Source organism: Cornus florida, unplaced genomic scaffold, assembly GCF_030987335.1.
Source record: "Cornus florida cultivar Cherokee Brave unplaced genomic scaffold, ASM3098733v1 CherokeeBrave_3.0.0_Hap2_Chr02, whole genome shotgun sequence".
Classification (NCBI taxonomy): Eukaryota; Viridiplantae; Streptophyta; class Magnoliopsida; order Cornales; family Cornaceae; genus Cornus; species Cornus florida.
The window spans coordinates 110,990,951-111,120,846 of NW_026775572.1; the positions used below are offsets into that span (position 1 = coordinate 110,990,951).

General features: G+C 36.3%; 4 protein-coding genes, 1 long non-coding RNA gene, 1 other non-coding gene and 2 pseudogenes across 6 annotated transcripts; 5 read left to right on the forward strand and 3 right to left on the reverse strand.

Moving 5' to 3' along the window:
• Positions 1-4,891: 4,891 nt before the first annotated feature.
• LOC132297902 (small nucleolar RNA R71) lies at positions 4,892-4,995 on the reverse strand. Its single transcript, XR_009479446.1, has one exon. It is a non-coding gene; the product is annotated as a small nucleolar RNA R71 (small nucleolar RNA).
• Positions 4,996-12,354: 7,359 nt separating this feature from the next.
• LOC132296604 (uncharacterized) lies at positions 12,355-15,112 on the forward strand. The gene is made up of 5 exons (XM_059794790.1): positions 12,355-12,468; positions 12,684-12,863; positions 13,012-13,527; positions 13,939-13,959; positions 14,072-15,112. The coding sequence occupies exons 1-5, from the start codon at positions 12,355-12,357 to the stop codon at positions 15,110-15,112; spliced, it is 1,872 nt and encodes a 623-aa protein (XP_059650773.1).
• An 18,834-nt stretch (positions 15,113-33,946) lies between these two features.
• LOC132296605 (uncharacterized) lies at positions 33,947-40,028 on the forward strand (annotated as a pseudogene).
• LOC132295553 (uncharacterized) lies at positions 39,721-42,284 on the forward strand. Its single transcript, XM_059793845.1, has 2 exons — positions 39,721-39,791; positions 40,538-42,284. The coding sequence occupies exon 2, from the start codon at positions 40,847-40,849 to the stop codon at positions 41,918-41,920; it is 1,074 nt and encodes a 357-aa protein (XP_059649828.1). The 5' UTR covers positions 39,721-39,791; positions 40,538-40,846; the 3' UTR covers positions 41,921-42,284.
• Positions 42,285-48,914: 6,630 nt separating this feature from the next.
• On the reverse strand, positions 48,915-50,373 carry LOC132295551 (uncharacterized). Its single transcript, XR_009478539.1, has 2 exons — positions 50,134-50,373; positions 48,915-49,160 (listed from the first exon to the last, which is right to left on the reverse strand). It is a non-coding gene; the product is annotated as an uncharacterized LOC132295551 (long non-coding RNA).
• A 117-nt stretch (positions 50,374-50,490) lies between these two features.
• On the forward strand, positions 50,491-52,643 carry LOC132295549 (uncharacterized). The gene is made up of 2 exons (XM_059793844.1): positions 50,491-51,845; positions 51,941-52,643. The coding sequence occupies exon 1, from the start codon at positions 50,491-50,493 to the stop codon at positions 51,379-51,381; it is 891 nt and encodes a 296-aa protein (XP_059649827.1). The 3' UTR covers positions 51,382-51,845; positions 51,941-52,643.
• Positions 52,644-67,133: 14,490 nt separating this feature from the next.
• On the forward strand, positions 67,134-90,596 carry LOC132295552 (uncharacterized; annotated as a pseudogene).
• A 2,171-nt stretch (positions 90,597-92,767) lies between these two features.
• On the reverse strand, positions 92,768-94,218 carry LOC132295554 (protein SLOW GREEN 1, chloroplastic). The gene has a single exon (XM_059793846.1). The coding sequence runs from the start codon at positions 94,009-94,011 to the stop codon at positions 92,995-92,997; it is 1,017 nt and encodes a 338-aa protein (XP_059649829.1). The 5' UTR covers positions 94,012-94,218; the 3' UTR covers positions 92,768-92,994.
• Positions 94,219-129,896: the final 35,678 nt, after the last annotated feature.

Genomic DNA, 129,896 nt, shown 5'->3' on the forward strand with positions numbered 1-129,896 from the left:
CATGCCACCTAACGTCTATGTCAAAATGAGACTCAGGGATCATCTTAAGCTACTCATGTAATTGAAATGAACAACGACATACAAGTATACATGCTCGAGTACACTAAACCGGATTAAAACATGGTACATGACATACAAGCATACATGTTCAAGTACTCTAAATCATGTTAAACAAGATAAGCAATATCCAACATACATACACAAGTATTCGATATATATAGAGTACTCCTAAATCAAGTATACAAACACAAGTATACTAAGCTAAACACGTACGCACAAGACAAGTATACATGGCACAAGTATACTAACATGAAATCCGCCTACACAAAACAAGCATATTAAGCGTAAATACACTAGATAGAGTTTAGATATACCAACAAGGATACAGTTTTAAGTATACTAAATGAGATCAAATACATAAGCAAGCACCAATTCTCAAGCTACAAGTAATCCATGATTAACAACTTGACATTGAATGCGAAAACAAAAGTAGAATGACTAGGACATGCGGTCACTAGACCAGGCAAGTGTTTCCGGGTAATTACGACCCACAAGGCATTACCTAGTGCGCACATGCATAAGTTATTCCGGGCAATTACGACCCACAAGGTATTACCTAGTGCGCACTTATGACTTAGAAGACTCTTGTCTCCGTATTAGAGCCAAACCCTAGCCATCACGTAAAGTATGTCTTTACAAACTTTCCAAAATCAATAAGTTCAAAACTTATACCAAAAATTAATAAGTTAGACCAAACTTATACCAAATCAAATAATGCATAAAACCATCTTTCATACACAAATAAGGTTGAATCCACACAAACTATGTCCTAGAATTCAAGTCTAGATAGCTTATGACATGTCAAGTCTCCGATATGCAATTTGTACACCAAAATAAGAATATTTTACAATAATTGAGCTACTAAGGTAAACAATTGAAATATTCTAATAAGCTATATACCTATACAAGATATATCTAAACAAGCTATGCAAGTCAAGGATATTCTATATCATGCTAAGTCCAATTACCATTTCAAGAGGCCACAACTACTAATCTTTAAATCCAATAGTAATATGCTCACAAGGTGATTAAACAGACTACATTTCAAGGGATTATCAACCTATTACCTCCAATATCAATTTAAGTGACCAACACACTTAAAATAAAATTAATTAAGCTCATTAATTAATTTTTCTCTAGATTTTCAATCAACTCCAATTGTCCTAAATTTAACATAGGTTAAAGAACTCACCAAGGCCTACTTTAATATCACATTACAAGTTATTTTTATACTTGTTTCAACTATGTGAATTAAACTTTCATAAAAGATAAATATTAAATAAGTTTTGCAATTCATATTCAGATGCTCCAAATTTAATATATGTTACTCAATATATCAAGGCTTAATTTCCTAGCATGCCACAATTCAATTCTAAGCCATATACATCCATTAGAATTAAATCTTATACAAGAAAATAATTTAAATTAAATTCTAGAATTTATACAAAGCATGCATACAAGTTGTATAAACTCATAAAACAATCAATACAACACATATACAATCCTAATACATCCCCTACCTCATTTAGAGATGAAAATCTCAAAGGCCACCAAAATGAAACCGCTCCGAATCCAACGAAACTCCTAGGTTTTGTCGGGGATAACATGATCTACATGAACCCCCAAGAAGCCCCATCCAAAATCACAACTTGACTTCAAACCTGTCAAAAAATGGCCAAAACGGAATTCCAATCGGTTGGAATCAAAGGTCTCGTCAAGGCGAACAATAAACACTAAGGCCTCACCACTTTTCATTCAAGGGAGAAGGTTCAAAAGAGGAGAGAGAAGGTGGCAGCCATGGGAGGGAGCTAGGGCCGGCCAAGAGAGGGGAGAAAGAGTGAGAAATCTGATTTTTCACTTAAAGGTCCCCTATTTATAGAAAAACTCAAAAAGTGCCCCGAACGAACCCCGTCGGGTCCGAAAAAGTGAAATTTAAGCAGACGCGCTCAAACGGTGAAACTCCATGAACAAAAAAGAACCGAAATGAAAAAAAATCAACAACGGAAGAAACAGCGTCCAAAACTGAGTCCCGTGCGGAGAGATATGCCCCGAACAAGTTTGGCGCTAACCGGGGCCGAAAACCCCAAAACTGTAGGGTTTGACTGCAAGACAATTCTAAGAGTACACGACTCGACGAAATGTGAAAATGAATCCCATACGCGGATTCAATCCCCAAGGAAACACTTAGCAACTAACTTTCATTAGTTACAAAAAGGCCCCTACGCAAAAGGATAACTGCGCAACTGGCCTGGAATAAAAATATCTTCCAAAAGATATTTTCTTAAAAACCCTTGAAATAAAATATCTTCAAAAGATATTTACGAAAAATACCCTAAGAAATAAAAATATTTCTGAAGAACTTTTCATCCATGCCCCTATGGACACCAGGAGCAACCAGAGTACTTTCTTGCAAAAGTAAAGATACGTATTTCGTGGAAACCACTAAGGATGAAGATACGTGAAGTCAAAAACCAACTCCGAACACAAGTGTGAGGTTATACCAACAAAGTGACAAACGAGGAAAAGACAAAATACGGAAAATGACGAAAAGTGAATAGTGTCGAGAAACGAAAAATGTGGAAATGACTCGATCCTCAAAGGAAGTTGTCAATACAAAGAAAAGAGTCTCAGAAACCATTTCCGAGCACTCGAGACGACACTAAGTGATGAGAAACTGAACTCAGAAAAGAATTTTCTACGAAAAAAATTCATCTGCAAAATTCTGAGGAAAAAGGAAAGGAAGGAAATGACCGAGTCATTACAATTAATGCTTTCAAATGATCATTTAACTCTATCCACATGTCTATGTATGCTAGAATGAATGTTCATATGCTTTTCTCTAGATTTAATGAAATCGATGCATGTCTATGCGTGTTGATGTTATAAATCTAGTGATGGTCAAGGGATGGTGCTTAATTGATTATTCTTGTGGTCTACTTGATGGTTCATACTTATTTCTTGATGAATTGTGCCACCTCCTTAGTTTAATTAGCTTAATTTTCATTTCATTAGCTTAGTTATAGTGTAATTGTTTTAATTTCCTAGATAGGTGGACAATCCATTCTTGTTGTTTGATATTCCATACTTATGAGTGTAAGAAGTACATTTTTCTAGATTTTTGTGTGTGCACTAATTGTGGTTTAATTGAATGGTTCGTCGTCTCATTTGATAGGTTGTGCTACTCATTAGATTGATTAGACAATCTATACTTATTTGTCATCCATGCTTAGTTTTCAATTGGTAACACACACACACATTTTACAACATAAATTTTCCCATTAATTTACAATTGCTAGTGTTTGGTGAAGTGAAGCTTAGTGGTGAACTCTAAGCCCCAAGACCTTTCTCTCATATTACTTTCACTAATTTCTTGATTGTTACTTAATTGCATTGTTTTAATTGAACCATTAGTTTAATTAATCAAACCAAACTCCTCTTTTGATCATTCGACCTACTAATCCAACATTGATTCCGAAGTACCATTCCTTTCCCTTGGGACGATCCTAACTCACTCTTGCTACGTTAGTAGTTAGTAGTGGTAGTGGCATTTTACAAATTTAAACTTAGCCACATTTCATCACACCTTGCACTTTGGTCCTTGACGCATACCAAGTTTAGCGCTGTTGTAGGGGAAAGGCAATGCTTTATTTTGGGATTAATTAGGAATTAGTACTCCTTTGATCTTGTTTTACTTTATTTTACTTTGTTTACTTATCGCATTTGTTCTTGATTGGCTAGGTACTTGGAGCCAAGGAAAGTGAAGCAAAAGAACTCTAAAGCAAAGAAGCTAAGCTAAGCAAAGCATTAAAAGCTAAAAAAAAAATTGCAAAGCAAAGCAAGGCAAAAGTTAAAAATATTTTGAAGTTGCTTTAGATCCTTTGTGAGCTTTTCTAACTCTTTTTGCTTGGTTAAATCGTTGGCCGGCGTGGTGGCAAATCTTATTTTCATTGTTTATCGTCGGCCCACAAGGAGGCAATTTATTTCTTGCATTTGTTGAAAGCATGGGAGTATGGGATCAACGTATGTGGAGGCTTGTTGTTAATTGACTTGTTGCGGAGGAGAAGTGTTTGCTACTTGTTATTTGTTAAGTTGTTGCTTGTTTTAAATGTACATGCATGGTCGTAGGTCTTTGAATCCTACTCTTATCCCATTGAATTTTAATCATGAATCAATTGTTCGTAATCCATGGGGAAGGGGTAATTCAAGTGACTCCATTTCATCAATGGAGGAACATAATGAGGACCGTGTTGAGGACCTTGGTTACATCGACCAACAATGCATTCTTCACCCTAATGTGCATTAACAACATGATAACATGCAAGTACTATTAGGCATGCCTAGACCTTTCATTCCATAACAACAAGACCAAATTCCAATGGAAATGCCACAGCCATTTTTTGTATCACCCCCACCTCCCGTTGTTCAAGCAAATCATGGGGCTTATGTAGAGCCACCGGTTGTGAATCCTCCTCTTACTTTAAGAGACCATTATGTGCCCAATGAGTATAATGCACCAACATGCATTCAACTACCTCCATTTAGAGCACAGTATTATTAGATTAAACCATAAACAATCCAAATGCTTCCCAATTACCATTGGCTACAAAATAAAGAACCTTATAAGCATTTGGATGAATTTCTTAAAGTGTGTTCCACCGTGAAATACACGGACATGCTGAAAGAAGTCTTGAGGTTAAAACTCTTCCCTTTTACCCTAAAAGATAAAGCAAAATAATGGTTTAACAATTTAAGACCTTTTTCTATAATTACTTGGGAAGAGATGCAACAAGAGTTCTTGAGAAAGTACTATCCGATGTCTAAGACCAATGCAAAGAGAACTTTAATTCGTGAATTCTCACAAGAGGATGGGAAAATATTTTGTGAGGCATGGGAGTGATTGAATGATTTGCTTAGGAATTGTCCACACCAAGACATCCCTAAATGGCAATTGTAGTTCAATGCTTCTTTGAAAGTTTGTCGGACAACCATAAAGGTATGGTTGATGATTCTATGGGTGGTTCTTATCTTGATAAGCATGAAGATGATGTGTGGCGCTTATATGAGAGCATGAGTGAAAACTCAATGCATCGGTCTTTATCATCTAAAAATGGCAGAAATGTAGGTGGAAGGAAGAATGTAGACTTATATCAAGTTGATAATTCTAATGATATAGTCGTCGAAGTGAAGTCTTTATCTCAAAGGTTTGATCAACCAAAATTTGGCTCATCAAGTGTCTTCCTCCCCTAACCATACATGACTTGTTCTAGTTTTGCATTCTACTTCCAACTGTCCCCATGGACATGCGCAAAGTGAATACCATGAACAAGTGAATGCCGCTTTTATTAACCAATGGAATAATCCCTATGGCACTCACTATAACCCAGGTGGAGGAACCATTCAAACTTCTCTTGGAAAAGCCAAGGGGAAGGCTCAAACCCTCCCCAAAATGGTTTCCAAAGCAAGTATGTTCCGCCTCCTGTGCAAGGCCAAGGTTCCCAGGGTTATCATTCATCTTACCAAGCATCACTTGGAAACCAATTTTCAAACTCTCATTTTCCAAATCAATCATCATATTCTTAAGGTAATTCAAGAAGTCCCGCATTTGAAGAGAAAGTTTTATCCGCTTTGGGTACTTTGGAGGCAAATACTCAATTGCTTCATTCTCACTCTCAATCGATTGCAAAGCTAGAAACCCAAGTCAGGTAAATAGTTAGCACGTTGAATGCAAGGGAGAAAGGGAAAATGCCTTTAAATCCACCACCAAGGCAATAATTTATTGTGGAGACCAATTCTTCTTCGGAAGGTCATACATTTGAACATGTGAATGCGGTGACCACTTTGAGAAATGGAAAAATTATTAACAACCAAATTGGTGTGTCCAATGAAAAGAGTGAACCGGTGCAACCCAAAGTTGACACCTGTCCCGTCTCACATCCCATTCCTCCATCATTGATTGTGAAAGATCCCATTGTTGAAAATGTTTCAAAGAATAATTTTGAAAAAGATTTTGAGCCTGAGGCTCTATTTTTAAATGCTTTAAAAGCATCCACCTCTCTTGAAAAGCAACAAAGCAAGCCTAATAAAATCATTGATGTGTTTAGGCAAGTAAAAATCAATCTTCCTTTCTTGGATGCAATTCGACAAATTCCGGCTTATGCCAAATTTTTTAAAGATCTTTGCACCCTTAAGAGGAAAAACAAAAGCCAAGCACCGAGAAAAGTTGTTTTAACCGAACAAGTAAGCTCTATCTTGCATCACAACACCCTCCCAAAATTTAAAAACCCCGGTTCACTGACTACTTCATGCACTATTGGTTGATTTCGTTGTCATTAACACGGAGCCGGTCCCAAATCCTAAGAGCCAAGTTCTCATTATCCTTGGCCGTCCCTTCTTGGCTATCGCTAACGCCAACATCAATTGTAGGACAGGGATAATGAAGATTTCATTTGGTCACATGAAAGTGAAGTTAAACATTTTTAATCCACCCAATTCTATGGACAAACATGAAGATATGTGTTGTTGAAAAATGTTTTGCAAATAAATTTGACAAAAATGAGTCTTTACTTGCTGTTGAAACATCAAATGGTTTTGTCTTCCAAAAAGATTTCAAAAGATGTTGTTTGAAAGTATAGTGTTGAACGGGCATGGAAGCCCAAAAGTATTGTTGACCAAAGGCCATTAATTTCACTTGAACCAAATCCAACAAGTTGCTTAGGGAATAGTTTGTTGGATGGGGTTCGAAGTTCTATTCACCCCACTGAGGAGGGAAAGTCTACTAAGATCTTTGATCCGGGCTAAAAGAGCCCAACGTCTTGCTAGAGACGTTAAAGACTAGTGCTTCGTAGGGTTTATAAACCCTATTCCTCCCTCATTTCTTGTTTTGATATTTTCTGCATCATCTAGATATGAGTTGAATTCAAAAATCCAGTTTCCGGGCAGTTTCTTGCATTTTCTACACTTCTAGTGAAGTTTCGATCGATCGAAACCCAATCCGATTAATCAAAATTCCACTTCGATCGATTGAACCCTATGAATTTATGACTTTTCATCTCCCATTTCGATTAATCGAAGTTCATCTTAATCGATCGAAATCCATTTGGATCGATCGAAGTAAGTGTTCAATTGATCGAAAATCCTTCGATCGATCGAAATTGCGTCTTTTGAATTTTCGAAAAATGCTTTGGCCGTTGGCCTTCTACCCCAAATCCTAATTTTTATTTTTATTTTTCCTTTTTCAGTTTCTTCTTTTCTTTTTTCTTTTTTCTTTTTCTCCTCTGTTTCTTTTTTCTTTTTCTCCTTTGTTTCTTGTTTTTTTCTTTCTCTTTCTACCTCCCTCTCATCTCTCTTCGCCTTTTCTCTCTCCCGGCGAAAACTCTCTCTCTCCCTGATTTCTCTCTCTCTTCTCTCACAAATCTCTCAATCTCACTTCCCCATCTCTCTAACCCCAACCTCTTTCTTCTCTTCTCTCGTCGGTGGAAACCAAAACCCATCCCGCCGCCGTTCAAGCTCCATTTTTACCGGCGAGAGTTATTGGCCAAAAAGAGGCCAAACCGGCATCTCTATTTCTCTAATCTCTTGGGTTCCCTCATATCTGTCGTTTTATGCCGATTCCGGCCAAAGAGAAGCCGATCCAACCTCCGGTGATTCTCTGCATATTCCGGTGAGCTTCCGGTCATCTCCTCTGGCCACGGTGAGGCCGGAAATCCTCCATTTCGCTCCAAATTCTTCGTTTCAATCTTCTTTTCTCTCTTTTGGATCGGGTATGTTCAATTTTGATATCTTTTATTTTTTTATTATTTTATTTGTTTTTTTATTTATTTATTTTATGTTTTGTTTTTGTTTTATTTTGTCTATTTCATTTTTATTTTTCCTTTGTATATATGTTTGTGAATATAAAAAAATTGGAAAACAAATAAAAATTGAAAAAATAAAAAAAAATGAAAATGAAAAATTTTGTTTTAAAAAAAATGGATCAATAACTTTTGGATTGCATACTTTGATTTTGGTTAAACGGTGATGGGAATAATTTAAAAAATGGAGTTTGGAGTAGCTTAGAAGGAGAACATGCATTCATTGAATTGTGGATTAATGTTGTGGGCGGTGTCCCTTCTTGAATTGTTGAATGAATTTGATTTGAATTCCATATGCTTCTTGAACTGTTGATTAAATGTTGAAATGCATATATGTTTGTGTTTGAAAATTTTGGGAATAACCATTTGTAAGGGGAACCATGCCGGATTTTTGAAAAATTCAATTTAAACTTTGATTATACACTCCAAAAGGCATGTGGTTTATTTGTGAAACTTGAAATGGATTTTGACAAAGAGTTTTGAAGTTAAGGATTTGATTTGAATTGAAAAGAAAGAAAATTTCAACGTTTTTGGAGAATTGTTTTGAAAATCCAAGTTGCTTTGAAATGTGTAGTTCTTGACTTTGGAAATATCATGATTGTGAAATTTTGTTTGTTAATTTTAAAATGCAAATTTGAATGTCAAAATGAACTTATTGTTTCGAGATTTGAAATGAAAGGAAAATCTTCTTGAACTTGAAATATTTTTGTAAATCTTCTTGAAATGGCATTGTAAATTTGAAATGTTGTGAGCATATCTAAGTTTGGGGGTGCGATAAGTGCTCAAATGTAACACATTTTAGCACCTAAGTTAGGGTATTTTAGTCCATTCATCTATCTTACTTTCATGTTTTAGTACTTATTTGTGTTTTTGCCTATTTCAGGTCTATAAGGTTCAAACAGGCTACGAAGAGCCATTTAGCTCATATTTTGAGCTAAGGAGCAAATCTGGAAAGAAGTCAGAAAATTGCACCAGTGACGCTTCGATCAATCGAAGGAAGTCCCGATCGATCGAAGAAGGCTACAATCGATCGAAATCAAGGCGGGGCCAGCTCAGCAATTTGGATAAGGCCAAAAAGATATTTTCATGACACGTCAACTTCTATCGATCGAAGTAAGTGTTCGATCAATCGAAGTCTTCTTCGATCAATCGAAATGACTGCTAACAGTGTGCTGTCTAATTCCCGAGCGCGCCGGACTCTACCTAACTTTTGTAGCTACGAAGTTCCGCCAATCAAATGCAGTATTTTTGGCTTGTTGCCTACTAAAAGAGGTTTCTAATAGATTAATTGAACTAATTTGTAAAAAAGTTCCTCTAGTTGACATTTTACCAATTATAGAAATAGTTTCTCTCTATAGAACTAGGGTTTAGAGAATAAAGCAAGGAGGAAGAAGATGATGCCAACCTTAAAGCTAACCCTTGAGGGTTCTATGGCCACTACAATGAGTGGCTAAATCCTTCTCTTGGGGCTAGAGATAACCCTTTAGGCTTGCTTCCTAAACCTAGCCTTTTGTATATTTTTGGGGATTTTAGTTGTTATTGATGTTTTGACCATGAATAAATATAGATCTTATGAGTTTTACATGATTTCTATATATTAATGCTTTCAATTGATCATTTAATTCTATCCATATGTCTATGTACGCTAGAATGAATGTTCATGTACTTTTCTCTAGATTTAATGAAATTGATGCATGTCTATATGTGTTGATGTTATAAATCTAGTGATGGTCATGGCATGGTGCTTAATTGATTATTCTTGTGATTTATTTGATGGTTTATACTTATTTCTTGATGGATTGTGCCACCTCATTAGTTTAATTAGCTTAATTTTCATGTCATTAGCTTAGTTGTAGCGTAATTGCTTTAATTTCCTAGATAGGTGGACAATCTATTCTTATTTTTTGATGTTCCATACTTATGAGTGCAAAAAGTACATTTTTCTAGATTTTTGTGTGTGCACTAATTGTGATTTAATTGAATGGTTAGTAGTCTCATTTGATAGGTTGTGCTACTCATTAGATTGATTAGATAATCTATGCTTATTTGTCATCCATGTTTAGTTTTCAATTGGTGACACACACACACATTTTACAACATGAATTTCTCCATTAATTTACAATTGCTAGTGTTTGCAGAAGTGAAGCTTAGTGGTGAACTCTAAGCCCCAAGACATTTCTCTCATTTTACTTTCTCTAATTTCTAGATTGTCACTTAATTGCATTGTTTTAATTGAACCATTAGTTTAATTAATCAAACCAAACTCCTCTTTTGATCATTCGACCTACTAATCGAATATTGATTCCGATGTACCGTTCCATTCCCTTGGGACGATCCCTACTCACTCTTGCTACGTTAGTAGTTAGTAGTGGTAATGGCATTTTACAAATTTAAACTTGGCCACATTTCATCACACCTTGCACTTTAGTCCTTGACGCACACCAGGACACAAATACCTATATGGTATATTTTCCAGAGTTCTGAAATAGAAAATCCAAGTTCAAATTGGATTTTGTCAAGTGGGAACCGGTACCTGAATTTGGGACCCGATTCCAGAAGCTGAGATTCTAGAACTCCATTCTGTCCTTTGGGAACCAGTACCATGATTTGGGAGCCGGTTCCAGAAGTCCTGATAACAACAGGTTTTCAGTTTCCTTATTCTGTTTAATTCCTTTTTTATCCAACTTTCCTTCCAAGTCCTATGCAGGAATTTTCCTTTATTTTCAGAAGGAATAGAACTTTGCGAACCTCTATATAAACCATATCATACACATAGGTTTGTTCACGGCTTTTATTCTACAACTTCATTATTTTTAAAAGCTTTAGGAAGATTAGTTTTGCAGAAAATCCAAGAGATTTTTCTGTCATCTTTTTAAAACACATACACATAAACACATAGTGAGTTTAGAGTTGTGGTGTTCAAATCCTGATCATGATCATACAATTGCATCTATATCGATCAGAAAAAAATAGATCTACTTCTACATCGAATTCAGACGATTAAAGAACAGAAGTAAAAGCGATCACACTTTGAAAGGGTTGGAGCATTCGAGGAGCGTTGTCTAATCTACCTGCTATTTTTCTACAAATATCAAGCATAAGCCTGAGGTCAAGTTGCTGTTGGACGGGGAGTCACAAAGCCAGAGGATTGTCAGCAGTTGGTGTTTGGTAAAATGATAGGATGTGAGTCAGAGTCAAAATTCAGTGTACTTTGTTTCAAGCATAGTGGATCGATTTACTTTGGACTACACAGTCTACGAGGTTTTTCCTACGCAAACAGTTAACGTATTTTATCAACTAGGGTTTCCTCGCTAAAAAATCCCAGTGTCATCTCTAACTTTACTTTGATTTATTTTATATTGCATGATATTAATTTGTCAATTGCTAAAATAAAGAAAGTTAGAAAAACACACGATTTGTTTTTAAAATAATCAAAACTTTCTAAATATTCTGCTGCGTACAACTCACAACCGTGGCCGCCTCTCCTTTCGCTGGCCACCATCACTCTTTCAGCCCCTCCGGCGATCCCTCCCAAGGAAGTGGTAATGACTTGTACTCAACCCCTCTCTCTCTCTCTCTCTCAGAATCTGTTTCTATTTTGATTTTCTTAACTGTGTTTTGGTTTTATCTCTTTGTGAATTTGTTACAGCTACGTAGTGATTTTGTTTACTAATTTTTGGTTCATTTCTATTTATGTATGTATATATATAGCTCTTCGGATGACATTGATAGCTTAGTTACACACGCACGTTTTGATTTGGTGATCAAAACGTGGTCGTTTTGCAGCCTCCCCAAGGTTACAATTGTAATACGCACAATAATAATTATTTCTTATCTAAATTTCAGATTATATTATAGGGGTATATTTATCATTTCATACAAATTTAACGGATTTGAATAAAAATAAGGCAATGTGATGACCTTTTATAGTTAAGGAGATATTTAATTTTCATTAAAAAATTTTGGACGAAAATAGTAACACACGGATTATGAGATTTTTCCCCCATTTATTAATTTTCTTCTGTCACCTTTTCCCAAGCTTTCTGATTCCTCGTTTGATTTTGGGTTTGCTTTCTCTATTGGTAAAAGAGCATTGGATTCGACTATATATATATATATATATATATTATACACACACATTGCACACTCAAACACTCTCTCACACACACACACATTTGTATGCATGTATGGAAAGACTATCGAAATGAATATCTCTTTCTTTTGACAGGGGTGCAAGTGTTTGTACTAGATATTCCTCCATACATTCTTCATTCTCTCGTTTCAGTTCCTTCCTTCGTAACTAAGAAACCCATTTCTCTCTCTAGCTACAATTTCTCTCTTTATACATCTTTTTGATGGAATGGAAGGTTTAAAAGGTAGAAAGTAAAAAGGGATTTTGCTATTGTGATTAGATAAAGCATATATATCAAGTTTGAAAATAGTGATGGAGAGGGTTTCTCTGTCTAATAAGGGAAAAGGGCCAAAAGAAGAGTTCGCTGATTTGGTGTTTTCATGGTCTCTTGAAGATATTAACAATGAGGATCTGTACAAAAATCGCGTACCAAATATTACAATTGTTTCAACACATACATCGCGTGTAGATCTTTTTGTTTTCTTTTGCAATCTTCTAACTCAAATAGCATATTTTTTCTAACCCTATGAAAATCGCGTGTAGATCTTTTTGTTTTCTTTTGCAATCTTCCACTAACTGCCTCAATGAGTAAACGGCCTCTATAGTTGACTTCCCCAGCATAAACTCAAATTGGCTTAAAGCCATTTGATATCAAGATCTACCTTATCTTTCTTACTGCAAATACTGGAAGAACTGATGATTTTGCTGTTGTGGCTTGTGCTTACTTAAAGTACTATGTGGGAGCTTGCTTGTACTTATTGATTACATATCTTGTTTCTCGATTATTTCAGAAGTATAGTATCAAAGCACCTACTTTATTGGTTAGGAAGCCATTTGAAAGGCCTCCTATATGCATTATGTATCAATGATTCTTTATCCTTTTGGTTGGATTATCTTTCCTTTATTGAATCTTCTGACAACTATGTTTGACACTACCACTGGAATTTAAATTTCTTTGAATCTGTCTAGGTGGAGAAGATTCCTCTATCATTTAAATCGGAGGATAATTATCTTGGTTCATATGTCTTTCCTTTCCTGGAAGAAACACGAGCAAAACTGGCTTCCAGTATGGAACTTTTATACAAAGCACCTTTTGCAGAAGTGATCTCTTTTAACGAGTGTAAGCTCCGTGGAAAATTACTATACGATGTCAAGGTTGATTACTGGAGAAACAGAACGTTGCCTGGGGATATTTTTGTCATCTCAGATATGAAACTTGAGACTATTTCTGATTTACAACGGGCGGGAAGGACCTGGACTTTTGCTTCATTCACTACCATCACGGAGGATGAGAATGAAGATGATAGCATAACTACTCATTTTAGAATCAAAGCGTCAGAAGACATTGAAGTCAAAGATGGGATGTGGAAGTCCATGTTCGTGGTTTTCTTGATAAATATAACAAGCAGCGAAAGAATATGGAATACGTTGCATATGTCTATAAATACGAAGATTATCAAGAAAATCTTGTGCGCTGATTCCGTGGTAAGAAATATGACTAGATTAATGTTGCATAAACACTAGCATATTCAATTAAATACATGGTGGAAGTGAATAATTAAAAGTCAATGTGGATTACGGAAGTGAATAATGCATGAACATAGTGATGCTAATATCATTTTTGTAATGATTCAACACAATATAACTTCTTTTGAAGGGTTGGAAGAAGGAAGTAGAAAGTAAATAAAATCTCAGGGAAAATATTACTGGTGACTACTTGGGACGCATGATTGACACAATGTATTGGTAATGTCAAAAATGTGTTTTCTTTTCATATAAATATAGTTTGAGAATCATTGTAACTTCATTTCCTTAGGTGTCCTTGTCTATGCACACTTGAATCTTCCTTTTATATAAATGTATATTTGAGTTTCATATTCTCTTTTTGTCTTTTAGTTCTCATATGTTCTATCTCATGTACCTAAATTTCACTTTTTTCCGTTAATTGAAATCATAGTAGAAATTATTTTCTTTTGATGTGTACTTAACATTACGGGATCTTGGTTGATATTTTGATTGTGGCAAACAGGTTGAGGAAACATGTGATCGTTGTTATGAACATAACAATAGCCAATTAGCTGAAAGATTCAGTACAAGACTTTTGTCTAAGCTGAATGAATCTCAAACTGAGGCAATCATGGATTCTCTCCAAAAAATGGGATGTAGCCACAAGACTTCCGTGAAACTTATATGGGGCCCACCTGGAACAGGGAAAACTATGACTGTCAGTACGATGCTGTTTAGCCTCCTAAGACTGAACCACAGGATCCTTACTTGTGCCCCAACAAATGTGGCAATAAAGGAAGTAGCCTCTCCGGTGCTAAAGATGGTTAAAGAATCATTTAAAGCTGACTCTGCAAGGGATTCTTTGTTTTGTTCATTGGGGGATATTTTATTATTTGGGAATGAGGACCAGCTGAAAATTGGATCAGACATTGAGGAGATCTATCTGGAATATCATGTTAAAAGACTTGTAGAGTGCTTAGGACCATTGACCGGTTGGAAGCATTGTTTAAATTCCATGATAGATTTTCTTGAAGATTGTGTTTCTCACTACCATATTTTTGTTGAAAATGAATTGTTCAAGACAAAAAAACTCTGCGAAGAAGGTGAACCTACCGAGGTGGAATTCAAATCATTTCTTGGGTTTGCAAGAGACCGATTCAAATCTACTGCATCACCACTCAGGAGATGCTTATTTAAATTCTATACCAATTTACCAAAGCGTTACATTCTGGAACATAATTTTCAAAACATGGTATCTCTTATTAATTTACTTAATTCATTGGAAATGTTGTTGTTTCAAGCAAATATGGTTTCTGAAGAATTAGAGGAGCTTCTTTCACATCAGGAAACAGTTGAAGACACTTCTGAGGCTCTTGTGGAGACGTCCTTACTGCTGCTGTGCATGAGACAAAGCAAGTGTCTTTGTGTTTTGAGAACTCTTCGGCTTTCTCTTGAGGAACTTAACCTTCCAAGTGTTTTGAACAGAGATTCAATAATGGAATTTTGTTTTCAAACAGCTTCTTTAATTTTCTGCACTACTTCCATTTCATATAAGCTTCATTAGGTGGAAATGCAACCACTGAACTTGCTTGTTATTGTAAGAGGCTCTGATACCAATTTGTAGGAAGCTAGCACTCAATATGAAGAAGGAGAATAGACACAACTTATAAAACTCTCAAATTCTGATATATTTTTTTGTCACTTCTTACTTACAAAAGAACTTAAAACTTATATTTATAGGCACCAATACATGACTCTAGAAAGACACAAATTACAAGACAATAAATAAAACACTAAGTTTAATACAAATGTTTCATCTCCCAATGAGATAGTGCATGTATTCCACACATGAGTTGGTTCATGTATTCAACACTTGAGTTAGTTCATATATTTGGTTTATTTTTCCAACAATGCCTCCCGTAAACCAAATTTGTTTTTCATTCCCAACTTTGCAAGATTCATGTTGAGAAATGTTTCTACTAAGAGGCATTTTGTTTTGTGACAGATTAATCAACTTCCATGTGCCATTCTTTTCAATGGCTTTGATTTCTTCATTCATTGCTTTCTTCCACTTTTCTTCTTTTCGCTTCATAAGGGATTGGATCTTCCCCGCAAACATTATATTGAATCTTGTAGCAATTACAAACATCAAATTTCCAATACTTTCAAATGCAAAAATCTTCTTTGCAATCTCCTTTGTTGTACAAACTTTGTATCTTTTCTTCTTCAGGCTTCTAATATTTTTCTTAACCTTACCTTGAAACTGATTTCCAATGTTGTTCTTGAGATTTACTTGAAAATTTCCACACTTCTTGAATTTACTTTTGACTTGCTCATTTTAATCAAAAAATGCTTCAATGTTCACCCATGTCACATCACTTGAGAAATATTCTATACAAACGTTCTTCAATTTTTCTTCAACTATAACATCATCCAATTGAACATATTCCGTTTCTTCTAAAATTGAATACATTGCTTCATGCGGAATTTCAAACCATTTGTTTTCTTCACCAATATTTGATATTCCAATTTCTTCACCAAATTCAACTCCTATGATTTCTTCTTTTGTGACAACTTCAATGTCTCCAATATCTAATTTTTCTTCTTTCTCATTTTCATCTTTGAATATTTTTTTTTTCATCAACATCAACTTCTTCTCTTCCTTCTTTTTTAAACTCCACTGTCACCATTTTCTCATCTTGCATCTCTTTGTTTTTTTCATCAAATTTTATATTTGTACATTCCACCTTTTCAAAATCTTCTTTTTCTTCTATCTCATCAAAATTTTCTTCATTTTCATCTTCCCAACTTATTTCTTCAAAAAATCCATCTTCATCGTAATTTGGGAACCAATATTCAGTGGATACTGATTTGAATTTATAATGAGATAAAGACATAAATTCAAGTTTTTTCCATACCTGACTTGGAGATTTCAAATTTTCAACATGCTTCCAAACTTCGTGATGAACTACATTTTTCAGTATCTTCAGCACATGTTCTTCTTTCTGCTCTTGAATTTTGTTTAGCTGAAAACACTTTGGATTTTTTATCACATCATACCAAAAACCACATGCTTTAAGATAAACCGAAATGATATTGCTCCAGTATGCATAATTTGAGAGAACTAATTTTTCATTCATTTTTCAGTGTCAAAATCTGCTCCTTTTTAATCTTCTTTGACTTGATTTTTCACGAGCCAGATATTATTTTGCTTCACGCTTCAAAATCCCTCCACCATTCTGACTTTCAAATTCATAGAATCATTCAGGCTCTGATACCAATTTGTAAGAGGCTCTGATACCAATTTGTAGGAAGTTAGCACTCAAGATGAAGAAGGAGAATACACACAACTTATAAAACTCTCAAATTCTGATATATTTTGTAACATTACCAATTTTTTCTATTTTCTAATTTGTTAATTTATTTGATTTTTCTGGATTATTTTAATCCTTGCCTCGTTTTGCGTGCCACGCGGGCCCCGAGGGGCGTTATCAGCATTTCACATGTGTATGTGTATTTATATACATGTATATATTTGTATTAATAGTATTATATGGAGGGTGGTAATTAATGGCAAGGTTGATGATAAAAAGAAGTTCAAAGGGCATTTTCGTCATTTTAGCTCCATGGAATAGCCTAGAGAATTCTAGAGACATGAGTGTGGCTTTATTTTTTGACCTATTCTTTTCTTCTTTCAATTTCCGGACCACACCCACCCTACAAGCTCTCTTCCTCCATTTTCTTCTTTCTCTCTCTATCTCTCTCTTCCTTCTCTCTAAAATTTGTTCATGCTAGAGATGATTCGGTTTAGGCCGTAGTTGGCAAATTGTAGAACATTGTAAGGACTGCATCTTGGTATCGGTATTGTATGCTTTTGGTGGGATTTGAGTTTAGAGCTTGGAGCTAGAGCTTACTAAGGACTTGATTGGTTACTATTTTGAGGTAGGGAAAGTCTAACTTACAAATTCCTATGGTTTTAGTGAGTTTCTATATGCCTCCTTGCATGAAAATTTTAAAGTTATGAAGCATGCTTAGTTTGTTAAAATTTTGGTTGTGATGTTGAGCATGAATTATGATGGCTTAATTGTTGAAGAATGAGAAAATGATGGTTTCTTGTATTTGTGCCAAGCATGCTACTTTTCTATGAGAAAATGTAAAAGTATGATCTATGTTATCAATTTCTATGTTTGGATGTTTGATATCATAACTTAAAGGTAAAATATAACTTGTATAATGATGATTGGTTGTATGACATGCATATTCATGGCATGAGGGTGAGTTGAGAAGAAGAAGGTTAATGTGGAAAAGAGGGTTAGAGAATGAGATGGGGGTTTATGTGGTAAGCCAAGGTGATGGTTAGGAAGGTGGTAGTGAGGTTGGGTTGGGAGGAAAGAAGGAGACATTGCATTTCATATTTGATGGTACAATCTGTGAAATTGTAAATTTCATAAATGTTAAAATGATTTAATCCCATGATCCCTTTTTCTTGAATCCCATTCTTTGGTTGTGGCTCACAGGATTTTTAGGAATGTGATTTAGGCTTTACTCTACTGAGCAGTTGAGCTCACCCCATCAACATTAACATTTTTCAGGGACTTGGAGATGAGTCGATAGTTGATGTGCATCCATGGACATTGATGTAGTTAGGAAATTCACTTCCATCTTGTTTATATTAAAGTTTTGTGAATATTGGCTATAGAGGCCCCAACCTTGTATTTAGTCCTTGGAAATTGTATAAAATGAGACTTATGTAATTTGGTCTTTAAATGATGCATTGGAACTTGTTATGTATCCTACAAAAATGTTGTTATCAATATGTATTATTTTTGCAACATGTAAAATGATTGGATTCATTTTGTATATGGCCCTTAGAGTAATGTAATTAAATTTTATTTACACTAAATCCTTTAGTGGGTTTTCAGTGACATGTTACAATTTATGTTAACAAAGGTTGTTGTTTTTGGATTAAATGTTGAAACATATTTAAATTACACGTGAGTGTAGTGGCGTGGGTGGTTGAATCACCAAATGTTGGTGTATTTGGGTTATCACTGGACAGTGGGAAAAGAAGTGAGAGTTTCCCACAACCAGTCGACGTGTGGCTTCCCATATATTGACCGGCATCTCATAGTGTGGGTCATGGTGGCTCACGTTGCAAACCAGTCAACGTATGGCTTCCCATACGTCGACCGGTATCATGTCCCAAACCAGTCGACGTATGGCTTCCCATACGTCGACCGGTATCCATTGTAACTCATGTTCGAAACCAGTCGACGTATGGCTTCCCATACGTCGACTGGTATCTCGGCAGTGGGTATCACTACTGTTCACGTCCCAAACCAGTCGACGTATAAAGCATATACGTCGACCATTTCATATGTAATTGCTATTTTAAATTCTTAAATTACACTTTGGTACCCAAATGAGGCAACACGTAATTATTTTATGACCTAAATAAATGCAATAATTATGTTTTGATTACCGAAAAGACTATATTGCCCCGAGCCTCTTTTTATCTATTATATGATGCAAGTAAATGACTATTTTACCCTTTGAGTCTCAATTTATTGAATTATGGCAAATTACTATCTTGCCCTTTTTGGACTTTGATATTTAAATTTAGCGTGAAATGACCGTATTACCCTCGGACGTTTTTGGGTCGGGTAAGGAACTGTTTAATAATCCGGATCCATGAGGAGCTGGGTCGTTACAAAATGGTATCAGAGCCTTAGGTTCGAAAACCTAAGGACGACGGGTAGGGTTGACCTAGAAGAGTTAGAGCTGGGCTTGACGGTATTACGTGCTTTCATGGTTATTACTTTTTGGTTCAAAAACATGACTTATTGCTATGTGCTTATGTGCTTAGATGTTGCTATGTTTAGTATATGTCTCCGTATTCATTGCTCATTAAGTTTATTAATTGTTGAATGGAAAAGCATGATCAACTGTTAATGTTAAATGTATATGTGCAGCTACTTATATGATTAAATTTGTCTAAAGCATGCTTGATTTGCTACATGTTTAATTGATAATTGTTATTGTTGATGAAAGAATGCTTAGTTAACTACGTGCTTAATTATTAAGTGTAATTATAATTAAAAGCATGTATATGAGTTTTTATTACATGTAATTGAGCACGATAGATATGATCCTGTTTTGGGAAGTAGTTGTACGTCTAGATTCGTGTTGTGGTCGTTCATCCACTAGGGAGTGGATGTTCACGTGACTAGTTTGTTTTGTTGTTGATGAGTTTGAGGTTTCGGGACAATGTTATATGTTGAGTTGCGGAAAGTTTTGATCCACGTAAGTGAGGGGCTTGATCACTTCTATGTTTCTGAACATTTAGTTCCTATCGAACGAATAGTGTGAGGACCGTAGCTTGTGGATTGAGCTACTTCATGTATTCTTGTTGATCGTTTGGTTGTCATTATAGAACCGTGTTTAAAGACTACGTGAAGTGATAGACCCGGATGAAGTTGGACAGCGAACAGGTGAAGGGCCATCCCAACCAGAAAAGGTTTCGATGGGACAGGACTGAGGAAGAGAGGTGGATGATAATCCATAAGTACTGGAGGATGAAGTTCTGGTGGCAAGGGTTGTAGCTTCAGCCTTTCAGAAAATTGCAAGTACCACAGTTCCTCAAGTGGTACCGCAACTGGCTATTCAGCCGACGGAGATGGAGCAGAATCTTGAATATCTGCTTCAATTTAACAAGCTCATGAAAGTAACATTTGAATGAGGTCCAGATCCATTGGTAACGGACGATTGGTTGGATGAAGTTGCAAAGCATTTCAGGGCAAAAACAGTGCCCGGTGATCGGTTGAAGATCATCTTAGCTACATACAAGTTTGTTAGTAACGCGGCAGCATGGTAGAAGACCATGACTAACGCACATGATATTGAAAGTATGAGTTGGGATGCATTCAAGAGTCTTTTCTTTGAAAAGTATTTCCCGTAAACTAAGAGACGAGAATTGAGGACGCAGTTCGATAGTCTCAAGCAAGGTGATATGTCAGTAACAGAGTATAAGAATAAGTTCACTTCTTTCTCACGTTTCGCTACGGATGTGTTAGGGGATGAGGAGGAGAAGACATGGCGCTTTGTGTACGGCTTAAACCATTCTATTAGGCCGGGGTTGAAACTTTTGGGGTTAAAGAATTATTCTGAAGCAGTTACGAGAGCATTAATGGTAGAAGCAGAAGCCAAGGATTGGCAAGAGATAAGTGGTGCCGTGGGTTCTGAGGAATGAGGTATGAGTATGGGTACTCCTTCCAGGAGTCGGGACAGGAAGAGGCATATGGATGTTTCCTTATTTACTCAGGAGCAACAAACTGCAAGTGCTACTCCTATTGTTGGTGTTTCTTCAGAGCCTTCTAGGACAAGCTTAGTATGTTATTATTATAAGTAGCCAAGACACAGCAAGGCGAAGTATCCTCTTGATAGACCTAGTTCCGGAGTTTGCTTTCGGTGTGGTCAGGCGGGCCACATGAAGAGGGATTGTCCACAAAGGAGATGAGATATTATTGTGATTGATTCTTGTGTAACGGGGGATACCTGTGAGATTAAGCATTTGCCTGTGCACAGTTGTGCTAGATATAACGGGGGTTACCTGTGAGTTTTGTAACAGGTGTTACCTGTGACTGTTGTAACGGGGGATACCTGTGAGTCGTGTCGGTTGTAACAGGGGACACCTATGAGCCGGCATGTGTTATAACGGGGGATACCTGTGAGTTGTGTTGTGTTGTAACGGGGGCTACCTGTGAGTCATGTTGTGTTGCATGGTTATCTGTGAGTCATATTGCATGGTTATCTGTGAGTCATGTTGCACAGTAATTTGTCAGTCGTGTTGCATAGTTATTGGGTAGTTATGTCACATTATCATATGTGCGTCTTGTCATGTTATTGTCAATGCATCGTGTCATGTTGTAACGGGGGATACCTGTGAGTCCGGTACAGTAACAGGAGTTACCTGTGACTGTGTAGCGGGGGATACCTGCGAGTTCTGTAACGGGGGTTACCTGTGATTGTGTAGCAGGGGATACCTGCGAGTTTGGGTGTAACAGGAGGTACCTACACACAGTTGTTCAGGTAGCGGGGGATACCTGCGAGTTTGGGTGTGACAGGAGGTACCTGTACACAGTTGCTCTGGTAACGGGGGCTACCCGTGAGTTTGGACAGGTGCCCGTACACTTTATGCAGTGTTGGATTCATCTGTGCCAGGATGGTGGACATATCCCGTAGTGTGGTTCCGGACCGGATGGTGTTGATGATGATCAAGGAGTTTTGTATGAGTTTTAAGTTGTGATGATGTATCAGTTGTACCCGTTATGTATTAAGGTAATAATGTAATTGTAAGACTGTATGAGTATTCCAGACAGTTTTATTGGGTAATGATATATATTTTGTGAGCAGTTGAGCTCTTATGTAATGGTTTTAATGATGGATTAATGACAGAAAGGTTTTAGCCATGTTACTTTAAAGGTTATTGATGTAATGGTTAACATTGCCTAGTTGTAACTACGAACGGAATGTTTGGAATTTCACTTGTTAAGGTTCTGCTTTGGACAGGATGGGACGCGATGTCTTAGGAGTCGTTGTCTAGCCTTAGTGTTTAGGAAGGGGCACTGTTCTCTTGAGTATATGGATGTTAAGTGTACAAGTTGCGGATCGAGTTGTTTCGTCTCTATTTAGTTCCTTTTCTTGGCATAGCTTATGCAAGGTATCGATAGATATATGTTCTGTTCTATTTACGGTAGAGGGACTTGATCTTCCTTTTTCTTGTGTTGGTCCTGGCAAGGACTTTCTTGTTTGTGAGTTTTGTATCTCCACATAGGAGTTGTGCATGTTGACGGGCGAAAGAACTTTTTAAAGCTCTCTCCTTGTTGAGGAATCCGAATGAAGGTTTGTTCTGAATCGCTCGACTTATCTCCATGGTTGGAGGTGAAGTCCTTGGTTTTGTGGGATTCGTTCCGAGAGGTTATGATCAATGATGCGTGAGACGCGACTTGTCGACCGGTGTGTACGTCTTCTTAGGGTCTTAAAATTAGTGATAGTATCTAGTAGTTATGAGGTAACTTGTGTGTTGGGGATGGTTTGACCGTGTGTCTAGAGTAGACATAGGGAGTAGTCTGTAAGTGTGTTTGAGGATTAGACCTGAAGACAAGAACGATGTTGGTGTTAAGGTCGGATCAATGATGGGAATGGCCTGGCCAACCATTTCTCTGGGTCAGTCTTTCCTTAATACAATGTTGGGTCAAAGGTCAACGATCATTCATCTTAGTATGCTTAGAGACAATCAGAATATAGTGTTGTGCGTTGCATACGTGTGGTAGTACAATTCAATTTTGGAGTGAATCTTGATTGGGATTGATGGTATTCTTGTACGTATTCAGGTCACTTGTTGTGAATGGTAGTGTACTTGGTATGGGACTACGTGTCCAAGGATTTTCAATTGTTGGATCAGTTGATCCTTGAGCAATAAGATGGGTTATTTTCCTGGGTACCTGATGGTATACTTGACAAGTCGGATGATTCTCTCGATTACAGTCGTGGGTGTTCAGCTATGATGTAGCTAGTGAAGACAGTAGTTGTCAGAGATGGTTTTAAGAGTTTCCTTGGGATCGCGAGTTGAGCTCACGTATTGATTCGATGAGCGATTTTGTAACTATAGTTTTGTGGGCCTTGGGGCGTTTGATGCAGATGGGGTAAGGCGCTGCTGGTTGGACCTACTATGTGTGGGATCCAACAGTTTTCTGGTAAAATGTCTCGTGTGGACAATATTAGTGTGATTTTATGAATCGGGTTAGTTTTGATTAGGGTTAAGTGTTATGGTGACTAGATTGAAGGATTCTCTTCATGATGCATGCCTTCGTGTGGGTTGACTGAAGTCCCACTTAGTGGTATGTTCTAGTTGGAGGGATGAAAATCCTAATGGTTCTCAATGGTCAGGACTTTGTGGAGTCACAGAGTTGGTTGCAGGCTTGTGCCTTGTGTGCATATAGGTGGCGGTGGGGAATTTTGTTCGGTACCGTAATGCCTTTTTCGCTCGATTGGTTGTCGTGGGGGAAAGGTCACATATGACTGCGGTTACTAATCGGTCATTGTTGTGTTAGATCACTAGCACAGGGTTGCGAGTGACGTAGAATATGAGATTCTCTAGATGGGGATTGTAAGGTATAGCATATTGCGTGGGGTATTCGGAGACGTACTCCGTTTTTGTATCCTCTCATCTTTCTCTTGTGAGGTGGATTGATTTCGGGGATGAAATCTTTTAAAGTTGGGGAGATTGTAATACTACCGATTTTTTCTTTTTTCTAATTTCTGAATTTATTTGATTTTTCTGGATTATTTTAATCCTTGCCTCGTTTTGCGTGCCAAGCTGGCCCTAAGGGGCGTTATTAGCATTTCACATGTGTATATGTATTTATATACATGTGTATATTTGTATTAATGATATTATATGGAGGATGGTATTTAATGGCAAGGTTGATGATAAAAGAAGTTCAAAGGGCATTTTCGCCATTTTAGCTCCATGGAATAGCCTAGAGAATTCTAGAGACATAAGTGTGACTTTATTTTTTGACCCATTCTTTTCTTCTTTCAATTTCTGGACCACACCCACCCTACAAGCTCTCTTCCTCCATTTTCTTCTTTCTCTCTTTATCTCTCTCTTCCTTCTCTCTAAAATTTGTTCATGCTAGAGATGATTCGGTTTAGGCCATAGTTGGCAAATTGTAGAACATTGTAAGGACTACGTCTTGGTATCGGTATTGTAAGCTTTTGGTGGGATTTAAGTTTGGAGCTTGAAGCTTGGAGCTAGAGCTTACTAAGGACTTGATTGGTTGCTATCTTGAGATAGGGGAAGTCTAACTTACAAATTCATATGGTTTTAGTGAGTTTCTATATGCCTCCTTGCATGAAAATTTTAAAGTTATGAAGCATGCTTAGTTTGTTAAAATTTTGGTTATGATGTTAACCATGAATTGTGATGGCTTAATTGTTAAAAAATGAGAAAATGATGGTTTCTTGTATTTGTGCCAAGCATGCTACTTTTCTATGAGAAAATGTAAAAGTATGATCTATGTTATCAATTTCTATGTTTGGATGTTTGATATCATAACTTAAAGGTAAAATATAACTTGTGTAATGATGATTGGTTGTATGACATACATATTCATGGCATGAGGGTGAGTTAAGAAGATGAAGGTTAATGTGGAAAAGAGGGTTAGAGAATGAGATGGGGGTTTGTGTGGTAAGCCAAGGTGATGGTTAGGAAGGTGGTAGTGAGGTTGGGTTGGGAAGAAAGAAGGAGACATTGCATTTCATATTTGATGGTACAATCTATGAAATTGTGAATTTCATAAATGTTAAAATGATTTAATCCCATGATCCCTTTTTCTTGAATCCCATTCTTTGGTTGTGGCTCATAGGATTTTTAGGAATGTGATTTAGGCTTTACTCTACTGAGCAGTTGAGCTCACCCCATCAACATTAACATTTTTCAGGGACTTGGAGATGAGCCGGTAGTTGATGTGCATCCATGGACATTGATGTAGTTAGGAAATTCATTTCCATCTTGTTTATATTAAAGTTTTGTGAATATTGGCTATGGCCCCAACCTTGTATTTAATCCTTGGAAATTGTATAAAATGAGACTTATGTAATTTGGTCTTTAAATGATGCATTGGAACTTGTTATGTATTCTACAAAAATTTTGTTATCAATATATATTATTTTTGCAACATGTAAAATGATTGGATTCATTTTGTATATGGCCCTTGGAGTAATGTAATTAAATTTTATTTACACTAAATCCTTTAGTGGGTTTTAAGTGACGTGTTACAATTTATGTTAACAAAGGTTGTTGTTTTTGGATTAAATGTTGAAACGTATTTAAATTACACGTGAGTGTAGTGACGTGGGTGGTTGAATCACCAAATGTTGGTGTATTTGGGTTATCACTGGACAGTGGGAAAAGAAGTGTGAGTTTCCCACAACCGGTCGACGTGTGGCTTCCCATACGTCGACCGGCATCTTCACAGTGTGGGTCATTGTGGCTCACGTTGCAAACCAGTCGATGTATGGCTTCCCATACGTCGACCGGTATCTCGGCAGTGGGTATCACTACTGTTCACGTCCCAAACCAGTCGACGTATGAAGCATATACATCGACCATGTAATTGCTATTTTAAATTCTTAAATTACACTTTGGTACCCAAGTGAGGTTACACATAATTATTTTATGACCCAAATAAATGCAATAATTATGTTTTGACCACCGAAAGGACTATATTGCCGCGAGCCTCTTTTTATCTATTATGTGATGCAAGTAAATGACTATTTTACCCTTTGAGTCTCAATTTATTGAATTTTAGCAAATTACTATCTTGCCCTTTTTGGACTTTGATATTTAAATTTAGCGTGAAATGACCGTAATACCCTCAGACGTTTTTGGGGTGGGTAAGGAACCGTTTAATGATCCGGATCCATGAGGAGCTGGGTCATTACATATTTTTTTCTTACTTCTTGCTTACAAAAGAACTTAAGAACATATATTTATAGGCACCAATACATGACTCTAGAAAGACACAATTTACAAGACAAAAAATAAAACACTAAATTTAATACAAGTGTTTCATCTCCCAATGAGATAGTGCATGTATTCCACACATGAGTTGGTTCATGTATTCAACACTTGAGTTAGTTCATGTATTTGGTTTATTTTTCCAACAGTTATTGACAAAGCTACCCAGTTGAAGGAGTGTGAATCAACCATACCCCTTCAACATCCGGGTAGGAGGCATGCTATTCTCATTGGTGATGAACGCCAGTTACCAGCAATGGTTAAGAGTGAAGTAAGCCAATTCTAGTAGTGATGAATTATAAATTCTAGAGATAACTAGATTTTTTGCATGGTTTTCTCACAAAAGTTTTACATCTTTTTCTGTTTTTTTCTATATTGATTTTATAATGGCATCTTTGACATATTGAATATATATATTAATAGGTTTCTGGGGATGCTGGTTTTAGAAGAAGATTATTTGAAAGATTGAGTTCATCCAGTCATCCTAAGCATCTGCTTAATATACAATATAAAATGCATCCGAAAATTAGTTTCTTCCCTAATTTAAAATTTTATCACAAATCGATCTTGGATGCACCAAATGTTAACAGCAGAAGTTATGAGAGACACTATCTTCTAGGTCCAATGTTTGGTCCTTACTCTTTCATAAATGTTATTGGCGGAAAAGAAGAACTGGATGATGCTGGACATAGCCGAAGAAATATGGTTGAGGTTGCTATTATTTTGAAGATAGTGCAGAATCTGTACAAAGGTATATCAAGTGCAAACTAAAAATGTCTGTAGTACAAAATTAATTTTGTACTTTGACATACTATGTGTTTATACAACATGGTTTCATGTTCCTATCTCACTTTTACATCATCATCTATTGAAAACTATTATCAAGTGCAAACTAAAAATTTCTGTAGTACAATATTAACTTTGTTACTTGACATATTATGTGTTTTATGAAATGGTTTTATGTTCCTATCTCACTTTTACATCATCATCTACAGAAAACTATTTTTTCATTTTTATTATTATTATTTTTATATTAAATCATTTTTTCAGTTTGCAGCAATATGATTGCATTGCATAGTAACAGTCAAAGTTGACCTCTTTAATTGGACAATATGGGCACTGAGGGTCAAGTTAAAGAGATTTGGCACGAATAATATTATCTTTTGTAAGAAAGGAGGCCGATTAAGGTTTTCGATAACCCAATAGAGTGTTAAAGAAAAAAATAAAATTGTAAGCAGGATTAGATAGAATTAAATACCAAAAATATTGACATATGGTTACTTTATGGAGGAAGTTTTCATACTATTTTCCCAACAAATTTGATGGAAAACTTCCTCAGTCTTATCCTTTCCTATCCCTGCTCAGTTTAAGTTATTCAAGTAAGTAAGCTCTACAAAGAATATTATTGGGGCTGTTTTAAACTTTTAGTTGTTAACATATGCTATTAGTTTGGTTTTCTTTTTAATGCACGTATTATATTCATGTACAGCTTGGAATGGCTCTGAAAAGAAGCTTAACATTGGTGTGGTGTCTCCCTGTGCTGCCCAAGTTGTGGCAATTCAAGAAAAACTTGGACGGAAGTATGAGAACCTTGCTGGTTTCATGATGAAGGTGAAGTCTATTGATGGGTTCCAGGTGTTGGGCGCAGCGGAAGCAAAAGAAAGAAAGAAAAATAACAATTCAAACCACAACACAAGATATATACGTGGTTCACCCAAAATCAAGGTTACATCCACGGATGAGAAGAGATTCACTATATATGTAGAGATATTACAATTGTAGAGAATTTCAACACTGGATCATACACACAAATTCTTCCCAAGTTCTCCGTGTACTCCATAAGACTCCCTCTCGCCATCAGTGTTCATTCTACCAAACCCGTAACTCACCACTACCAGCATCGTACTCCCTCATGAAGCTACATCTCTCTCAACTCATAACTCTCAACAATAACCTAAGTGTCTATTTATAGAGTCACATACCCAATTCCTTTGTGGACAAGGATTACAATTTCTTAGAGCCCAATTCACGTCTCAATAAGAAATTACCATAAAAAATACACTCTAAAATAGAAACTAATAATAATGGGAATTTGAGACATAATTCCTAACAATCTCCACCTTGGCTCAAATTCCATTACGTCAATCATCGTTTCTCATATGGCAATTGAATCTGAACAATTCTCTGCAACTTTAATCTTCTCGATCTTATTGCAGAACTCAAACGTTGCTCAATCAGTCAAACCCCAAGGCTCTACCTTGACTACTCAAGCTCCATGCCATGTAGCCAAGCCGATTGACTCCACCTACAACTGAAGCCCGTTGTAGCACATGTTAAGACTTCTTGTGTTTTCTAGATCTCCATCACATTTGGCTCTGATACCAGTTGTTAGGCATAGCAGAAGCAAAAGAAAGAAAGAAAAATAACAATTCAAACCACAACACAAGATATATACATGGTTCACCCAAAATCAGGGTTACATCCACGGATGAGAAGAGATTCACTATATATGCAGAGATATTACAATTGTAGAGAATTTCAACACCGGATCATACACACAAACTCTTCCCGAGTTCTCCGTGTACTCCATGAGACTCCCTCTCGCCATCAGTGTTCACTCTACCAAACCCGTAACTCACCCCTACCAGCATTGTACTCCCTCATGAGGCTATATCTCTCTCAACTCATAACTCTCAATAATAACCTAAGTGTCTATTTATAGAGTCACATACCCAACTCCTTTGTGGACAAGGATTACAATTTCTTATAGCCCAATTCATATCTCAATAAGAAATTACCATAAAAAATACACTCTAAAATAGAAACTAATAATAATGGGTATTTGAGACATAATTCCTAACAATTATTGTAGAGATATACTATATTTGCTTGCATATAGGGAGAAGAATTATTCCGCTATGTTTGTTTATTGTCATCTCTCCCAACAAAGTGGTATCAGAGCTCTCGGTTGACAGTTTGAGTTATGGAAGCAAATATGAGTAGAATGATAAATTTAAATGGTTCAAATTATCACATATGGAAAGGAAAAATGGAGGATCTTCTTTATGTGAAAGATTATTACCTACCGGTGTTTAGTGCTAAAAAACCAGAAAACAAATCTGATATGGAATGGACTTTGTTACATCGACAGGTGTGTGGGTATATCAGGCAGTGGGTAGATGATAATGTTTTGAACCATATTAGTGGAGAGACACATGTACGTTCTCTATGGAGTAAGCTTGAACAGCTATATGCTAGACAGACTAGAAATAATAAATTTTTCTGATTAAGCAGATGATGGCTTTGAGATACTAGGATGGGACTCCTTTATCTGATCACCTGAATATATTCCAAGGAATTATTAATCAGCTGGCTGGAATGGGTATTAAGTTTGATGATGAGATACAAGGGTTATGGTTGCTTGGTTCATTACCGGACTCGTGGGAGACGCTCAGAACTTCATTGTCTAACTCCACTCCAGAAGGTGTAATCACAATGGATATGGCCAAAAGTTGTTTGCTAAATGAAGAGATGAGAAGAAAAACATAGGGATCCTCTTCACAGTCAGAGATCTTGGTTACAGAAAAGAGGGGGAGAAGAAATAGCAGAGGTCCGAGGAACAGAGATAACAACAAAAGCAAGTCCAACAAGTTTACAAATGTTGAGTGTTATCATTGCGGGAAAAAGGGACACATCAAGAAATATTGCAGGCAATTGAAGAAAGAAAACAAGAATGAGAAAGGGAAGGGAACGAAGAATGGAGATGACAGAGTTGCTAACACCACTCCTGCAGCCTTCCTCATTGTTTATGATGATGAGATGATAAATGTTGCATACCATGAGACTAGTTGGGTGATTGACAGTGGTGCCTCCATTCATGCTACATCTCGGAAGGATTTCTTTATATCTTATAAATCTGGTGATTTTGGAATAGTAAAGATGGGCAACGATGGCTTGGTTAAAGTCATTGGAATTGGGGATATGTATCTGAAGATGAATAATGGCACGAGGTTAGTTCTCAGAGATGTGAAGCATATTCCTGACATTCGCTTGAATTTAATTTCTGCAGGTAAACTTGATGATGAAGGGTATTGCAGCACTTTCAGTGATGGCCAGTGGAAGCTCACTAGGGGTGTTATGGTTGTGGCTTGAGGTATGAAGCACTCTGCATTGTACATTCTGCAAACAAAGATCTCCAACGACATTGTTAATGCGATGGAGGATAATGATACAACAGAGCTATGGCATAAAAGACTGGCTCACATGAGTGAGAAAGGATTAGCTCTACTAGGGAAGAAAAGTCTACTATGTGGACTGAAAAGTACACTTCTGAAAAGGTGTACTCATTATTTGTCAAGGAAGCAGAGCAGAGTCTCCTTCAAGAATTCCCCTCATTCGAGAAAGTCAGAGATACTGGATTTGGTACATTCAGATGTGTGTGGCCCTATGAAGACGAGAACATTTGGTGGGTCTAGATACTTTGTGACCTTCATAGATGACTATTCAAGGAAGTTGTGGGTATATACCTTGAATTCAAAAGACCAAGTGTTGGCAGTGTTCAAGCAATTCTAAGCCCTAGTTGAGAGACAGACTGGGAAGAAACTGAGATGTATTTGTACTGATAACGGCGAAGAGTATTCTGGTCCATTTGATGAGTATTGTAGACAGCAGGGTATCCGGCATCAAAAGACAACTCCAAAAACTCCTCAGTTGAACGGCGTAGCAGAAAGGATAAACAGGACACTGGTTGAAAGAGTGAGATGTTTGCTTTCATAAGCCCAATTACCAAAATCTTTTTGGGGGGAGGCATTGAGCACAGTTGTTCATGTGTTGAATCTTACACCTGGTGTTCCTCTATAGTTTGATGTGCCAGACCAAGTTTGGACAGGTAAGGATGTATCCTATAATCATCTGCGGGTTTTTGGGTGTAAAGCATTTGTGCATATTCCAAAAGATGAAAGGTCCAAACTTGATGTGAAAAAGCGACAGTGTATATTCCTTGGCTATGGCCAAGATGAGTTTGGGTACAATCTTTATGATCCAGTTGAGAAGAAAATTGTGAGAAACAGAGATGTCGTGTTTGTAGAAGATCAGACGATTCAGGATATTGAGAAAGAAGGGAAATTTATGTCTCAACAAGGTGATATCTTGACTGATATGGATCCAGCTCCTCTGAAGAATCTGCCATCTCAGGTTGATAATGATGGTCAGGATGACCACCGGTGTACAAGTGATGTGGATGTTCCCTTACAGGTTCAGGGAGATGTTAAGACTGATGAGCAGTTGATAGCGCCAGAGATTCCACTAGTGATTCCATCCAGGAAGTCTGTCAGAGACCGATGTCCTTCCACTCGGTATTCTGCAGAGCAGTATGTGTTATTGACTGACGGGGGAGAGCCCCAGTGTTTTGCAGAAGCCATAGAAGATGAACACAAGACAGAGTGGGTTGAGGCCATGCAAGATGAGATGCAGTCATTGCATGATAACCACACATTTGAGTTAGTAAAGCTACCTAAAGAAAAAAGAGCTTTGGAAAAGAAGTGGATTTACAGGAAGAAGCAAAATGAGTTATTTTCACGGCCACAGTACAAAGCTAGATTGGTTGTCAAAGGGTTCGGTCAGAGAAAAGGTATTGACTTTGATGAGATCTTCTCTCCAGTTGTAAAGATGTCATCGATCTGTATAGCACTCAGCCTAACAGCTAGTCTTGACTTAGAAGTTGAGCAGATGGATGTGAAAACTGCCTTCCTTCATGGTGATTTGGAGGAAGAGATTTATATGAAACAACCAGAGGGTTTCAAAGTGAAAGGGAAAGAGGATTATGTGTGCAAGCTGAAGAAAAGCCTATATGGTTTGAAACAAGCACCGAGACAATGGTATAAGAAGTTTGAGTCTGTTATGGGGGAGCAATGCTACAAGAAGACAACTTCTGATCACTATGTATTTGTTAAAAAAATTCTCTGATGATGATTTTATTATTCTACTGCTTTATGTGGATGACATGTTGATTGTTGGCAGGAATGCTTCAAGGATTGACCAGTTGAAGAAGCAATTGAGTAAGTCATTTGCTATGAAGGATTTGGGGTAAGCAAAAAAAATTCTTGGCATAAGAATCAGTCGTGATAGGAGTGCCAAGAAGTTATATTTGTCACAGGAGGAGTACATTGAAAAAGTGCTTCAGAGGTTTAATATGGACAACACTAAAGTGGTTAGCTCTCCTCTTGCTACCCACTTCAGACTGAGTACAAAAGGAATGTCCTTCTACAGATAAGGAAAATGGAGACATGGAAAGAGCTCCTTACGCCTCAGCAGTAGGAAGTTTGATGTATGCAATGATTTGCACAAGACCAGATATAGCCCATGCAGTTGGTGTAGTTAGCCGATTCTTGTCAAATCCAGGAAGAGAGCATTGGAATGCAGTGAAGTGGATCATGAGATATCTTTGAGGCACTTCCAGTTTGAGACTTGGTTTGGGAAACGGACAACCATTGTTAGTTGGCTACATAGATGCAGATATGGCAGGGGATGTGGATACTCGTAGGTCTACTTCAGGTTATTTGATCACTTTTGCAGGTGGGGCTGTAGGTTGGCAATCGAGACTTTAGAAGTGTATTGCTCTTTCTACGACAGAGGCAAAGTTTATTGCAGCAACGGAAGCGACTAAAGAGTTCCTATGGACAAAGAAGTTCTTGAGAGAACTTGGTTTCAAGCAGCAGAGGTATGTGTTGTTTTGTGATAGCCAGAATGCTATTCATCTTGCTAAGAATTCCAGTTTCCATGCAAGATCTAAGCACATTGGTGTACGATACTATTGGATCAGAGATGCGTTGAACAATAAGTTACTTGAACTTGAGAAGGTTTACACTGATGATAATGGCTCTGATATGTTGACAAAGACATTACCAAGAGAGAAGCTTGAAGTTTGTTGTTCGATCGCCAGGATGGCGATTCCCTCCACAAAATCAGAAAGGGGGAGATTTGTTGGGTTTATTTCCTTCTATATGGAGGAAAGCCCAAGTGGGTTTTATTAAAAGCACAAAGCCCAGCCTTTAGGGAAAAGAAAACCCTAAGGAAGTTAGTATAAAAAGAGAAAGAGGTTAGCCGCAAGTGAAAGAAGAAAGAGAAAAAAAACGCAGGTTTTTTTCCATTTTGCCCAGGTTTGATCAAACGTCCGATCCCGCTTCGTCCGTGGTCTGATCAAGCTAAAATTTGGAGGAGAGGTTCACGACTCAGTGACGCATAATCTGAATGGTGGAGATCAGATTTTGAGCTCAGGAACAGTGATTCGTACCCATGAACAGTAACCGGATTTTGGTATTTTTCTCTCCAATTCTCTTTGTTTTTTGCCAAGATTGTTGCTATCTTGATGAGATGTTTTGTAGCCTCTAATTGCGATTAGAGAAGACTTTATGTACCCATTATATGGTTGATAGTGGAGATTTTAACTGAACTAGGTCCCGTGGTTTTTCTTCCTCACACTGAGAAAGTTTTCCACGTAAAAAATGCTTGTGTTCTCGTAGCTTGGTGTGATTGATTTGTTCTCTATTATTTTCAGCACATATAAAAGTAGAAATATACTATATTTACTTGCATATAGGGAGAAGAATTATTCCGCTGTGTTTATTTATTGTCATCTCTCCCAACACCAGGGTGGAGAGGAAGATATCATAATAATATCTACTGTAAGAACTAATAGTAGAGAATTCATCGGGTTCATATCCAGTCCTCAAAGAACTAACATTGCTTTGACTAGAGCTCGGTACAAAGTTAAAGAAATTTTTATCGTGATTTCTTTCTAATCTTCATATTTAGAACATGACCTTTCCACATCTTTCCAGGCACTGTCTTTGGGTTCTTGGAAATGAGAAAACCTTATCCAACAGTGGATGAGTATGGGCAGAATTAGTCCAAGATGCTAAGGATCGTCAATGTTTCTTCAATGCTGACGAAGACAGTGATATGGCCAAAACAATATTAGATGTGAAGAAAAACCTTGATCAACTTGATGATTTGCTTAATGGGGCCAGTATACTTTTCAAAAGTGCAAGGTGGAAGGTATATAGCTTCTGGTTGCCAAATATTTATTGTCCAATCTTTTCCAATTTCTAGAATAATTTTGTATCTTTATCATTTGGATTATTGATCTTTGGCTTTATTCTTAAAGTTTCTTGCCCACTTGACCTCCCAGGTTCTTTTCAGTGATCAATTTAGAAAGTCATTTGGAAAATTGATGTCTGTCCGTTCAAAGAAGTCTGTTTTGAACCTTTTACTTAAGCTATCTAGTGGTTGGCGACCTAAGAAAAGAAATGTGGACTCAGTTTGTGAAAGCTCTTCACAGAGCGTTAAACAATTCAAGGTTGAAGGACTCTATGTTGTATGCACAATTGACATAGTGAAGGAATCTAGGTACATCCAAGTTTTGCAGGTTTGGGACATATTGCCTTTAGAGGAGATCTCGAAATTGGTGAAACGTCTTGATAGCATAATTGCAATGTACACCGATGATTTTATCAATCGCTGCAAGGAGAAATGTCTTGAGGGGTATGTCTGTTCTTTTGCATGCTATTAGAAATGACCTATTGTTGCTAAATGCTAAGGTGCTATTTGGTTCATGAAATTGGTGATGGAAAATGGAAGTCATTGCAGAACATATCAATTCTTTTCATGTTCATTCACCACATAAAATAGATTCAAAATGGAATATGAAGGATAAAATTGTAATTCTACATTTAATTTCCCTATCCCTTCTCTCAATTCTTGTCCAATTTTAATGAATTTTAAATTTCATTCACATCTAATAATGAGAAAAAAAATTGCAAAAATTTGTTTTCTTTTGTCTTTTTCCTATTGTTTTCCTTTTCTTCGCTAAATCTTTGAACAAAACAGAGCCTAAGTTTTAATTGATGCCTTATTTTCATTGTTGAAAATATAAGTGATTTAATTATATATTTGAGTTTCAAAGAGTTTTTTTGCTTTCTTTTAAATTTAATTTTCTTCGTGTTTAGGGACTTGGAAATTCCATAGAGTTGGGTGACCTCTCATGACATCGTCCGGTTTAAGAATATTTGCAGCAATGAATTTGGGAGTAAATCAAGTGTTGCAGCTGTTGATGGTAGAAGTTATGTTGAGAATTCAAAGGTTAGTGAAAGCTTGTTGCTGATGAAATTCTACTCATTATCATCTGGTGTTGTGAGCCACCTGCTTTCTGGCTGCGATGGTGAGGAACTGGATCTCCCCTTTGAAGTAACAGATCAGGAGCTGGAAATTATTCTCTTTAGTAAAAAAACACCTTTATAGTTGGACGGTCAGGCACTGGAAAAACTACTGTTTTGACCATGAAATTATTTCAAAAGGAGCAACAGCACCATATGTCTATAGATGGATTTTATGTAGTTGAGAGCAGTGCCACTAAGGGTTCTAGCCAGATAAACGAGTTTAGTGAGTGCATTGGACAGACTAAGGGAACCGCATTTCGCCAGCTATTTGTTACAGTTAGTCCAAAATTGTGTTATGCTATCAAACAACATGTTTCGCAGCTGAAAAGGTGCGTATAATTTTCGAGTTTGGAGTTGTTGGAATACACTCTATTTTGTTAGCTTGATCATCTTTGCCTTTTTCCCATTTAAATAGTGTCAAGCCAAATGAATTAACTTTTTTCTGTATGTTCTATTCTGCTAAATGCTGGTCTATTTATTTTCTTATTGGTGGCAAGAGTGTGAACTACTGATTAGTCAATTAAAGTGGCTGTTCCAACCTATTTGGTATTGCTAACTTTGCATGATAAGATGTTATATGCTTGTCAAGACATATAGACTGATACAGACACTTGTAGAAGTCCCATAAATCATTTCTATTAGATGAAAAGCAGTCATGTATATATAGACTGATACAAACACAGGTAACGGGAGTAGAAAATAATGAGACTCACCAATCATGTGATCATTGGCTCCGGAATCCGGACCCAAGTAGGTTTTCCCGCTTTAACATGAAAAGCAGGAGTACTTGTGATGCAGCGGCGGGTAGGGGCGATTCAAAATTAAGAATAAGAACGAGATTGATAGAGAAAGGGAAGAAGAATAGAGGGACGAGAAATCAGAAGAGAAGAAGAATTCAGAAGAGAAGAATAATAGAGGGGGAAGAAATCACGATAATCTCAAAATTCAAAATCAATAATAATCATCAAAAGCTGTCTTTCACAATGTCTAAACCAACATGTAAATAGGCATTGAAGAAAAACCCTGAAATTCCTGTTACCATAAATAAAACCTTAAAATTCAATAATAATTATAAAATCAAAAGCCCTAATTCTATCTTTCTTTCCCATGTCTCAAATAGTAGGTGTGGGCCATATGGACTTCAAGCTCTCTGGCCAGGCCCAGTTCTCCATCATTCCCTCCCGGTTGAGAAGAACTCTCCTCTGGAGAGTAAATGCAAATGCATATCTTTAAAAAGTAAGAGTCAATATAATAATGTTGTCTTGCTACAATCCATGTAAAATCTGAAGCTGGAAGGTAATTGTGGACATCCCAAATACGATCAATCCAATCCACCTTATATCGCCTGATGTCATATATATATATAGCAATGCCTTCCTTTCCAAGTTCATTGAAATTATGATTTGGTGTGGCAAGCTCCATTGAAGCTCGCCACATGCTTCCTTCTTACTGGTAAACAATTCCTCTCTTGATTCTCACCTTATGCGTGAGTCTATATGGCAATATTGAATTGTTTTGACCTTCATGGTATAAAGTCAACTTGAATGTCCCATGATGCCCTAATATGATCCTTTTTTCAAATAATCAGTCACTAATCCAGTGTGGCAAGTTCTCTAGGACTCGCCACATGTCGTCTTTCCATTTGACCAAAAATAATGGAATAAACACTTTCCATTCTCATAATTTCTTCTCCTCTATAAAGGAGCCTCCACCATTGTATTGTGTATGAATTAAGAGAGAATGTAATGAAAGAGATGTAGCCCTTTGGGCTTTGCGTGTCGTGGATGTAAGCCCTAGTGAATGAACCACGTATATCCTTGTCTTCTTCGTGTTTTAATTTCTCTCTTCAACTTTTATTTTTTGCTTTGCAACACCGACCTTCTAAAGACTTCTAGAGAATTGTCTTGTAGAATTAAAATATACTCTTGTATGCATATATTAATACATGTTAGCGGCAGGATTCTTTTTCCTAATGATTGTCCTATTTATTTGTACAGCTTCGCCCATGGTGGGAATTTTTCAGCAGAAAACAGTTCAATTGATATGGATGATATGGAAGAATTTAAAGATATCCCAGATTCTTTTGTTGAAATTCCTCCTAACAAATATCCTCTTTTCATAACGTTTCATAAGTTCTTAATGATGCTTGATGGAACATTGGGTAATTCATACTTTGAAAAGATTCAATGATTTAAGGGAATTTTCTCATCGTAAAACTGGAACTTCAAGAACAATTGCATTGCAATCTTTCATAAGAATGAAGGAAGTTAACTATGATAGGTTCTGTTCATTTTACTGGCCCCATTTCAATACCAAGCTAATAAAGAAGCTTGATCCTGCTGTAGTGTTTACCGAGATAATTTCCCATATAAAAGGTGGCCTGCAGGCAGGGGGGACCCTTGATGGTAAACTTAGTCGAGAAAATTATGTTTTACTCTCTGAGGGCCGGGTGTCCACTTTGAGCAAGCAGAAGAGAGAGGTAATCTACGATATTTTTCAAGATTATGAAAAGATGAAGATGGAAAAAGGTGAATTTGATATAGATGATTTAGTAATTGATCTTCATTATCGACTACAAAAGGATAGGTTTGAGGGTGATGAAATGGATTTTGTTTATATTGATGAAGTGCAAGATCTTACCATGAGACAAATTGCTCTTTTTAAACATGTTTGCAGAAATGTTGATGAGGGCTTTGTTTTTTCGGGTGATACAGCACAAACTATTGCAAGGGGGATTGATTTTAGATTCCAAGAGATACGACTATTGTTCTACAATGAGTTCATTTCGAAATCAAGAAGTAGTGGATCTGATGGAAAAAAAGAGAAGGGACAAATATCGCAAATTTTCAATCTGACTCAAAACTTTCGTACCCATGCTGGTGTACTTAATTTAGCACAAAGCACAATTGAGCTTCTTTACCATTTCTTTCCTCAATCTATTGATGTTGTGAAAACTGAGACCAGTCTTATATATGGTGAAGCACCAATTTTACTTGAGTCTGGGAATGATGAAAGTGCAATTGCTACTATTTTTGGAAACAGTGGAAATGCTGGTGGCAGCATTGTAGGATTTGGTGCTGAGCAGGTCATATTAGTACGTGATGATCATGCTAGGAAGGAAATCTCTGACTTTGTGGGAAAGCAAGCTCTTGTTCTTACTATAGTGGAGTGCAAGGGCCTAGAGTTTCAGGTGAACCTTAACTTTAAACTATTTATTTAGTTATCTTCTGTTTCTTTAAATAGTCACTGTTACATTATTTTTTATTGAAGCAACCACCTGTAATGTGTTTGAGAGAAGCAAAGTTATAGTGGATCCCTACATGTCTTAGTGTCCACATGGTGAACAGCAGAGATAACCCTTCTGCTGCTATATTTTATATATATGATTGCGACTCTGTTTGTCAATTCATTTATTATTATTCTGGGGCTTGTGCTACTGTTCCCCTTAAATCGATGAATCTATGAAAAGAAAAAGAGAAACAAAAAATGTGTCTCTTTTAGATTATTCAATCGAATTGCTATCCGTTGGGGCTATGGTTTATTTTAAGTGTTGTTGGAGACTCTTTATACATCTCCATTAAATATTATCTTCTGTTCATTGACTCCTCTTGTAATATTATTTGTAGGATGTATTGCTGTACAACTTTTTTGGGTCATCCCCTCTGAAAAATCAGTGGAGAATAATATATGAATTTATGAAGGAACAAGAAATGCTTGATGCTACTTCTCCCAAATCATTTCCAACATTTAGTGGGACAAAACACAGTGTCTTGTGTTCTGAACTGAAGCAACTATATGTAGCTATCACTCACACAAGGCAAAGGCTACGGATTTGTGAGAACATTGACGAACTATCCAAGACTATGTTTGATTATTGGAAGACATTGTGCCTGGTCCAAGTGAAGCAACTTGATGATTCACTCGCACAGGCAATGCAAGTTGTAAGCAGCCCAGAGGAGTGGAAGTCACGGGGTATAAAGGCAGCCCAGAGGAGTGGAAGTCACGCGGTATAAAGGTATGCTTTATCTATCTTTATATCTTCACCGCTGCTACTTTCTTGTTGTCATTGCTAAAAGTCAAAATTACTCTTTCTTGTTGGTGGTGCTACTATTAATAAAAACAAAGTATGTTCCTTTAATTTTAACAACCTTTGTTTTCTTGTGTGTCAATGATTCTGCTCATACATATGATCTTTGTGTTTTTGCAGCTCTTTTGGGAAAATAACTATGAGATGGCAACAATGTGCTTTGAAAGAGCTGGAGACACAATGTGGGAGAAAAGGGCTACGGCTACTGGCCTTAAAGCATCAGCTGACCGTTTGCGTGGTTCAAATCCTGAAATGTCTTCTACTGTACTTAGGCAGGCTGCTGAAATCTTTGATTCGATTGGTAGGACCGAGTCTGCGGCAGAATGTTTTTGTGATTTGGGGGAGTATGAAAGAGCAGGTATTTGCTTTTTCCTTATTTTTATAAAAGTGATATTAATTTGAAAATATTGTTTAGGAAATTAGTTTATTATGCTCTTGCAGCTCTTCATATATCTAGTTTCTTATCTCCATTAGAAAATGAATTCTGGTTTTACTTAAATCTGTCTGAATGCTGAAAGCTTTTGTGGCATCACAAATTGGGAGTATTGTGGTGGGCAGAGGATGTGACATATCTTTTGGGAGAGGAGTATCGTAATAGAGATCTAATTTAAGATATGTGCAGTAATGCGCAAGAAGAAGATTATTAGATGGAATATTTTTTTTTAGCCGTTGGTTTTTCGTAGGAAATGATTCTCCATTTTTTTCTTTTCTTTTTTTTGTGGCTCTATCTCTCTATCTATTTTGTAATTTTTGTTTGATCTTAAGAGGATGCATTTACTTGTCTAAGTATATATGTTGTGGGATTATGTATTGTATGAAATGCCTGAAAGTTATTGCATTCAGTTGAAATTTTTTTGGGTGGTAGGATAGCACCAAGATAAGTTCACTATAGTATCATCTCATTTCATTTTTAAGGCTAGAACTTAAATCTCAGATTGAATCTCTTTAACAATTAATAACAGCTATACTGATTGCTTTTTTTCTTTTCATCTCATTCTGATGGTATTGTTATAATCTTCAAGTATCTAGTATTTGAGCAGAATTTTTAATCCATTTTTTGCTTGGAAAAGTTTGACATTCAGATTGTTACTCTTTTTGCTGCAGGTAGAATTTATTTTGAAAAATGTGGGGAATCCGAGCTGAAGAAAGCTGGTGAATGTTTTTCTCTAGCAGGATGCTATTTGCATTCAGCTGAAGTGTATGCTAAGGGCAATTATTTTTCCGAGTGCTTATCAGTTTGCACCAAAGGAAAATTATTGGACTTGGGTCTTCAATATATCCAATACTGGAAACAACATATTCCTATGAACGGTGATATGATCACAAGATGTAGTGAAATAAAAAAAAATTGAACAAGAGTTTCTGGAGAGTTGGGCACTTAACTATTTTGAGCTTAAAGATAACAATTCCAGGATGAAATTTGTTAGGACTTTTCATTCAATGGATTTGAGGCGCAATTTCTTGAAGTCTTTGGATTGCCTTGATGAGCTCTTTTTGTTGGAAGAAGAATCAGGAAACTTTTTGGAGGCTGCAGAGATTGCAAAGCTGAGAGGAGATCTTCTACTGGAAGCTGAGCTGCTAGGGAAGGCTGGACATGTCGGTGATGCATCATTGCTCATTCTCTGGTATGTGTTTTCCAACTCACTATGGATTTCTGGAAGCAAGGGTTGGCCATTGAAGCAGTTTGCGCAAAAGAAGGAACTCTTAGCAAATGCCAAATTGTTAGCAAAGAAAGAATCATATGCTTTCTCAGAATCCTATGTTTTCTATGAATCTGTTTGTACTGAGGTTAACATTTTATCGAATGAACAGAGTAAGTTGTTTGAATTGAATAACTATTTCAATGCCTCCCGACGACAGAAAAGCCTCAGGGGAGAAATTTTATCCGTTAGAAAAATTCTGGATGCTCATTTTCATTTCAATACCTTAAAGTATGCGTGGGAAGATGAATTGATAGTGGATCTGACAAATCATTCAGAAGAAAAAATTTCACAGAACCATGTGTCGGTTGAAACACTGGTTTACTTTTGGAATATGTGGAAAGAGTACGTTGTAAATACTTTCGAGTATCTTGGGTGTCTTGAAACCCAAAATGTTAGTAAATATCAAGGTTTTGGCATGCGAAGGCAGTTCAATAATCTGAATATCACTTATGTTTTGATGAACTCTGATGCCAATTGGGTGAGAGAACTTGACGACAGATCTCTCCGAAGTAGTGGAAAGTTGGTATTTGTTGATGCTCGCCAGTTTGTCTCAGCTGCCCGGACTCATTGGCATGCAGAATTACTTGCTGTTGGAATGAAGGTGTTGGTGAAGCTTGAAGCCCTCTATAAGTTCACTGCCAGGAATTCGTCATCTGTGTTTTGCCAAAGCATACGTCGCATTCGTATATTTGAGGTTACGAAGTTTCTCCTTGAGTCCAAGTTTCATGATCTCAATGTAACGACCCTAGCTGATGCCAAGAATTTTACAAAAAATTCGGCATAACCTCCCCTAAAAATAGGCCTATCACAACCTGTTTAATTGCATTTTTAACCTGTCATGGCTCAAATTCCGAATTCACGGCAATAGTAGATGATGATACACAATCAAATGACCTCAATAATACTTCAAACTAGTATTACTCTCCCCATTCATCAATAAGGTTTACATGTTATCAAATTCACATCCAAAATATCATCAAATACCTTAATTACATTACATGACAAAGTTTTTGCAAAATATACATATACACCTTCACACTTTTAGTGCTTTGCAAAAATAATGGGAGATATACAAAAGACACAAAAGTGAGCTTCTAGTATCGCTCAAGCTTGAGGTGGGTTGTCGTCCACCGGTTCTTTTCCAAGACCTGAAAAAAATGTATAAATAGTAGGGTGAGCTATATGCTCAGTAAGTGACACTTAAGACACAAATCTTGTGTCCTTGTGAATTCAAGCAAAGCATAAGCCAATGGGAGATAGGGATCATACAACGTAGGGGATCAAATACAACATACAAGTCAATTCCAAGTATAAACAATGCAATGCAATGAAATGAAATGCAATGCATGTCAATGACACTCTCCATTTTCATTCTCAAAATCATCATTTTCAAACGTTAATACAGCCCGCCCTTTGGTAACCCCGCCGCGACACGAGAGGAGGATTGGCTAGCGTCCCTGACCCTTGGTAACCCCGCGGCGTCATTATGGGGCCCAGCTAGCTCAACCACACTAGGGCGACTCCCTAGTCCCCTCTAGGCTATATTAACCTCCGGCCCGTTGGTAACCCCGCAGCGACCGGGTTTATCAAAACCATTTCACAAAAACTACCATCCCCCAAAAATTCCTCATTTTCATTTCAAGACATATTCTCCCATTTCATGCATCCCAATGACATGTCCAAGAATGTACATATAATCTCAATATCATGACAATGTGAAATTCTGGCACAATACAATTAAGCATGGTCTCATACATCACTTTCAGCAAGTTTACACATGGTAGACATAAACTCAACACATAGGCAAGCTTTTCACATAATACATCACATGTGCATAAACATACATTTCTCTAGACAACATTAAAATAATCATTAACACAATTAATCACCAAGTAAATCATGTTAGCACATAAAAGAGGTGTAATTCACAAAAAACACCACAAAGCCATCATCTATACATGCTTTTCACATAGACAAGTCATAACCCTAAGACACGAATTTTTTCTAAACATCACTTACACCTCATTGAAGCAATTAATTCTCAAATTTAGCATGTCTAGCACAACAAAAGAGCATAACTCACAATGGAACAAGAAGAGAGTGGATTAAGATGCCCTTACCTCAAGATTGCACCAAAACCCTAGAGAATGGGTCCTCAAATTCGAGCTCCAAGGAAGGTAGCAAAACTGGAATTGCTGGTACTAGAACGTAGAGCTCGTCACACTCGTCGTTTTGCCTCAAACGGCACCTAAATCCGGCAAGGATTGAGAGAGTAATCAAGGGTTAAAGCTTGAAGTGAAAAAAAAAAAAAAAAAAAGGAAAAAAGGAGCCGAGAGCAACAGTCGGGAGAAAGAGAGAGAAAAAGAACAGAGACTAACTTGGTCTCTTAATTCATTTAAAAGGGACGTGGGTCCCACCTCTCTTTTTCTAATTTCTTTTTCTCTTTCTTTTTTTTTTCTTTTAATACACACCGCACACACAGGCATATATATATAAAGGCACAAACATTACACTCTCCCCTACTTTAAAAGATTTCGTCCCCGAAATCAAGACATACCTGAGGAAGAAAACAATTCTGGATACTTGGAGCGAACCTCCTGTTCAAGCTCCCAAGTAGCTTCCTCGACTCCGTGGTGTCTCCAAAGGACTTTCACCATTGGTATCGTCTTGTTCCTCAACACCCTCTGCTGAGTGTCAAGGATCTAAACTGGTCCTTCCTCGTAGGAAACATCCTCATCAATATCTACATCTACCCAACTCAAAATGTGAAATGGATCTGGTTCGTACTTCCGTAACATCAATACATGGAAAATATTGTGGACCCTATCCAACTGTGGTGGCAAAGCAAGCCTATAGGCAACCTCTCCTACTCGGTCCAAAATCTCAAACGGTCCAATAAATCGTGGCGACAACTTGCCACTTTTCCCGAATCTCATCAATCCCTTCCGTGGAGAAACCCGTAGAAAAACGTGGTCTCCTACCTCAAAGGATAACGGTCGTCTCCGCTTATCCGCATGGCTCTTCTGTCAGCTCTGAGCTGTAAGTAACCTCTGCCTTATCAACTTAATCTTCTCAGTAGTCTCGAGTACAATGTCGGGTCCTAAGGCGGCTGTCTCACCTACCTCAGTCCAACAAACAGGAGACCTACAAGGTCTACCATACAACGCCTCAAATGGAGCCATCTGGATGCTCGCCTGATAACTGTTGTTGTAGGCAAACTCAATAAGTGGAAGGTGATCCTCCCAACTGACTCCCAAATCAAGCACACATGCCCGAAGCATGTCCTCCAAAATTTGGATAGTACGCTCCGACTGACCGTCTGTCTGTGGATGGAATGCCGTACTAAGATGCAACGTTAAACAAAACGCTGCTTAAAGTCCTTCCCAGAACTTCGAAGTGAACTTAGCATCCCTATCTGAAACAATGGTTACTAGAACTCCATGCAACCTTACAATCTCCTTCACATAAAGAACACCAAGCTTCTCTGCATCATCTGTTGCCTTAATAGGCAAAAAGTGAGCCGTCTTGGTCAATCTGTCAATGATGACCCATACGGCCTCATTGCCCCTCCTTGACCTTGGAAAACCTGTCACAAAATCCATAGCAATATGCTCCCATTTCCATTGGGTAATGGTTGCAACAAACCTGCTGGCCTCTGATGCTCGGCCTTCACCTGCTGACAGGTAAGGCATCTAGCCACAAACTGTGCAACATCATTCTTCATCCCGCTCCACCAATACTGACGTCTCAAATTGTGATACATTTTAGTACCACCTGGATGAACTGCAAAACGGGAAGTGTGAAACTCCCGTAGGACATCCTCACGACATATTGTGGGAACCACCAACAAACCCCTGAACCGTAGACCCCCATCTGCATGCAAGGCCCAATCTTTCACTGTCTCACCACTAGAGATCAAAGCGTGGATAGCATCTAAGTCCGGGTCTTGTCTCTGTGACTCAATCACTCGTACAACAAGAGTAGGCTGAGCCACAAGACTAAATAAGAATGCCGACTCACTGTAACCATCATCATCAAAATACTGTAATCCCATCTCTGCCAGATCTTTAATCATCTTCCACTTCCGAATAGCTAAACTGGCCAAAGTTCCACGAGATTTTCGGCTTAAGGCATCAGCTACAACATTTGCCTTGCCCGGATGATACTGCAAATCAAAGTTGTAATCTTCCAAGTACTCAACCCATCGTCTCTGTCTGTTGTTCAAGTCCTTTTGGGAAAAAAGGTACTTGAGACTTTTTATGATCCGAGTATACCTCGAATCTCTCACCATACAAATAATGTCTCCAACACTTCAAGGCAAACACAACTGCCGCTAACTCCAGATCATGAATAGGGTAGTTAAGCTCGTGAGTCTTCAACTGTCGAGACCCATAAGCCACTACTCTACCATCCTGCATCAACACACATCCCAACCCGTCACGTGAAGCATCACAATAGATCACATAACCCAAGCCTCGCTCAGGTATCACCAACACTGGAGCTGTAGTCAATCTCGTCTTCAACTCCTGAAAAGATGAATCACAGGCCTCATTCCAGACAAACTTGACCCCTTTCCGGGTCAAACGGGTCATAGGAGCTGCCAAACGGGAGAAATCCTTCACAAATCTCCGATAGTAACCCGCTAAACCAAGAAAACTGCGGATCTCAAACACATTCTTGGGTCGCTCCCAAGTCAAAACTGCTTCAACCTTTGATGGATCAACTGATACTCCACCTTCTGAAACAACATGCCCCAAAAACTTCACCTCTTGTAGCCAAAACTCACATTTCTCGTATTTGGCATACAATCGGTGTTCCCGCAAAATCTGTAAAACAATACTCAAATGGACCTCATGATCTTCCCGAGTCCGTGAGTACACAAAAATGTCATCCACGAAAACTACCACAAACTGATCCAAGTAATCATGAAAGACGCGGTTCATCAAGTCCATGAATGCTGCTGGCGCATTAGTCAAGCCAAAAGGCATAACAAGGAACTCATAGTGTCCATACCGTGTACGGAATGCTGTCTTCGGGATATCCTCATCCCTAACCCGCAACTGATAATAGCCAGACTTCAAGTCAATCTTCGAGAAACAACTGGCTCCCCTCAACTGATCAAATAAATCATCTATCCTTGGCAAATGATACTTGTTCTTGATGGTGGCATAATTCAACTTCCGATAATCAATGCACAACCTCAACGAACCATCTTTCTTCTTAGCAAACAAGACCGGTACGCCCCACGGTGACACACTCGGTTAGATGAAACCTTTCATCCTCAAATCATCAAGCTGCCTCTTCAATTCTTCCAATTCAACTGGTGCCATATGATACGGTGCCATAGAAATCAGCGCAGTACCATACATCAAATCAATAGTGAACTCCACTTCTCGGTGTGGAGGCAACTCTGTCAAATCCTCTGGAAAAACATCCAAGAAGTCACAAACAATCGCCGAATAAACTTCTCCCACGACATCATCTTCTTCAACTAAAAGGCTAGCTAAGAAATAATCACCATGACTTCGTCCACGAACTCCATAAAACGATGAAATGTGGGAATCACTCCGATCTCCCACGACAAAGAAACAGTCTCCCTCGGGAGTGCAAATTGTAATTCTCCCTTTGAAACAATCGATCGTGGCATGAAAGAAGGCCAACCAATCCATCCCAAGAATGACATCAAAGCTAGTCATCTCCAGGAGGATAAGGTCAAACACAAAGGTCCGCCCGGCTATCACAATGGAGCAATCCCGCATAACTCGGCTCAATGACACTGAAACCCCAACTGGCGTATCAACACATAACGCCCGATCCATGAAACTAACCTCCAAACCCGATGCAAGTGCAAATGATGATGAAATGAAAGAATGAGATGCACCAGAGTCAAACAAAACACGGGCCCAACAACCAAACACTGAAAATATACCTCGAAGAACTGACGGTCCAGAAGATGCATCGGTCTGTGCTAGTGCAAAAACACGTCCCTATGGTACCTGTGCCTGAGGACTGCCAACCTGAACACCTGACTGCTGCACTGACATAGTAGGAGTATCCCTCCTAAATGATCGTGAACCCTGTGAAGACATAGTATGCTGTGGTGGTGGTGGTCTGAAACCTGACTGAACTGTAGCCGATTGTGACGGCCTCTGCTGTGACCCTCTGCCACTAATGGTGCCTGCTCTCTAACTCGGACAATCACGAATCAAGTGACCCTGCTGGCCACACCCATAACAAGCCTTCGGAGCTGACGAAACTGAAGACGATCTCATCGGACAACTGGACTTGTAATGTCCGGGCTGCTAACACTGATAACAAACAACTGCACTCCTGTCAGATCCAGCTGGTATAGGAGTGGTAGGAGCAGATCTTGTAGACTGTTGCCCCTGAAACTGAGATGGACTGCCCCTATTCATTTTCCAAGAAGGTCCCTCTGAGGATGGCCCTGCACCCCTCTTTTGCTTCAATTGCTCTCTTCTTGCATCCTTCTCTCTATTGTCAGCCTCCAGCATCAAAGCCCTTTCCACTACTTCAGAGTAAACCTTAATAAACTGTGCCGTGATCAACGGCCTCATTCGATCATTAAGACCCGAGACAAACTTTCGAGTCTTGTTAGCTTCATCTCTCACCACTTCTGGAGCAAAACGGGAAAGTGAGGTGAACTTGTTCTCATACTCCGCCACTGACATGTTCCCTTAAATAAGATTATGAAACTGGTCTTGTAACTCCCATCTTTTGGAAAGCGGAAAGTACTTTTCATAGAACAGTTCCTTGAACCTGTCCCAGCTCATCTCTTCAATCTTGTACTGGTTGGTGATCGACTTCCACCAAACCTTGGCATCCATAGCAAACTTGTAAGTTTCTAGGATGATCTTCAAGTGATCCTCTGTCATATCCATTGAGGTCAACTGAGTTTCGACTTGATCCATGTAGTTGTCGGCTACCATTGGATCCGCACTGCCCTCAAACATTACTGGCATCAACTGAGAAAACCCCTTAATGATCTTGAGACGCTTCTGAGCTGGAGTCTCCTCAACTCGAACTGTAGGTTGTGGTACCAACTGCGGCTGAGCAACAATAGTTGCTCTCACGGCATTTTGCAACAATCGATTCAACTCTAGTGCCACAGAACCTTCACCCACTTCTACTGGTGCGGGTCTTTCAACATTCTCTCTTCTTGGGGGAACAGCTCTTGGGGGAATCAAGTCCCTAAGAAGCATGTTCTCATCAACTGGCTCCGCCGGATTGGAGCTAGAGCTCTCACCAACATCGCCCCTTGTTGGCCTAGGGCCAACTTCTCTGAGTTCCTCACGCCGTGACATCGTGCTATAAAACGAGAAAACGATTCAGAAACATGACACTAAGGTCCACTGTGGACGACTCAACAAGAATTAATACCGTACAACACTTAGCATGCAAGACTATGCAAGAAACATTTTAACATAAACAAGTAAGCAAGTAAGCACATAGGCAGTTAAGCATGCTCATTTAAATAAGATACCACATAGCAAGTAGTCAAGTAAGCAACACAAACAACATTCCATGCGACTCTATATAGGCCTCTACCCGTCATCCTAAAGGTTTTCGAACCTTTGCTCTGATACCAAATTTTGTAACGACCCTAGCTGATGCCAAGAATTTTACAAAAAATTCGGCATAACCTCCCCTAAAAATAGGCCTATCACAACCTGTTTAATTGCATTTTTAACCTGTCATGGCTCAAATTCCGAATTCACGGCAATAGTAGATGATGATACACAATCAAATGACCTCAGTAATACTTCAAACTAGTATTACTCTCCCCATTCATCAATAAGGTTTACATGTTATCAAATTCACATCCAAAATATCATCAAATACCTTAATTACATTACATGACAAAGTTTTTGCAAAATATACATATACACCTTCACACTTTTAGTGCTTTGCAAAAATAATGGGAGATATACAAAAGACACAAAAGTGAGCTTCTAGTATCGCTCAAGCTTGAGGTGGGTTGTCGTCCACCAGTTCTTTTCCAAGACCTGAAAAAAATGTATAAATAGTAGGGTGAGCTATATGCTCAGTAGGTGACACTTAAGACACAAATCTTGTGTCCTTGTGAATTCAAGCAAAGCATAGGCCAATGGGAGATAGGGATCATACAACGTAGGGGATCAAATACAACATACAAGTCAATTCCAAGTATAAACAATGCAATGCAATGAAATGAAATGCAATGCATGTCAATGACACTCCCCATTTTCATTCTCAAAACCATCACTTTCAAACGTTAATACAGCCCGCCCTTTGGTAACCCCGCCGCGACACGAGAGGAGGATTGGCTAGTGTCCCTGACCCTTGGTAACCCCGGGGCGTCATTATGGGGCCCAGCTAGCTCAACCACACTAGGGCGACTCCCTAGTCCCCTCTAGGCTATATTAACCTCCGGCTCGTTGGTAACCCCGCAGCGACCGGGTTTATCAAAACCATTTCACAAACACTATCATCTCCCAAAAATTCCTCATTTTCATTTCAAGACAAGTTCTCCCATTTCATGCATCCCAATGACATGTCCAAGAATGTACATATAATCTCAATATCATGACAATGTGAAATTTTGGCACAATACAATTAAGCATGGTCTCATTCATCACTTTCAGCAAGTTTACACATGGTGGACATAAACTCAACACATAGGCAAGCTTTTCACATAATATATCACATGTGCATAAACATACATTTCTCTAGACAACATTAAAATAATCATTAACACAATTAATCACCAAGTAAAGCATGTTAGCACATAAAAGAGGTGTAATTCACAAAAAAACACCACAAAGCCATCATCTATACATGCTTTTCACATAGACAAGTCATAACCCTAAGACACGAATTTTTTCTAAACATCACTTACACCTCATTGAAGCAATTAATTCTCAAATTTAGCATGTCTAGCACAACAAAAGAGCATAACTCACAATGGAACAAGAAGAGAGTGGATTAAGATGCCCCTACCTCAAGATTGCACCAAAACCCTAGAAAATGGGTCCTCAAATTCGAGCTCCAAGGAAGGTAGCAAAACTAGAATTGCTGGTACTAGAACGTAGAGCTCGTCACACTCATCGTTTTGCCTCAAACGGCACCTAAATCCGGCAAGGATTGAGAGAGTAATCAAGGGTTAAAGCTTGAAGTGAAAAAAAAAAAGAAAAAAGGAAAAGAGAAGGTGCCGAGAGCAGCAGTCGGGAGAAAGAGAGAGAAAAAGAACAGAGACTAACTTGGTCTTAATTCATTTAAAAGGGACGTGGGTCCCACCTCTCTTTTTCTAATTTCTTTTTCTCTTTCTTTTTTTTTTCTTTTAATAACTCAAGCACCATGATACTAGGAAATTGCAGACGTTCATTTCTTGAACTATCTACCAAATACTTCCAAAAAGTGTATCCTTTTGACTGGAGAGAATCATTGGCAGAGAATATGATTTCTCTGAGGGGAACTGAGCTTTCAAGGAAGTTGCTTGAAGAAGTTATTCGTAGGAACCTCAAAGGTAAACTGACATATGGACAAATAGGGAGGGTGGTAATGGTGTGGCTTGGATCTAAAAAGCCAGCTGATGAACTATGCGAGGAGTTTGTAAAAAGGCTTGACATGGATTCATCATGGAGGGTATTCATTGAGAATCTCAGAGGGAAAGAAGATCCAGAATCTTCACTGGGGTCACCTTCCAGCAGTTCTGTTGAGTCTCCTATTATGGTTTCTTTGGTTCACCAATTCCATAAGGCTATGGAAGATACTTTTAATGTTAATTGGAGGAATGATATTGACTATATATCACCTAGTTGTTTCTTGTATCTTGTTGATCGCCTTCTGATCTCGGTATCTTTCTTGCGGGATGGATACTTTCTCACAACAAAGTCTTCATTTATTGAGTGGCTTTGTCATCTGCAACCAAATATCAACCCCAGTGCCAATATTGTAACTGATAAGAAAGTGGGTTGGTTAGGCATATTTAGTTTTGTGGCTTCCAACCTGCAGCAATTTCTTTATAATAAGAAGGAAACGGGAGATTGGATTAAAAATTCTAACATTAATTTTAATGACTACTATGCACTGCTGGTGCTGAGACTTTGTGTTTTTTTGTGTTTACTTTCTGTGAGTTGTGGATGTTTTTTTGATTTACTCTTTACTCTGCTGGGGAAAAATGATATTACTTCAAAGCTACCAAGGGAATTCTTCACTGCCCTTCGGGAAGAAAAAAAAACTTTATGAAGTAGGTGTATTTTTTGGGGTATATGCAAGTGTTGCAGAAGCATTTAAAAAGATAGGGGACCCTCTTGTGGTAGTGAACATGGGAGGAGATTGTTCACAGTTACTTCACCCTGATGCCATTTATGTGGACATGAGAGGTATGCAATGCAAAGAGGATATCATGAGAGTGTTGTTTCCCACGAATACCAAAGCTTCCCAAGGTAAAAAGGATGCTGTTGAAGAGACTTCAAGGAATTCATGTGGCGAAAAAAATTCTCTGAACTGTGATGATCAGGGGACGAGTTATACTGTACAGTTTTGTGATTTGGCTTCCATGGAAGATCGGAGCACAAACACTAAGAATGGAAAGGAAGGCAACCTGCAAACAGATTGGGGGCTTTTTTTGGGAAATTTCTGATATTTTAAAGTCTCTGGATGATAAAAGAGAGGGAATTTTGATGAAATGTATTTTCCCGAAGACGAAGGTAATACCAAATTGGCCCTCCCATAATCAAGTGTGCGGATATATTAGTAGTATCATAACTCTCAACTTTTTTGAATTTTTTCTGTATATTTGCAGGTGCAGGTGGAGAAAAATATCAACATCTTCACTGCTGCAATGAGCTGATCTAAGAGAAAACCTTGTGATGAAAATGGAGTAGTCTTTGATGAAGTAAATAGCATGGTTGATGAACTGAAGCAGCTTTCTTCTGCTTTGGATACGAGGTTTGTCTTAGTTTTTAGCTTAAATCTTTGTTAGAGCCCTTGCATATACACATACTCGAATCCTCTCTCTTTGTTCTCGTTCTCCTTTTAAATTAATATCAAGTATAGCAACTAATTCGATGTATACTTGGTAGGATGTTCCATTGGTCATTCTCAATTCATTGAAGTATGCTGGAATCTGGTTTGTTGTTGAATTTGTTTTTCAGTGACCAAGACCTTAAGAATCACAATTCAAAAGTAGTCTTGAAACTTTTGAATAAGTTGCAGTTAAGGCGGCCGTTACTGGAGAGCTTCTTGAATCAGCTACTTGCCGTTGAATACACAAATATGAATATGAAGGCGGCTAATGTTTCCCGTGAAGCACAAAAAAATACTGAAAGAAACAAGGGGAAGGGAAACAGCAAGTCCAAGAAACGCAGAAAATGAATAGCTATGCACTGTCAAAATGTCTAGGTGGCATATATTTTCGAGTACTAAGATATGTTACTATTCTATATGTAAATGTTACAATTGTGAATTGATAGAAAATATAAACCGGTCGATTATCAATAGGTGATGGAAAGGGATTGTGCTACTCTAGATTGTAGCTTATTTTCTGTTTACCAACTTTATCAAGTTTTGGTATATGAACCTAGAAAGTAAATCGAGATCACATTGTCTGTCCCTTCAGTATCTTCTCATGAAAAGCTTTGATTCTAAAGCCTCCGTTTGTTTCCACGTAAAATATTATTTTTGGAAAGTATTTTTCTCTATTAGGTAAAATATTTTTTTATTTTTACTTTATCATTTGACAAAAGTCTAAGTCGAGATTGAGGTTGAGTCCATCGGACAGGACATGTAAAATAACTTGCCGAAATTTATGAATAAATTATTTTTGTTAAATTTTAATATATTTTTTCTTGGTAAATATTTTACAATAATCAAGTATCAGAAAATAAAATAAAAAATAAAAGTATTTTTTGAAAAATATTTTACGTCCAAACAAATGAAACCTTCATATAAACATCAATGATACACCATCATTCCAATTTTCATATATAACAACTATCTTTAAAGCAAATTAACAACATATCATCATAATTGTGTATGCTAACACAATTTACATTAAACAAACAAAAAATTAAAAATCAGGAATTTCTGTGAAGCATATTGTAAACAAGGGCAGCACCACCACCAAAAAGAGGATTAAGAAATAAACGACGACATCTTTTTTTTAGGAGTCGACAAATAATTCGTGAATCTGATCCCAACAAATCCGTGACGATTTCAAAGCAATTTGAATGGAGAAATCATAATCAAGCATATATTCAAAGCAATTTGGACGGAGCAATCATTATCAAGCATATATATATTTATTCAAAATAATTTGGATGGACCAATCATAATCAAGCATATATTCAAAGCAATTTGGACGGAGCAATCATAATCAAGCATATATTCAAAACAATTTGGACGGAGGAATCATAATCAAGCATAAATTATTTCATGGGCATATATATATTCTGTCATGGGCATATATCCACTTTTATAATTAGGTGGAGTATATATTCTTTCATGGGCATATATACACTTTATAATTGGGTTTAGACTCAGCAAAAAATTATGTAACTTGTTTTAGGTAACTTGGAGTCAACGTGGCTGAAAATTCGAATTAATACATTATATATATTTATTTGTTTGTTTATAATGATGATCAACTTTTTTTAATTTATAATTTATCTAATTCTTTTTTTCTTTTGAATTAATCATTTGAATAATTAACAAAAACAAAAAACAAAAGACAAAAAACAAAAACAAAAACAAAAACTAAATGGAGTAACAAAAACAATGACTGTTTTGTTCCCACTTTAACTTAAAAAAAAAAAAAAAAAAAAAAAGAGGTAACAAATATTGCATGCTTATACAGCTACATTGCATGGAGTAGCAACAAGGAAACAAATATGACTTCTCGGTAAAATGATCATTTTGTTCTCGCTTTAATTTAAAAAAAGAAAAAGAAAAAGAAAAGGCTCATACGAAAATGGAGTAGCAAGCAACGGGTCTGTCCGTTTGAGAGAGAGAAGAAGAGACGTGCCGTTTTGGGCAAATCTCACATGAATTGAGCGTTTTTAATATATAATGTGAGAGTGGCAAATTGAAAAGGGTAAAGTATAAAATAGGAATATCAAATAGTGGACATTTATTTTTGGGGAGAGGGAGTATGTTTTAGGGTAAATTACACTTACCTCCCTTGAGGTCACATGAATTAAGCGTTTGAAGTTTATAATTCTCACCTCTCTTAAGATTATATAAAGTCAATTATACCCTTATGTGTAATGTATTTTTATAATACAAAATATATTATAAAATCTAAAAAAATCAATTTTCTATCTCATCTCTCTTATTACTTTCTCTCTCATCTCCACCACCGTTACCCCCTCTTAAAAAAAAATATTGTAAATAAATAATGAGTGTAAGGACAACTTGGTCATTTTATGAATTTTTTTTACAAGTTTTGATGGAGAGGGGGGTTTTTGAACATACACACAAACCTCAAGAGAGATCAAAGCAATAAATCTGAAATGCTCCACTTGTGCGAGATTTGTCCAAACCTTAAGGGAGGTCAGTGTAATTTACCCTATATTTTATGTCAATTTTAATTAAAAAAAAAAAAGTGATAAGAGAGGTGTATTTGTATTTGTATTTTTTATTTGTTTTTAAATATAGACTAAAACACAATTAATTCTTCAAAAATTAAGGGTCAGTGTGCACAAAATTTATGATATTGGAGTGTTTTCCGTACTTAACCTTTCATCAAATATTCTTCCAAAACAAAATAAGAGTATTGATGACACCTGGTGTTTGGAAAACTCCATAGAGAAAAAACAACAGATAGTAATAAATCATTTTTATGTTTGGAAAAGACAGTGGGTGGAGAGAAAAAAATTACTTTATTTTGTAAATGATGAGATAGGAATTCATGGTTACTTTCTTGTGTAGGTGATGAGATAGGATTTGTGGTTACTTTATTTTGTAGGTGATGAGATAGGAATTCATGGTTAAAAAAAAGACAAAATTTTCCTTTCCTTCAAAATCCTTCTATTTCTTTTCCTCTCATTTCCCTCATTCAGACCGGACACCCATGTCCAAACACATCATTTACTTTCTTGTGATGGTAAAAACTTCCATATGTTTACTTCTACCATTTACCATTTACAATTTACCATTTACTTTCTCATTATTGATAAAACTTGCCAAGCAAGTTTGGTACTCAAACACAATTGCATGAGATTTATGATCTGTTGAGGCCAATTGCATTGGCAAAGCAGTTTTATGCCTGTTGCTGAAAATTTCTCACAAGTTCAGTTCGAATGTGATTCCCCATCTGTTTGCCAGACTATTGCAAGTGATATTTTGTTGGAGAATAATTAATTATCTCCAACCCATTTAACGGTTGACTATTAACATCATCACATGTTACGTAAGCAAAAGGTATATATATTTGTTTACAAGGAACGAGTTACTTTGAATCTACAAAACTATTGAAATATTATATATATATATATATATATATATATATATATATATGTATTATATTTTGTTTCCTTTTCCCTTCTTCAATTCCTTCCGTAATTTACTCTTTGATTTATTTTCTTTCCCTTCTTTCCTCCTTGATTTACTCCTTAATTGATTTGTTCCTTTTGTCTGCAACTTTATTCCTATATATTGTATTTCAATACAATGTAAACATATCAAGTACTACAAGCAATAAGAGAAATGTAGCCTAAGTGGCTCTTGATCCATGCATGTAGGCCTTAGTGCCGAACTATGTATATGATGTGTTCACTTTCTTTCTCTCTTCCCTCTTCCTATTTTATATCTTATATTTTCGCATCCTAAATTTAACATGGTATCAGAACAACGATCCTAGATCGTTTGCACCAAAGTTTACTTGTCTTCTATGTGTCTCCATCTGGGGCTCTGCCATTTTTTTTTTTTTTTTTTCTCCTTTCCTTTACTGATTTGCAAAAAGCAGTGAAGGAAAAGACCAGTAAAATCTAATCCGTTTCTAGTTCAAATCTCTCTTTATTTTCCTTTTTCGATCAACCACAAGCTTCCAAGCGGTGCCGACGCTCCTGCGAAGTAGATCTTACTTGTGTATCACTGCCCACGGATCTGACTCGTGCTACACGCGCCACACACTCCTGCAAGTAGATTTCACTCGCGCTGCACGCGCCCACATGCTCCTCCTTCACCAACAGTAGTCAATCCTTCGAAGCGATGACCAACTCACCATCGTTTCAGTTCATGGTCAGAGAGAGGTTGTTTTTGTTCTAGCCATTGTGAGGTGTGAGGCTTCCTTTGCTTTACTTACAGTCGCCGTTGGAGACACCTCTCATGCTGGCAACCTCATTCTTCCACCACAGCGACTATTTTCTCCTTCCTTGGTTGGTTTCCACCACCTGAAAAATTTTGGGGCAGTGTTTGCCTTATTTTACTAGGATTGTTTTTGGTGGGGTTTCTTTTTGAGTTTGTGATTTGTTGAGTAAAAAAAAAATTTGGGTAGTCTGAAAACGTGGGTGATGGGCCAAAGATATCGGCTAATCATACTTGATACAGTATTTTATTTCATATATGCATGTTTATCTAAGCATGTGTGTTACAGATCAACGTCAGAAGACCCAATGCCTAAGATGTTCACATGGCTAAATGTCTCTCGTTCTTCTGGAGTTTTTTGGCTTGTTGTTGATTACTGGCTTAGTTCTGGCCTTTTACTGGCTTTGTTCTGGATCTTTTTCATTTCTCGGATGGATCACCCGGATGTCTCCCAATGTTGCTCCGTCCCATTTCTCGGCTTTGTACCGACCCATTTCTCGGATGTTTTTCGCTCCACTACCGTTTTTAAGATTTCATCTCAAAACTCAAGTTGGCTTCGAGAAACCCATCTTGAGTTTGCGGGAGAATATTGAAATATATATTATATATATGTATTATATTCTGTTTCATTTTCCCGTCTTTCCTTCCTTGATTTACTCCTTGATTTATTTCTTTTCCCTTCTTTCCTCCTTAATTTACTACTTGATTTATTCTTTTTGTCTGCAACTTTATTCATAAATATTGTGTATCAATACAATATAAACATATCAAGTACTACAAGCAATAAGAGAAATGTAGCCTCAGTGGATCTTAATCCATGGATGTAGGCCTTAGTGTCGAACCATGTATATGTTGTGTTCTTTATCTTTCTCTCTTCCTATTTTATATTTTATATTTTTGCATCCTAAATTTAACAAAAACAAGAGATAAATTCATAAAGAATTCTTAAATATTATTGATAAAAAGATTATATTCTGCTCTTACAGTACATGAATATTTATAATAGAGAAAAGCTAACACTAGAATGAAACTAAAATCTAATCCTACAAGGAATCTAATCCTAGAAATAATCATAAAAATAAATTCTCTCTAAAAAATTCAAAAAAATAGAATAAGAAACCTAATAAATAAACTAAATCTAAAATTTTAGAGCAATCTGAGGTCGTTAAGGCCTTGAACAAAAAACTCAAAATAACTAGCAAACCTTGTATAAGACGATAAAAATTAATTTCAGAGACCTAAATGAAGGTTTTCAACTAAAACCAGCATGGTTCACAAATTAAAGCTAGTGGGTTTTTCTCAATGCTTCTTTTCCACCTAAAAACACTATTGCTTTGTCGAAAAGGACTTGTCGAACTGTGCAGAATTATGTCCTACATATCAGTCCCCTCTACTTCAAAAAAACTCGTCCTCAAGTTTGGCTGTGAATAACAAAAATTATTGCCTACCAAAAAATCATATTATTTACTGACATGAGAATCTCCAAAACACAACACCAAAGTATTTTCATTAGCACCTTCCGAAATAAATAATTCTTCAATTACAATCTGCTCAAATAATGATACCTCACCAACTTGAAGCCCGAATTCTTCCATACTATCTTGGACATCTGATTTGAAAAATTATTAACCCGTTGATCATCAATTAATTCTTGTTGCTCTATTTCAACGTCGAACTCCGTATCACCATCTTCTTCTTTTGTTGTGCAAAAGCACTTTTCTGCATCTACCAACTCTTGCGAAGGAATTAATGTTTTCACATCCTTGACTTCATCTTCTTTAACTACAAAAATCAACAAAGCTTTTCTTTTGATCAACCTCAATAATGTCAGTTGTTGCCTCCACAAAATTATTATTATTCTTGTTGCCAATATCTTTCTTATAAATTTTCTCCGTAGACTTTTTGAGAGATGGACTCTCTTTTCGACAATTCCGATATTTTTGAAACATCAACTCCTCATAATTTAATGGTAAGAGGTTAGCCATCAATAATTGTTTCATCTTGTACCACGATCGCATAGACTATTTTTCTTGCCTCCTCCGGTGAATCCGTGTTTGTTCCCACCAAGCTGAAGCCCATCTTTTAAGCTTGAAGGCCATAAGTGGAACTTGCTTGTTTTCAGGTACATCAAAATACTTGAAAAATTCTTCAACTTCTTTAAGTCAGTCCAAGACATCTTCAATAATAATACTTTCATGGAAAGTAAGAAGATCAAGTTTTACCTGAAATTTGCGATCATTGCATCTACCTCGATCATTGAATTTGAATTCCTATTTACCTATGTTGGTAAATAGGAACATAATTCATATTCGGTTGGCTGCAAGACACATCATCAATGCAAACTCGAATTGAACCATGAACCTGGTTGCCACCAATTCCAAAACCAGTTGCTACAAACCGATGTTGAGTATGCATGGCTGCCCAATGGTCCTTCACTCCGCGATCATCGTCGGCAAAGTGGGTGCTTCCAAAACGAGCAATCGTCATCAGCCCAAGGTAAATCAAGGCTCTGATACCAAAATAGAAGCGATGAATTTTTTTCACAAGGAACGGGTTATTTTGAATCAACAAAGTATGGTTTTTTGAATCCACAAAATAAGAGATAAATTCATAAAAAATTCTGAAATATTATTGATAAAAGGTTATATACTACTCTTGCAGTACATGAATATTTATAATAGAGAAAACCTAACACTAGAAGGAAACTAAAACCTAATCTTACAAGGAAACTAAACCTAAAAATAAGTATAAAAATAAATTCTCTCTAAAAAATACAAAAATAAATAGAATAAGAAACCTAATAAATAAAGAATACCAAATCTAAAATTTTAGAGCAATCTGAGTTTGTTAAGGCCTTAAACAAAAATCCCGAAATAATTAGCAAGCCTCGTATAAAAAGATAAAATGTGATTTTAGATACCTAAATGAAGGTTTTCAGCCGAAAATCAACATGGCCCACAAGCAAAAGCTAGTGGGTGTTTCTCAATGCGTCTTTTCCACCCAAAAAACACTATTGATTTGTCGAAAACAGACTTGTCAAAATGCTTGTTGAATTGTGCAGAATTTTGTCTTACATCAAATCACATCAACACAAGTATCTATATAGAGATAAGAATCATACACATCCACACACAACACAATATTTTATATGATTCACCCAACTTTAGGGCTATATCCATGGAAAGAGAGATTTCTACTATTATAAATTAAAGAAGAAAATATACAACATGTCAAAACCTCATTCACTCGCTCATCGTCTTTTTTACGGTTACATATATACACTTTAGAATTATATATACTCTCTCATTTCCTCACAACACTCACCCTTAAACCCCTTACATATTTTTTCTCTTCTATCTCTCTCTAAACTTATCATACCCATCTCTATTTATAGAGTCTTCCAAACTAATTCCTTGTTGGACAAGAGTTCCACAACTTGCATATAAGGACTTACTGTAATACCCCTAATTTTCAAAAGGATATAATCAAAATTTAATTATTTATTTCATGTGCATTTTTAATTGATTATGTGGCTATGTGTTTATGTGGCTATGAGTTTATTTGGGTTTATTTGATTAATTGTTTATTTGAAATATATGAGAAATATGTGATTTAATTATGTATTTTAATTGATTGATAATGTGAGAATTGCTTGTTTAATTGAGTGAAGTTGTTTGTAAATTATTTGTTAGTTTTAAATAATTATTGTTTTATTTTATTTTTAATTTTAATTTTAAATGGAGTTGGATTTGAATAGTAATAATAGACTACCCAATGGGTCCCATGGACTACTTGGATAGGAGGCTAGATGGGTATTGATAATTACCCATGGATGGTTGTGTGTATATATATATAGGTATATTGTAATACCCCTAATTTTAAAAGGATAGTCTCGGTATTTAATTAATGGTTTTATTTCATTTTATTTGATTACTTGCTATTTATTTGATTATTTATTTCTTTAGCTTAATTGTTTACTTGGTTATTTATTTGAACTAATTGTTTAATTGTGTAATTAGTTGCTTATTTTTATTAATTGTTTCTTTGCTAATTGTGTAATTATTTAATTGAGTTATCTATTTTTTATTTTATTTTATGTCTATGTGGCATTTTATTTAAATTGATTGTGTTAATTGCATGTATGCTTAGGTGGACCTAATTTGTTTATAAATTATATATGTCGTATATAGTTTAGGGTTATATTTTATGTAATTAGGTTAGTCGACTTATAATTAGGTTGGAATTAGAATTAGGTGGTTTAGAAGCCTATATATATTCTTGTTTACATCTGTTAGGGTTGGAAAACCCTATTCACGTAATAGTGACTTGAGAGGAAAACAGAGAGGGTCTTGAGAGATATCAAGGGAGGCTAAAGGAGGAAGGAAGGGATTTCTTTTCGATTAAACCAAGAGCAACAGAGGTGTTGAACGGTAGTTGGTAATCTGTAGGAAAACTCAGAGACGATGGTTTAAGGTTTCAAAACTGAAACCGAAGGTAAGTTTTGTTCTAACTCTTTCCCTTAAACTTATGTTCTGTGCATGCTATATAGTCTCTAGGAATTAATTCAAACTTTAAAACGGAAGTTTTATGCATGTTAAATCAGACTGTTAACTATTTTATGTTTTGATTAATGAAAATTGTGTTATTGTTTTTTTCTTACATAAACTGTTCGAAATATGTTTTAAATTCCTATTAATATTTCGTTCTAGAATTCATGGAGTCTCTGGATCCTTTGGAACTTAGGTTGAGCCCTAAAAACTTTAAAAAGTTGGGACAGAGGAAGGTGAACTTCGCCGGAAGTGAAGAAGAAGAACAGAGGAAGCGTTGCACGACTCTCAGGGAGGGAGCCGACTCCATAATGGAGGGAGCCGGCTCCCTAGATGAGAGAGCCGGCTCTCCATGAGGGAGAGACAGCTCTAGGTGGGTGAGAGCAGGCTCCTTTGCTAGAACACCCCCAGGGGTGTTTATTTTTGGTATTTTTAGACTATGGGGGCTAAAACGTAAATCTAGAATTTAACTGGGGTTTTTAAAATAATGTATATAACTTATTAAAGACCCAGAATTATTGGTTTGTGCTATGGTTGAGGATGTCATGAAATTTAATTACTAAACGGCATGCTGTCAGGGATTGTGGAAGCTTTAAATTGCTAGTTTTGTTTTAGCAAATTAAATGGACGAGTATGAATGTATTTTTGGGATTTTGTATAATGTGCTCAGTTTATATTTCTGAGTATCATTATATCATGCTCTGGATTTATAATTGAGGATTAAATGGACATCATGAATTTTAAATATTAATTTGCATGTTGTCTGGGATTATGGAAGTTTACATTGCTAGTTTTGTTTTAGCAAATTAAATGTACTAGTATGAAAGTATTTTTGGGATTTTAGCATAATGTGCTCAGTTTATAGTTCTGATTATCATTATAACATGCTATGGATTTTAATTGATGAACGATTATAATTTCTGTTATGTCAATTATATGGATATGGATAGTTTAAATTGTTTATCATTACTCTAACAATTTAAACAGAGATTATATGATTATAATTATATACTAGATGCATAACACGATGACTTCTATTATGTTTGTCTTTAGATGTATTTGATATTCAAATGAGTGTGCATCATTTATGGATCATATGCATTATATGCACCGGTATGGGACGGTGGCATATTAGGAATTGATTAAATCAAAACGCTAATTCCTACCTATTCATACATACAGAATGGATTAACTAAAACAGTTAAATCCTACATGGATTCATGTCTTGTCAACTAAAACAGTTGAACAACATATTGGATATTTGTTTTATATTATGTATTAGGAAGGATTTATATATATGATTATGGTACTGTGATATGAGCTTAAGTCTCAAGATCATGGTTAGGGTGCGTATATCGCCTAGGATGAGTAACTAGATATAGTTGATGTTCCTTGGTAGGTCTAGGTATACATGCATACCGTGATGTGTGATTTACATGTTACCTTCTATTAAGGCTGAGACTACACTATAGGCTAGTAAGCATCCTATAGTGTGTATTTATATCTATATGGACTATTTTAGTTATTGTTAAGCTATTTAGGATGTATCTGCGTATCGAATTTCTGTATGGGTTGTAGTAGGATGAAATTTACTAGTGGGCCTGACTCACTCTTTTTTTTCAGGTGTTCGTCGATTCTAGGCTTAGAGCTTCATCGTGCTGAGCAGATACAGTCACTCACTCCTCCGACTATATAGGATTATTTTTCATGTTTTAGATTTTGGATTCTGTTTTTGTACTTTAGTTTCATGTGGGATTTTTTAAGGGGTCCACAAGATGGATTCCCGAGTTGTACGGAAATTAAAAAGTTTGACTTATATTAATTTATAATTTTTGGAGGATTTTTAACATTTAGAATTCTTTTCTAACTTTATTATTTTATTCTTATTTCGTTTTTGTATTCCATATTCATTTACATATTAATTGTTTGGTATCCCTCGGATCTGTGCTCGGATTTGATCACCCGTGGCTCTAGAATTGAGGGATATCACACACACACACACACACATATATATATATATATAGTTATAATTATATATTATATATGTGTATATAATCACGTTTTATCAGACTTAGTATATGTATTTATATTTATATTTATATTTTCTTTTCTTTTTCTTTTTATTGTATTAATCTTGGGGTATAATTAGGATTAGGGTTTTAGTGTTTGGCATATATGTATATATATATGCTTTATGTCTGCGAAGGGTTTAGAAACCCTATTCATGTCCTTGAAAAGGCAGAGAGTTGAGAGAAAGAAGAGAGGTGTGGCTAAAGGAGGAAGGCCGAACCCGAGAAGGAAGTATGAGGGTTGCTCATATAGGTGTAGACCAACCTGCAGATGACGACGATGGCTACCTAGGTCCCTGGAATCAAGGAAGAATAAGTTAAGGTTTCAATCTGAAACCTAGAGACAAGTTCTTCTCATACTCTCTCCCTTATATTCGTGTTCTATGCATGCCTAGGTTAATTCCAGGATCAATAAAAGGTTAACTTAACTTTGTATGCATGTTTGTATTAAATTAAAATTGATTTAATTGTTGGTATGGGTTCTTGATTAAATCTTGAATTTTCTTGCATATCAACTTGTTTTGAGTTATGTTTATGATGCATATGAACTTTATATATATTACTGGGATGATGTGGAATAAGATTTAGACCCTTGGGACCATTAGCAATGAAGTACAAAGGGATTAGAACTCGCCAGAGATAAAAAAAGATGGAGAATAGCATGAGTGGAGGCAGCTTCATTGAAATGGAACCGGCTGCATGCATGTGGGAGGCGGCTCCCTTGCTGGACTTTTGGTTAGGGTGTGTTCGGGCTTGGTTTTTGGATTACAGAAGGGTTTAAAACATACCTAGGCTATAATGGATGGTTGGAATGATTTAAATTGGCATAATTATTTTCCCAAATGTATAATTTATGTTAATTTGCCATGGTTATGAACAATATAATGTTTTAAATAAATCTGTATATTGTTAACAAATGATGAAATTGCGTATTATTAATCCAGCAATTTAAATGGATGTTAAATGATTTAAATCATGGATTGTCAGTATAATTTAGTCATGTATTTATCTAATGTTGGGTATGCTGATTTCTGGATTTAATTAATGTATTAATTTATTTCTTCATCAATTATTGGATGGAAGGGAGGAATTTAATTGCTTAAAAATAATTTAGCAATTAATATGGATGTTATATGATTTTAATATGCATGGGTAGAATAATATGATCACGTATTTAGTCTGACCTTATTATGCTTAATTCTGAAATTTTTTTATGATGTATTTAAATTATTGCATTAACTGTGGATTTACTTGATGTACTGCTTTATCTGTTACATTATGTATTAGATTGTGTGGTTTAAATGCATTAGTATAAGACGGTAGCATTCTAGGGACAGATTAATCAAAGAAGTTAAGTCTTACCTATTTTATATAAGGGAATGGATTAACTAAAAATATTAAGTCCTATTTATATTCGAGTCAGGTCAACTAAACAAGTTGAATGATTTATAGAGGATTATTTTATACTGAATATTTATTTATGTTTGGATAGGACAGATTATTTATATATGTAATTATGATGCCATGATATGAGCTTGAGTCTCAGGATCGATGGTTAGGGAGCGTATAAGCAGTGGGATACATAGCTGGCTATGATGGTTAATGGTGTAACTTGTTAGGTCTAGGTACTCATGCCCACTTCAGGTGCGTTTTGCATGTTGCCTACTAGTCAGGTTGAGACCACCTTGTAGTCCAGTAAGAGTTCCTTAGTGTGTATCTATATATATATATGGACTACTAGTTATTGTTGGATTGACTAGGATGTATACGTATATCGGATCTCTGCTTGAACTGTAGTAGAGTAGAACTTGTTTGTGAGCCTAACCCACCATTATTTTTCAGATGTTCGTTAGGGGTGGGGATTGCTCGTGCTGAGCAGGGATTAGTCTACTTCATTCTTCCGGATTATCTACATAGGAGTTCCTTTATGTTTCAGTTTTTTAATATAAACAGTTATTGCTGTCATTTGTTCAGTTGGGATTTTCTAGGGATCCACATAGTATGGTTTCTCGAGTTGTATTACTTTGAAGGATTAATTGTATCAGAATAATTTACCATTTAATGAAATTTTATTATGAGGTTTTAATTAATGGATTATCATTTTACTTTCTTTCAGAAATTTATTTATTCTTTGTTATCTATTTTGTACTCTGTGTTCGATTACTACCAATTTGTTTTTTATATGCTCGGGTATTCGGGCATGGGCCTGACCAACCCGCATCCAGAAATCCAGGGATATCACAGTTACCATATCAATCTCAACTCTAAAATAGAAACTTAATGAGACACATTTTCCTTTACAAATTTCAGCATTCCAAAATAGTAAAGGAAATTAATTTTTGCACACAATTTTGAACCACAAACCCAACATATATATTTCAGGCCAGCTGAGTTGCGTTCCATTATTATTATTTTATATCAATAATGATCCTTAGCCTTTCCTCAGTCCAAATTAGCCATGTCGTTCGACAAGGCAATGAGGTTGTTAATGCCATCATGAAGCATCTGGTTAATGATGCTGCTCTTCATCACATTCCTTTACATATCCAGGCCCTTGCTTGTAATGATTTTCGATCCTAATTGTTGTATCCTTTTGTTTGCCGAAAAAAAAAAAAAAAAAAAAAAATGCATGAGAAATTGGTTCTAACTATATATTGGTGCAATTCAATTTAAATTCACTAATTAAAAAAATAACCCCCACAAGAGTGTATTATATGACTCCACATTTTCTTAATCGAAAATTCTGTATTGAAATGGACCATTAAGTGTCAATGGGGCAAGATCATCTAAAAAATTATTAGGTAGTTCCGGAACCATAGGTCCTAGACTAATTAGGTATGTGTTTATTTATTTATTTATTTATTTCTAATAGTATATTAAGATACACTGTCATATTACCAATGTGAGGTAGGCAAATAAATTGTTAATTCGAGAATCCGATTCGATCCTGTCCGATCCATGCAGATCGGATTGGATTGCTACATCCACGGATCGGTGACGAATTCATAAAAATCTAATCCGTAGCTCATGGATCGAATCACAGATTGGGTTGTTAAAAATCAAATCCGATCCGTGAAATTTATATATATATTTTCAAAGAATATATTACTTAATGATAATTTAAATATATGAATTAATATTAATAAATTATAATTTTATCTATTAGGTTATGGTTAAAATATAAATAAATAATAAATTATATTAATTATAAAAATAATAATAAATAATTTATATAAAACCCAATCCGTTATTATACGGATTCGATCCAATCCGATCCGTGGGATAACGGATTGGTGACAGACTAAACTTGTTTAATTTGTTGGGAGCGGATTGGATTAGGATTGATGTCTAATTCGATCGGTGACCACCCCTAATAAAATTGTTGTGTTTTTTTATACTATTCTTTTAAACAATCAAATCAACATATTTTCTTTTTCCTTCCCTTTTCTTATTTTATTAAAAAATTAATCATATATTAATTTAATTTATAAAAGTTATGTGAGCTTTTGGGTATAATACGGTTGTTATTGGATGATACATTAATAATGGCTGCAGCCAAAATAAACAGTTCAAACTTTTGTATAAATACATATTTACACACACAAACATATATATAAAACAGTTGGAGACCAAACCATTGGTACAAAATTTCCTAATAATTTCTCCGACACGTGGGTTGTGCTGTCCATCCTCTTACACTACGTCTAGACTCTAGAGTACAACACGTGTGTATAGGCAACGACGAGCTATTTATTAGTATTAATTTACCAAATACAATTCTTTTGGTCTTCAGTTAATGGAACATGAAACAACAAAAAATCACCATTTTCCATAATATACTGATTCAGTACCAAAAACATTTGAGAAAAAGAATAAGATAAAGAGAGAGAGCGAGAGAGAAAGAGGGAAGACCTTGAGTCAAGTAAAGTAGTAGTAGTGGCAGTACGGAAGATAAAAAGATGATCGATCATCGTTATCTTTTTGGGTCTAATGAAAAAGAATTTAGCTTTCATAAAAAGAATTCCTTATTCCTAAGCTTTCTGATTCCTCGCCTGATTTTCGGGTTTGCTTTCTCTATTGGACTTTACGTATATATGCACACATACATATATATACACACAAATATGGGAAAAGACTATGATGATGAATTGTACTGGAGATTCCTATATACATTCTTTACCCTCTCCTTTTTCACTTCCCTCCTTCATAACCAAGAAACCCATTTCTGTCTCTTAAAATCTGTAGCTGCACTTCCTCTGTCTAGACATCTTTTTGATGGAATGGAAGGTTTAAAGGGTGGAAAATAAAATGGGGGTTTTGTTATTGTGATCATTTCAGATAAGCATACTGAGTAAGAAAAATAATGATGGAGAGGGTTTCTTTGTCTAATAAGAGAAAAGGGCCCGAAGTAGAGTTAACTGATTTGGTGTTTTCCTGGTCACTTGAAGACATTTTCAATGAGGATCTGTACAAAAATCAGGTCTACTTTCTCTTCATGTTTTATCACTCTTAATTTTTTCTGATTCCTTAGAATCTTTGTGACATTTTTTTGCAGCTTTTTGATTAAATTGTTGATATATGTGCAATTTAATATATTGTTGATTGATGCTTACCAATGGTATTAAAGGACTTTAATCATAATTTTATACCAAATATTTATGATGCTCACTTGTTGTTCATGAATTGATGCGATTAATAAAAACTTGTTCATGGGATTTATGTGTTGTCTTAAATCAATTCATCGAACCATATGTATCATTTTTATACTGACAAATCATAGTGAAAATGTATGTTTTCGCTATGCAAAAATTAATAGTGACTATTTAATATTTTTTTTTATTAAATAGTGACTATGTTGTGGTTTCAAATTTTCAGATGATGTTCAGTTGTTAGTATGGGAAATGTTTTCTTTTCAAATGTCTGATTTCAATTGTAGATGGTAAACTCGCATGTGATGATCATTTGATTAGTGATTTTCATGATACTTTTTGCTATCAACTTAGTGAAAATTATTTCATATTTTAATGCTCATTTAGACTTAGCAAACTAAAATCCCATGATTTGTTTCCTGAAATGTAGGACTCATATTGTTCCCCTTTTTTCCAACATGAAAGAGAACTACTTTGACTCTATTAATTTATCTGTACCCTTTGTTATATGGACTCTCCTGTATCACTTGTATACCCGTGTTGACACAACATGGGTATGGTTAGAGGATATGTTTCCATCACATGAATCGAGATTACACACCCTGATCCTTCACATGGGTTGATGAAAGAAGGGCAAAAAAGAAAAAACTCAAATTTTAATAGCAGAGATGAGTTCTCTATCTACGAGATAGATGGAAATCGTTTTCCTTAGCCACATCCCATTTAATTTGAGTAATAATTAAGTATATTCTTATAAAAAAAACAGCATTAAACATTACTATAATGAAATTATAATTGTTGAAAATCATTATCTTCGGTAATGTTTTGGTCTTGAATTTTGATCACAAATGTATTCATTTTCCATACCATTACTAAAATTATATTCTGATTTAGTTCCACTAATTTTAGAAACCTTTGACTCCACTGCATTTCTCCAGGCTTCTAACTTCATTTGGAACATTAGGTAGATTGAGAACATTCGGAAGCTTATACATATGTAGACTACTTTATAAGAGTTTACCATAGATTATTAAAACCTTATAGAAGTTGGATCTAGTTTGTAATTTTTTCTTCTTTTCTTTTCTAATAAACTCTTTTCTGAAGTGCCTTGTGGTTGTTGAAATTTCCACGAGTCCGTAAAAGTTTCCATCTTGCTCAGCAGTTGGCTTTTAGGCGGAAAAAAGGGCTAGCCCAGTGCACGAGGCTCCCGCCATTGCGGGGTTTGGGGAGTGTCAGATGTACACAGCTTTACCCCTCCACATGGAGAGGCTGTTTCTTTACTTGAACCCATGCTCTCCACGTCACAATGGAGCAACCTTACCATTGCGCCAAGGCCCACCCTATATTAGGGGGGGGAAAAAAATTGTTTCCATTTTTTTTTTAATTCTTTTAGGAAGGTAAAAAAAAATTCAAGAATGTTTTCCATCTTTGCTGCACTGATTCACCTTCAAGTTACTACTTGACAATGTTATAAGCTTAGAGCCATTTGTTTGATATCAAGATCTACCTTATCTTTCTTACCGCAAATACTGGAAGAACTGATGATTTTGCTGCTGTGGCTTGTGCTTCCTTGAAGTACTATGAGGGAGCTTGCTTGTACTTATTGATTACATATCTTGCTCCTCGATTATTTCAGAAGTATATCGTTAACTCAAAGCACCTACTTTATTGGTTAGGATGCCATTTGAAAGACTTCCATATGCATTATGTATCTTTCCTTTTGGTTGGATTATCTTTCCTTATTGAGTTTTCTAATAATAATGTGGTACAATTGAATTCTTCATACTGCTGAGAACTATTTTTGACACTACCACTGGAATTTAAATTTCTTTGCATCTGTCTAGGTGAAGGAGATTCCTGTATCATTTCAGTCTGTGGAGCATTATCTTGGTTCATATGTTTTTCCTTTACTGGAAGAAACACGAGCAGAACTGGCTTCCAGTATGGAAATTCTAGACACAGCACCTTTTGCTGTTTTTAAAGAGTGTAAGATCTATGGAGAATTACTATACGATGTCAAGGTTGATTACTGGAGAAACACATTTAATGATCGTGCTAAAGAGCCTTACAGAACGTTGCCTGGAGATATTTTTGTCATCTCAGATGTGAAACCTGAGACTATTTCTGATTTACAACGTTCGGGAAGGACCTGGACTTTTGCGTCAGTCACATATATCACGGAGAATGAGAATGAAGATGATAGCACAATTACTCAATTTAGAATCAAAGCATCAAAAGACATTGAAGTCAAAGATGGGATGCAGAAGTCCATGTTCGTGGTTTTCTTGAGAAATATAACAACAAGCAAAAGAATATGGAATATGTTGCACAAGTTGACAAATATGAAGATTATCAAGAAAATCCTGTGCACTGATTCCATGGTAAGAAATATGACTAGATTGGATTGCATGACATTAATGTTGCATAAACACTGGAATATTCAATTAAATACATGGTGGAAGTGAATAATTAAAAGTAAATATGGATTATGGGATACTTAATGCATGAACATGAGGATGGTAATATCATTTTTGTAACAATATAGCTTCTTTTAAAGAGTTGGAAGAAGGAAGTAGAAAGTAAATAAAATCTTAAGGGAAAAACTTACTGGTGACTACTTGGGACACATGTTTGATGCGATGTATTGGTAATGTACTATGGCAAGAATGTGTTTTCTTTTCATATAAATATACTTTGAGAATCATTGTAACTTCATTTCCTTATGTGTCCTTTTCTATGCACACTTAAATCTTCCTTTTATATAAATGTATATTTAAGTTTCATATTCTCTTTTTGTCTTTTAGTTCTCATATGTTCTATCTCGTGTATCTAAATTTTGTTAAACATCATGCACCATATATTTCACTCTTTTCCATTAACTGAGAGCATAGTGGAATTAATGTCATTTGATATGTACTTAACATTATGGGTTTCTTGGTTGATATTTTGATTTTGGCAAACAGGTTGAGGAAACTTGTGATCGTTGTTCTGGACATAATAATAGCCAATTAGCTGAAAGATTCAGTATGAGACTTTTGTCCAAGCTGAATGAACCCCAAACCGAGGCAATCTTGGCTTCTCTCCATAAAATGGAATGTAACCACAAGACTTATGTGAAACTTATATGGGGCCCACCTGGAACAGGGAAAACTATGACTGTCAGTGTGATGCTGTTTAGCCTCTTAAGTCTGAACTGCCACAGGATCCTTACTTGTGCCCCAACAAGTGTAGCAATAAAGGAAGTAGCCTCTCGGGTGCTAAAGATGGTTAAAGAATCATTTGAAGCTGAATCTAGAGGGGATTATTTGTTTTGTCCATTGGGGGATATTTTATTACTTGGGAATGAGGACCGGCTGAAAATTGGGGGATCAGACATTAAGGATATCTATCTGGATTATCGTGTTAAAAGGCTTGAAGAGTGCTTAGGAATCTGCGAAGAAGGTTGGAAGCACTGTTTAGATTCCATGATAGATTTTCTTGAAAACTGTGTTTCTCAATACCATATTTTTGTGGAAAATGAATTGATCAAGGCAAAAGAACTCTGCAAAGAAGGTGAACCTACAGAGGTGGAATTAAAATCATTTCTTGAGTTTGCAAGAGACCGATTCAAATCTACTGCATCACCACTCAGGAGTTGTTTATTTATAATCTGTACCCATTTACCAAAGCATTACATTCCAGAACATAATTTTCAAAACATTGTATCTGTTTTTAATTTACTTGATTCGTTGGAAAAGTTGTTTCAAGAAAATGTGGATTCTGAAGAATTGGAGGAGATTCTTTCACGTCAGGAAACTGTTGAAGACACTTCTGAGTCTCTTGTGGATCCATCATTACTGCTGCTGAGCATGAAACAAAGCAAGTGTCTTTCTGTTTTGAGAACTCTTCAGCTTTCTCTTGAGGAACTTAATCTTCCAAGTGTTACGATCAGAGATTCAATAATGGAATTTTGTTTTCAAAGAGCTTCCTTAATTTTCTGCACTACTTCCAGTTCATATAAGCTTCATTGGGTGAAAATGGAACCACTGACCTTGCTTGTTATTGATGAAGCTGCCCAGTTGAAGGAGTGTGAATCAACCATACCCCTTCAACTTCCGGGTATGAGGCATGCTATTCTCATTGGTGATGAGCGCCAATTACCAGCAATGGTCATGAGTGAAGTAAGTCAATTCTAACACTGTTGAATTATAAATTCGAGAGGTAACTAGATTTTTTGCATGGTTCTCTCACAAAGTTTTACCTTTTTTTCTATATTGAATTTATAATGCCATCTTTGACACATTGAATATATGTATTAATAGGTTTCTGGTCATGCTGGTTTTGGAAGAAGCTTATTCGAAAGATTGAGTTCATCCAGACATTCTAAGCATCTGCTTAATATACAATATAGAATGCATCCGAAAATTAGTTTCTTCCCTAATTTAAAATTTTATCACAAATCGATCTTGGATGCACCAAATGTTAGCAGTAAAAGTTATGAGAGACACTATCTTCCAGGGCCAATGTTTGGTCCTTACTCTTTCATAAATGTTATTGGCGGAAAAGAAGAACTGGATGATGTTGGACATAGCCGGAGAAATATGGTTGAGGTAGCTATTATTTTGAAGATAGTGCAGAATCTGTACAAAGGTATATCAAGTGTGAACTAAAAATGTCTGTAGTACAATACCAACCTTGTTACTTGGCATACTATGTGTTTTACGAAATGGTTTCATGTTTCTATCTCACTTTTACATCATCATCCGCAGAAAACTATTTTTTCATTTTAATTATTATTTTTATAGTAAATCAATTTTTTTGAGGTTGCAGCAATTTGATTGCATTGCATAGTAAAAGTCTAAGTTGATCTCTTTAAATATGTTTGGACGATATGGGCACTGAGGGACAAGTTAACGAGATTTTTCAAGAATAATATTATATTTTATAATAAAGGAGGCTGATTAAGGCTCCATTAAGTTATTAACCATTGGAGAGAGATACAGAGAGTCCTTGATATGACCAACCTTTTTTATGAATGTTCTTCTCCACCTTCTTTCTGATAACGTGATAGCGTCAAAGAAGAAAATAAAATTGTAAGCAGGATTAGATAGAATTAAAATACAAAAAATAATGACATATGGTTACTTTATAGAGAAAGTTATCACACTATTTGCTCAACAAATTTGATGGAAAACTTCCTCAGTCATCATCTCCTTTCGTATCTCTGCTAGGTTTAAGTTATTCAGGTAAGTAAGCACTACAAAGAATATTATTGGGGCTGTGTTAAACTTTTAGTTGTTAACGTATGCCATTAGTTTGGTTTTTCCTTTTGATTCACATATTATATTCATATACAGCTTGGAATGGCTCTGAAAAGAAGCTTAGCATTGGTGTGGTGTCTCCCTACGCTGCTCAAGTTGTGGCCATTCAAGAAAAACTTGGACGGAAGTATGAGAACCTTGATGGTTTCATGGTGACGGTGAAGTCTATTGATGGGTTTCAGGGTGGAGAGGACGATATTGTAATAATGTCTACTGTAAGAACTAATAAAGAAGGATCCATCGGGTTCTTAGCCAGCCGTCAAAGAACTAACGTTGCTTTGACAAGAGCTCGGTACAAAGTCAAACAAATTTCTACTGTGATTTCCTTCTAATCTTCATAATTAGACATGACCTTTCCACATCTTTCCAGGCACTGTCTTTGGGTTCTTGGAAATGAGAAAACCCTATCCAAAAGTCGATCAGTTTGGACAGAATTAGTCCAAGATGCTAAGTATCGTCAATGTTTCTTCAATGCCGATGAAGACAGGGATATGGCCAAAACCATATTAAATGTGAAGAAAGAACTTGATCAACTTGATGATTTGCTTAATGAGGACAGTGTACTTTTCAAAAGTGCAAGGTGGCAGGTATATATCTTCTGGTTGCCAAATATTTATTGTCATTCAGTTTTTTCAAATTTCTAAAATAATTCTATGTTTATCTGTCTTTTGGATTATTGGTCTTTGGCTTTATTCTTATAGTTTCTTGCCCACTTGATCTTGCAGGTTCTTTTCAGTGATCAATTTAGAAAGTCATTTGGAAAATTGACGTCTGACGGTACAAAGAAGTCTGTGTTGAACCTTTTACTTAAGCTATCTAGTGGTTGGCGACCTAAGAAAAGGAATGTGGACTCTGTTTGTGAAAGCTCTTCACAGATCGTTAAACAATTCAAGGTTGAAGGGCTCTATGCTGTATGCACGATTGACATAGTGAAGAAATCTAGGTACATCCAAGTTTTGAAGGTTTGGGACATATTGCCTTTAGAGGGGATCTCGCAATTGGTGAAACGTCTTGATAGCATTTTTGCAATGTACACAGATGATTTTATCAATTGCTGCAAGGAGAAAAGTCTTGAGGGGTATGTCTGTTCTTTCGCATGCTATTGGATATGACCTCTTGTTGCTAAACGCTAAGGTTCTATTTGGTTCATGAATTTGGTGATGGAAAACGGAAGTTTTTGCAGAACAGATCAATTCTTTTCATGTTCATTCACCAAAACGAATAGATTCAAAATGAAATCTGAGGAAAATATTGTAATTCTATGATTAATTTCCCTGTCCCTTCACTCAATTCTTGATCAAATTAATGAATTTTAAATTTCAATCTCATCTAATCATTAGAAAAAGAAAAAAAAAAATTGAGAAAATTTGTTTACTTTTTTCTTTTTCCTATTGTTTTCCTTTCCTTAGCTAAATCTTTGAACAAAACAGAGCTTAAAAATTGCTGCCTTATTTTGATTGTTGAAAATATAAAAATTCTTTATTATATATTTGAATTTGAAAGAGTTTTTCACTTTATTTTAAATTTCATTTTCTTCATGTTAGGGACTTGGAAATTCCAAAGAGTTGGGGTACCTCTTATGATGTTGTCCAGTTTAAGAATATTTGCAACAATGAATTTGGGAGTGAATTAAGTGTTGCAGCAGTTGATGGTAGAAGTTATGTTGAGAAGTCAAAGGTTAGTGAAAGCTTGTTGCTGATGAAATTCTACTCATTATCATCTGGAGTTGTGAGACACCTGCTTTCTGGCTTCGATGGTGGGGAACTGGATCTCCCCTTTGAAGTAACAGATCAGGAGATGGAAATTATTCTCTTTAGTAAAAGCATCTTTATAGTTGGACGGTCGGGCACCGGAAAAACTACTGTTTTGACCATGAAATTATTTCGAAAGGAGCAACAACACCGTATGGCTACAGATGGATTTTATGTAGGTGAGAGCAGTACCACTAAGGGTTCGCGCCATATAAACGAGTTTAATGAGTGCATTGGAGAGACTAAGGGAACTGTCCTGCGGCAGCTATTTGTTACAGTTAGTCCAAAATTGTGTTATGCTGTCAAACAACATGTTTCACGGCTGAAAAGGTGCGTAAAATTGTCAAGTTTGGAGTTGTTTGAATGTATTCTATTTTGTTAGATCATCATCATCTTTGCTTTTATCCCATTTAAGTAGTGTCAGGCCACATGAATTCACTTTTTTTTTTTTTTTCGTATGTTCTATTCTGCTAAATGGTGGTCCATTTATTTTGTTAACTAATGATTAGTCAATTAAAGTGGCCGTTCCAACATATTTGGTTTTGTTAAGTTTCAATGATAAGATGTTATATGCTTGTCTGGACATATACACAATAAATCATATCTGTTAGATGGACGAAACAATAGATTGTGTTAGAGTTTGGGCTTTATTGTAATATCATTTTGTGGTTAAGGGTATTTCTGTAATATTGCTTTCTCATTATATAAAGAAAAAGTGGTGTAGAATGAGGATGGAGCTTAGATTATATTATATTTCTGTAATCTTGCTATCTCAACTGATTGCATTTAGTGGGATTGTGGGGATTTTTCGGACCTTGTCCACCCACTATTGCCTTTACCCAAGGCAACCTGTTGAACCCCTGTCCGTCTGACATCGCCCTAATGGGGGCACCTTTAGACTCTTTTCATTTATCATTGCCTTCACCCTAGGACAGCCAATCGAACCCCTGACATCCCAAAATGGAAATGGTGGTGGCAACATTGTAGGATTTGGTGCTGAACAGGTCATATTAGTACGGTCAAGATGGAAGAGCTGTTCAAGATGATGGAACATGTTTATTAAGATGGAAGTGTTGGTCAAAATTTTTCTACGCTGGTGTGTAACCGAAAACCTTAATTAACCAGCTCAGCATTATCCACTAACCAATGTGACATCAAATGGTCACAAGAAAGTAAATATTGTAGTTGGCTTAGTGGATAAAATTGTATTCCCTAAAGTTTCATAAAGATACCTGTAAATAGAATAGGGAACTATACCCTACACAGAAACAGAGAAGACTGGACAGAGTGTAATGTAGGAAAATTCACACTGTTGGTAATTATTCAAAGCGAAATTCTCCAGCTTCAATACCGAAGTTTTGAATAGATCTTTGAGATTTATCTTATACTGAGTACATTTTGTTTTTCAGTTTTGATGAGCTAGGTACTGGAGAAGTTTGTTTTTTGGTTTCCTTGGGAAATGTTAGAGACAGCTGTTAATGATCATTCAACTAATGGTTTTGTTGCCCACTTACAATGCTGTCCTTTACTTAGTCAATTATTTATCTAGAGCTGTATTTACAACTTTATTCATGAATGACTAATCAAATATGTTAAGCAAATATTCTCTCCACCAGTGCTGGTCATCTAATCCATCTCTTTATGATAGACGAAGTGTGGAAAATTTCACCATTTGTATATATTTCTTTATGGTATAAGAGAACCTCTGATACTCCGTTGAGTTCTTTTTAAAGCTTCTGCTCATCATGCCTTCTCACTCCTCAAATAACTTAGCTGCCACCTATCCTCTTATTCCTTCATCTTCTATACCGCTAATCAATACTAATATTTCTCCCCAATGACCCCTAAAACTTAACGTTACTACAAACAACCACGAACCAACAAACAATCACGAAACACGACAAAAAAAAATGCCACACAAGATACAAAGATTTATGTGGTTCGACACAAGTTGTGTCTACGTCCACAGTAGAGATTCGGCAAAAGATTTCACTATGCGAAAAAAGGAGATTTCAAGTTTCAGCCCCCAAACCCTATCTCTCACTCTCACTTTCACTCTCACTCACTCACTCTCTCTACGATTTTCTATATTGTCACTGATTTCACTCCAAACCCTAAGCACCCTTATATTCCGGTTTACAAGAGGGTACTAAATAGGGTCCACGACCTGCAAGCCAAAGTAAAAATAAATAAAAAAATCCTCTGCTTTAGTGGGCTTGGGCCCACACAAAACTCAATCATTGGGTTGTTGGGTTGCACAGACTTGTAGAGAATTGTTTTGTAAAATTTGAATATACTTTTATATGCAAATATAAATAAATGTTAGTGGCAGGATTTTTTTACTGACTATTATCCTTGTTATATGTACAGCTTCACCCATGGTAGGAATTTTCCAGCAGAAACCAGTTCAATTGATATGGATGATATGGAAGAATTTAAAGATATCCCAGATTCTTTTGTTGAAATTCCTCCTAACAAATATCCTCTTGTCATAACGTTTCATAAGTTCTTAATGATGCTTGATGGAACATTGGGTAATTCTTACTTTGAAAGATTCAGTGATGTAAGGGACTTTTCTCATCACAAAACTGGAGCTTCAAGATCAGTTGCATTGCAAACTTTTACAAGGGTGAAGGAAGTTAACTATGACAGGTTCTGTTCAGTTTACTGGCCCCATTTCAATACCAAGCTAATAAAGAATCTTGATCCTGCTGTAGTGTTTACTGAAATAATTTCCAATATAAAAGGTGGCCTGCAAGCAGGGGGAACCCTTGATGGAAAACTTAGTAGAGAGAACTATGTTTCACTCTCTGAGGGTCGGGTGTCCACTTTGAGCAAGCAGAAGAGAGAGGGAATCTATGATATTTTTCAAGATTATGAAAAAATGAAGATGGAAAAAGGCGAATTCGATATAGATGATTTAGTAATTGATCTTCATCGTTGACTACAAAAGGAAAGGTTTGAGGGTGATGACATGGATTTTGTTTATATTGATGAAGTGCAAGATCTTACCATGAGACAAATTGCTCTTTTCAAAAATGTTTGCAGAAATGTTGATGAGGGCTTTGTTTTTTCGGGTGATACAGCACAAACTATTGCAAGGGGGATTGATTTTAGATTCCAAGAAATTCGACATTTGTTCTACGATGAGTTCATTTCAAAATCAAGAAGTAATGGATCTGATGGAAAAAAAGAGAAGGGACAAATATCACAAATTTTCAATCTGACTCAGAACTTTCGTACCCATGCTGGTGTACTCAAATTAGCACAAAGCGTAATTGAGCTTCTTTACCGTTTCTTTCCTCAATCTATTGATGTTCTGAAACCTGAGACCAGTATTATATATGGTGAAGCACCAATTTTACTTGAGTCTGGGAATGATGAAAGTGCAATTGTTACTATTTTTGGAAACTGTGGAAATGGTGGTGGCAACTTTGTAGGATTTGGTGCTGAACAGGTCATATTAGTACGTGATGATCATGCTAGGAAGGAAATTTCTGACTCTGTGGGAAAGCAAGCTCTTGTTTTGACTATAGTGGAGTGCAAGGGCCTAGAGTTTCAGGTGAACCTTAACTTTAAGTTATTTATTTAGTTATATTTTGTTTCTTTAAATGATCACTGTTACTTTATTTTTAATTGAAAGAGCCACCTGTAATGTGTTTGAGAGAAGCAAAATTATATGTAGTAGTAGATCCCAACTTGTCTTAGTTTCCACATGTTGAACAGAAAGGATAATTATGCTGCTGCTATATTTTTTAAATCGAGGAATGTATTAATAGAAAAAGTGAAATAAAAAATGACAGTCGCTTTCAGACTATTCAATCAAATTGCTATCTGTTGGGGCTATGGTTTTATTTGAAGTTTTGTTGGAGACTCTTTGTATATCTCTATTTAATATTATCTTCTCTTCATTGACTCCTCATGTAATATTATCTGTAGGATGTATTGTTGTACAACTTTTTTGGGTCATCCCCCCTGACAAATCAGTGGAGAGTAATATATGAATATATGAAGGAACAAGATATGCTTGATGCTAATTCTCCCAAATCATTTCCAAAATTTAGTGAGACAAAACACAGTGTCTTGCGTTCTGAACTGAAGCAACTATATGTAGCCATCACCCGCACAAGGCAAAGGTTATGGATTTGTGAGAACATCAACGAACTATTCAACCCTATGTTTGATTATTGGAAGAAATTGTGCCTGGTCCAAGTGAAGCAGCTTGATGATTCAATCGCACAGGCAATGCAAGTTGCAAGCAGCCAAGAGGAGTGGAAGTCACGGGGTATAAAGGTCCGCTTTATCTTTCTCTATATTGTTACTGCTGCTATTTTCTTATAGTCATTGTTAAAAGTCAATATTTCTCTTTGTTGTTGGTGGTGACACTATTTTTGTTCATTTAATTTTGACGACCTTTGTTTTCTTGTGTTTCACTTAATGATTTTGCTCATACATATGATCTCTTTGTGTTTTTGCAGCTCTTTTGGGAAAAGAACTATCAGATGGCAACAATTTGCTTTGAAAGAGCTGGAGACGCAATGTGGGAGAAAAGGTCTAAGGCTACTGGCCTTAAAGCAGCAGCTGACCGTTTGCATCGTTCAAATCCTGAAATGGCTTCTACTGTCCTTAGGGATGCTGCTGAAATATTTGATTCTATTGGCAGGGCCAAGTCTGCAGCAGAATGTTTTTGTGATTTGGGGGAGTATGAAAGAGCAGGTATTAGTTTTTTTCCTTATTTTTAAAAAGTGATATTAATTTGAGAATATTGTTTAGGACATTAGATTATTATTATTGTTGCTCTTGATATATCTAGCTTCTTATTTCCATTGGAAAATGAATTCTAGTTTTACTTAAATCTGTCTGAATTCTGAAAGCTTCAGTGGCATCACAAATTGGAGTTTTGTGGTGGGTGGTGTAAACTTCAATTATTCGTGCAAATCATTAATCACAAATAAACATGAATCCCAAATCTTAGAACTTCATTATTCTCACATACCTATAATGCATAAATAAATAGTTAGATATAAATACCTCGATCTTTAATTGTAAATATCGTAGATATCAAGGCAAACGTCGAGATCCTTTCTGCGAAACGAACAACGTGATAAACTGCAAGTTAAAGTGTGGAAACTGATTTCTCTCTCTTGACCTTTTGCACACATAAACATTATACGTGTTATTTCATTAGCGTACATAATTAATGGGATATATGCACTTTTATATAAAGACAGAGAGAGGATCAGTTTTCCTTTTAGTTACCTCAATTCCACTTTCCATTAAAGTAAGAAATAAATAGGAAAACACTTCTCCAATAATTAATTACCAAAAAGGTAATTTATAAGTTGACCAAATAATATAATATTAATCTGATATCTATTTTATTTAACCATCAAATAATAGAAGTAAATCACGTGTTCAAATCATGTGGGCCACAAATATAAGAAAATATTTTACAGTCTCCCACTTGGGCCATATGATAACTTCTGTAGTGGTTTAGTAAAATAGTCAGTAGTGTGCACCATAAATCAGATTGACTCATTAAGTTGGTTATCATAAATACCATGGTAAATAAACTAACAATGCGAGTCATAGTGGTTATATGTCCCTAAATGACAGAGTCCCTTCCATGTACCACAACACTAGTAACCTATTCAACATAGTCTATAAATGAGAAGTATCAATAATGATCTAACAATAATGTCTTTTCCAAGACTATTTCTATTACCATTTATTAAAGCAATACGTACATGTACATTAATTAATAGGAAATATCATAAACACATTTAATCAGCGCAAAATGTCAAATATATATAAGCACTATTAAGCAATCCACAATTAAAAAATAATCATCATTAACTACATGCAAGACCCATTCTTCCAACATGTTTCATAAATGTCTCGGGTGGTAGTCCATTCGTTAATGGATTGCAATCATAAGTTGTGTGCTTATATATTTAATAGACATTCGTTGTTTTTAAACATCTTCTTTAATGATAAAGTATTTCAACTTTAGAATACCTATCATTTTTCATACAAGAAGATCAACAATTACAGCATAAATTTTCAGCAATCTGAAAATGGTACCCATAACTCTAAGTGCTGAAATAAATTCTGCAACCATAAATTGTAGCCTCAAAGCATGTTACAAATTAAAAATTCATAACAGACAAAATAATAATAAATTACTTTACACTTTTTCATAATATTGTTCCTCTAGCCAAAAGGAACAAATTATCAATTATGAATTAATAATTATCCACATATTCATAAAAATGTCTTCCTAAGTGTGACCATATAATCTTTTATCCCCTACCAACTTGTAGATACATCAAACTCCACAATATATGCATAAGGAATATTTTTCGTTTCTTTACCTTCAAGCTAACTCATTCTTTGGGATTGCATTAGGCTGAATTTATCCATTTTTATGTATGGAGCAATATTGGTTGAACAATGTTACATACCAAATCTTTCTAGAACTCTTTCAATATATGATTTCTGAGACAATCCTAAAAGTTCACGTGATCTATTCCTATCACGTAAGATACCTCATCCATATATTTCATTTCAGAGTTCTTAGAGATACCTTCTAGTTTCATATAATAAACTAAGATCACTACTACTAAACAAAATATCATCAATATGTATAGAATCAGAAATATAAACTTACTCCCACTAATCTTATAGTATATACACTGATCAACAGTATTTTACTTAAAACCAAAAGAAATAATGGTATCATTGAACTTAATATACCATTGTCAGGAAGCTTGTTTAAGTTCATATATTGACATCTTAAATTTACAGACCATGTATTCTTTACTCTCTAATGTAAAGCCTTCAGGATGTTCCATATAGACTTCCTCTTTCTAAACTCCTATTCAGAAAATCAATCAAAATCAAATTCTTGCAGATATACCACATAGTGATCCGAAATAGCAGATCTCCTTTTTGAGATCGTCTTAATGTTATTCCTTGTGGTTCTTTTACAATCTATTCATTGATGACAATCTCATCATGGAGTTGTTGATTATTTAATTATTCTTCGTTATACGACTCAACAACTGAAGGAATAATTATTTCTTTAGAAGTTATAGGTAAAGAGATTTGTACCTTAACTTTTGGAATGATCACATTCTTATATTTATCACTCCCACTGATTTCACCATTCTCAATGAATCTGACATTACCGGTTTCAATAATTATCGTACTATGTTTAGAATAGTAAAACTTGTACCCTTTAGATTACCTAACATCCACAACATTATGGGTAACGAGAAATTACTTAACATACTCCTAACCATATCCATAAAAGTACGAGTACGCCTTTCAGCTACACGCTTCTGTTGTGGCATGCTTGGCATAGTGTATTGAGCACAAATACCATGCATTTCAAGGAGTTTAGCAAACAGTTAAGAGTATAAACCCGTTTCATCATACTTTACATAATATTCACCACCTCTATATGACCTTATAATTTTTATTTTTCTATCTAGTTGTTCTTCAACCTCATTTATGTATACTTCAAGAATACCCACTGCTTGAGATTTTTTATGCAACAAATTAATATATCTATAACGTGAAAAAATCAACTATAAAGGTGATAAAATACTTTTCTCCACCAAAAGATGGAATATCATAAGGTCTACAAATGTCTGTATGAATAATTTCAAAAAACTCTGTACTTCTTGTGGCTTATTTCTTTATATGTTTGGTTTGTTTACCCTTAATATAATCTACACACACCAAAATCAGTAAAGTTTAGATAGAGAAGAATCACATACTTTACTAATTTTCCTAACCTTTCACTGAATATTATCCAGTCTTTTATGCCACAAGATAAATGAATTTTCATTAATTGAGTTACGCTTAATTCTAACATTATGATGCAAGGTCAAAAGGGTTTTAATAAATAAACTATCAAGTTTGAATTTACAGAAATCATCAACAATAATTCCATAACTCACAAATTGGAATTTCTTGAATAAACATCATTATCAAACTTAAAGGAAAAATCATTAACATAAAGTTTTGAAATAAAATCAAACTAAGAGAAATTGAAAAAATATAAAGAGTTTAAAACAATTTAAATAAAATCCATTGTCTAAGACTAAACAAAATGTCTCAATGGTTTCAAAATGGTTTCAACAAAACTTTTTCCCAATTCTCATAAATAAGAAATTCTCATTTGAATTTGTGGTTTAGGCCATAAGAAATCTTTGCATCTATTAGAAACATAAACATTAATACTTAAGTCAACCTATCATGTATTATAATGAATATCAATAAGTGATTCAAAATATACAAAAGTTAAAAGATTTATCTTTCTTTTCGAATCATTCTTTATGTTTCATGTAATCTTTCTAAAAGTGTTCAATAAATAAATGACACTTTTACATTATTACATTCCTTTCTTTTAGTAGATTGACCTAAATCTTTTAATTTTGGGGTTTCCTCACTTAATGCCCTTTCAGGCTTATTCCCAAATTTCTTTCGAGCTTCTTGAGTCATGAGATGAACATAATGATTACATGCTGCTCAAGCCTTATTTCCTCCTAAATTAACATAATGGTCAATTCTTTCACTTTCCACTTGTCTTAATAGTGTTAATTTGAAATGACTCATACGGAGTAGACAAAAAATTGAGAATAAATTGAATAAGAAAATTCTCATCCATAATCATCCATAAGGTTCTCAATTTTGTAGCAACATTAGTCATCTTAAGAACATACCCATACATGGTAAGAGTATCAACAAAAATGTATAGTAGTGATATAAATTAATAATTTTCGTTTTAGATATTTATTTACAATACGAAAACATTCTTCTAGTCATATATTCCTTACCACTATCACTATGGAGAACAATTATTTGCATAATCCTAATGCTTAATCTACAATATGAAAACATTATATTCCTCACCACTATCACTATGGGGAACAATTATTCGCATAACCATAATGCTTAATCTGCTCGATCACTCCCAAGCTTTGTGGAGTATCTTTTCTTCCTCACTATCTTTATCAGTAATAACAGTAGGTTTCTCAATTTAAAATGCTAAATCAAGATTTAGCACACCTAAATTTTGAACTTAACTTACTCATTCCATTATGAAAAGTTAGTCCTATTGAGAATCAGAATAGATGTAGCCTGCGAATTAAAGAATGTAATAAAATAAACATAACAAGATAAAATGTTCACAACAATAATGCTTTGAGTTAACAACACGTATGTATAACTTAAAAATATAAATACAATGTATAACTATCGTACCCCTTTGGGTGGCAACTATAAAATACTAATAATGATGCTTATATGTATTTATATGTATACTTTCATTGGTGAATCATTATTTAATTAAACAAATAAGTTACCTTTAGATATCCTATATTTACCTAATTAAAAAAATACATACAACCTCTTAATTTTTATTTAACCACTTGAAAATCAATTCCCTTTGGGAAATTATTTCTCATAATTAAATAAACTCAATATTCATGAATATCACAAAAAATCATAAGTATTACCAACGGGCCAGTGGCCTAGCGGTATCGGCCTCTTACTTCCCAAAGGGAGGTTAGGGGATCAAGTCTTAGAAGAGACATGTGTGTGTGAGTACCATCTAGGAAAATATATATATATATATATATATATATATATATCATAAGCATCAATGATTCATGAAATATTGCAATTATGTCTACTACTAAAATTAATATTCATCAACTAGTATGGTTAGGCCACTTTGACTGTTACCAACCTTTACATAATATGAATATTAAATTATGTAGTGACTAATTTATCATTAATTATATTTACTATTAAAATTAATATTCATCAATCATTATGGTTAGGCCACTTTGGTAGCTACTAACCCTCACATAACATGAATATTAAATTAGCTAGTTACTAATTTATCATTAATTTACCCATTAAACATTATACACACATACTTATACTGATCGATCTAAGTTTAAGCAACTTCAATCCCAAAAACTTAATAGTCCGAAATTTTAAAGAAAATATCATTTTTTTTTTAATTTTATATGCATAATAAAATATATCATTTTATTTCTGGACTCTAAGATCATAATTGAATCAATCCTAAATTGATTATTCATCATGTATGTAAGTATGGGTACAAAATAATAATTTATTTGCATGTCTAATAAGATCAAATATCTAGACTCACATATTATTCCAAAAATTCAGATTTCTAATTAAAGAAATCAATCTATAAAATTATTTAATCATGCAAATCACAAACTTAAACTTACATAACCATTAACTTGACATATATGATTATTCTATAATTTCGTGTCAAGTACTAAATGTGACTATGTCATTAACTTATATTAGATCATGCACGAAAATCAAGAATTATACGCATATATATAATTCAACTATCAGGCAATTCAACGAGGCTAAGAAATCAATTTATGGAAATCAAAACACAGGCTCGAAAATTGATGCATGTAAACCAAAATAAATTCACCGATCCATCATACTAATCCATCATGCACCCACACTGATCATGAATCAAGACGCATATTTATGCATCTGTTTTACGTATATGGAAACTATCATGTAAATTATGTATCATTATTCAACTTTCAGTAATTCATTTAAGTTTAAAAATCGAGGCACACAAATTTGATTAATTATTTGATGCCAACAAATTGATCAAAACATATCACGCACAAACAGTTCCATGAGAACGCTACTGTATATGTATATATAGACGCCGAATCTAATAAATTAAATTATTTAATTTTAATTTAAACTTATGCAACATTAATGAAAAATAATGAGTTCATAAACCGTAAGCTCTCATACCACATGTAAGCTTTAATTATTCGTGCAAATCATTAATCACAAATAAACATGAATCCCAAATCTTTGAACTTCATTATTCTCACATACCTATAATGCATAAATAAATAGTTACATATAAATACCTCGATCTTTAATTGCAAATATCGTAGATATTAAGGTAAACGTCGAAATCCTTTCTGCGGAACGAACAACGTGATAAATTGCGAGTCAAAGTGTGGAAACTGATTTCTCTCTCTTAACCTTTTGCACACATAAACATTATATGTGTTATTACATTAGCGTACATAACTAATGGGATATATGCACTTTTATATAAAGACAGAGAGAGGATCAGTTTTCTAATTAGTAACCTCAATTCCACTTTCCATCAAAGTAAGGAATAAATAGGAAAACACTCCTCCAATAATTAATTACCAAAAAGGTAATTTATAAGTTGACTAAATAATATAATATTAATCTAATATCTATTTTATTTAACCACCAAATAATAGAAGTAAATCACATGTCCAAATCACGTGGGCCACAAATATAAGAAAATATCTTACAGGTGGAGGATGTGACATATTTTTCGGGAGGGGAATCGTAATAGAGATCTAGTTTAATATACAATATAAAAATCATGCCACAAATGCATTCCTTAGTCTTGTGTTTCATTTAGAAATTATGTGAAGTGATGATGCACAGGGAGAAGATTATTAGAAGGAAATGTTTTTTAGCCGTTGGTTTTTTCCTAGAAAATGATTCTCCAAATTTTTATGCGACTCTATCTATTTTATAATTTTTGTTTGATCTAAGAGGATGCATTTACTTGGCTAAGTATATATGTTGTGGGATTATGTATTGTATGACATCCCTAAAAGTTATTGCGTTCAATTGACAAATTCCTGGGCAGTATGATAGCAGCTAGATGAGTTCTCTCTAATAATATCTCTTTTCTTTTTCTTTTTTTCTTTTTTTTTTTTTAAGGCTAGAACTTAAATCTCAAATTGAATCTCTTTAATTAAAAGCATCCATACTGTTTTCGTTTTTTCTCTTCATCCCATTCTGATGGGTTTTCTTTTTTATAATCTTCAAGTCTCTGGTATTCAAGCAGAATTTTTAATCCATTTTTGGGTTGTTACTCTTTTGCTGCAGGTAGAATTTATTTGGAAAAATGTGGGGATTCCGAGCTGAAGAAAGCTGGTGAATGTTTTTCTCTAGCAGGATGCTATTTGCGTGCAGCTGAAGTGTATGCTAAGGGCAAATATTATTCCGATTGCTTATCAGTTTGCACCAAAGGAAAATTATTGGACATGGGTCTGCAATACATCCAATACTGGAAACAACATATTCCTATGCATGGTGACATGGTCACAAGAGTAGAAAAAATTGCACAAGAGTTTCTGGAGAGTTGTGCACTTACCTATTATGAGCTTAAAGATAACAGGTCCATGATGAAATTTGTTAGAGGTTTTCATTCAATGGATTTGAAGCGCAATTTCTTGAAGTCTTCAAATTGCCTCGATGAACTCTTTTTGTTGGAAGAAGAATCAGGAAACTTTTTGGAGGCTGCAGGTATTGCAAAGCTGAGAGGAGATCTTCTCCTGGAGGCTGATCTGCTAGGGAAGGCTGGACATTTCGGTGATGCATCATTGCTTATGCTCTGGTATGTGTTTTCCAACTCATTATGGATTTCTGGAAGCAAGGGTTGGCCATTGAAGCAGTTTGCACAAAAGAAAGAACTCTTAGCAAATGCCAAATTGTTAGCAAAGAAAGAATCATATGCTTTCTCAGAATCCTATGTCTTCTATGAATCTGTTTGTACTGAGGTTAACATTTTATCGAATGAACAGAATGAGTTGTTTGAGTTGAATCAGTATTTCAATGCCTCGCAACGACGGAAAAGCCTCAGGGGTGAAATTTTGTCCGTTCGAAAAATTCTGGATTCTCATTTTCATTTCAATACCTTGAAGTATGTGTGGGAAGATGAATTGATAGTGGATCTGATAAAGCATTCAGAAGAAAGAATTTCACAGAACCAGATTTCTGTTGAAACTCTTGTTTACTTTTGGAATCTGTGGAAAGAATACGTTGTAAATATCTTTGAGTATCTTGGGTGTCTTGAAACCCAAAATATTAGTAAATATCAAGGTTATGGTGAGTTCTGTTTGAATTATTTTGGTGTGCGAAGGCAGTTCAATAATCTGAATCTCACTTATGTTTTGATAAACTCTGATGCCGATTGGGTGAGAAAACTTGATGACAGATTTCTCCGAAGTAGTGGAAAGTTGGTATCAGTTGATGTTCGCCAGTTTGTCTCAGCCGCTCAGACTCATTGGCATGCAGAATTACTTGCTGTTGGCAAGAAGGTGTTGGAAACTCTTGAAGCCCTCTATAATTTCTCAACCAGGAACTTGTCTGTGTTTTGTCAAAGCATGTGTCTCATTCATATATTTGAGGTTACAAAGTTTCTCCTAGAGTCCAAGTTTCTTGGTCTCAAGTACCATGATACTAGGACATTGCAGACTTTTCTTGAAATATCTACTGAGTACTTCCAAAAAGTGTTTCCTTTGGACTGGAGAAAATCATTGGCAGAAAATATGATATCTCTGAGGGGAACTGAGCTTTCACGGAAGTTGCTTGAAGAAGCTGCTCGTGGGAGCCTACCCACTGAAACAAAAGTTAGTGGGATCCTCGAGGAACTGACATATGGACAAATAGGGAGGGTGGTAATGGTGTGGCTTGGATCTAAAAAGCCAGCTGATGAACTATGTGAGGAGATTGTGAAAAGGTTTGACGGGAATTCATCATGGAGGATATTCATTGAGAATCTCCGAGGGAACAAAGATGCTGATTCTTCACTGGGGTCACCTTACAGCAGTTCTGATGAGGGTCTAAGCAAGGTTTCTTTGGTTCGCCAATTCCATAAAGCTATGGAAGATACTTTTAATGCTAATTGGAGGAAAGAAATTGACTATATATCACCTAATTGTTTCTTGTATCTTGTTGAGCGCCTTCTGATCTCAGTATCTTGCTTGCGGGGATACTTTCTCACAACAAAGTCTTCATTTATTGAGTGGCTTTTTTATCAGCAGCAAAATGCTAACCCCAGTGCCAATTCAGTAACTGATATGCAATTCTCTCTGGGCGGCATATGTGACTTTGTGGCCCACATACTCCAGCAATTTCTTTGTAATAAGGAGGAAACGGCCGATTGGATTAAAAATTCGAACATTAATTTTGATTACTACTATCCACTGCTGGTGCTGAGACTTGTTGTTTCATTGTGTTTGCTTTGTGCGAATTCTGGGAAGTATCTTGAATTGCTTTCTGTTTTGCTGGGGAGGAATGATATTACTTCAATGCTACCAAGGGAATTCTTTACTGTCCTTATGAGAATGAGAAAACGTAAATACATAGAAATAAATAAGTGTCTGCTTGCAGAAGCATTTAAAAAGATAGAGGACCCTCTTGTGATAGTGAACTTGGGACATGATTGTCCACAGTTACCTTCCCCTGATGCCATTTACGTGGACATGAGAGGTATGCAATGCAAAGAGGATATCATGGGAGTGTTGTTTCCCTGTAATACCGAAGCTCCCCAAGGTAAAAAGGTTGCTGTTGAAGAGAATCCAACTAATTCAAGGGGCAAAAAATCCTGTGTGAACTGTGATAATCAGGGGAAGAGTTTTACTGTACAATCTCGTGATTTCACTTCCGCGGAAGATCGGAGCACAAACACTGAGAATGGAAACGAATGCAACCTGCAAACGGATTGGGGGCTTTTTTGGGAAATTTCTGATGTTCTAAAGTCTGTGGATGATAAAAGAAAGGGAGTATTGATGAAATGTATGTTCCCAAAGATGAAGGTAACACCAATTTGGCTGTCACATTATGTCGTAATGTATGATGCCATTGTCAAGTATGCGGATAGATTAGTATCATAACTTTAGTGTTTTGAATTTTTTCTGTATATATTCAGGTGGAGGTAGAGAAAAATATCGACATCTTCACTGCTGCAATGAGCCGATCTAAGAGAGAACCTTGTGATGAAAATGGAGTTGTCTTTGGTGAAGTAAATAGCATGCTTGATGAACTGAGGCAGCTTTCTTCTGCTTTGGATATGAGGTTTGTTTTAATATTTAGCTTGAATAATTGTTAGAGCCTTGCATTTGCATAGACATACATACTCGAATCCCCCCTGTATGTTTTCCTTTTAAATTAACATTAGGTATTTGCCCTAATTTGATGTATATTAGGTAGGATGTTCCATTGGTCATTCTCAATTCATTGATGAGTTGCTGAAGCTTCCTAATCTATTTTATGATATGCTGAAATCTGATTTGTTGTTTAATTTGTTTTTCAGTGACCAAGACCTAAAAAATCACAATTCAAAAGTTTTAGAACTTTTGAATAAGTTGCAGTTAAGGCGACAGTTGCTGGAGAGTTTCTTGAATCAGCTACTTGCTGATGAAGACATAAATGCTGTGAGCGAGGCACCAGAGACGAGCATCGTATCTGAAGCTTCATATGACAACAAGGCTGAGGATGAGGGAACTAGCAACTGTAATGAAGACAATATGAAGGCTTCGGAGGCTACAGGTTCTCTGAAGCACAAAGCAATGGCAATCCTTGCGATGCTGACAGGAACAAGGGGAAGGGAAACAGCAAGTCCAGGAAAGGCAGGAAATGAATAACCATGCACTGTCAAAATCTCAAGTTGGTACAGTACATACACTGGTTGATTATCAATAGGTAATTGAAAGGGAATAGCAAATACTGCAACTCTAGGACGGCAATGATTGTTGTATGGTATTTTTGAATCAATGCAAAAGCTGCTGCCATATATATTATTTGTTATGAGTATAAATTGGAGCATCATTAGGGAATGAGCCTTGTTTGGATTCTAGTGGTGTTATTATTGATTCCATCTTCTATTCTTAGGAAACAAAAATTAGTTTTACTTAATTGATATTTTCATGCTAAATTAAATATTTCATTCATTTTGAAAGATTACTGGCAATATCTGTTGTGATACAAATTTGGTTATTATGTGGTAAAGTCTTGTCAATCTGTGATTAATCTTGTACAAATTTAAATTTCCTATAACATGGAAAGTCAAAATCGGATTTCATCATAAATGGATGAAAAACCAGTTTTGTTCAAATTCTACTTTGTCAGAGTAGCTGCATCCACTAATTTTACAACATTTCATTGAAGATGATCACCTCAATATTTTTCAGTTTTAGTGCATCATTATTATTCTTTTCTTTTATCTTCTTCAAATAATGATGAGAATATCACAATTTCAACATCTTTGAGAACATTAGAACCATCTCAATTTGAATTTTCACATCACCACACACAGACTCTTCTACAATGCACAAGTTCATGAGTGTCTCAATTGAATGATCTTTACTAAATTTAATACCATATATCAATAACTGGTAGCAACTCTTTTCATTTTGGGATTAATCTGTGTACAGACAAAGGATCAAAATGCAATATAATATGGAAATTTGAAATCAAATCTCATCATCATAGATTATGAGATATTTACACACCATATTTTGTTTAAATCTGTTCAATTATAGACTTTTCTGTTATTCACAACATGAGAATTCACCAGATCTAAGCGCATGAAAAGCTCAAGCAAGAAAAATGTGTAGCAGATCACTAAGCTAAAAGATCATCTCACATCTTTTCAATCAAGTCCTCTTTCCACTATGCAAAAGAACTCCCAACTTGCTTTCTTCTGGCCTAAGATATATGAAGTTCAAGGCAGCACAAGCATGAAGTCAAACGCTCCTCCTAAGCAGCCTCAAATTTCTAGCTTTTCTGGCTGCCGCCAGCTCTCAAGATGGTCCTCTCTCTCTCTCTCTCTCTCTCTCTCTGTTTATGCACAAGAAAGCTGCGTTTGTGGCATTATTCGTGCATGCATGTGTGCCCAAATTTCTGAAGCTACTCAACTCAATTTATTGACTGTGTGAAACATAGGCACCACCAGCCCCTTGGGAGAAGTTGAGCCAAAATTTTGCTGTTCAAGTTGGCTCGATCACATTTGGATCCACTCAAGCCAAGTACTATGATGCATTAGCTCTAAAAACATCCTAAATTTATTTCTAAGCATTTCAAGTGGCAAGAGGAGCAAAACAATAAAAGTGAGTGTTTATGACAGATAAATCAAAGAAGGTGTAGAACAGTGGTCAGTGAGGTTGAATGAATTGCTATTGCTTCTAACTAAGAACAAAAAAATAATATAAAATAAATCAAAAATTGAGGACAAACATTAAGTGGGCTTCACTAGATAGTAGCTTATTTTCTGTTTACCAACTCTATGAAGTTTTGGTATATGAACATAGAAAGTAAATCGAAATCATATTGTCTGTTCCTTCAGTATTTTCTCATGAAAAGCTTTGATTCAAGTGTTTCTAGATAAAGATCAATGATTTCCAATTTTCATATATAAGAACTATCTTTAAAGCAAATTAACAATAGATCAAGTCATAATTGTGTGTACTAACAGACAATTTACATTAAAAAAAAAAAATTAATAAAAATAAAAAAATCAGATTCAAGCATATTGTAAACAGGGGCAGCACCTTTGGGGCAATAATAGGGATAAGAAAGTAGTAGAATAAAACAATAACTAACACCAATGAGAGGATTAAGAAATGAACAAAGACTGTTTTTCCTGATCTTTTGGGGCAATTTAGAGGACTTGCCTCTCTTCTAGTCACTTATTTATGCCACAACTCAATTCTCTACCTAGGCCCTTTCTCACTGGTGACCTTGTCATAGTCAAAGTGGTTTCCTACATTACTTAGAACCTAATATGAACTGTCTTTGATAATCATTAAAGTTCTCTCAGAAAATTTGCTAAAGCATTAATTCAAGTTTTTCTAGATAAACAGATTGGCTAGAGACCATCATTTCAAATTTTCATATATAACAACTATCTTTAAATCGAATTAATCATAATTGTGAATAGGAGCACAGAATTTCCATATGCAAAATTTAGTGAAACTCCACTTTCAAAGAAAAGTGGATTCAAACATACAGTGGACATGAAAGAGAAGACATAAAAAATAAATATACTCACATATCAATTAAGGTTCTTTTGGTAATGCAAATTCTCCAATTTGATATAAAATTTCACAACATTCTGAATCAGAATTACAGAACAAAACTAGATTATCATCAAATTCACTAGAACTGTAAGTGTTCCATTTATTAATTCAAGTAACTATCCTCATTGAAGCATCAACCACGATTTAACATCACTGCTCATATTGAAAAAAAAACAAAAATTACCTAGTTGCCGCTAGCAAAATTCAACATTCCTTGGCGTATCCAATTTGATTGCTTATATCGGAGAAAAAAATCCCATCTCTCCACCATTATTATCAGCTCAACTCAATTCAATTCTCCTCATTGCTACCAAATAGCTTCATCCTAGACAATGGAGACCTCAAGTACCCCTCCACCTCAAACTTCTTGGGCGAAAGCTCCCGGTATTTCGCAAACTGCTCTCTTGCCTCCTTGTTCCTATCAAGCAAACTATATATCATCCCCTGACAAAAGTAAGGCCGAAAATCATTCGGGTCTTCCTTCGAAAGCTCCTGGTAGCTCCTCAAAGCCTCATCCACATTCTTCTGCAAGAACTGTATCTGTGCCATTATCAACCTCACGTCGCGTGCTTCCTTTACTTTGTTCCCATCCTCTGCAATCCTAAGAGCTTCTTCCAACCGTCCGATCACTGCTCCACCTTCTCCGCATCGGTCCATTAACAGTGCATTCTCGAACAATGCTTCGAATGAGAGCGGAGTGAGCTTCAAAATCTCTTCGAATACGTTTCGGGCTTCTTGGGTCTCACCCATTTCGTTCAATAACCTGGCTTTCAGAAATTTCCATTCGGTTTGATCCGGTTGAGCCGAAACCAGCTTCTCCAGTGTTTTCAATGCTTCTTCGTCCTCACCCGCTTCAAGCTTTTCTTGTAACAGCGACTTCAAAGCGTCTATGACTTTCGAATTGGAATCGAGAAATTCCGACAACGGCGAAGACGAATCTTGGGGTTTTTCTTCTAATTGTGTTTCTTCGACTTCATTAGCAGTGAGCTCCTCGGTTAATGTGGGCGGAGATTCCGCTCTTGAAGGCAATTGGTGGAACTTTCCGACCACCGCCGCCGTGGTAACGGCGGTGAAAACAATGGCCTTGGCTGTGGTTTTGAGGTTTTGGAGAAATGGATTGTGGGAAGAATCATTGGAGGTGGACTTTGAAGAAGCCCTGATTGTGACACAGGGTTTTGGGACCGAGAATCGAAGGGTTGAAGGTGGTTTTAGGGTTGATCTGAGAGGATTGAGTACTGAAGGAGTCCTGATGTGAGAGAAACTAGAGAGAGATGATGATGATGATGAGATTGCTAGAGTTAGGTCCATGGTGTGGGTGATTTGGGGTCTTGGATGGAGATCTTGAAGGGAAGGGAATGGAAGGGAAGAGAAGAGAAGGGGTTTGGACTTTTGGCGGAGTGGTGTTGTTTTAGGTGAAGAATGGGGACGTCAGGGTTTTGTTTGGACTTTTTTGGGTTGTTGGGAGGAGAAAATGGGAGATGGAATAGCCTGCCAAAGGTAGTTGTGGTTTTTTGTTTGTCCAAATGACCTAAAAGTCACCTTTGATTTTCTCTCTCTTGTTTTTTGAAACCACTCTATGGGTCCATCTACTCAGAGTCTCACACCTTGGAAAAAAAGGTCATGGTGTGTATGGATGGATCTTGGAATAAGCAGCTATATCTTCTCTGTCGTTGTCTGTTTTGCTTTGGTTGGGTCCATACCCACACATATACTCTAATTTTGAAGTGGAAACTTGGTTCTTGTTTAAATGAGCCAACTATGACTAATTTAAATAACTACAGTATTTTAATTTAATTAAATAAAAATTTGAAAAAAAAAAAAAAAAAAAAAAAAAAAAAAAAAAATTCATAAATTTGATTAGTTAGAAACCTATAATAAGATGAAAAAAAAAAAAAAAAAAAAAAAGAGTAGTAGAAAATCAAATAACAAAAGTTTATTTAGGTAATATACTCATAATTTGAAACTTGAATCGAACTCACACATGTCCAATTAAGATATGTGACACATCGAGACGAATTTAAATTTTTTTTTTTCTTGAATTAGACAAATTTAATTAGAATCAACAAAAGACAGATTGTGGCTAGATTGGAGAAGATGTTGATTTATTTTGCTATAAGGAACACCCGTTGTGGTGGCAAACTTGGATTCAATGATACAACTTAGAATAAACAAAATTTGAAAACTTGGGAATGTTTTAGATAGGGAGATAGACAGCGGATATGACTAAACAAAATTTGAAAGCTAGGAGCAACTCCAACTACCCAAAATTTAGAGATTCTGGGCCTCTTTTAGCGGTTGGACTGCTCCAATAAAATCTCCAAAAAATAGGCCCCATGTTTTGGGTCGCGGAATAGGTCATTTGTTAGCGATTGCAGGCTTCTGACCTGCGGGCCCGACCAGTTTTTGGCTTTTTAACTTTTGTGGTCCAGCAACACTAAAGCCCATAATACATTTAAGGGCGTGTTTGGCAATGAAAAAAATTCTAAAAATCAATTTTTTTGCATTTTTTGGCCTTTTTTTTTTCCTCAACATAATTGAACTAAAGAGCCGTTAAGGCACTATTTGGCTGACACAAACAGTGCCTTAAAGGCTTTTTTAGGCCAAAAAAAGTTTTAAAAAATTAAAAAGGAGTGAATTTTTTTCCTTTTCAAAAATTTTAATGTTCCTATTGACATTATAGCCGTTTTAGGTACTGTTTGGCTGACCCAAACAGTTCCTTAACTACTGTATTGGCTAACCAAACATTTTTTCCCCCTAACAAATAGAAAAAAATAATTTATTAAAAATTTAAAAAAATAATATTTTTGGAGAGCAAAAATGCACCATTAGAGTACATGCGATGGCTAAAATTTGGAGACTCTAAAACGCTGACGTGGCTATTGATGGTGATGTGACAAATTCGAAGAGTCTAATTTTAAAGAGTCCATTGGAGATACTCTAAGGGAGTGTTAGAATGTAGATGGATAGTGGGCGTGACGATGATCACCATAAGCACAATTTTTCAGTTGGAATTGAGTCTAGATAGATGGAAATTATTGTATAAGTGAAGTTTACCCTAGTTTAAATATGAAAAATGATACTTAGGTGAAAGACAGCCAAAAATTTTACAGTCACATGATACAAAATGGGTCATATCATATGTATCTTGTAGATGCAAATGCATTACTACTCACACCAATGTAGCCACAATCTCAAAGATAAAAGTAAAAATATCCAACAAGATGGCAATGTCACAAAATTTCAACTTTGTTGTAAATCTAAAAGAAAATATATAACATAAAGTTATATCTTCAATATAAAGAGAAGAATGTAGAGAGAGGGAGAAAGATCTTATTATATTCTCTTAAATCCAAGTACATCGATATAATAATGAACAATTCGTATTTATAACCAAACTTTAGTCAACATCCTTAATGTACCATTAACCAAGTGCATTTACCTCTTATTTATTACACTGCATTTAACTCTTATTTATTGCACCATTAATTCAACACTATACAATTAGTGGACATCATATATAACACTTTCCCTTGGGGTCCACCACACAACACTAAGAATATGCCTCGTTAAAACCTTACTAAGAAAAACCCAATGGGATAAAAACTTAACGAAAGGAAAAAAAAAGTACAATATTCTTGTGTATATAAAAATGGTATTGTATAGGTTAAAACTGCCTCATTAAAACCTTGTCTAGAAACCCAGTGGGACAAAACTTGAGCGAAGGAAAAAGAGTACAGTATGCCAATATCTTTTCAATTTAGTGCTCCCCTTTATTGCTGCATTAATTCAACACTAAAGATCCTTAAGTTGACGCATTCCAATATTGTGTACCAACCTTTTGAACGTCGTAGTTAGTGATGCTTTAGTGAACATGTCTGCTAAATTTTCATTTGAACATATCTGCTGAATATCAATATCACCATTCTTCTGACATTCATATGCATAAAAGAATTTTGGTGAGATGTGTTTGGTCCTATCACTTTTGATATAACCATCTTTCATCTGTGCAATGCATGCAGCATTATCTTCATATAATACTGTTGGGTTATCTTTTATGGATGAGAGACCACATGTCGTTTGAATATGCTAGATCATAGATCTCAACCAAATGCATTCTTTACTTACCTTATGAATTGCAAGTATCTCTGAATGATTTAAAGAAGTTGCAATCATTGTCTGTTTTATAGATCGCCATGATATAGCAGTGCCACCACAAGTAAACACATATCATATTTATGAATAAGTTTTGTGTGGATCAGAGAAATAGCCAGTATCTGCATATCCAATTAACTGGGAGTTTGATTCTTTTGAATAAAATAATCCCATATCAATTGTACTACGAAGATATCGTAATATATGCTTGATTCCATTCCAATGTCTACGAGTTGGTGCAGAACTGTATCTTGCTAATAAATTGACTGAAAATGCTATGTCCGGCCATGTGCAATTTGCAAGATACATAAGAGCACCAATTGCACTGAGATATGGCACTTCAAGACCAAGGAGTGCTTCATCATCCTCTCGAGGACGAAAAGGATCTCTCTTGATGTCAAGTGATCGGACAACCATTGGAGAGCTCAATGGGTGCGCTTTATCCATATAGAATCGCTTCAAAATCTTTTTTGTATATGTTGACTGGTGGACGAGGATTCCACTTGATAAATGTTCAATCTGTAGACCAAGAGAAAATTTTATTTTTCTGAGATCTTTCATCTCAAATTCTTTCTTTAAATAAGTGGTTGTCTTTTCGATGTCATCCAATGTTCCCACAATATTCAGATCATCAACATATACTGCAATAATAGTAAAACCATATATTGACTTGTTAATAAAAATGTATGGACAAATATGATTATTCACATACCATTCTTTTATCAAGTACTCGCTAAGACGATTGTACCATATGCGCCTAGATTGTTTCAATCCATATAAGGATCGTTGTAATTTGATCAAGTATATATTACGTGGTTTTGTTTCAGGTATTTGAAATCTATCTAGGATTTTCATATAAATATCACTATCTAGTGATCCATATAGATATGCCATTACCATGTCCATTAGATGCATATGCAATCTTTCTGTGACTGCTAAATGTATTATGAATCGAAATGTAGTTGTATCTATCACAGGAGAGTATGTTTCATTATAATTAATACCAGGTCTCTTTGAAAAACCTTGAGCTACCTATCGGGCTTTATATCTTATAATTTCATTTTTCTCATTACATTTTCGTACAAATACCCATTTGTACTCAACAGGCTTTACACCTTTAGGTGTTTGGACTATAGGTCCAAATACTTCACGTTTAGCTAATGAATTTAGCTCTGTCTGTATTGCTTCTTTCCATTTTGGCCAATCATTTCTAAGTCGACTTTCTTCGACATTTTCATTTTTAGGTTCTAGATCCTCATTGTTTATATGAAGAGCAATTGTATATGAGAATATGTATTCCCTGACAACTTCATTTCTATTCTATCTCTTCGTATAATTTATTGAGATCTCACTAATTTTTAGGTACCTTTGCAATATTATCATAGTTAGCTAACTTGACCTTGTCAAGTCCCTTTGCCACATCAAGAGCATATGTTTTATTAACGACAACTTTATCATTGTTAGCTAATTGGGTCTCTTCAAGAGTACCATTTTCATCATTCATCATACTCTTTGACATTTGCCTCATTGTATCACTTTTAGCTAACTGGGTCTCTATAAGAACACCCATTTCATCATACTCTTTTGCATGTACCATATTAAGTGCCTCTGCCTCATCAAGGGCTACTTTAGCATTGTTAGCTAACTAGTATTTTTCATTTTCGTAGAACAAAATATTTTGCACCGACTGGTATGTCACTCATACTTTTGATGCATTTGCAATACTGGCAATATATCCCATCAGAATTTTAATTCTTCCTAACATTTTATCAACTGGCACACATAATGATATTTCTCTATTTCAGTGAGCAAATATATAATTTCAAAAGTATTCCAAGTAATATTATTTGGCATTTCTGATCTTACCCTTTCTCCCCCTCAAGATGGGAAAATAATCTTATTTAAATGATAATCAACACATCGTGCAATAAAGGCAACTTATGTTTGGGGATCAATATATTTCATAAGCAAATAATAGAATAATTTACTGTGAATATAAAATAAATAAACATGGTGATATAATAATATGCATAAGAAAATAAAGTTTTTCTAATATATATTTCTTAATGGAAGTGAGACAGATATATTCTACATTACCTTATTTTGTAATGAAAAATATTTTCAATAACGAAGGATTGATGGTCTTACTAGCCACAAGACATATATCCTTACCTTGAGTTAATGTAATTTTGTGCAGGTCCTTACCTGCAAACTTCATTTTAACTGTGACATAAAAAATAAAACATGCTTCATAAAATAGATGATAAAAGGAAGTATAAATAAGCAGTGTGGATATTACTAATCAAAAGATTAGTAACCTCATAAAAGCTGAAAGATCCACAAGCATCATATAAAATTCATTTCTATCTTTGTCCCATTTTCTAAGATTGTGACTTGGTAAAGATCAATTAAATGCTTTGAAGCATACGGTAAGAATCAGATAAATACTTTAGAAGCAGATTGCGTAACCTTTTCCTCTTCGATGTTATACTGATAATAAGTAATTTCACATTGATCAAATTTTCATCGACATACTGATCAATTTCACATTGATAATAAGCAACACGTGCTATAAAGGTTGAGGTAAATTCTCCCCCTTTGTTTGTTTCATATTATTGTGCTCTCACCTTTAAGGATACAATATGAAATTATAGTGATAACCTCCATGGCGTTGGTAGTTATGTGTGTGATGTTTTCAATTTTTGCCATTTTCCAATTTTTGAAATTTTTTGATTTTTCGAGGGTATTTTTGTCTTTCCTCTTTTTCCGTGTCATGCAGGCGTTGAGGGGCGTTTTACTCATTTCCTCAATGCCGAGGATTCTAGAGATGTAATTTTAATCATTTTAAGTCATTCAGAAGTGGTGGAGTCATTCTAGAAATTTTTCGAGGTCAGAACGATTTTCGGGTTCGGGAACTTCTCCCGGTTTTCTCATTTTAAGTGGGGCATTGTAGTCATTTCACATGCATATACATATATTTGTATCTATATATTAGAGGTAGATATTTATGGGATGTAAATGGTATTGTGTGGAAAGAGGAGAGGCACAAAGCTAACTTAGCATAAAGTGGTAATCAACCACAAGGTGACATGTGGCACATTATTGGCCTTGGAATTAAAGTTGCAAGACCACCTTTTCACCTTCTCCTTCTTCTCATTCGGGCACCATTTTTCTCTCTCTTTCACTTTCTCTAACTTTCTCTATATTCCTACACAAACACCCATTTATGCCTTCTAAGGAAAAGCTTTGATTTAGAGAGTTTAAGGTGGGATTTTAACGGATAGGATGAAGAGAAGATAGAGAGCTTGGCATGAGCTTCAAGTTGAGACCAATATTGCTAGGGTTTTGAAGGATTTTGAAATTTTGGAAGCTTAGGACTTGTTTGGCTTGCTTCAATGAGGTAGGGGTTTTCTAATTCACATTTTCTTGAGCTTTTGTGAATTAATTACTTTAATTTGTGGTTAGCGTGGTTAATCTTGTAGAAATTTCATGCTATATTGTGTACATGTTGTACCAAAATTGTGACTATGCGTTGTTTGGTATATATGATGATGAACCATGCTTAATTGGTGATTAATTGTGCTCTTCTACCTTTGTTGCTAAAATTCATGACTTGAAAGTGTGAACTATGCTATAGAAATTTTGTAAATCATGTGATTATGTGTTAGTTAAAATTATATGGAAGATCATGCCTAATTGATGATATTATATACCTATGGTGTGAAAAATGCTAGATGTTGTGATATGGAAGCATGTGTTGATCTCTTAAGCTTTCTAGAAGATTCATGTAGCGAGCTTTAGGTCAATGACTCCCAAACCAGATGGCTTTAGGGCATTAGGTGTTAAGACACCCCAACAGACTTACAAACTCAAATCAACTAGGCTACAAATCAAGACAACAACCATCTAATCATTTCCTACTTCTCACCTTTTGGGAGAAGTCCTCACTTTTATTGCTTTTGCAACTTTTTTTTTTCTTTTTTTTTCAATTATTAACCTAGAGTTTGGGCCCTCCACCTTTCGGCGTGAGAAGTTCACTGCTTAATGAGGCAAGAATCCTGGCTACTCAATGAAAAGAGGTTGTTATCCACCTTTATCAAGAATGAAAACTTTCAATGCACTACTAGCCCAATTGGGATATAACCAATTCAATAATCAACAAAGCATGTACCCCACAATTGAATGCTAGCGTGCGTCGGTGCTAGTGTAGAATCCTAGAATGAATCTCAAAACAATTACAAATTCAGGATGATGTGGACCACAAATGCAAGCAAGATATCAATCTTTTGAAAAATTTACTCCTAAATGGCATTCAAAAGGCATACAAGGAGTATTGGACTCTCAAGTCAAGCAATTTTTAAATTTTAAGCAATATAGTCCTCAAAAGATCAAAATCATAGCTAGAAATGGACCAAGTATAGAAATATCCCTCAAATACACAAGACATGCTCAAAATTTGAATTTTAAAGCAACACTGAAACATACACCAATACCCCCAAACTTAAACTGCACATTGTCCTCAATGTGTGAAGAGAACAAAGGAAAGAGTATACCAATGCTGTAGACATGAATGATCGGGATAGAAGTATCCAAAGTGGGTGGCATGGCCCCCCCAAACTTGGGATAAACTGTGGTCCTGAAAAGTTTGCACTCGGATAAACTCATTAGATAACAAGATAGGATAATCAGTGCACAGTGGACATGCAAGTGTAAAATGGGATAAATAGAGAATAGAGAGAGAGGTGTAAGAGTGGTCCTGAAAAATTGGGCAGCACTCTCTCACTAAAGTCACTGTGGTGTACCTGATGGAGTCAAACATACAAATATGAGATACTATGAGACATCCATAATCAAAAAGCAATATATAGAGAATATAAAGTGCAGGTACATCAATAAAATAATAAAGCCGACAGACCGGCCGCAAAGTATAATACAGTAACAGTGACAGTATAATACAAATCCAGAATAAAAGAAATGAAAGCATAGAACAACTGGAAGTGGAGTCTCAGGAGGCCTGATCGTGAAGATCTGCAGTGGCTGGAGGTGCAGTTGCGGGTGCAGGTGCGGGGAGTCGGCTGGAGAGATCGGCAAAGCAAGCCATGACATCCGCCCTGAAAGAAGTGAACTCAGCTCGGTGGGCAGTGATGTCGGCTCGCATAGCTGCTACGTCCTCCTCCAGTGTCTGCAAGCGTGCTCCGAATTCGGGAGTGGGAACTGGAGCCTCAGGCAGAGATGCCTCTGAAGAAGACTCCCGAACTCGCTCCTGAGCAGTAGCTCGATCACTGGTACCATTGGCATAAGCATCATCTGTAGCATCGGCATACTCCTCCGCAGGTCGCTCCAGGTCAATGTCCATGCGATCGGCAGCCGGACCGACTAGTACGTCGTCCGCTGCGATATCTGCTGCTGCTGGAGGTGCCGGCTGTGCTTGGGCTGCCTCCTCCTCCTCTAGTTCAACTGCTGCCTCTACAGTTGGCTCCTGAAGACTCTGAATAAGAGCATTGTAGCTCTTCTTCCAGTCGCTCCTCCTGTAGAAGCTGGACCGTGCAAGGGGCTCCTCATCTGGGGGCACTCTGTAGCGCTGGTCAAGAAGGATCTTCATGATGAGGTGTTTGAAGGGCAGAACCTTGGACCGCTTAGGGTCCTCCCTGGAAATGAAAGAATCATACAGCAACCACATCACTCTCCAGATAAGGACTGGGATAGATACCCAACAGCCCGTGTAAAAAGCGTAAAGAGCTGTCAAGTAGTCATGACGCCTCTGGATCTTGTGGCCCGCCATGTAAATGTTCTGGAAGATAACTGTGTCGATGAACCAGAGGTCGTCAGGCAAGAAGGTCCTGGTGGCGAATGTCTTACCACCGGCATGATGGCCTGTCAAGGAGACAGCCATGTCAGAAAATGAAGGCCTATGCAGCCTCGGGTATGTCTCTGCAAGCTCAAGTGGACACCGGTGTGGGCACCGGCAAGCACGAGCCAGAGTGTCAACTGTGATGACAATCTCGTGGCCGTCCACTGTAGTGATCATCTCCGTGGTAGATCGTGGCGAGGGCCAGAGATGCTGAAAGAATAGCCGCACCAGTTGCGGTTATACAAGGCCGGTGACTGGGGTAAGGATGGCTGAGAGGCCCCGCTGCATGATATCCTAATAGCCAGACCGGGTCAGGATAGACTCGGAGAAGTACTCAGTATCGAAGTACGACTCCTGAGCCACGGTCATGGCTGCATATCTCGGCAGCAACTGGTTACGGCGCTGAGCCGGTAGAGGTGGCTGCGATGATGGCATGGCGGCTGCATCTGCCTGATGGCGCGCAGGAGAAGGTGATGGTGTGAAGGCTGGAGGAGCCTGGGATGTAGATGGCACGTGGTCAGCTCCCTCCTCAGCCTCGTGGGATGGGGACTGAGGGGGAGTAGCCTGTGCGGGCTCCTCCTGAGCATGAGATGGCTCTGCAACCATCTCTATCCTGGGCCGTATATGTCTGCGGGGTCACTGTGGCCCCGAAGATCGCTTGGCTGCTATCTTGAACCGCGGAGGCATGATCTGTAAAAAGACAAGAAAATTTCAATATATAAGTCAGTGCCAGATATACAAGAATTTAAATGCATAATAGAAACATGTATGTCAAATAAGATAGACAAAATATGGATGACATGAATCTATGATAATGATGAAATGTGAGTCATGCTAAGCAATGTAGGTATGAAATGCATCCAATGTGGAATATCACAGGCATTGTGTATATAAAGATAGCATGAAGACGACACAAGATGAATGGAGTGTGTATGTGTGATCTTTGAAAGTTCGATCGATCACCGAAAATTTTCGATCGATCGAAGTGAAAAAGTTCAAAAGATGGATTGATCGGAGTGAATTGGATCAATCCAACACTTGGATCGATCGAAGCATGAAAGTGCACAAGATTGGATCGATCGAAGGTAGTGAAATGAAGTTCACTACTTCGATCGATCGAAGCACAAGTTTGATCGATCGAACTGTGTGAATGCCGAATTTGAAAAGTCGCAGATCTGTGAGATCTAAAGTACGGGGCCCACACAAACGTATTTGTGGGCCCATCTACACACCATTCAAACAATCAACAAGACCCAAACATTCCCCAAACTCCACAATCACATCACAATCCCCAATTTGGTTCGGCCGAATGGATATGTATATGTATATCATGTAATAGGAAATTCAAGCTTCAATAATGGACGATTTACACATTTATAACATGATTCAACATAGAAAATCAATAACGTGCATCAATTTAAGCTTGGAATCAAGAAAATTGCATTCGGTTTACCTCTAAACCGAGAGAGATGAGATGAGAGAAATGTGTGAAGCCGCGGGGAAAATGAGACTTGAGTTGGCCGGAATTTGCTCACCGGAGATGGGGAAGATGATTGGGAATTGGGTTTTTGCCGGATTAGGATGAAATTGAGAGAAAAGGGAGACTAGGGTTCGGTTTCCTTTTGAAGTTGGATCGATCCAAAGTGATCGATCCAACTCGGTTATATTTTAAAAACACGATATGCAGAGTTCGATCGATCGAATATGGAGTTCGATCGATCGAACTTAGGTCTCCACTCTTAATGGCATTTTTTTGAAATTTTGGATTTTTTTTTTTTTTTTGAATTTTGAATTTTGAATTTTGAAAAATTAAAGGAAATTAAATTAATGAGATGCAAATTTCGATCGATCGAAGAAAGATTTCGATCGATAGAAGAAGATAAAGAATGTACAAGTTTAAGGGCTCAAGAGTTGACACGTGTTGGAACCTTGGATCAATCGAACTTGGAATTCGATCGATCGAACGTGAAAAATTTTGGAGATCCCGAGAGCATGCATTTTGGAATTTGGATGCAGGGCCAAAGTTTTTCTAAGTGTTGGGACTCATGATCGATCGAACCACATGTTGAATCGATCGAAAGATAGTTCGATCGATCGAAATGGTTTACGATCGATCGAACTTTTGAAAATTTGGAGATCCCGAGAGCATGCATTTTGGAATTTGGATGCAGGTCCAAAATTTTTCTAAGTGTTGGGTGCAAAATGAGAGCTGGATCGATCGAGTCCATAGTTGGATCGATCGAACCAATGTTCGATCGATCGAACTAGAACTTGGATCGATCGAAATTATGCCTAAATGCTCAAAATGACTTGAATGCTCATGCAATCCCTTACTCAGTTCCTTCCAATGTATATGAACCACAAAAACAGTATCTAGACTTCGCAATAATCAAAATGCAAGATAGAAATGAGGGAGGAATAGGGTTTTGACATCCTACGAGTTTCGATGCTAGTCTTTAACGTCTCTAGCAAGACCTAGGGTTCTTTTAACCCAGATCAAAGATCTTGCAATGCATCCCCTCCTTTTTGGGATGAGAGATGTTTCGAGTCACTCCCAACAAATGGTTCTTGGAAGAACTTGTTGGGGTAAACTCAAAAGACGTTTTGAGTTCCTTGTCAAAACTTTCCTTGGGCTTCCACGCCCTTTCACAACAAGAGTTCGAAATCACTTTTCTTGCATGCAATGCTGAAGATAAAGATGAAGGCTTTGAAACATTGTTCATACACAAAAGCTCATTCCTTTCACAAGCAAGATCATGATATTCCTCTACCACATTAACCTCTTCCTTATATTTGTCAAATGGATTGGGTGTGGGGTTAAAAATGTTCAACTTCACTCTCATGTGCCCAAAAGAAATCTTCACTATCCCCATCCTACAATTTATGTTGGCATTTGAGGTTGCTAAGAAAGGACGGCCAAGGATAACTGGAATTTGGTTCTTTGGATTGGGCACCGGTTCCGTGTCAATGACGACAAAGTCAACCGGAAAGAAGAACTTATCAATCTTAATCAGCACATCCTCAATTATCCCCCTAGGTTTCTTAATGGATCGGTCGGCAAGTTGTAAAACCACCGACGCCGGTTTCAATTCACTTAGGCCCAATTTGACATAAACCGAATAGGGAAGAAGGTTAACACTAGCCCCTAAGTCAAGAAGTGCCCGGTTGATGACATGTTCACCAATGATACAAGATGTTGTAGGTGCACCGGGGTCCTTAAACTTTGGCAAAGTGTTGTGTTGTAGAATGGAACTCACTTGTTCGGTTAAGACCACTTTCTTTGATGTTTGGCTCTTGTTCTTCCGCTTTTAGGTGCATAAGTCCTTCAAGAATTTGGCATAAGCCGGAATTTGCTTAATTGCATCCAAAAGTGGAAGATTGACTGTGACTTGCCTAAACATATCCATTATCTCATTGTTCTTGGTCTTTTGCCTTTCTTTTGAAATGGACCCTTTCAAGGCGTCCGGAAATGGAGCTTTTTCAAAAACTCTTTCAGCATTTTCTTTCAAAGAATTCTCAGCATTAGACTTGTTCAATTCATTGGATTTCAAATCACTTTTCAAAGAAGAATCATAAATAACATTTTTCAAAGAACTTTTCTCAAACACATTTTTCAACACTGTTTTCAATGAATCTCTTTGGAAATCATCTTTCAACTCACAATTTGAGGGCTTATCATTCTCAAGATCATGCACATGCAATGGAGGAGGAATAGTGTGTGGAACGGGACGGGTGACAACTTTAGGTTGTACCGGTTCACTCTCTTCATTAGGCATTCTAACTTGATTGTCTACTACCCTACCACTTCTCAAGGTTGTTACCGCATTAACATGCTCAACATTATGCCCTTCCAATGAGGATTTGGTTTCTACAACACATTGTTGTTTAATTGGGGCATTCATGGGCATCTTTCCCTTCTCTCTAGCATTAAGTGTTTCAGCTATTTGCCCTACTTGGGTTTCTAGCTTGGCAATTGATTGAGAATGAGAATGCAACAATTGAGTATTTGCTTCTAGAGTGCCTAAAGCATTTAAAACCTTTTCCTCAAAAGCGGAACCTCTAGAATTTCCTTGAGAATATGATTGGTTAGGAAAATGAGAACTAGCAAATTGATTTCCTTGTGAGTTATATGGTCTTGAAACTTGGGATCCTTGGTTTTGAAGTAGAGGTAGAATGTATTTTCCTTGAAAACCGCCTTGGGAAGAGTTTGAGCCCTCCCCTTGGTTTTGCCAAGAAAAATTAGGATGATTCCTCCAACCGGGATTGTAATGGTTACCATAAGGATTGTTCCCTTGGTTCACAAATGTTGCATTAACTTGCTCAATGGGTTCATTTTGAATTTGTCCATGAGGACAATTAGAAGTAGAATGAAGAACACTAGAACAAGTCATACATGATTCATTTTGAGCTCTAGGAGAATGGTTAGGAAAGGAAGACACTTGATTCGCCAAGTTTTGATTGATCAATTGATTAAACTTTTGAGATAAAGACTTCATCTCGGCGGTTATATCATTTGAGTGGTCAACTTGATGCAAGCCAACACTCTTCCTACCTTGAGAATTTCTACCATTCCTAGATGACAATGTTCTATGCGAAGAGTTTTCACTCATGCTCTCATAAAGACGCCACATGTTTTCCTCTTGCCGGTCTATATAAGAACCTCCCATTGAAGCATCAACCATGCCTTTATAATTGTCCGATAAGCTTTCAAAGAAGAATTGGACCAATTGCCATTTAGGCATGTCATGGTGAGGACACTTCCTAAGCAATTCATTGAAGCGTTCCCATGCCTCGTGGAAAGTTTCTCCCTCCCCATGTGTGAATTCTCTAATGGCGGTTCTCATAGCATTGGTTTTTGGAATTTGCCTCGTGCAAATGGATTGTGTTGAGTTATGATTTGAGCTTAAGTTTTGAGGTTGGATGATTTCCTCTGAAACTGTAAAAAAAAAAATTCGTGAACCAATAAGGTAAAGTTGATTTCTAAAAGAAATTTTCTTTGCTAAGAGGAACAATGTTTTACGTAGGGTTCTATTGTGTTTTATTGTGTTTCATTGTGTGTGCTTTGTGTGTTTCCTTTTTCGTTAATTATTCAGGATCAAAAATACGGTTTAGTTGGGGACACAAGTAAGTGAAAAGTCAACTACCGTTTTGGAGGAATAGCGTTAATTACGCTAGGATTTTGGGCATGTGGTCATAGGATTTGGTAAGTGTTGTTGGTTTCCTTGATGGAGTCGCCACAACCAACAAAGCTTGAAGAGTTGTGTGAGAATTTAGGAGGTGGCCAAGTTTTACATTTATAGAAAGCCACTACTACCTTTCTCTATCTAAAATATAGATAGGGAGAGTAGGGATCGTCCCAAGGGATTTGATGGTGTATCGAATTGTGAAACTATGGTAATTAGGGTTAGTAGGTCGAGTGATCACACAATTGGTTGGTTGATTGATTAAGCTAAATTGAATTCAACTAAATAAAATAATATGAAGTAAACAAGAGAGAGAGAGGTCTTGGGGTGTAGAAATCACCACCAAGCAATACTTTTCTATACTACTAACAAGTGATCAATTGAGGGTAATGGATGTGTTGCAATATGATAAGGGTGTGTGTGTATTAGGTTGATTCAATTGGCAAGGATGAAAAATCAAGCAAGTATTGTCTAAACATCATGTGAAGAGCACAATATATCTAAACAATAGAGCATATATTGTCTAGACAACATGGGGATAGCACAATAGATCAAAACAAGTCATTAATCCTTCATTAAGCTCACAATCCACATACAACACAATATTAGAGGAATATGCCATTTGGACTCACAAGCATGGAACATCAAACATCAAGAGTAGATTGTCCTCCCATCTAACATTACACTACCACTACACTAAATCTACACTACTAGCATGAAAATAAAGCTATCTAGACTAAGGGAGAGGCACAAACTATCAAGAATAGGCATAAACCATCAAATGAACCAAAATAGCATTCATTAAGCATATCATCTTGAAAATCTCTAGATCTATAGCATCAATACACATAGACATGCATCAAAAACACTAAATATAGGGATAAGCACATGAATATCCTACTCTAACATACATAGACATATGGATAGAATAGAATAGTCAATTGGAAGCATTAAACCATACAAACCATGAAATAATCAAGATTTATATATACATGAATATCAAGATGTATCATACAACATTAATCCCTCAATAATACACAAGATTAGAGTATAGAAAACATGCTTGGGCTAACTCTAGCCCCAAGAGGATGTCTAGCCACTCATGGTAATGATGATCCAACCCTCAAGGGCTAACTCCATGGCTGCTCCTTGTTGGTGAAGATCTCCTCCAATGGTGCTCTAGCTTCCTCCCTTCTTCCTCTCCAAGAATAGCCTCCAAGATGATTTTCAATGTGTGACAAGAGACTTACTCAAAAAGTGTATCATATTCCTTATGTAGGTAGGTCAAATACACCCCATGATGAGCTGTGGTCGTGCAAGGCATATTCTCCAATGATTGGATGAAGGACGGAATAAATGAGCTGGACTTTAACTTTTTCTCGCTGGAGGAAGTTCGATTGATCAAACCTTAACTTGGATCGATCGAAAATGGGTTCGATCGATCGAATTGCATCTTGGATCGATCGAAGTGGTCTAACTCCTCCGGATAATGACAAGGCTGGGATATTTTCAAGATATATATGGGGAAAAAGACAAAAGTGGTTGGTAGGCGTACAGCTGTGGATAAGATCAATCATTTGAATAGGACAAAATAGGGTTCGATCGATCGAAGGTGATGTTGGATCGATCGAACTTGGAATTTCAGTAAAGGCCAAGGTTGGATCTATCGAGAAGTACTGTGATCGATCATAGATGTTCGATCGATCGAACTCTAAGTTGGATCGATCGAAATTTTCAGCTGCACAACTTGATTCCTTTTTGCTCCTTTCTTTCTCCACTTTGCTCCCTCCTTTGGTTTATCTCAGGATTGCTTCAATTAAGCTCTTATTTGGCTGAGTTAGCTCAATTTTGGGATTAGTGCCTGAAAATATAAATAACACGTAATAAGTCTAAAACGGAAAAGTAAGATAGATAAATGTACTAGAATGCTTAAGCTTAACGGGTTTAAATGCGCACTTTTCAGTGCTCATCAGTAAGTATATCTAACTTTAGCTAATCTGATGAACCTAGACATGCGTAGTTATAGTACGTTTTCAGGATGGGATAAGTAAACCAGTAGTTCGAGTCAAATGATATAGATTCATTTGATAAACTGTAATGTCACGATGGTTTATCAGAGGAACTAACTTGGCTGAATATCTTCTTGGAAATTTTTTTTAAAACAGGTGTTTCTAAGTCAGTAAGAGAATTTTGGGTACTGGTTTAAGTACTTGGGAAATGTAACGACCCACTCCACCACATGGTATGATATTGTCCGCTTTGGGTATAAGCCCGCACGGTTTTGCTCTTGGGCTTCACCCCAAAAGGCCTCATACCAATTGGAGGTGACACACTTACATATAAGCACTTCACCTTTCCTCTACCCAGGCGATGTGGGACTGTGCACCCGTAGCTCGCCAGTGTGATAGCCTGACAGTGTCTCTCGCACCCGCCCACGGCACACCCGCCCACAGGGTCATCACAATCCACCCCCCTTGGAGGCCCGATGTCCCCGTCGGCATACTTCCGGCTGGGTCAGGTTCTGATACCAACTGTGATACCCCTCAATTCTAGAACCACGGGTGATCAAGTCCGGGCACAGATCCGAAGGATACCAGATAATCAATATATAAACAAGCAGGAATAAAACTGAATTAAGAATAAAATAATGATATGCTGAAAAGAATTCTAATTATAAAACTTCAAAAAAAAAAAAAATTTTAATATAAATTAACTTTCCAATCCGTACAACTCGGGAATCCAACTAGTGGACCCCTAATAATCTCAACTGATAAAACTTTACAGAATAAAATCCAAAACTAAAACCAGAAAGAAAAATCCTATTTAGTCGGAAGAGTGAATGACTGTATCTGCATCACCACGAACAAGCTCTAAACCTGTTATAGACGATCACCTGAAAAATAAGGGTGCGTCAGGCCCACATGCAAGTTCTATGTCACTACAATCCATACATAAACCCGATACGCACATACATCCTAGATAGCTCAACAATAGCTAAGATAGTCCATATAGATATAAGTACACACTATAGGACGTTCACCAGCCCACATAATCCATCTCAACCCGAGTAGAACAACCAAGGAAACATCATCAGGCCTGGTTATCAATCCTAGGCGATATACGCACCCTAACCATGATCAGGAGACTCAAGCTCGTATCACGGCACTTAAGTATATATTTAAATCTCTTCCTAATACAGAAAAGTAAAGCAACCATCCATTATGTCGTTCAAGTGTTTTAGTTGACAGGACATGCATCCATGTAGGAGTTAACTGTTTGAGTTAATCCATTCCATATCTATGAAAGGGGTAGGACTTAGCTTTTTTTTTTTAATCTAATCCATCCCTAATATGTCACCGTCCCACACCGGTACATATAATGCAAATGATCCATCAATGATGCACACATGTTTGAACATCAAATCCATCCGGAAACCAACACAATAGAAATCAGATATTGATAAGATCCTATCATGCATCCAGTATATGTTTATAATCATAGGTCCTCCTTTTAAATTGTTAAAATAAGAATAAACAATTTAAACCATCCATTTCCATGTAATTGACAGAACCAAAATTAAGACAGTTCAGCAATTATCCTCCATAACATAATATAATGAATATCAGAATTTTAAACTGCACATTATACTAGAATTCCAAATCAACACATCCATGTTAGTTCGTTTTAAATGTTAAAATGATGACTAGCATTTACATCCTCCCAAATCCTTTACGGCATGCAAATCTATAATTAAATCTCATGGCATCTATGTAATTCCCCATTATAAATTCTGTGTCGGATATAATGACACTCCAAAGTTTAAGTACATCATATGAAACTTCAAAAGTATTTTATACCAGTTTCATTTAATTTGCTAACACGAAACTAGCAACTAACCTTCCACTACTCCCGACAATATACAACTTATTAGATACGAGTACATGACATCATAACCAACATTCCTGGAACTGAACTATGCTAAATATATCATTGATAAAAATTCTAACAATAATTACAATGTCAGTCCAAATTAAGTTGTCAAAACAACTTAGCAAAACAAGCATTCCTCCTTCCTTGACAGTAGGCCTATTATAAGCTTATGTTTTATGACATGCATTTAGGTTTAGCACCTTAGCATAAATCAACTATTTGAAGGCTTTAACAAGTTAATTTTAATCATTTAAAACCCCCCATCACTTTCCAGTAATTACCTTTAAGCCCCTGAACTTCAGAAAAATTACAGAAAACACCCGTAGGGGTTTTTTTTCCCATGGGAGCCGGCTCCCCTTTATTGGAGCTGGCTCCTAGGCTTCTAGAGCTGGCTCTCCCTCATGGAGAGCCGGCTCTCTCTTCATGGGAGCCGGCTCCCACCATTTAGGAGCCGGCTCTCACCCTTGAGAGCCCCTCTCTGCTTCACTGCTTCGTCTTTGCTTCCGACAAAAGTTCCAACCGTCTGTCCTAAGTTTCTTGAGGATTTTTAAAGGTTCAATTTAAGCCCTAATACTCCTATAAACTCCCTTGATTTTACTGCCAATTGTTCTATAAAAATCCAAACAATTACAGGGCAGTTTATGCAGAAACACCCACCGTTCCAATTTCAAAAACGCAGAACTAATTACAGAAATACTCTAACCTGCATACAATCCATTTTAAAAGTTTAATTAACTTCCTAACCATCCTAGAAACTCTTTACATTCCATTCTAAATTAATTTACAGAGGTTTAACTCCAGCTCACGACAGTTTATACATACGAAGCAACTTCAGTTACAGAACGTGAAACAGTTATACACAGATTACAATTTAGTTTGTCTTGCATACACATCTGTTTTAAAGTTTACTTAACTTCTTAACCATCCTAGCAACTCCTCACATTCCATTATGAATTAATTTACACGAGTTTAACACATAATCCTCACCGTTTATGCAAAGAAACAAGCTTCAGTTATTTCAAAGGTTCCTCAATTACAGTCCGGCAAACATGCATCAATTATTAGTTTTAAAACTTTAATTAATCCCCTGGAGACTATTTAGAATGCACAGAACACAAGTTTACAGGAAGGAGATAGAATGAAACTTTTATTTTTTTGAAGTTTTACAATTAGAATTCTTTTCAGCATATCATTATTTTATTCTTAATTCAGTTTTATTCCTACTTGTTTATATATTGATTGTCTGGTATCCTTCAGATCTGTGCCCGGACTTGATCACCCGTGGTTCTAGAATCGAGGGGTATCACAGTTGGTATCAGAGCACTCCAGGTTCTAGTGTCCGTAGGAGTGTCTTTCGTTAGAAGTCTTCCGCGTTGCGTCTCTTAAAACTTAGAGCTATGTTAGGATTCATTGTACTCTTTTACGGTTAGTTAGGAGGAGCAGCTGATGTCAATTATATTCTATAAGTATAGAATGGTTGACACTAGAAGGAGTATGGGGTCCGCAGCAACAGCGATTCAGACCCAAAGGAGTAAAGGAGTATGTTATCAAGTTCTTTATCAGAAGCAGAACTCGGGATCAAAGGTTTAGTTCCGGTTGGCATTACTTATAGAGGTATAGGCTAAGGAAGAATTTAGGAGTGTGTTTGAGGTCACCGCGTAAAGGGACCAACATGATTGCAGTTGTTCTCATAAAAGAGACAAACGGGGAATAGGAGTCCCAAGAGGATTCTAGTGGAGAAAATTGTAGCATACCCCAGAAAGAGGGTATTGAATCTTGTCAATAAAGGATCGCGCGAGGGTGATGTTGTTCGCTAATAAAATAGTGAACGATACTTATAGGGTTGGTGTGGATAGTTAACCTTTTGGGTTACCTTTAAAGGAGGTAGATAAAAGAACTCTTCAGGGGTTCAGGAATCGGATGGAGTTCTTCTTAGAACGATGTAATGATTTTATATCACGTTCCGGGAAGTGTGGGAATTAGGTTGTCACAGTCTAAGTTGTTTCTTAAAGCTACATTAGATGGTTTACATTTCGTATATAAGGAGGATGAAGGTTAAGCCTTTGGAATTTGCTGAAGCAAATGGATATGTTATGAGCTATGATTGGAGCTTATGTGTCGAGGTTGGATGATTACCTCTGGAATTGAAAAAGAGATTATGAACAAATCAAGTAAAGTTAATTTCTAAAGGAGATTTCTTTGCTAGGAGGAACGGTGCTTTATGTAAGATTCTATTGCTTTTTATTGTGTTTTAGCGTGTGTGCTGTATGTGTTTCATTTTGGTTAATTTAGTCAAGATCGGGATTACGATTTAGTTGGGGATACAAGCATGTGACCAACCAACTACTGTTTTGGCGAAATAACATTGATTATGCTAGGATTTTGGGTATGTGGTCGTAGGATTTGGTAGGTATACATAACTTTAGCCAATCTAAGGAACCTAGACATGCGTGGTTATCTACGAAATGGTTGACTATTTAGGGAATGGGAAGATTCCATATAAAGGGTTGTGCCACATGAAAACGGAAATGAATTTTGCAAAGTTATTAATTCAGAGTTTCGTGAATTCCGAGGACGGAATTCCTTTTGTTAGGGGGGGAGAATGTAATACCCCTAGTTTTCAAAAGGATAAAATGGGGATTTAATTTTGATTTTTGTTGCATTTTTTTTATTTTAATTATGTGACTTATGTGTTTTGTTTTCTTAATTGTTATATAGTGAATTGGTTTGTTTAATTGATTAAGTGTGAATTATTTGTTTTAGATGAATTGATTTATTTTAATTGTTTATTGGTTTTAAATTAATTGTTTAATTGAATTGGTGTTTTAAATTAATTGTTTAATTGAATTGGTGTTTTAAATTAATTATTTATTTATTTTAATTTAATTGGTTTTAACTGACGTGTCTTGTTTATGGCTTATATGGTTTATATTTTAGGGTTATTTTAATTTAAATTAGGGTTTCATTTATTCATGGTGTAGCCGACTTGTAAATTTAATTGAACTAAACATAAGTTAAATAATAGCCTATATATATAAAACTGTATGGTCTGCTAGGGTTGGAGAAACAAAAACAAAACCCTATTCACGGAATAGTATTTTGAGAGGAAAACAGAAAGGGTTCTTGAGAGAATCTGTGAGGCTAATGGAGGAAGGATAGAGGATGAGCAGAGGAGTTGCTCGTGGGTAAGTCAAGAAGCAACAGAGGAATAGAAGGTTTATCAAAGGAGGAAAACAATCTGGGGAATTCTGAAACGTAGAGACGGCGTAGAGGTTTTAATTCAAAATCTCATATGCAAGTTTCATTCTATCTCCTTCCTGTAAACTTGTATTATGTGCATTCTAAATAGTCTCCAGGGGATTAATTAAAGTTTTAAAACTAATAATTGATGCATGTTTGCTAGACTGTAATTGAGGAACCTTTGAAATAACTAAAGCTTGTTTCTTTGCATAAACGGTGAGGATTATGTGTTAAACTCTTGTAAATTAATTCATAATGGAATGTGAGGAGTTGCTAGGATGGTTAAGAAGTTAAGTAAACTTTAAAACAGATGTGTATGCATAACAAACTAAATTGTAATCTGTGTATAACTATTTCACGTTCTGTAACTGAAGTTGTTTCGTATGTATAAACTGTCGTCAGCTGGAGTTAAACCTCTGTAAATTAATTTAGAATGGAATGTAAAGAGTTTCTAGGATGGTTAGGAAGTTAATTAAACTTTTAAAATGGATTGTATGCAGGTTAGAGTATTTCTGTAATTAGTTCTGCGTTTTTGAAATTGGAACGGTGGGTGTTTCTGCATAAACTGCCCTGTAATTGTTTGGATTTTTATAGAACAATTGGCAGTAGAATCAAGGGAGTTTATAGGAGTATTAGGGCTTAAATTGAACCTTTAAAAATCCTTAAGAAACTTAGGACAGACGGTTAGAACTTCTGCCGGAAGCAAAGACGAAGCAGTGAAGCAGAGAGGGGCTCTCAAGGATGAGAGCCGGCTCCTAAATGGTGGGAGCCGGCTCCCATGAAGAGAGAGCTGGCTCTCCATGAGGGAGAGCCGGCTCTAGAAGCCTAGGAGCCGGCTCCAATAAAGGGGAGCCGGCTCCTATGGGAAAAAAAACCCCTACGGGTGTTTTCTGTAATTTTTCTGAAGTTCAGGGGCTTAAAGGTAATTACTGGAAAGTGATGGAGGGTTTTAAATGATTAAAATTAACTTGTTAAAGCCTTCAAATAGTTGGTTTATGCTAAGGTGCTAAACCTAAATGCATGTCATAAAACATAAGCTTATAATAGGCCTACTGTCAAGGAAGGAGGAATGCTTGTTTTGCTAAGTTGTTTTGACAACTTAATTTGGACTGACATTGTAATTATTGTTAGAATTTTTATCAATGATATATTTAGCATAGTTCAGTTCCAGGAATGTTGGTTATGATGTCATGTACTCGTATCTAATAAGTTGTATATTGTCGGGAGTAGTGGAAGGTTAGTTGCTAGTTTCGTGTTAGCAAATTAAATGAAACTGGTATAAAATGCTTTTGAAGTTTCATATGATGTACTTAAACTTTGGAGTGTCATTATATCCGACACAGAATTTATAATGGGGAATTACATAGATGCCATGAGATTTAATTATAGATTTGCATGCCGTAAAGGATTTGGGAGGATGTAAATGCTAGTCATCATTTTAACATTTAAAACGAACTAGTATGGATGTGTTGATTTGGAATTCTAGTATAATGTGCAGTTTAAAATTCTGATATTCATTATATTATGTTATGGAGGATAATTGCTGAACTGTCTTAATTTTGGTTCTGTCAATTACATGGAAATGGATGGTTTAAATTGTTTATTCTTATTTTAACAATTTAAAAGGAGGACCTATGATTATAAACATATACTGGATGCATGATAGGATCTTATCAATATCTGATTTCTATTGTGTTGGTTTCCGGATGGATTTGATGTTCAAACATGTGTGCATCATTGATGGATCATTTGCATTATATGTACCGGTATGGGACGGTGAGCCCACACGGTTTTGCTCTTGGGCTTCACCCCAAAAGGCCTCATACCAATTGGAGGTGACACACTTACGTATAAGCACTTCACCTTTCCTCTACCCAGGAGATGTGGGACTGTGCACCCGTAGCTCGCCAGTATGGTAGCCTGACAGTGTCTCTCGCACCCGCCCACGGCACACCCGCCCACAGGGTCATCACAGGAAATGACACCGACTGAGGATAGTAGGCAGATTAACTATTCGTCAGTCTATCCTTAAATCAAGAATTTGGTTCATAAAGGTATGTCGTTAGGAATAGTTACCGAAGTTGCATATCGAGGATGAAGCAAAGTCTATTCATTTGCACAAATAATATGGAAATTTTTTTTTTAGGTAATGGTTCGCAACAAATAGTTGTTGCTCAGAAATTGTTATCTATTTAGAGGATGACAAGATTCTATATGAAGTTGCGTTTGGACAGGATGTCTATTAGACACTTACTTGTATTAGAAAAGTAAGGTGTTGAATACTTAAAGGTCGGACCGAACACCTAAATTTGGAAGCTGGTGTTACCGGACTAACGATACTTTCCTTAAACAAATTGGAAGGGGAATGTACGGACTGAGGTTCGTAACTCTTAGTTTTTATTGCGCCTGAAGGAAACAAAATGCTTCATAGAAGGAAGCAGATGTTTGGAGGGAAGGTAGGAGGAGAGACATAGAGATTTGTCTCAAAGTCTGATATCAAGTAGGTCATCTAAAAGGACCGTCAGAGATCATTAGATCCTTGCAGCCACTTCTCGTTCTAGAGCGGGAATGACAGAGTAGTTCCCACGGATTTAGATGAGAGATAGCTGATTCTACACAAGGGTCAGGATTCTGGTTGGAATATTATTTGACTAATAAAATTAAATTAGCTTCGTTTTGTCTATTGTGGAACTAGTAAGATATCAGTTCCTACGAATAACACGGATCACGAGACGGCTTGGATGGATAGCTGTAGTGATTCACACTTTGCACTAAGTTGCGTCTAGTGGAGGTAATAGGGAGGAGGATGATTTTACTAACCGCTATGGTAATTGAGCCTTTGGTGGTTCTTTTGAAGTCAGTTGAGTTTAGCATGTGAAAATAATAACACTTGCTGTTACCAGGGAAATGGTCGTACTTTACTCAGATGAGTTGAGGGCACTGAAGGAGGATTGGTAGTAGTCTTTTTGATTCTATGTAGGCCGAAGTGACTGAGATGTAAACTTCATAACTTTTACAGTGCAGTCAAATGGATAGAAGCTACAACACGACTTACCACGATCATTGTGGTGAGCCGGTATGGATAGAGACATGTATATCACTGTCTCCAAGTGTCACCTGTTAACAAGATGGAAGGTTGATACTTGGATATCCTTGGAGGTTTTAGCCACTTCCTATATCGAAATGGGAGTAGGACTAATCAGGAGGGGATAGTTGGTAGAAATTACCAACATTGGTTGGAATTTTAATTCCATATGGATTACGAGTAGGGGATAGAGCAAGTTCGCTTGTGGACTACACTTTAGTGGTGTTTACTTTGGCGCTTCTTCTCAGTTCTACATTGCGCTGATAACGGAGTTATAGCATGTGGTTATTCAATATGGAAGATAACCGGTGCTGTGTCAAAGAAGTTTTCTGCCGATGTTGGAGCAACAACTATGCTTCACATCTCTACACGGGAAATGTGATCGCGGTATTATATTTAATAACGGCAAATATGCTTAGGATATATCCTAGGTTGGCATGGGTAATTGGAAGCGTTACTCAACTTTTCAGATATTATCTATGCTATTGTTGGCACAAGGGGGTTCATGCGACAAAGTCTGGGATTTTGGATAGTAGGTGGTGCCAATCTCTCACTGGTTGGTCCGGCCTGGAAGCGAGGTTATATGATAAGACCTTGATTTATGTAAGGATACATCGGAGAAATATATTCTCTTTTGGTAATGGGTGTGTACGGTTTGGAGGCGGCAATCGGATTTTGTAGATAGTTGAACTCGTACATAAGAGTTCTTTATCAGGAAATGGTTGTTTAGAAGGAAGGTTAGTTTTCTGTATTACACTGCCTTTTCACGGATATTGCTAATCGAGTTAGGCAGTTACTTATATTATAGCGTTACCAACTTGTTAAGCGCTGCATGCATAAGAATTCTATGAGTCTGTTCTATGGAACATGGAGGAATAGGGATCATTACCCTTCACTAAATGTTGGGTACGATTGGATCGTTGATAGATACAATCTCGGAGTTGTACATATATGTTATTTCTTATACATGGAAACTGAGTATATTGTTGGATATGTTGGAATTTGGTGGAGCTCATCTAATGAAGTTGTGCCACACGAAATCGGAAATGAATTTTGTAAAGTCATTAATTCAGAGTTTCGTAAATTCCGAGGACGGAATTCCTTTTGTTAGGGGGGAAAAATGTAATACCCCTAGTTTCCAAAAGGATAGAATGGGAATTTAATTTTGATAATTTTGAGTTTTATTGCATTTTTAATATGTGAGCTATGTGTTTTGGTTTGTTTAATTGATTAAGTGTGTATTTATTTTTAAATAAATGATTTACTTAAATTTGTTTTAATTAATTACTTGAATAATTTGATTGAGTTAATTGTTTTATTTGAATTAATTGGCTTCTTTTTGGTTTAGTTGCATCTTCATTTTATTTGACTTAAGTTATTTGATGTAGTTATTTAATTATGGAAATTAATTGAATGAATTGTTTTAAAACAATACGTTAGTTAAACAGTAGGGTTAAGAAGGTTGTATAGTAAGCCGTCGTATTTTACAACTTAGAGGGTTTCATGGGCCGACTAGGATTGAAGTTAGGGCTTAGTCTCTGAATACACGTGAATTAAGGTTATTGCTTTCACCTATAAGTATAAGCAATATGGTGGTTTAGGGTTTAGGAAAAATAAACGTACGTTCTGTAAACCACAAACAGAGCTCTAATCTTGTAGTAAAAACCAGAGAGATACAGAGAGAACCGGAGTGGGAATTTGGGTAGTTCACAAAGCTGAGTCAAGGAAGGAAGTTTGGTGTGTGTTATTGGACTGCAATTGGAGTAGCAAGGGTGGTTTAACACAACCCACATTGCCGGAGAAGATAGAGACAACAGGTGGAGTTTTTATTCAAAGTTTCAAAGGCAAGTTCTATTCTTCTCTTTCCCAAGAATTTGTGTTCTGTGCATGCTTAGTTGGACTCCAGGAATTAAACTAAGTGTTAATCACATTGTTTAAACATGTTAAATCAGTTTCTAACATCACTGGATTGTATTCTGTTTCTCAGTTTTTACAAGTTTCAGTTTTTATATGTTTATCGTTGCTTAAAACATTGATCTGTAATTAAATTCATAGATGTATAAGTTTGCTTTGTGATCAATCTGGGAGGAGGATAGTTACTTAAAACATGTAATAGAACAGAATTGAAAGACTGAAAACCACAAGAGTCGGAGAGGACAACCAAAAAAACAGGCACGACTCTTAGAAGTGAGAGCAGGCTCCAAAAATGGAGGGAGCCTGCTCCCAAAACACAAGAGCCGGCTCTCTAAGGTTGAGAGCTGGCTCTCAACCATCTAGAGCCGGCTCCCAAGGAAGGGGAGCCGGCTCTCCTTTTTTGGAGAAGGCTCTTTGAAACTCAGAGCCTTCTCTTTCTCTTAGAATTGCATAAAACTGAGTTTCTAGGTTCTGTTTGGCTGGCACTGTGGTTCTTAAAATTGTTTAAAAGCTTTTGGGTGACTTAATACATGGTGTAAGACTTATAAAATAGTTGAGAAGCAAGTTTATAGTCAGAATTTAGGACAGAGTTAACATGAGTTTAATCGAAGGTCGGTATGTGGATAAGTGAACAATTGACTTATGTTACAGACTGATTTGCAATTTGATTTCTTTGCATGATCTTAAGTTTTAATCATGTTCTGTAGTTGAGTTATGAGCATTATGTTATTTAAATACATGTATGCTTTGTTGGGATTGATTGATAATTTTAATCTGTTATATATCTCATTTGTTACAACACTGTTTGGAGGAGATTTGATGCCTTTGCATGTTCTTAGGTTTGGAATCATGTTTTGCAGCTCTGTTATAAGCATGATGCTATTTAATAATGTGTATGCTTAGTTGGAATAGACTAATGTTTAAGTCTGTACATAAATGTATCAATTATAGTACTGTTTAGAGAAGTAAGTTTCATAAACATGTTTTATTAAACTTAATGGACTGAAACTTGGGTTCTAAATCTTTCGGTGGAGGCATGACTTAGTTACACCCATGTTTAACTATACTTATGTTGGACCAAATTTATATACACCTTGCTACGGAACTGCATCGATTTATGGACAAGTTAAAGAATGTAAATGCTTAGATTATTTTAGCAGTTTACATTATTGGAATGTTATTGTTAGGCCTTATAATGAATGCTTAATATTGATATATATGTATTAGATTATAATGATGCATATTTTGGAGAATGGTTGTTGTATACGTAGTGTTATTTGTAAACTATGCTATTTGGAGGATTGTATGTACCGGTATGGGACGGTGACATACTAGGTATGGATTAGTTCAAAACACTAAATCCTACCTAATTTGGATTAAGGTATGGATTAACCATAAAGGTTAAGTCCATCACCTACTTGTATCATGTCAATCAAATAAATTGAATGACCTATTATGGTTTCAGGATGGATTTGTTATACATATATCAGACCACTATACAGATGGATGATATTTTGTATTAATAGTACTGACTTTATATATTTATGTTATGGTGCCATGGTATGAGCTTGAGTCTCAGGACCATGGTTAGGGTGCGTATATAGCCTAGGATGGATAACTGGACAGTGGTTTTGTTCCCTGGTAGGTCTAGATACATATGACCACATTACGTGCGATTTGCATGATATCTCTACTCAGGCTGAGACATACCTATTGGACTAGTGAGCGTCCTATAGTGTGTAATATATACATATATGGACTACTCTAGATATTGTCGAGTCTATCTAAGATGTATCTGCGTATCGGATTCCTGTTTGGATCGTAGTAGATCAGGACTTGCATGTGGGCCTGACCCACTCTATTATTTTTCAAGTGTTCAACAGTACCTGGCTTAGAGCTTGATCGTGTTGATGCAGATACAGACACTCACTCTTCCAGTTACATAGGATTTTCTTTCTATTTTAATTTTGGATTTTAATTCTGTAAATTTTTTCAAGGATTTGGGATTAGGGGTCCACTAGGTGGATTCCCGAGTTGTACAGTTTTAAATTATATTTATTATTTCAAGTTTGAGGATTCTTATTTTAGATTTCTTTTAGCGTATTATTAATTTATTCTTAATTCAGTTTTTATTTCTGCTTGTTTACATATTAATTGTTTGGTATCCCTCGGATCTGTGCTCGGACTTGATCACCCATGGCTCTAGAATCGAGGGGTATCACAGCATCCAAGGGATACGACAGATCCTAAGAGACAATGCAAAAACCTGACATAAAGTAAACAAGCAGCATGCAGCATAGCATAACTATCTACTGACACAAGTAGTAAACAAGTTGCCACATAAGCAAATAGGCATGTTATCAAATCAAACATGTTATCAAGAAGCACGCAGACATGTTATCACACCAGAACATAATAGTGACACAGAACATGTTATCAGGAAGCATATATACATAAAAACATGCTTAACCAATGATAGATGTCTCAAAACACCTGAACATGTGAACATGTTATCATACAAGACATGTTATCAAGATACAAATGACAAATCAAAGCAAGACAACATGAGCATAATATGCACCCAAAACCCGTCGTCCAAGGTATTCGAACCCAGACGCCCTGATACCACCTGTGACGACCCTGGTTTTTAGGCCAGCGTGTCTTGTGACGAACCGCAAGGATGATCCGATAACGGATCCGAATATGGAAGTGAAAACAGAAAACAAGACTCTAAGAAGTCAAAGTGACATTCCATGAGGTCGTGGAACTCAACAAGAACTAATGCGGAAGCAAAAGATCAAAAATATGACAAATAAGCCCCCAGGGGCAAAATAGTCATTTCTAAAAATTATAGATTCGGGTGCCACCGAGCACACCGCTGGAAGGACAACGAAAAACTAATCAAGATAGACTCAAGAATAGCATGATTCGGAGTCCGGACGAAGGAGAAAAGGCATGGCGAAGAAAAACGAGCACTTAAAGCAAAAAGGGTAAATTGGTAATTATTCAGGAAGAACCGGGTGCAACCTAGCACACCGTTGGAAAGACAGCGAAAAATTAGACAAGTTCAAAAAAAAATTCACTTGAATCGGAGTCCAGACAAAGGAGAAAAGCTTAAAACAAGAATTGACGTCGCGGCGGCCCGACGAGGGGCCATGGCGCACACGGCGCCCATGCGCGAGCCCACCGGCGTGCATGCCGGCGCCCAAAGACATGGCTGGTGGCAACCCTTGGCTGCTGCTACATTTTTTTTGATCTGCCCAGAACTGAGGCTTGAAACGGAGGTCAAGACGAGTTTTTCTGGAAAAACACGAAGAAGAAACCCCCCCTAAAATCGAGTTTTCTACCCGACAATGCGAACGGAATCGAAAAAAACTCACAGTGAAATCTCCAAAATGCCCCTAGATCAGAACTGAACAAGAGGGTCATAAAGCTGCTAAATGAAAACTGAAAGCTGAAACTTCACGAGGGATTTCTGGTACCAAGACGACATTTTCTGGAAAAACACGAAAAAGAAACCCCCCCTAAAATCACGTTTTCTAAGCGACCATGTCAAAAAAAGAAAATAAAACTGAGGTGAAAGGTCCATAATGTCCCTAGATCAGAATATGCAAAAAAAATGCGAAATGAATTCACAAGAGGCTCAAAACACAAACGATGAGGTTTTGCCCGGAAACGACTATGCACGCAAACGTAACTTACCTATTTAGATGCGCTACAATGGTCCATGGCTTAAAAATATAGCCGATGCAAAATCCGACCCCCCAACGGGCAAAAAGGCAAAAATGGACTTGGAATGGAAAACATGAAATCCAAAAATGCAAAACGGGATCAAATGACCGTTTGGCCCTTGGCCACACTTCATACAAGATTAATAAGACCCTATGAAAGAATGAAAATGGAATTCCCACACCCGATGCAACCATGGTGAAGCAATGACTTGCGATTTTTCAAGGTTTTCATAATATTTCATGAAGTTAAAAAGTTGTATAAAATACAATACACATGTCATTGGCCTCCGGCCTCATCTTATACATATCAAATACATTGAAAGGAGTGTACTTAAGTACACATTACATACATGGAATCAAATATACATATTTTGACATATAAGACTACAAAATGACATTTCATGCTAACATTTGCATTAAATGGAAACTTGAAAGCTACACGACATCCAAGGAATGCTAGGCTTCACGAACCAAGTCTTCGTACCTGAAATATGCCCCAGTATCGTAGGGGTGAGTAACATAAAGCTACTCGTAGGAGATGAGCATGCATCGACCTAGCATTTTACAAATTTATCACCTTAAAGTGAAACATGTTAAAGGGGCTCATGCCACCTAACGTCTATGTCCAAGTGAGACTCGGGGAGCATCCTAAGCTACCTTAGAGTCTAAGCAACAAGAATCATGATATACATACGTGTATGAAACGAATCATGGTTGGGATAATCCAAAGAACACGACAAGAATGCTTGAGCATTGATTAACATGAATTGCATTTTCAATACAATTGAACTAGGTCTAGAGTAATCCATACAACATTACAAAAGCATATTTGAATACAAGTTAACAAGAATCATATTATCCATGCAATTCAACAACAAAAGAGCATGTTATACAATGCAACAAGGTTTAAGTTCTCAAAGCCATCAACTTAGAATCTAAAGCACAAAATAACAGTAGTGGTTCATGCCACCTAACGTCTATGTTATAAATGAATCAATAGGATCAATCCTAAGCTTTATTAGAACGTCAAAACACGATTTTCAATATCAATGCAATTTAACCAACATTGGAACTTCCAATACAACGCATAAAGCACAATTTCGCAAAGTTAACATCCTGTAACTTAAAATGGAACGACAAATAAGAAACAACAAGTTACAACATCATCTAGTTATCAACTTGAAAATGAAATGCGAAATCAAACAAAGTGGATACTCGGACGTCACGCCGGATCAGATAGACAACATAGTTACTTTAGGGTTACTAGCCCATGGGTAACCTCCCTATGTGCGCACTAGACTATATATAGAGGGACTATCCCTCGTACTAGAACCACGTCCTAGCCATAGTCAAACAACGACATCCCCAAGTTTTCAAAATCAACAAGTTAAGAAACAACGCATATATCAACAGGAATATGCAAGATAATCAACTATCTACTAAGCACAACCAAATTTGGAAACCTATACAATACATGCTCTAAATCCACAACTAATATGATATGATGAATGTCGAATCTTCAGTGTGCGATTCGTTATATGCTATGCATGAAAGATGTTAAACACGAAGTGTGCAAATCATTACATAAGGCAACAAATATATTCAATAAGGAAAACATATTCTCATAAATACAAACATAGCAACTATGTTATCCAATGTTCAAAACATAACCAAATGAATATACAACAAGTCCAAGTCCATGATTTGAATATAGAAACCACTTCTAAAACACAACTAGATCATGGAGCAAATTGATAGAATTTAAATAGATAAACACAATTAAATTCTCTAGATTTCCTATTCAATTTCAATTAACCTCAATTTAATACATGTTAAAGGGCATGGCAAGGTCATCACCTATATTCATTCTAAAACTCAATTAGGTTGTTAGAACAACAAAGTAGAACTTTAATTAAATCATGCTAATTTAAATCCCAATGTTCTAAAACAACTTCAGATAGTCCCAATGTAATATATACTAGTAAACAAGTCATGGCCAATACAAATATCAAGTTAAAACCTTAATTAAGCTATTGGGACCACAAAATAGATTTTAATTAATTATTTTAATTAAGATCTCTAGATTTTCAAACTTAACCAAATGCTCTCAATTTAACATATCTTAGAGAATATGCCAAGAACTAATGTAATATCACATTACAAGTTTATTTCATTCAATTTAAGACCAAGTGACTTAACGTTTCACTAAAGTTAAATATAAATTAAAAGTTGCAATTCTCATGCAATTAATCCCAATTTAATATATGTGAACAACCACACCAAAGCTTAATTTTCTAACATGCCACAATTCAATTCCAAGTTATATATCACCATGAGGATTAAATCTTAAATAAGGAATTTAATTAAATGAAAGGTTTGAAAACCTAACCGAATATTCTAAATCAAACATATGTAAAACTATATGGCATGTAAGTCAAGAATATCAAGTCGGAATTTAAATAGAGTGAATAGTGCACTCGGGGCAAATTAATTAATCAAATTAATTAATAATTACTAATTTTCAAAATACCTCCAATTACTTTCAAATTTAACTATGTTAGAGAGCATGCAAAGGCCTAATTTAATATGCTAACACATATTGATTTTAAGCTAGTTAAAGCCATGTGAATTAATCTTTCACCTAAGATAAATATTAAATAAAATCTTTAATACTTATTCAAATGTTCCAATTTTAATACACGACAATAAGCATATCAAGGGGCAATATAAAATCATGTTACATGTTTAAACCAAGTCATGAGTAACCGGGAAAATTAGATCCCGTACAAGAAAAATAAATAATAAAATCCCTAGATTTTATATTTAATCATGCAAACAAATAGTATAAGCATCACAACCATGCTATATAACAAGAATTTAAACCTAAAACATCCCCTACCTCAATTTGAGATGAAAATCTCAAATGCCATCAAAATGGAACGACTCCGAATCCGACGAAACTACTAGGTTTTGTCGGGGACAACGCCATGAACATAACCTCCATGAAAGCCCCATCAAAATCATAACTTGACCTCAAAACCAAACTCAAGAAATGGTCAAAACTGAATTCTAATAAGGGGAAAAGGTAGAGCACGGCGAGGGGAACAACAAACGTTAAGGCCGAAGACTTTCCATCAAGGAAAAGTGAACCAAAAGAGGAGAGAGAAGATGGCAGCACCCCTTGGACTGCCATGGGAGCTCCAGGTCATGCATGAAGAGGGGAGAAGATGAAAAATGAAATATCTCACCCCTCTTTTATAGAAATCTCAAAAAGTGCCCCGAATAGGCTTCGCCGGGTCCGAAAAAGTAAAATTTGAGCAGACGTGCTCAAATGGCAAAACTTTGTGAATGAAAAAGATTCAAAATGATAAAATATGAATAACAGAAGAAACGACGTCAAAAACTGAGTCCCGAGCAAAAAGTTATGCCCAAAACAAGTTTGTCAAAAACCGGGGCCAGAAACCCTGAAACTGGAAAACATCGACCAGGAGGAAATTTCAAGAGTACACAACTCGACGAAATGTGAAAATGAATCCCGTAAGAGGATCCAGGCTCAAAACAAGACATTTTGCAATAACTTTCATTAATTGCACAATGGCCCCTCCAAAAAGTGAAAACTGTACTTATGGCCCAGAATGAAAATATCTTCCAAAAATATTTTCTTAAAAACCCCTGAAATAAAATATCTTCAAAAGATATTTACAAAAAACACCCCAAGAAAAGAAAATAATTTCAAAAAACTTTGCATCCATGCCCCTATGGATACCGGGAGCAATCAGAGTACTTTCTTGCAAAAGTAAAGATACGTATTTCGTGGAAACCACTCAAGATGAAGGCACGTGAAGTCAAAAACCAACTCCGAGCATGAGAAGTGAGGTTGTGCCAAAAATTGACAAACGGAGATAAGACAGAATAGGGAAAAGGACGAAATAGCGCATAGTGTCGAAAAACGAAAAATGTAAAAATGACTCGGTCCTCAAAGGAAGTTGTCAATCCACAAGAAAAGAGTCTCAGGAACCAATTCCGAGCACTCGAGATGACACTAAGCGACACGAAACAGAGCTCCGAAAAGAAAATTAAACGAAAAAAATTCATTCGTAAAATTTCAGGAAAAAGGAAAGGAAGGCAAATGACTGGGTCGTTACAGAACCGGTTCAAGGTCCTTGAACCAGTTCAAGTCCCCCAGTGTGTTGTTTTGCCTTCTTCAGTTGACAGCTTGGAACACTTGACTTTGGATGGTCATAACTTCTTCGTTCGGAATCCAAATAGGGTCATTATTGAGCCCATTTTCAAGGATTTTAAGTTAGCTTTCCAATGAGACCAACCTCATCCTCAAATTCCATTCATGCAGAGAATTATAGTCATTTTAGTGGGATAGTATCGGGAATTGCCTTGGACTGGGTAAGGGTACCTTTAGGAATTCATAACCGATGGCCATAGAACTTTACTGAGTGTCATGAAATGATTAAGAATGACTATTTTAAATCTTATTTGATTATTTTAAGGATGGATTACCCACTCACATTGTAAAATGACTATTTTACCCCTGGTGTGTCCTCGAGTTTGGTTAAGGACCCGGTTAGCAATCTGGACCCCCGGTTTGGGTCGTTACAATGTGGCGGCCCTGGTTTTTAGGCCAGTGCGTACTATGATAAATCAAACATAAATCCGACAGTGGATTCAGAATGCGGAAGCAAAAGGTGTATCAATGGTCTCTAGAGATACTATACATTTATAAAACACCAATGTGATCCTCAATGAGATCACGAAACCCAAAGAATGCAAATGCGAAACGACAGTCTCAAAAACAGACAAGAATGAACCTAAGGGAAAAATGGTCATTTCATAGAGAAATGGATGCTACCAAGCATACCATTGGAAAGACAACAAAAAATTAATGAAGTTAGACTCAAGAATCACCTGATTCGGAGTCCAGACGGAAAAGATATCACGTCTTGAAGTTAAGGAAAGAAAACCCCTTTTCCGGTTCAAACCAAATCCTAACACTACCTCACTAAAACTTAAATAACTTGAGTTACAAATGGAATCTGAAGCTCTAATTGGTACCATTGGAAAGCTTATTTTGACGCGGTTAGTTTAGACTTAAGAACGGACCAATTCGGAGTTTAAACGAGTGAGATACGGCCCTCTGAAAGAGAATGTTTGGAGCAGGACCTGCCATGGCGCCCGCCCGCCCAAACCATGCACAAATCCTGCGGGTGCCCGCCAAATCCCGCAGTGGGCTAGAGATTTTTATGGGACCCCGCCAAAATCCGTCGGGGCCCGCCAGTTGCTACCCCAGCTGCGGATTTTTGAACCCCAAAACGTAGAAACAGAATTTGGAAAACAAGTCTCAATAACCTAGGTAGCTTAACTAATTATTTGCAAGTGTTTGGAATATACTTAAGGGTGCAATCTAATCAATCAAGGAAAAATAAGCAAAAGATGGCCTTAAGGTCTCATGGCATATCATTTACAATTTATGTTCAATCCTTGAAATCCTATGTCTTCTATAAACAAACTATGAAGTTAAGCCAACATACATGTCATAAAGATGTCTTTGGCCCTTGGCCTCAATACATATACATCCAAAGAGTGTCAAAAGGTGCACTTAAGTGCACATTACATAACTTAGACAATAAATACAAGTTTTTATACAATACACCAAAAAGGATCATAATATGCTAACAAGTGCATATTCAATGTCACCAAAAATACTCCAAGAATTCTAGCAAGTCTAAGAGTGTTGTGCATCCCACAATAATGTTTCTTTACCTGAAAAACACCCAGTAACTTCGGGGTGAGTAAACAAGTTTACTCGTAGGGAATGAGCATGCATAAGTTTAACTTATTACAAAGTTTGCAATTCAATAGAATTTAGTCCATACTATTATAATGACATTGGAACTTCTAACATAGCACAATGAGATGCAATATCACAAGGTTATCAAGTTTAGAATTTAAACGCAAAATCAAACCAAAGTGGATACTTGGACATCACGCCGGATCAGACCGACACTATAGTTACTTTAGGGTTACTAGCCCACGGGTAACCTCCCTATGTGCGCAGTAGACTTGTAGAGGGATAATCCCCCGTACTAGAACCA

Excerpts from the sequence above, each read along its gene's own strand:
- LOC132296604 (XM_059794790.1), top strand. The coding sequence starts at position 12,355 with ATGGAGAGGGTTTCTCTGTCTAATAAGGGAAAAGGGCCAAAAGAAGAG. Across the intron at positions 12,469-12,683 it reads AGGATCTGTACAAAAATCGC|CCATTTGATATCAAGATCTA; the intron begins GTACCAAATATT and ends ATTGGCTTAAAG. Across the intron at positions 13,960-14,071 it reads TCTCATATGTTCTATCTCAT|GTTGAGGAAACATGTGATCG; the intron begins GTACCTAAATTT and ends TGTGGCAAACAG.
- LOC132295553 (XM_059793845.1), top strand. The coding sequence starts at position 40,847 with ATGAAATTTGTTAGGACTTTTCATTCAATGGATTTGAGGCGCAATTTC.
- LOC132295549 (XM_059793844.1), top strand. The coding sequence starts at position 50,491 with ATGATACTAGGAAATTGCAGACGTTCATTTCTTGAACTATCTACCAAA.
- LOC132295554 (XM_059793846.1), bottom strand. The coding sequence starts at position 94,011 with ATGGACCTAACTCTAGCAATCTCATCATCATCATCATCTCTCTCTAGT.